Below are 144,179 nucleotides of genomic sequence, written 5' to 3'. Positions count from 1 at the left end.
CAAAGTATTACTAGACAAAGAAAAAACTGAATCAAGATGGCCTATATGTACTTCGGGTGAGTGAAAGACAGTATGGCTACAGTAGGGCATCAAGTTTCAAAGATAACTGAAGGTCTTCAAAGCTGTAATGGTGTTTGTTCTTTTTTATGGTTGTAAGATCTCAAGAAGGCATATCTAGCTTCTTGAGGAGTTTGATCAGCATCTCCTGGCAAGAGAGGACCGCCAGCATGTCTTGGAACCCAGTCAGAAATGAAGCAATGAGTTATCCCAACAAGTTCATTGGGTGGGTTGTGTGAGCAGGTATCCAACCACTATGTGGTTAGCCGAAATAGAGCATGCACAAGGAAGGAGGGCAGAACAAAGCATACACTGAAGCATAGCCTCAAAAGCAGGGGACTCTTGGTAGATGACAGCACAACCTGGCTTTTCTCCAGAAAAAACATACCAAGAGGCAGATTGTAAAATAATAGCAGTCACGGCACATAGTCAAGGCATCATTGTGGCAAAGGGCTGTCAATATAGTGTGGAATGGACTGTTGGACAGACTCTTTCTTCAGCCACACCACACCCAGCATCATATGCAGACAGACAGTAATGTATAGAGAGACAGACAATAGTCTGAAGTGTTTTCTCATGCACTGTAGTATGCTACCAGTTATGTAGTCACTTCATATTGTGGCTCAAGGCACGTTCCCCTAGAGTGCAAAGGTTGCGTTTTTGCAAAATCTTGTGTTAAGGAAAGTCCACGTTTCAGTAAATCAATATTGAGTGCTTACTCTGTGCAGCGAAGTGTACTAAGCATTAAGGAAAGTACGGAACAGCAGAGCTGGGTGAGATGCAGTCAGTGCCCACAAAGAACTTACAGTCTACAGGGAGGAAGGGGCATTAAAATAGAGTAGGGATAGGGGAAATATTCATACATTCATTCGATTGTATTTATTGAGCACTTTCGGCTAAGCACTGTACTAAGCACTCGGGAGAGTACAGCACAAGAACAGACACATTCCTGCCTACATTGAACTCACAGTCTAGAGACAGACAATATCAATAGATAAATATTTAAATAAAGTACTTACAGATATATAAACGTCTGTGCTGTGGGGATGGGAGGGAGGGAGGATGAATGAAGGAGCAAGTAAGAGCAGTGCAAAAGGGAGTGGGAGAAGAGGAGAGGAGGGCTTAGTCAGGGAAGGCTTCCTGAAGCAAAGTGGAGTATGGACTGGAGTGGGGAGAGACGGCAGGACAGCAGCACCTAGAGTAATCAAGGTGGAAAATAGAGCATAAGTGTATTTACATAAGTACTATGGAGTTGGGGTGAGTATCACAAGTGCTTAAATTAAGGAGTACAGAGCCAAGGGTATAGTCAGTACAGAGGGGAGGGCAGATAAGGGGAATAAAGGGCTTAATCTGGGAAGACCTTTTGGAGAAGATGTGATTTTAGGAGTTCTCACTCCCACTGATGAGTGTGTCCATGTAAGCTACTTCTTTGGTACTGTAACACACTGAGCCCAACAGGCTTGCATTGTCAGAAGAATGTTCCGTAATCATGTTTTATCCAAAACAAACATTGAGAGCACGCATTACGGCTGGACTGAGTGCATTTAAATGGGAAAAGTAAGCAAGAGAGGAATCTCTCCCAAGGCCCATTGACTTCAGTTGCATTTCTAGCAAAGTGTATTGTTAATTAACGCAACCCCTGCTAACTACTGTCCTAATGTACCTTTATGTACGGCCTTTCATCTTGAATGATCCCAGACTGCTTAACAAACTGCTTATACAGCTTTATTAATGAAATGCAGCAGCGTTTAGGGTGGAGAGAATTTGTAGCCAAGTGTTGAGGAAGAAAGGAAATTTGAGCTGTAGATGGTAGAGTAGACTACTCTTCTTCAATGTCATGATACTTCTTAAAGTCAGTGCAGTGGCAGGAAAACCTCATAATAGTAAAAATCCCTTCCTCCTTCACCTCAGGTCAGTGGGCTAACACACTAATGATTTGGCTTCGAATCTCCTTCAGCTGCATGATAAAGAGAGCCTAAAATTGTTTTCATGATACTTCATTGGAAAGGTGGTCAAACTGATTTTACTAGGATTGGAAGTTATATCACTGGGACATCTAGGTTCATCACACCAGATAATTTGTCCTAAACACCTCCTATAATCAGCCTGATTGTATGCATATTTACTGTTTGATCGGCCTCAAATTGGCAGGACAAGGAGGTATTTTCCTATTTATCTTAGACTTTCCTGCAGACTGCTGGTTCTTAATGTGGAGTCTTGCCCAAGGCCATATTTCTGCCAGGGTTCTTCAGTCTGACCTTGTGGAGCCTGGGCCTTGGAGTCAGAAGGACCTGGGTTCTAATCCTGCTCCACCACTTGTCTGCTGTGTGACCCTGGGCAAGTCACCTCACTGCTCTGTGCCTCAGTTCCCTCATCTGTGAAATGGGGATTAAGACTGTGATCCCCAAGTGGGACCGGGACTACTGTGTGCTACCTGATTTGCCTGTATCCACCCCAGTGCTTAGTACGGTGCCTGGCACATAGGAAGCACTTAATAAATGCCACAATAATTAGTATTATTATGACATCATTTACAAGGACCTCATTTTTTTAAATATTGCTAATCGGTGAATTGTTTGTGAAGCTGTCTCAAACCAGGGTACACCAAGTTCTCCAATTAATACATTCTAACAGAGCCCCAAGTTAAAACTTATAGTGTAGTCCCTACCCAATGTTCGGTGCTGTGCACATGTCCACTACAGTATCCAGGCAGATGCTTGTGATTGAAAGAATAGTCAATTCTGTCAAAAATGTAGGGTAGAGCATGCAGTATGACAGAACTGAATATAGTAAGTAGGCATAATGTAAACTAGAGATGATTATCAGCTAGAGTGTAGCTTCACCGATTGAGCAATTACATGTTATAGATTTTAAGTGTGGTAATTGTGCTCACTTAAGCTACAGCACATTTGGCATCTAGGGGTTTTGTATTTTCATTTTTTTTCTTTCATGTTGTTTCTGTGATTTATTTTCCATGTAAACCAACTAGTACGTTTTCAATTTTTCTGTGCATTTGGATTGGGAAGTGGCATGCTTACTATTACATGTTGGTCTTTAGCAAATAAAAATGGTCATACTCAGCATCCTGAGGTTTGTAAAACATAATTTTAGTATTTGGCACTTGCTTCGCCAAAGTTGCAGTCACTTATTCTTTTATGAAAGAGCATAGAGGGCACAAACATAGGTTCTGGAGCTATGTGACACTCAAAAATTTACCATGAAAATGGTTTGGGGAAAGTAATCTAGATTCAATGCAACACTGTATCATTATTATTATTATTAGTAGTAGTAGTAGTAGTAGTAGTAGTAGTAAATGCTTACCATGTGCTTAGCGTTATTCTAAGCAATGGGGTAGATACAAATTAATCAGGTCAGACATAGTCTTTGTCCTGCATGGGGCTCACAGCCTAAGAAGGAAACATACATACCCATTCTCAGATTTGAAGGTCTCCATTAATTTTTGAGAGATTTGGGACTTGACTGTACTAATTTCCCTTGGAACGTACTTTGTTATGCATTGTAGGCTGAAATGCTTAGGCCAGTTAGAAATCAGACATTGCTTCTCTGGGAGCTGTCCAGCATGGAATAATGAGACGTTTGTAATAAGCTTTCCTCCTCAACAGGCCCTCGATGAATCTTCCCTTCTCTTTGCTGGGGAGAGAGGAGTGAGAGTCCTGTTCTCTGAAAATCACATCCATTTTTTGATGATAAGCTTTTTCCATTCAAGCTATGCTTTTAATTTTTTGAACTGTAGAACAATTCTTTGGGAATGGCTGATGACAGAAGTTGACCTTAGAAAAAATGGATAACAAGAATATATTTCGACCCTTTGCAATCCTTTCTTGGGCATTTAAAAGCTGCCCAAGTCGTTGTCAAACTGGATAATCTATCTTCGAAGGAAATAGTTTCCCAAAAGTGGCAGTCACCTTTAGGTGGAAGTGTTGTAAGGAATTGTAGAAAATCTCGTCTGGTTGATTGCTTCATTTTGTCTTGTTTTACTTCTGCTCTTTTAACAAACAAGGGGGAAAATGATAGTTACACTTCTGTATAATTGTTGTCCTTTTATCATAATTCTTGTCAAATTTAGTGTATGATAAGTTTAAATTTTTCTGTTCTGTTGGAAGTCAGTTTCTCTCCAAAGAAATTTTAACTGTTAAAAAGTTTTTAGAATGGTTGCAAAGAAAAACATCTTTGTAGTCTTTCTGAAATAGACGTTGTGGTCCTATTTCTGATCAATGGAATTTAAGGGAAAAATACCCAATTTTCATCCCTAAAAAACTATTGCATGCATATGACTGTGACCATTCCATATGTTAGTTACCATTGCCTGGCTGTGAAATAAGGTGATGGTGGGAGTGAAGAGCTGTAACCTGGCTTGTGTGGCTGTGGTGGCAGCGTGATGATTGAGGGACCTCTGCACACAGGAGGTGCTCACTAAATGCTATTGATTAATTGATTCAGGTCTTTTCTGAGGAATTGAAAAATGGAGCTTCTCAACTGCAGACCTTGCAAGTTCGGTTGACAATTGAGAACTCCTTCCCCCTGACTCTCAATCATTCATTCATTCAATCGTATTTATTGAGCACTTACTGTGTGCAGAGCACTGTACTAAGCGCTTGGGAAGTACAGGTTGGCAACATATAGAGACGGTCCCTACCCAACAGCGGGCTCACAGTCTAGAAGGGGGAGACAGACAACAAAACATATTGACAAAATAAAATAAATAGAATAAATATGTACCAGTAAAATAGAGTAATAAATCCGTACAAACATATATACGTATATACAGGTGCTGTGGGGAGAGGAAGGAGGGGGCCCCAAAGCCCCGTGGCCTCCCATGCCCAGGGGGAGGGACTGCGACCGACTGACAGAATGAGGTGATGAGGTGTCTGTCTTTTCATGTCTCTCTGATCACAACCCCCAACCCCTACCAAGGAGAGTGGAAAAGAGAAGGTCAGATGTGACATTTCGAGCTTGCTCAACCCTAGCACTGACTCCAGTCTAAAACCCATGGTTTAGGGTCAGGAATGAGGCACCAAATGCTCTCTGTTAGCCAAGAGACGATCTATAATCGGTGCCAAAACACCAGGGAATTCCTTTGGCTTAATAAAAAAGCATTACTAAGTGCATCTGGGATGGAGAGAGTCTTCTAAAAAAGCATTACTAAGTGTATCTGGGGTGGAGCAAACTTATCAGTGCCTCCTATTGTTGCTACTGTTTTACATTCTTATTGCATGGCATAGTGGATAGAGCAGCACCCTGGGAGTCAGAAGGTCATGGGTTCTAATACCGACTCTGCCTCTTGTCTGCTGTGTGACCCTGGGCAAGTCACTTAACTTCTGGGCTTCAGTTACCTCAGCTGTAAAATGGGAATTTATAGTGTGAGCCCCACTTGGGACAAGGACTGTGTCCAACTGATTTACTTACACCCACCCCAGCGCTTAGTACAGTGCCCAACGCATAGTAAATGCTTAACAAGTACCATAATTACTATTATCATTATTATTAATAATAATAATGAGTCAGAGAGAGGGAGCAGGGATGGAAGAGAATGAATGTGTTCACTACATTTGTCCCCCACTACCTCCTTCATACTCTTCCCTCAGCAGTACTTTATGTAACAGAAGAGGTTTTATAATTTGCATGCTTCCCAGTAATTCCTTTACTCTGGAAAACCTTGTAAGCTTCTACATCTCCCTTCCCTCCTCCCCTTTGCCTTCATCCTCCAGAACAAGCAATTAATCGATTACACTGATTTTCTTTTTCTCACACTTGCAGTTTTTCATGTTTTAGGGCAGGTCCTATGTGGTCGAGTGATCTATTTTTCTCAGCTGTTGATTCTTGTTGGCTTGGTATGAAATTGAGAACTGCTATCAAATTATGTGATGGCCCCCCTCCCCCACTTCTCCTTCAGCTCAACTTAAAAATTTAAACTGCATAGTAACTTTGTTACATCGTTTGTTTTTGAACCTGTTTTTAACCGCTACCTAGAGCTTGTTGATCCTAATATCCGAAGTCCCTGTAAAAGTTTTCCAAACATTGAGCCTGTTATTTCCGTGTGTAACAGGAAAGGCTTCAGGGAGTTGGATTGCCCAAGGATTCTAGAGCCGGTGGAAGCACTTGGGACCCTGATGGTATCCATCAGACATAGGGTCAGCGTCCCTTTTGTGTAGAAGAGACAAGCAAACTGAAACTTTTCATCAGTCGGTACACAGAGAGCCAATTGTACATTTGAAGCACACATTACTGTCACTTATTTCCATGTGAATCTAATGGTTTTAAGTGCTGCATACTTCCCTGCTCAACGCAAGAGCCATATTTGGTTCCAAGAAGAACCAGATATGGCTCCCAAGCCAAAGGCTGCAGACTCCTGCCCTAGAGCATGCAAAGAGAAAAATGAGCCTGTTGGAATGACAGAATTGGGGAGAAGGCCAGCTGCCTGTCTGGACCAGTACCTTGAGAGTAGGCCTCTTTAGTGCTGATCTGGCAGGAATTTTTTACAAGCCTAGATTGAGTTCTGGAAGCCAAGCAGTGCAAGTATTGATTAACTTTTCCAGTGATCATGGAATAATTTTCCTGGAACATCTGGCTTAGATTTCTCCCTCAATTTTACAGAAGGTCATCTTTTGACTCTATTTAATTTTTTCTCAATAATTTCAAATTGTTTTCCAGGAGTGATTGTTCTAAAGTGCTAGTATTATGAAAAGTCACAATTGGCTGAAAGGTGCTAAGCTTCTATAGTGCTCTGGTACTTTTGTAATTCGGTGATCCAAAAGAGCATTAGGCTGTTTTGAGGAGCCAGCTTACATTAACACACAATCATACTGTTCTGTTGCTGTCAGAGATTGCAGGTAGTCATCTGCTTAAGTTTCTCGTCTTGAAATACTATTCCTCTCTGGGTTTTTGGTGAGGTGGCACCTGAGATATTTCCATGGGCTGACTGAAACTTGATGTATCAGCCAAATTTAACCAAGATCAATCAGTCATATTTATTGAATGTGCAGAGCACTGTTCAGTGCAAAATTTTTGAGTTTTTTTTAAAAGATCCATTTGTTGGACAGCTTTTGGATTTTATGTTTTTGTTTGAAAACATGTTTAAGTCTTTGACAGGGCTGGGGGTAGCATGAAAACAACCTATATTTTTGCATGACTATTTTTCTTCCCTGAATATGAAACCCTCTGCAATTATGTTTGCTTTATATCAGTACCATTATTTGCCAAGAGAAATTTGTGGGTAGTGCTCTTTTGATTTACTGTAATTGTGAGAGCTTTGTTCAAACCAGACTGTGGTTATGTATATGTTACTGTTAGATCTTATTCCGGGAGTTTAGGATCTTGGGGCCTTAGCACTGATCTACAAAATGGTCTTCTGCCAATCTAGTCTTCCCCCTCTTTTACTGCTTTTAGTACATCACTGTATAACCTAAGAAATTGGTTTGTGGACTTCAGTTGAATTTTTGAGTTTCTTTGATCCCATTCACTATGAATTGTGGTGTTTTGAATTCATAGTGGTAGTAATAGCATTTATTAATAATAATAATAATAATAATAATAATAATGGTATTTGTTAAGCATTTACTATGTGCAAAGCACTGTTATTAAGCACTTAACTGGTTTCAGAGCCCTGTACTAAGCGCTGGTTAGGATATGAAAGCTTCACTCGAGTAGTTGAGGTTTAGACTTTTACTGTGTTTTTATATGTACCTGCAGCTAATATGTTGGAGGGCTTTTTTGTGCTTGCCTGCTAGTGTTGACTATATAATTAGTGACAAGGCTGCAATTTTCCATTTGCAGGTTAAAGGGAATGTAGATGTGCCTTATTTACTGTGAAATGTACATAATTCTGCTGTAACTTACAAATTAGGGAATGGATTTATTATGCACTACTTTAATTCGTATTTCTGGAATTAAGCCTTTGGTAGAGGAGCTGTTGATGTCATCTGAGTGGGAGAGTAGTAGAGTCTCAAGGGCAGCAATGGCAGAGAAAGCTCTTTAGGGTTGGTTTGGGAGCTTTCCCTTAAAGGGCAAGGGCTCCCCTGAGCCCTTCGTGGAACTTGGGGACATATCCAAGTGATTCCTGCCACATTGCTCAGCTTGCTTCTGGCGGCTGAAATGGTTTTTTCTCTACCTGCACCTCTGGGGGTTAGTAACTGAGAGCTTTTTTGCAAACAGATGAAAAATGAAAGAATGAAATGGAGAGAAGGATGAAAATTAAACAAGAGGCAGTTCACTGTGCTCTGGCTGCCACTTTGGCTTGGCCCAATTGTTTCATAAGGAAGTAGAGAGGTGATTTGCTAAGCACTGTCAGGGAGAACCAGAAGGAAACAAAAACTGCTCTGCAGAGAAGTCTCAGAATTTAGGGCTGGCAATCTTTCTGCAGGAGTAAATCAATGGGAAAATAGGAATTAATGCTGAGCCCACATTCTATGTGAAGTAACCCAGTGGAAAGATCATGGTTCTGGGAGTCAAGGGATCTGGGTTTTAGTCCAGCTCTACCTTGAATCTCATGTGTGACCTTGTTAGTCACTTAACTTCTCTGGGCCTCAATGTTCTCACCTGTAAAATGGGGATAATACCTGTTCCTCTTTGCCTCTCAGGGATCTTGTGTGGATGAAATAGATAATTGACATGAAAGTGCTTCAGAAAAATGTGTGCTATTCAAATTTAAGCTGGTGTTAGTATTAGCAGCAGTAGTAGTAGTTCCAACATTGCAGCTCAGCCTGTAGGTCCTGAACCCACAGGTTCGAGCTTGGTTCAGAAAGTCCTCCTCCTTAGACCTCCCCCCCAACCCCGCCCAACACTCTTCCTATTTAATGTTGGGGACCCACTGTCTGGTGGGAGGGACTGCTGGGTATCTGTGACTCATTCACTCAGATGCAGTCATCCATGTGGGCAGCTGAGACTACAGTTTACACAACCCCATAGAGATAACCATGGCCTAGCATATAGAGCCGGGCCTGGGAATCAGAAGGACCTGAGTTCTAATCCAGCTCTGCCACTTGTCTGCTGTGTGACCTTGCGCAAGCCATGTCACTTCTCTGTAACTAGGTTACCTCATCTGTAAAATGGGGATTAAGACTGGGAGCCCCATGTGGGACAGGGACTGTGTCCAACCTGTCATGCTTGGATCTACCTAGGTGTTTAGTTCATTGTCTGGCCCGTAGAAAGTGCTTAACAAAAACCATTAAAAAAAAAAATAACTGCTTGTGGCCCAGCAGCACCCCCTCCCCCAATTTGAAACCTCTTCCAGTCCCTCTGATTCCTGGACTCATTTGGGATGGAACAGGACTGAAGAAATTTGACCCATGCTGGGCTGCAATTTGTATCTAAGGAATTCTGCTTTATGGGCAGCTTTTTAGGAATTTATTTGTTTGCCAAATCCAGAGGTGCCTGAATTTGAAGGAGTTGGTCCATGAAGATCTGTTTATTTACTAAGTCATTTTATCTACTTACCTATGCATTCAGTTATTTGTTTAGTTGTTCCATCCTGATGTTTATACTGCTTGTTTCCTGCTTTATCCTTTTTTTCCTGAAAGTTCAACTATCTGTAAATAACTTTTCATCTGTCTCCTTTTAAACTATAAGCTTTTTGTTTGCTAATGTACTCTTTCAAGTGCTTAATACTGTACTTATCACTCAGTGGGGTGCTCAGTAAGTACCACTGTTGATTAATTAAAGTCTTGTCTTTCTGCTGCCTGTTTTCATGGTGATGTTACTGAAGTTGAACTGCCTCTATTACTTGTTCCTATTGCAAGGATTTGGATAACTATCTGCTGAGCACATGGACATTTCTACGATAAGAATAGAAAAGGTGGTGACAATGCATCCTACCAAACATGTTTAATGTTAAAGACCTTGAATTGGTCTCAGCCAGGGAGAATTGCTCATCTTTTACTGTATTTTATCTTTGGAATGATCATCCGGGTTTTTTTCCCACGTGTCTCATGATTTAGGATTTTGGAAGAGCCGCAAGGAGACAAATGAGCTTTGCAGTGTTTAATTTGCTTGCATTTCAGGTGAAATAAAGTTTCGATGCTTTGGCTTCCATGACAAAAATCAGCGAGGCCCCTGTAACCTATTTCCAGTTTCATCTGAGTTGCACAAGAACAGCACTTACTAGAGAGGTGCAAGCAAATATTCATAGAATTCGAGTAGGAGCCTCTCAGATGTCCAGGATGTTTGTTGTAATATGCACCAGCATTACTGTTTTTTAGGCATATTATTAGGCCCTTATTTTAAATATTGCTAGAATTCATTGTTAAAATTGTTGCAAAACAATTTGAGTAGTTCTTGAGTAAATTGTCATTTCATGATAGTAATTTTAGATGTCAAATGTATGGTGACAAGCCAAGAAATTTTCATTCAGGGAATGTAGGTGGGAAGGGAAATAACAGAGTAGTGAGGGCATGAACTAAATAGAGTGAGCATATGAATATCAGTGAGCTCCTAGAACAAGAAAAAAACCCAAGATTTTTTAAAAAAACTTTAATAAAAATCCAATGAATAGTAGTTCTTGGTGATGAAATGATTAAAGTTGCAGGTGGCAGAATCACTGTCATTGCATCTGCTACTATATGTAATTAAGCTTATAATGTGGGGAAAAGATCATTTTGTAGTATTTTATAGTATAATGTAATTCATAATATAGCAGTATTATAACTGTGCAGTGGTTTACATACTGTAGTCATGCTTTTATTGGGGTGGTATTTAACTGTGAACACAAGTTTGTGATTTGGTTTTTTTTCATGCTAGTAAGCAGGCCCATGTCACAGGTGTCCGGTGGGATCAGATCTTGACAGAAAGGGGTTGGAGGTGGAAGGTGATTTCTCCCCTTCCGCTGCACCCTGTGCTTCCCCTCTATTATGGTCATCGAAGGTGAAAGTGAAAATCTTTAATGTTCTGTTAATGACTGGGTGAAGGGAGGAAGAAGGCCGATGCCTAACCATCCATTGGATTGGGGATTTGATGGTGGTCAAAAAGGGGGAAGACTGACTTCTGTTGCCCACCTTCCGGGCCATTTTTGGCACAGACCTGCTCACGAGGGAGCCCAGTGCCGCAAAGGGGAGCACTTCGTGCACGAACAATTTTTTTGCATCTGTTCTTTTTCTTTTTCTAATAGGCTGTTGGCACTTGTAGTCCCAGCAGTCAGCTAGTGGCATATACTGAAAAATACTGTCCCCAGGGAGGAGTCCTGGAATGCTCTACTCCCACTAGTCACTTTCTAGTTTGGTGTAGGGCGACCCAGATGGGAATATCACAGTCTATGGGGCTTGACCCAAGTGGGGCCCTGCATATTGGGCAAATCATCTAGGTAGCTGTAGTGTGTCGTAGCAAGGCGGCTGGGCCTCAATTTATAGACTTCTAAAACTGCAAGCAACCTCTCTGTGGTTGAGGAGACTCACAGTAGAGGCGGCATCAGTTTCCCTAATTTTTTATCCTCACTGTCTCCTCCCTCTTCCCTTCCCCATTTTCCCTCACCAGTAACTTTCACCCCATCACAACTACCCTCCCTCCTCCGCTCACCAAGTTGTAGTGGCGTAACGGATAGAACACAGGCCTGGAAGTCAGAAGGTCATGGGTTCTAATCCTGGCTCTGCTACAAGTCTGCTGTGTGGCCTTAGGCAAGTTACTTGACTTCTCGGGGCTTCAGTACTCTCATTTTAAAAATGGGGGTTAAGACTGGGAACCCCATGTGGGACAAGAACTGTGTCCAACCTGACTAGCTTATATCTACCCCAGTGCTTAGAACAGTGCTTAACACATAATAAGCACTTAAGTACCATAATAATTATTATTATTATATCCTGTCCTGGACTCTTCTTTGCCAGCAGTGACTAGAAGCATAAACGAATACATTTAAATTTCTGAAACTTGAGTGACAGTTCCTAGACCTGTAATTGGGAAAATCAAGAACTCTCATGAAGAGAATGTTGTTCCCTGCTAGCATGAGAGATTTGGAAGCCTGGAAGTGAAATTACCTAAGCATTCCCCGTTAATTGATCCATGTTTGAGCTGGATGAGTTTGTTCAAGGCCCTGCTGAGAGCTCACCTCCTCCAGGAGGCCTTCCCAGACTGAGCCCCTTCCCTCCTCTCCCCCTCGTCCCCCCTCCATCCCCCCATCTTACCTCCTTCCCTTCCCCACAGCACCTGTATATATGTATATACGGTTGTACATATTTATTACTCTGTTTATTTATTTATTTATTTATTTTGCTTGTACATTTCTATCCTATTTATTTTATTTTGTTGGTATGTTTGGTTCTGTTCTCTGTCTCCCCCTTTTAGACTGTGAGCCCACTGTTGGGTAGGGACTGTCTCTATGTGTTGCCAATTTGTACTTCCCAAGCACTTAGTACAGTGCTCTGCACATAGTAAGCGCTCAATAAATACGATTGATTGATTGATTGATTTTGGCCAAAGTCCAAATATGATTTTAAAATTACCACATATATCTGAAATGCAATTTTTACAAAGTTGTTAGCCATTTTAAGAGTCTGAATAAAATAAGGGTAGGACCCTGTCAAATGACTTGGTGGTGGGGAAGTTTCAGTGAGGGGCTGGAGGAGGGTAGAGACAGGTGCTGTGCCTGAACTGATTGTTTTATGCCTACCCCAGCACAAGACATGTAGTGAGTGGTTAAATACCATTATTATTATTATAGGTATGAGTTTGTTACTTTTTTGTAATTCTGTCTTGTTATTGGTGTTTGGTGTAGCCTGCAAGTGACATTGATAGAACTGCTTAAGGAACAAGGCTTAACATTTTGGTGGATTTAGGTCTATAAAAGCTTTGTCAGATTTATGGCTCTCCAGATTTTGTTTGGTCTGAATCCTGATGCCACATTGATGGTTTCCCAAAGGATTAACTGATGTTCTCGATTTGATTTTTCTGCCTTCTTGTTGATTGTTGCATCGTTATACAATGTGTTGCCTAGGTAACAAATCCATGAGGGCATTCAGTTCAGTGCTGCTAGTGAAGATTTGGGTGGTTTGAAGGGTTTCCCTGATGCAGGCAGGGGCATTAACTCTGTTTTCTTCAAGTTTACTGCTAGTCCATAGCACCAGGCTGATTGTGTCAAGAGATTCACAATCATCTTCATGGTCCCTTTGGGTGCGGGCTTCCAGGAGGCAGTCTAAGGTAGATTAGATGTGTGGTTCCATGGAAAATATTAGATTAATTGTAATTAGGCAATGGAAGCTTTTTATTTATTTTTTTTTACAGGTTTCAGCTGAATTAAATGTGCAAATGGAAATTAAATGAGTATCTAGAAGTGTAAAAATGTACTTTGAAACTATATTATAGAGTGTCTCCTGGTTCCTCATTCCTAAAGCTGTGCTAAAGAAAGCTTATCTGATCATTGCTTGGCCTTTAGAAGTAGTGCAGAAAGAAAATAGAGTTGTTGATTTTTGTGTGGTTAAAAGTTCACATTTTAAACATTTTCATTGTCGAAGAGAATCACTCACATACTTTTTCCTCGCCTTGCTAGAACTGGCCGTATTATGGGATGTGTGCATTTAATATGGGAATGAACATGTGGAGAAAAGATGATGAAGAGGAAATTTCACTTAAAAAATGAAGAAAATTTGAATCATGACCACAATATAAGAGAATAAGAAATACTTATATAAGAACTTGAATAAGCAGCCTGGCCTGGGAGTCAGCAGGACCTGGGATCTAATCTCACCTCTGCCGCTTGTCTGCTGTGTGACCTTGGGCAAGTCACTTAACTTCTCTGTGCCTCAGTTACCTCATCTGTAAAATGGGGGACTGTGTCCAACTTCATTAGCATGTATCTACACCAGAGTTTAGTGCAGTGCCTGGCACATAAGTGCTTAACGAATACCATTGAAAAAAGAAAACCTCCCAAAGAGAAATGGCTGAGCTGAAGTAGCTTTCTTTAAATGAAATCATCTACACTATAATTTGACCATGATTAAAAATAACAATAATAGTCCTATAATATTGTCAGATTAGAGTTAATGCATAATATGATAAAAAAATTATATTTTGAAAAGGATAGGTGAACAGAGCTATAGGCCTGTTTGAAGCAATGGTTTTACTGCATTTTTACAACATTTTTACCTTCATTCCTTAGAGTTGAAATGCTGTATCCTTCAAAATAGAGAATTATGCTCAGTATACTTTGTACAGTACAGAGTTGAAGGCAGTCCAGTATAACAGTCCAGTATAATCAGAGTATTTTAAATGAGAAACATCTTCAGGAAATCCTCTTTGGTAGATTAAGTAGTGTGTTGCTGGGGATTTTGGAAGACAGGTTTTATTTAAGGAGCCAAACTAAATGCAGGGGTATGATAAATCTACTTTGCCTAGCAATGTTAAAAATAGAGTCAGTTTTCTTTATAACATGTGGGTTACATTCCTGATGAGCCCAGTGTTCCAGCACTTAGAACAGTGCTTTACACATAGTAAGTGCTTAATAAATGCCATCATTATTATTCAGGAAAACTCATGCTATTATACACACATCTTGAGCAATCCCATGTGTGGCTACAACCATTTCTTCCGTCATTACAATTGTGTTCTATACAGATAGGCATGCATTGCCTGAAAAACGTTCTCCAGTTCCTCACTTTGGGAGAAGTGGACATACTAAAGTTGTTTTCTATAGATTTATTTCAAGAGGCAGCTGTATTTGCATTGGCAGTCGATTAATTGATTAAATTAAGATGCAAATATACCTTTTTTGGGGTAAAGATGTAATAGCAACATTCAGGAATGGGTAGTTTTATCCGAATTTATTACAGAAAATGTTCACTAATATATTATTGTATTATCTACTTCATAAATGTTTCCTGTTAATCCTTTTCCTAACAATTAAGTCCATTAGCATCTACACTAATGCTAAGTACAAGACCTTTGTAGAAATATGGTAATTCACTCCAGTCAGTCAAAATATTGAGTCCTATTATGTTTAGCACACTAATTTGAGCATAAGTGGAGCTTGAGAGTACAATAGAAATGACACATTCCCTGCTTTTAAAAAGTTTACAATCTAACCCGAGAGACTGACACGCAATTATTTTCAGCATTCCTTTGAAAGTGTTACGTATTTCACTGTGTTTTCTATTGAACCCAATAAACATACACATGAAAATCCTAAAACTGGATTGAGTAATAATGGATGCTTGAAACAAGTTTCACTTTGACTGTAACAGATGGAATTTTGAAGTCATACCTCCTGTTTTATTCAGTTTTTTCTAAATATTTTCAATCTGCAGAAAATTCATCTGGATATATCTTCTGTTTTATAGCTTTTTTTTGCCCTGAGAAGTGGTCTTTGTTGTGTAACAAAGTGAGATTACCATATTTACGTGTCTAAATATAATTAATAATTAAATATAATTAACAATGGGCATAATTTCTGTAACATAAAAACAAGGTTGTGATTATTACAGGGTCATGTAAGAATTAAGTCTCTCAATAAAGACAGCAGAAGAAAAAAAGAGGCCAGAAGGAGGAAGGGGAAGGCAAGAGGGTAATGGAGACTAGCTCTCTTCTATTGCACTCTCCCAAGAGATGAGTGCAATAGGCCCTCAATGAATTAACCCCCATTCCCTTCTCCTCTTCCTCCTCAGCACCCCCCGCCATCTCAGAGCGGGACAGTTTCAATGAAGAAATTTCCCATCCGCCACCCACCCCCAAGCCTGCCTCTGCTGAGTTAATTCTAAATCTTCTCCTCTTCCTCCCCCGGAGCATACCCATTTTGAAGAAGAAACTCCCTTTCCTCCGGCCTGAGCCTGTCTCTGTGGGGTCGCTTTCTTACCTTTCTCATCCTCCTCCTCTGATGCTCACCTCTATCACTGCTTATGATTATGTGGTGCAAAAATCATCTTTTATTCTTCAAAAATTAGGGTGGGGCAGTTATGCAAATGAATCTGGTATTTTTGTGAAGGTAGGATGTTTTGGTGACATTTCATGTTGTGAGTGGTGGTCTATTGTGAAGAATATAAATAGTAGGAGCAGATATGAAGAGTGTTTCACCAAAAAGCATGTAGGAAGGGTGGGAGGAGTAGATAGGTGTGTCAGAGGATTGGAGTAAATATTAAGAGAAATCCATTAGGGTTGTGGGAATCAGGATCATTTTATCCATTAGGAAAACTAAGCAGTTGGCCAGAATCCATCACTATTGGGAGCATCCACTGATACGTGTTCAACATATCTCCTGATGTTCTCTGTTCTGTTATTTCACTGAAAATTCTTAAATGATCCTGGCAGTGCTTGGGAAGAGGAGGTGCTTGCATGCTCCAGCAAATGACACTTTCTGGAGGGGGCCCACCAGAGCCTTAAATTGGCCCGGGAGATCACCAGAAGCAGAAATATATAAAGAAACAAAACTAAGATGGGATACAGTGGCCCCATCTCCTGCAACTTCAGGATGTTTTCATATTTCTTTGACCTTTAGTGGCATGGATTTCAATGCCCCAAGTGAGAACCAGGGTAGTTTGTCTTTGTTAACACAATCTGTAGAATCCTTAATCAGGAAAACTTTTCACTGGAACATTGTTGGTTTTTGAATTGCTTTGAGCAAACTCCCAAGTGGAAAATATCTGTAAAGAGCAGGGATATCCAGTATAATGATTATGGTCTTTGTTACAATTTTACTATGTAGTAAATGCTGTTCTAAGCGCTGTGGTAGATACAAGTTAATCAGGACGGACGCAATCTCTGTCCCAGATGGGGCTCACAGTCTATTTAAATATATTTATTATGGATATAGTTGACCTAAAATTCACTTTTAGTTTGTTACTGAAAAGACCAATGTAGAACCCACAGAACTGGCCATGTGTGCACAAAAAGACTGTCCCTTGTGTTGGATGTTTGCAGCAGTTAGTGCTCTTTTTACTTTTTCCTCCTTGTCTTTCATTCTTTACAGTGTTTTTGCTCAAAAAGAGCCACTCCTTTCTTTATAGCTATACATCACACTGCTTTGTCCTTGGAGATCAACTCCCAGTTTTTAGCTGGGATACAGCATTTGCCAAGACTTGTTTTTTTGTGTCCTTTTCTCTTTGTTTTAGTTTCCCAGTTTCAGCTCGACATACTGCAGTTATGTGGGTATCCTTCTGCCATTCATTCTCCTTACATGTCCCACCCAGTGGAGCTGTTATCATGACTGTAGTAGCTTCAGTGCTAGGAGACTGACTTCATTCCAGAGCTTCACTGTTTGTGAGCTTAGCTTGCCGAGTGATGTTGAATATGGCCCATAAATAATGATGGTATTTATTAAGCGCTTACTATGTGCAAAGCACTGTTCTAAGTGCTGGGGAGGTTACAGGGTGTTCAGGTGGGCCCACGTGGGGCTCATAGTCTTAATCCCCATTTTACAGATGAGGTCACTGAGGCACAGATAAGTTAAGTGACTTGCCCAAAGTCACACAGCTGACAGTTGGCGGAGCCGGGATTTGAGCCCATGACCTGTGACTCCAAAGCCCGGGCTCTTTCCACTGAGCCACAAATGATGCTGATGCCACTGCTCTAAGAACACTCAGTTGTCCATTAGCATGGGGGGCGGGGGACTGCATACCCTGCTATAAGGAAAATACGTTATGGTGCTCTTGCCGTATCCGTCACTCATTCAGTCGTATTAAGTACTTGTGTACAGTGTGTAAAGTAAGTACAGTGTGCAAAGCACTGTGCTAAATGCTTGGGAGACTACGATGTACTTCCCAAGCACTTAGTACAGTGCTCTGCACACAGTAAGCGCTCACTAAATATGATTGAATGAATATAACAACAGACACATTCCTGCCCACAACAAGCTCACAGTCTAGAGGGAGTGACTCACAATCATGTGTACAAACTAGGCACGCGCCATCTGAAGAATCCTTAATTTTGCTATTGCCGTTGAACCAGAAAGTGTAGTGGAAATCTACATTCTTTCAGAATTGAGTGTATTCCTAATTCTGCTGTAGTATACACTTTTTAAGAGTGCTGATTTATGTAGGTTGTGATGTGCAAAACAAATCGCTGGAGGTGAATAACAATTAGAGGAGTACTGTTTGTCTCTTGCAAACAGCCATTCATAATTGTTCACACTCTCCTAGAATATGAACATTAGTGATCATTTATGGGGGAGCCAAGGCCCAGGAACTAAAGAATGCCAAACTATAATGGTAATATGGCTGAGAGCTGCAGACCAAGAAAAATTGTTTTAACCAAAACAACGAGTAGATCTTCTTGGGGGGAGAAGGGAGGACCTGATGGTGAGTGGCAGAGAGCAGGTGTTCCTGGGAGGAGAGAGAGGGAAGGTGGTGAGAAAGAGACAGCCAGCAAGGGCTGAGATTGGGAGTCAGTCAGAGCATATGTGTGTGAGTCCTACTCCTGGAATAGACTAGCCCAATGCAAGCTCTACCTGACTTTCCCTAAAGTTAAACCACTGATGCATAATACCTTGGGTTCCAGGAGAAGCTTTTCTAACATAATGAAACAGGGACTATGTAAAAAAAAAACAAACAATCAAGAGCAAAATGTGTTTGTGGTGAGATTTTTAAGTAGGAACCCAAGTCACGTTTCTTTTCAAATTAAACTGAAAGTATTAGAGAGAAAAAGTATCCTGATTGGAGTTCTTGTGGGAGTCTCTTTTTTAATCTGTTTTAGGGGAACTGTCCTTGCTTTGTGTTTTTTGTTGGACTAAAAGGTCATCATGAGAGAAAACGAGAATGTGAAACCAAGTAGTACTTGGGTTTAGGACACAGCTGGTTCCTGGAAGATGTCAAAACATAAGTGAGAACGAATTTTCTCATAGGAACAATGTTATAAATGTGAAATTGACTGCTGTCCCAAGTTCATTTAGCTTATATTTACCAAAATTACACATTTCTGGGCCTTCAGTGGGTTCTAGGTGAGTAGTATGACTGCATTACTGTAAACAGAGTCAGAGAAGTTACACTGGAGGATACACGACTTCAGTGGAAGGAAAATGGTCATGTTGACTCGACCTGGCAGTACCCTGCATAGTGCTGAATTTTCATTAGTATTGTGCCCAGTTGCAACTCCTCCCTGTCTCCCAGGACCTCTACAGCCATGCTGAGACAGACTTATTGGGGCTAGGGAAAAGGCCCAGGAGGGCACAGTCACGCTTTCCCCTTCCCTGTCTTCCCTTGCCTTTGGTCCCTGCAGCTATTTGGGTGCAAGGGTTGCATGTAGGGGAGGTGACACTGGGGTCCCTCCTGGGCCTCTATCCCCACCCCAGCTTGTCTGACCCACCCTGGGTCGGCCTCCAGTGTTGGGGCCATCGTGGCGGGGGGCAGAACTGGGTTTCGCAGCCAGAGAAGAGACCGGCCTCCCTGTGAAACAGGTGAGAACTGCCCTAAATTAAATTCCAAAATATGGCCCCCGGGAAGGAGAGGAGAAGAGGGCTTCTAGGGGGTAGATTTGGGGATACATGTTGTGGAGTGTGTGAGTGTGAGTGGGTGCCACATGGAAACTGTGAAATGATTAGAGGGGAAGAGGGATGGAAAGTTTAAAAAAGGGATGGAGCAGAAGAGGCCGGGTGAGGACAGTTGAGTTGCTAGGGAGGGTGGATGTGTCCATTTTTACCGCTGATGAAGCACTGTTCTATAGTTGGTAAGTGGAGTTAGTGCCATCAAGGAAGATGATGGTATAAAGCCAAAATGGACTTAAGGCTGGAATAGAGTAATTATAGAAAGGTTTGAGGTGCTACTCGTCATAATTCAAAACATAAATCGAGGAGTGCTGGTAAGAATATGGAAAAAAGGAAAACAGAGTAAAGAAAAGGCATTAGAGGAAATGGAGGAAATTCCTCTTTCAAAATATTCAATTTAATTTCATGAATTTTCCAAAGGAACGGGCAAATCAATTATAAGTAACCAGTCAAAAATCAAATTCCCTTTAAAATATCCTAGAAAAACGAAAGGGAAATGAGACAGGATGAAATGCGAGAACCACTGTCTGCATCTGAAATGTTTAGGAATGAAACTGAACTATGCTAAGAAAACAATCCTAGCTGTAATTATTCCGTCACTCCCAAATTCTGTATTCATCCTTCAGGACTTCGACCAGAACAGAGTTGTTTCTTATTCGCATTTCAACAGGTGGGTTCAGTGTGCTTTCATGAACTCGGAAAATGTGCCAATCCTGGTGCGGAATTTAACTGCTTTAGCTCCCCGTTTTGGTCATTATTTCTCAGTTCCACCTGAATTATCCAGCTTGTGACCTATCTCTGACTTGGGTGTTTTTTTTACCTTAGGAATTTCCCTATCTGTCTAATGTCTGTCTCCTCCCAAGTAGACTGTGAGTCCATGGTGGGCAGGGATTGTCTCTCTCTTGCAGAATTGTATTTTGTGGCACAGTGGAAAGAGCACGGGCTTTGGAGTCAGAGGTCATGGGTTCAAATCCCGGCTCCGCCACTTGTCAGCTGTGTGACTTTGGGCAAGTCACTTAACTTCTCTGTGCCCCAGTTACCTCATCTGTAAAATGGGGATTAAGACTGTGAGTCCCCCGTGGGACAAACTGATCACCTTGTAACCTCCCCAGCGCTTAGAACAGTGCTTTGTACATAGTAAGCGCTTAATAAATGAGCTTAGTACAGTGCTCTGCACACAGTAAGCGTTCAATAAATACGATAGAATGAATTGAGACAAATTAAATGTATGCAATAGCAACAAGGAAACAAAAGTAGGAACAGCCAGAAAATTTGCAGATAAGGACAAATAATGAAAGGCTCATGTCTTTATTCACTGAAAGTAATTATTCAGTGAATCAAGTACAGAGCCAGTGGAAGATGAAATCAAACTGTGAATCCGTGAACTCTTTCCTGTGAATCTGCTGATGTACAAATTTAAAAAGGAACTTATGACCCACAAATACTACCCCCTTTTCAGTGAGATTTTGGCTACCATCAGAGAGAGAGTAAATGAGTAAATGACTAGTCCAAGGTCACACAGTAGACAAGTGACAGAACAAGGACTAGAATCCAAGTCTAGTGCTTTCCTCGCTAGACCATACTAATAGACTTTTTTGGGGGGGTGGAGGGCGCAAATATTGCTTCAGAAATCATTTGCACCTATTCCTTTGAAGGAAAAAAAGGTTTCCACAGATCAGGGGTATTAAAGAAAAGCACCTTCTATGGCAGCAGTAAAAATTGCAACCTTAATTCTTAAAACAGCACCAATACAGGGAGGCGATACAATTTAAAATTCCACATTTATATTTAATGGTCTCTGATGGTAGCCAAAATCTCACTGTAAAAATTAAGCTTGTATCTGTCCCAGCACTTAGAATAGTATTTGGCACATTGTAAGAACTTAACAAATACCATTATTACTGTTATTATTATTACTATTACTTTTATTATGTGTGCTGCATTGATGGAAAGAACATAGTTTTTAGGAACTTCCACATTCTTGTTGTTAGTTTAGCTGTGCTTGTCAGTGCTTCTTGGCTCTCAGTCAGTGGTATTTATTGAGCAGTTACTGTGTGCAGAGCACTGTACTAAGCAGCATGGCCTAGTGGAAAGAGCACGAGTCTTGGAGTCAGAGGACCTGGGTTCTAATCCCAGCTCTGCCGGTTGCTATGTGACCTTGGGCAAGTTATTTCACTTCTCTGTGCCTCAGTTTCCTCAACTGTAAAATGGGGATTCAGTGCCTGTTCTCTCTCCTACTTCAGACTGTGAGCCCCATTTGGGACAGGGACTGTGTCCAACAGTGGAAAGAGCACGGGCTTTGGAGTCAGAGGTCAGGGGTTCAAATCCCGGCTCCACCAGTTGTCAGCTGTGTGACTTTGGGCAAGTCACTTAACTTCTCTGTGCCTCAGTTACCTCATCTGTAAAATGGGGATTAAGATTGTGAGCCCCCGTGGGACAACCTGATCACCTTGTAACCTCCCCAGAGCTTAGAACAGTGCTTTGAATTTAGTAAGCGCTTAATAAATACCATCATTATTATCATTATTATTATTACTTGTACCTACTTCAGCACTTAGAACAGTGTCTGTGACATACAGTAAGCGCTTCAAAGTGCCGTAAAACAAACACACACTTGGGAGCGTACATTTCAACAGAGTTAGTAAACATGTTCCATACCTACAAGGAGCTTACAGTCTAGAGGGGGAGACAGACATTAAAATAAATTATGGATATATGCATAAGTACTGTGAGACTGAGGATGGGGTGACTATCAAGTGCATAGGTGACACAGATGGGAGAGGGAGAAGGGGAAATGAGGGCTTAGTCAGGGAATGCCTCTTGGAGGAGATGTGATTTTAATAAGGCTTTGAAGGTGGGATGAGTACCATACCATCTGTCTTATGATGATGATGATGATGGTATTTATTAAGTGCTTACTATGTGCAAAGCACTGTTCTAAGCACTGAGCAGGGAGGGAGTTCCAGGCCAGAGGGAGGACTCAGGTAAGGGGTTGGCATTGAGATAGATGAGACAGAGGTACAGTGGGTAGGTTGGCATTGGAAGAGTAAATGGGGTTGGACTGAATTCTAGTAGGCAATCAGTAGGGAGCGAGCTGTTAGTGCTTTAAAGCCGATGCTGTTAGGAGTACTTGAGTGCTTCATCCTTTCCAAATTTGGGATTCTTTTATTGTAATTAAACATTGGAACAGTTGCTATAAAAAGAGCTATGGATAGATTAGGGAGCACACCTCTCCAAATTAATAGAAATTGTATCTAATTGCTTGTCTATTTTATTATATTTTCTTAATCATTCCATTTTCTTAATCTTGTTCTAGATTGGGTGTCATCTTATATATTTTTTAATGTTTTGAGGGTCTTATTTTTTATATGCCGTCTAACCTCCGGCTTGCCAAATGAGCCATAATAGCGTTTGTGGAGGTAGAAAATCTGACAGACTTTCGGATTTAGCAGCTCTTCACCTCCTTTAAAAATGTTCTAATTTGTCTTAAGACATCTAAATGAAAATGTTCAAAGCTCTAATTATTCTATCACATTAGATTTAAGCATAAATCAAAATATTGTTAAGACCACAAAAGTGAAGCTAATATTCCACAAACTTATTTTTAGAGCTATGCATTCTTGCTTTTGCTCCCTACAGTTAGTTGATTATTTTTATTTGTTTTTTGCCTTTGCGTTTGTACTTGCAACCTATGTAGAAGTTAAAGGGAAAGATCTTTAGTTTCAGGCAGTCAACTATTATTGATGAGTTACTTTCTAAAGCAGAAGTAAGATAGTGAACTTTTTGTTGGTCTCAAGATTAAATCAGTGAGCGCTTCCCTGAAACAAATGTTGTAGGTTTGGGGTGTTTGGTATCTAGTAAGGAAAATCAGTTTCTTCTTGTACCATTTTACAATGCAAGGCCAGAACATGGGGGTTTTATTCAAGACTCTGTGATTGTCTCCATGTATTTTGGAAAAAATCTCATTTTCCTCATATGAGTTTTACTTGTGTGTAAGGTGGTTATAAGAGGGCTTCACACTTAGCTTCACAACGTCCCGCAACTCAGTGGTTTGATCACATATTGTTCTAAGTTAAGTTCTAACTAGTTATTTTGGGCAACTTTGGGAGGAGCACCATCTCTGCCAGATCACTAGGAGAATATTAATTGCACTGCTGCATTTCAATCACAGCCGATACAACCTGATGATATTTCTAAAAATGTAGTTTGAGAGAGAATGGTTGTAATGTGGGATACATTTTCCATAGACTTGTGTGCAGTTAAGATCTAGTGCAGGCCCAGCCCTAACGTCATAGTTGAGCTTTACAGGTAAATAAAAATTTCACTCAAGTCCCTCTCCACTCTACCCACCTCCCCAATACCTGTTCCCAGTGGTTTTCCTGCTGCCTCCTTCCCATACTTGGGCTCTGCCTCCTGTCTGCCCAGGCTGCTCTTTTCCATTCCTTTGCAGGCCAAGATTTTTTAAAATCTTTGTTTTGAACTTTAATCATAGCGATACCTGTTGCAGCCGCTGGTCTGGCCACCACCGCCACACCACACCCCCTTTCCCTTCCTGGCTTTGCAGGCCTGCTTCCTTGCCTCAGCCCAAACCTCAGGAACAGAAACCAAAGCCTGAGGAACAGAAACAGGGATGGATCAGGGTAGGATAGGAGAGCTGATGGTGGCTTGGGTGGGGACCAAACCACTATTCTTCTCATCCCTCTCTCCCACCTCATCCTGGGCCATGTGTGTCCCATTCCCAGGGGCTTTTGATGGGATTAAAGTTCAAAGAAAAAATACTAGAAGGCAGTGGATGGGTTAATTCAGGGGCAGAAAAGTTGCCAGGGACAGGAAAGGGTGATGAGGGGATGGGACAAGGAATAGAGGGTACAGGGAGGGAATTGATTTACCTGCAGTGATTGAACTTAAAGTTGGGGAAAGATGTCCATGTGCTGAGGTAAATCAGCACATTGTAGAGGTGGTATCTCTGCAAACATTTGAAGATCTCTCTCTCTCTCTGTGTATCGATATACATATATATGTGTGTGTACATAGATATATATACGTCTAAATCTATCTATCTATCTATCTATAATCTCAATGTGTCTTGTTTCCAGTTTAGCACTTTGATATATGTTGCCAACTTGTACTTCCCAAGCACTTAGTGCTCTGCACACAGTAAGTGCTCAATAAATACGATTGAATGAATGAATGAATACCTGTGAGTGGTATGAAAGACATTTACAGAACCTTGTGGCCCGCACACATTCCTTTCCTCTGCAGCGTCTGGATTGATATTGGTTCAGTGGGGGTTAAAATGAATGGCAAATTCCCACTTTACAACTTCCAAAGAAAAGAATTCACCTTCATGAGAACAGTTTAATCGCACTCCCAAATGCAGTTTGCCAGAAGCAACGTGTAGTGCACTCTCAAGCCTTAACTTGAAGGCAGAACTTGTGGAATATTAGACTCCAGATAGAGTGTGTGCAGTAGAAATACAGCACTATATTCAGTACTCCTTGAATACCAGTGAAGGAGCGAGAAAGCAAATGGTAATTTTGAGAGAAGGAAGAAAACTCAGATATTTTATCTTGTGTCATTCCCACACATCCTTGGTCAGGCTAAATATTTTTTTTTCTTTGTAACTGGAGATTGGAAGAAAATATTTTAGGAGAAAATATTGCAACTGATGCTACCTTTCAGGCTATCAAAACAAGCCAAAATGAATATCTTATAGAGCTAACTATAGCTCTAGAACTAAAATGAAATATTGGCAAAAGCATTCATCTGATTTTCCTCAATGAATTCTGAGCTCTTTGTGCACATTTTTTCAGAATCAGATAGCTTAAAATAAATAGAGCATTGTTTTCCAAAACTGCTGACGTACCTTTAGACTGTTACCAGTTATGTTTCATTTGGTGCCCTTGGCTCATCATTGGTATGAAGTAATTTTCAAATAGGGAATACAGTATGCTTGAGAATAAAAGGTTCTTGCTGTGGAGATGTAAAACAGTAATGTTTTTATTGCTGCCTCAGTTTTGATATATTCTTACCTTGTTATGAGGTGGTTTCTGTGGTTATTTTATTATCCCCATTGAATGAAGTTGCTGGCCAAACATGTTCCATAAAGTGTGGTTTGGCAACTTAAAAATAAAGAAAAGAAGTCTCACTAAGAAGTCGTCACATTGATGTGAACCAAGTAAGAGAACTGTATCTTAAAAATGGCATTAAGCTATAAAATTAGTATTAACAGAGCAACCCTTCATTGTATTGCCCATACTGCAAAAAATGTCCTTATTGAGGTCTTGGGCTTTCTTTGAAGCCGTGATGCATAAATGGTATCAGCACTTAAAGTTTGGCTACCTGGGAATTTCTCAGACTATCAATCAGTAGTATTTGTTGGATAATTACTCTGTGCAGAGCACTGAACTAAGCGCTTGGGAGAGTACAGTTGTTAGTAGACATGATCCCTGCCCCAAAGGAATTATATAATCTAGTGGGGGAGACAGACACTAAAGTAAATTACAGGTATAGATAGGCCATCAAGCTTAAAGTTGTCTCCCCCACTATACTGAAAGCTCACTGTGGACAGGGAATGTGCCTACCAACTCTCTTGTACCCTCCCACGCAGTTACTACAGTGCTCTGCACAAATTAAGCATTAAGTAAATACCATTGATGATAGTGATGATGACAGTTTTGTACTGGAAGTGGACAGGATGAATGTCCAAATGCTTAGAGGGGCAAGGAAGTGATGAAGTGAGAGTTGAGAGGGAAATAGGGTGGGAAGGAGATGTGATTTCAGAAGGGCCTTGGAGATGTGGAGGAGGAGTGGTTTACTGTATGTGAAAGGGGAGGGAGGTCTAAGCAAAAGAGAGGAGGTGAACAAGGAGGTAAGAAGACAAGGGTAAGTTGTTGGGAAATAACTCTTTAAGTTGTCTTAAAGCCCAAGATATAGAGAGGAATGGGTAACCATTGGAGATCTTGGAAAGTGGGGAGACATGAATAGCACAGTTTTTAGGAAAGTGCTCTGGGCAGCAAAATGAAGTATGGACTGGACTGTGATTGGTAATGGGAGAGTCTGTGCTTTTCCAAGCACTTAGTACAGTGCTCTGCACACCGTAATTGCTCAGTAAATACGATTGAATTAATGGAAGCGGGGAAATCTGCAAGGAGGTTGATGTAGTAGTCGAGTCGGGACATGGCTAGTCCTTGACTAGGGAGGCAACAATTTGGCTGGAGAGGAAGGGGTGGATGCTGGAGGTGTTGTGGAGGAAATTAAAATCTTCTTTATTTTTAAAATCAGTTGTCTTGTGCTCGACTGCCATTTTGTTCAGTTCAACACAAATTAAGGATTTTTGATAAACTCCCCTTATGAAAATGAAGCACTTCATTCAGTGCTCTGAACAGAGTAAAGGCTCAATAAATACCACTGATGATGATAATGAAGGGTGTGTTTCTTTTGAGAAGTTTTTCTTGGAGTTTTTGTTTTGTTCCAAACAGCTCTCTATACCGAATTGTATATGTTGCCTCCTGCAAAAGTGTGGGATTTCAAAATTGTTGAACTAAATGCCTTGCTAATGCTAATCAACTACTTCTTTCAGTAGTTGATAGTGAAAACTAGTTGGCCTGATAGGACATCTATCAAGCAACTTTTTTGTATCCCCTATCAGTCAGTGGTATTTATTGAACCTTTAGTTTGTGCAGAGTACTCTATTAAGTGCTTGCTCAAGTACGATACAACAGAGTTGGTAGACACCCTCTATGTTCCCTAGGAGTTTATGGTCTACAGGGAGTAGATTACAGTCTACTACTACCTCATCCATTCCTACCTTCCTCCCCAACGTGTTCCAACCCTGGGAAGCTGAAATCCCTCTCCTAAATGTCATGGAATGACGATCCAGGTAGTGATAATCCCACTGCACAAGTTGTCATGTAACCCTCAAACTTACCTTTTTGAGAATTTATTTAGAGTTTCAGTTTCACTTACCTGATGACTTTCACTCAACCCAAGCCTCTTACCTGTTTTCCTTTTGTGTATTTCCAGCTTGATACCTTCACTGCAGCACTCATGTATCACTTTATGTGTGGTAGTTATTTATTCCACTTAAGCATGTTGCTTTTACCTGTACTTGTAACTCACTGAATGTCTGCATTTGTTCATAGGCCAGCTATGCCAAGGTGGGGAACAGATTTTTTTGTCTTTTTAAAAAATATTCTCTATATCCCCCAAGTGTACATATTATTTTATTGTAACTGAGTTCCTTGCACTCTCAGTTACGGTAACTAGAGTTTTCGTCAGACTGAAATCCTGTTATGGTTTTTATTTGCTAACTGTTTGCTAACCTCTTGCACCGTGTCTAATTGTGTTAACAGTGGGATCTAGACAACCTAGAGGGCTTGTGCCAAGATGCAGAACTATTATTGTCACAATCAAACTCCTGTAATAAAAGGACATAAAATGAATAGCTTTCATTAAATGAGTTTGGTGTTTAGAGAGAAGGCTGTGCTTTTAAATGTCACTTGGTAGAAAGGAGTTAAGCTAAATCGCAATGACCCTCCTTCCCCCTTATAAATTTTGTCATGCAGGGATTAGATCAGTGTAAAGCAATTCACCTTGTTGTTATGGGCAGGGAAATTGTCTGTTTATTGTTATATTGTACTCTGCCAAGCAGTTGATACAGTGTTCTGCACACAGTAAGTGCTCAATAAGTACGATTGAATGAATGATAGAAGTAATTTGAATGAATGGGCATTGCAGTCAGTTAATGTGTAAACTCCTTGTGGGCAAGAAGCGTACCTTCCAACTCCTTTATACTCTCTTAAGCACTTAGCAAAGTACTCTGCACATAGTATAAGAACTCTATAAATATGATCAGTAGAATAGTTTCAGTCTAGTCCAGTACCTTTGCAAGAAATCAAAATGAACTAAATTCATTCATTCAATCATATTCATTGAGTCCTTACTGTGTGCAGAGCACTGTACTAAGCGCTTGGGAAATGTATGGTATATGGTTATTTTATTGTAGCATCATTTTTAAAATTTGTGGGTTTTGCCTTGCATATTTGACCAGTTCAACTAATTGGTGAAATCTGAATTCATATTCTAAATTAGTGTTTGTGAAGAGTTCGTCGAGCATCCCCATCCTACTTTAGCAGTTTGAGTTCCGTGCAGATTTTATAATTTGCCTCATTTTAAGGTGCTAATTTTTTTTTTGCATGCCATAGTCAATGTATGAGGCTTCAGGAAAGAAAAAATACTGAGTTTACCAGGCTTTTTTTTTTTTTAAGATTCAAGGCCTGATATTGGCTCTGGAATAGTGTTTTTTTCTGCTTTTTTCTTTTCAGGTAGAGCATTACTACAGTTTTTCGGGAAGGGGTTGACTTCAAGATTCTAGTTCAAAGTTCAAATACTTAAGAACTTCTGTATTATGTTCAGTCATATCTATTGAGAACCTCTGGGGTCCTGTAGTTTAGCATGCTAAGCAATTTAGATAGTTTCTCAATTTTTCAAATTTTTTTCCCCTGTAGATCACATTAAGATGGCAGACCAGAGGCAGCGGTCACTCTCTACCTCTGGAGAATCATTGTACCATGTCCTAGGGTTGGACAAGAATGCGACCTCAGATGACATTAAAAAGTCGTATAGGTAAGGATGTGGAGTTTGGATTCCTGGCATTAGCTTGCTTAGTTTGAATAAAACTTGATCTTAATCTGTTCTGGTTTATGGGAAAGGTGTTTTCATTAGGGAAAAAAAATAAACTAAACAGACCTGATGGGTTAACATCTCACCTGGATCAGGTTTGTCTACAGGTATGAACTCCGCTCTTGTTGTTTCTCTTTTCTGGACATGTTTTTTTTTTACTTCATAAAATCATTTTCATTTAAAGTCTAAAAAAAGGAAGTGACACTTTACATATTTTTAAAATCACTGAATTCAAAACTGTTAGCTTCAAGCAGCCCTGAGTGAGTGGTTTGAATATATTGAAAGATCTGTTTTAGAGCCCGGTTTGCATTATGCTGTCTCTAATATGATTGTGACTGCCCAGAATGCAGTGATGCCCAGATTAGAACCCAGGCCCATGCTCTATCCATGAGACTTTGCGGCTGCCCTTGTGGCCTTTGCATTTATAATCCTTTAAAGTGAAATTTCTTAGTTACCCTATGTTTATCTTGACGGGTGCATTCTTAGGAACTGATCAGACACATAGTGTATTGTATTCATTTTTGCACCTATTCTATTTTGAAATTGTAATCTTTGCATTGGACTCCTTTTAATAAAATGAACAAGTGCCATTAAAAGTTCCACCAGACATTGCCTCAGAACAGGATACGATTTGCCATATTACCCGTCCTCTAGGTGATGGCAAGTATTTTCTAGTTAGACATAGCATTTAATTTCCCTCAAATAGTCATTTGCAAAATTTGTTTGTACTCTCAAGCTTTTCAATGAACGTTGTCTCGAGACTGAGTCAACTAATTATATCAGAATTTTCCTCCAGTCCATTTTAAGGTTGTAGAGCAGTTGCTTAGCTGGTGAATGAGAGGAAGACACACAATTTTGTTTTCTTCCCTAATTATTGTAACATGTGACAAGATGAACAGGACACTAGAGGTCAGTAAGAAGCTTTATGTGCCTTCTGCGAAAGGTTTATCAATCATCAGCTGTTAATTGGGCACCCACAGTATGCAAAGTGCAGGACTTGGATTCTCTGGTGTGATAGTCATAATCTTTGATGCCATTACTGCTTTATTTTTAGCATCGTTGAAATAGAACCAATTTAGGAGACCAAATTTAGGAGGCCATCCTTCCTGCAAATGAGGTAAGGAAGGCATTGTGCCCTCCTTTTCTTCCTTCCCAAGGAACTGGCACCTGGAAGTTAAAAAAAAGAAGTGGAAAAAATCAGGAATCATGCCATAGCAAAGCAATTTGCCCTTCTGGAGTTTGGAGGAAACAACGAGAGGGCCTTTAGCCTCAACTTAACCAGGTTTAAACAGCAGAAAAATATTTCTCTGTTTGTAGGAAACTTGCATTGAAATATCATCCGGACAAGAATCCAGATAATCCAGAAGCTGCAGACAAATTTAAAGAGATCAACAATGCTCATGCCATATTGACTGATGCCACAAAACGAAACATATATGACAAGTATGGCTCATTGGGGCTTTACGTAGCAGAACAGTTTGGAGAGGAGAATGTGAATACTTACTTTGTGCTATCCAGCTGGTGGGCAAAGGTGAGAGTCAAGGATATTTTTACTTTTAAGCACTCTTAGAAACCTACATCAAATTTTAAATGCTCCTTGGTCACGTTCTCTTCATCACTGTCAACAACTGTATTCCTTGAGCACCTGCGATGAACGAAGTACTGTGCTAAGTGCCAGAAGACTTTACAGAAGATTAAAAGGACAAGATCCCTGCCTGAAGGAGCTTACTTTAGTGAGATAACAAATTAATATTATTGCACTGTTTTGTTGAAAATTATCTTACAGACTTGATCATCTATAGAAAAGCTCTCTGAATGTTCACCAAGTTCCCCTGTGCCTTTCATGCCCCTTTCACTTGAAAGATGGTTATTTCTCTTTGTGTTAACTTTGGTTTTAATCCTAGTCCAGATAATCAATTTATAATTCCATTTTTAAATTTTGTTTTTCTTTACACTTTCTCTGCCAAATTAGGCTTGAATAGCTTTGCAAACCCACATTGCCCCACTTGACTTGGGTCCATTTAGGGGAATGGTATGATGAATTGTCAGTATCTCCACCACAGATGAAATCAGCATGCATTTTGGAATTTAGTATCAGGAAGGTGTGGGCCAATTTTAAATGCATGAAACATCATTTTTTCTGGGGGCTTCCTTTCACCCCACTCTGTAGAGAGCCTGGCATTTCCTTGAATAATTGGCACCCATAGTCTATTTGAGTGTATCTCTTGCATGAGTGTCAGTATCTGTCTCCCTCAAAAATAGAGCTCTTGCCTTAAAACCATGATCTGGATATTTTTAACTTTGGGGTTGACACTGGAGTCAGATAACTTTTCTTAATTTAGAGTGCCTTGACTCTGCTATATAGCTAAACAAGTAGCAGTGATGGTGAGCATTCATTTAGCCATTTGTGCCATTTGCATAGAGCAGAAGGAAAAAATATTACTGAAGAAGGGCTTGCCATGCAGGTGTTTTATATGAATTTTAAAAATAAAAGCCAAAGTGAAGCCTGGAATTAAAAAAACTGTATTTTTAAAAAAATTTAAACTTTTTTTCCTAAGATTTTTTTAAACTTGAAAAATTAATTCTGTATTTCTAGTAGCCAGAATATTGAGTTCTGCCCAAGGCACCCAGGGTAGATCTAATTGCATCTTATAACCAATTGATACTCTTTTGAGTAGTAAAGAAACTCTTGGGAGGGCAAAGATGAAGTAGGCCTTTTCAGGATAAAATAAGCAAACCTTTTGGACTGCTGTAAAGATTTATTTAAAGAATTTCTCATCCCTCTTTAGGACTGTTTTTCCTCCCATCTTTTTAAGTAAAGTGTTTCTTTTAGTGTTTAATCCTTATTGCTATCTCTGAACAGTAATTTTGGGATCATTGTACAAGGATTGCTATTGTTTAAATCCCACTCGTTGTAACTGATTCTAATCGTTAACCACAATACCACACAGAGTTGCTTGAACATGAATGATGTTTTGGGGGTTTTTTTTGAGGGGGGAAAGGAAATTTCACATTAATCTTTCAACTTTTTCATTCTGAACTGATATTTTTGAATCCAGGTCAGTTTATTGATGTGGTTGACATGTTTGTTCATTTTAATTGAACCCTTCTTGGTGAGGTGATGAAACGTGTCTATTCTGGGAGAGAAAGTGCCATGTTTATAGTTTCTCTTTTACCCCCTCTCTGCAGGCTCTCTTTGTGTTCTGTGGGCTCATCACGGGCTGCTATTGCTGCTGCTGCCTGTGCTGCTGCTTTAACTGCTGCTGTGGAAAGTGTAAACCTAAACCTCCTGAAGGTGATGACCAGGAATACTACGTTTCTCCAGAGGACTTGGAGGCGCAGTTACAATCGGATGAGAAGGGTAAGCACCATTGCCAGTAATGGAGGACGAACTAGACTTGCTGTCCACGCGTGCGTCAGTCAGTTGCGTTTTCTGAGCCCTTACTGTACTAAGTGCTAAGATCTTACTGTACGAAGGAGAAACAGCATGACTTAAGTAGATAGAGCCCAAGTCTGGGAGTCTGAAGGACCTGGGTTCTAATCCCAGCTCTGGCACATGTCTACTGTGTGACCTTGACTTCTCTGTGCCTCGGTTACCTCATCTGTAAAATGGGGATAAGAGAGTAAGCCCCACCAGGGACAGGGACTATGTCCAACGTGATTAACTTGTATCTACCCCAGTGCTTAGGACAGTGCTTGGCACATAGTAAATACTTAATAAATACCATTATTATTATTATCACTAATAATAATAATGCTTTTTAAAAATGGTATTTAAGTGCTTACTATGTGCCAGGCACTGTACTAAGCATTGGGATAGATGCAAGCTAATCAGGTTGGACACAGTCCCTGTCCCAGGTGGGGCTCACTCTCTTTATCCCCATTTTAAAGATGAGGTAACTGAGTCACAGAGAAGTTAAGTGACTTGCCCAAGGTCACACACCAGATGTGGTGGAGCTGGGATTAGAACCCAGGTCCTTCTGATTCCCAGGCCCATTGCTCTATCTAGTAGGCCATACTGCTTCTCTAAGCACTTGGAGCTGATAAACATGTTCCCTGCCCACAGGGAGCTTACAGTCTAAAGGAGGAGTTTACATGATAACAACTAGAAAGGTCCTCAAACCTGGACTGAACTTCCTTGTCATAAAGAACTACAGATTCTCTAATTGAACTGTCCTTTTTTTGGGTGAATTTGGGATATATGAGTAAAAACAGAAATGAGTGAGGTTTTTTTTTTTTAACTCTTTAGGATTCCCCACTTTCCTTAGTGCATCCTGAAGTAACACTAGAACCATGGGAAGAAAAATTTTAAAGACTTAGGGTGAGCTTAAGTGATGTGTAGCTGAAACCTGAAACATTTTCAGTCCAACATATTTTAGAGTGGAAGTAAGAAGAAATAATTGAATACTTTTGCTGCTGCTGTAGCAACAATGTGGCCTACCATTATTAGTGTCACACAGCTGCCAAATCTCAGCTGGTCTCCTAGTGGGAGAAAATGCTCTAGACTGGATATAATCAAATGCTGTATCCCTGAGTTTATCACAGTTTAGTAAAGCGTGTGTTTGTGTGTTCTTTTTTGTTTTTCAGAGGCCGCGGACACACCTATTGTGATACAGCCAGCATCAGCCACAGAGACAACTCAGCTCACAGCCGATTCCCACCCCAGCTACCATACCGATGGATTTAACTAAATTTTAAAAATGCTGTAACTAGAATGGATAAATCAGTACCTGGCCAATTCAACATTAGAATCATGAACAGTAGAAATAGTGAATGGGGAGGGAGTAACTCCTGTCACAATGGAAGGGCAGCCGCTGACCTGCCGAGAATATTTTGTAATCTCTTCAGCCTTTTCTGTTACCTTCAATGTCGTATCTTGATGATACATGAAGTGCTGTAGCATGCAGTATTTAAAGCAGTTTAGCTACGGTCTTCCTTGTTTCTTTTTTTTATATAGCATGTTTGGGATTACGTTCAATGTATGTCCGTGTTGTAAATGTATCGAGGAGTTACCACATTAAGAGTATGATGGAGACATTCTGCAGTCTCAGCAGGGGTACCAGCCTAATTTTGTTTTTCCTCAGACCAAGAAGATAAACAAAAATCAATGAGAAGCCATCTGCTTCCATACGCTTGAACTGTGATGACCTTAAAAAAGAAGGGAGTGGGTTCATCATTTTCTAGCAAATGCAAGAGTACTTTCCCTCTCCCCAAACCTGTCTAACAAAGGGGCCAAAATCAGAGACATTTCCAGGTGGGGATTTTCTGGTTGGCTCAAGTCTTTCCCATTTTCCTCTTTACATTTCTATTTGTACTCTTCAGCCGCCCAAATGATGAACAGCTCCTGACCCTCAGAAAACTGCTATATTTTGAAGGACTCTTGGAACATGTAAAAATTACTCTTTAGAAAGCATTGCCCATTGTGTTCCTGTGATGTATTGTTTGCACATGATCTGTTCAGCCTTGTTTACTTCACACTATAGTAGTTCTCCCCCCCACCCCCGCCCCCCAACCCCCCTCAGGTAAATTTGTTGCAGAAACTGTAAAAAAAAAGAGTTCCTTTTTGGATATCAGAACCAAGTTATGTGTGAGCAGTGTTTGAAACTGTGGTCTTCTGTATTGGTATTTGACTTTAGGGGCTTTTCTTTGAGTTATTCCAAAAGCGTTTGCTCTATAGTGTGACTATCAGTGGTATTTTTAGGGTTATTTTTGTATAACAGATTCCACTAAAGGGAATTTGAAATTGGCAGGGAGAGAAGGGGTCAGAGTGCATCACAGCAGTTACACACTATACACCTACACTTGAAGTCGGAACTGCAGTCTGTAGTGATTTCTGGTTTGGTTAATTTGCTAATTCCATGCTGTCCTCTCATATTTCATCTTTTCATTTCATGTTCCTCTGGTCAGCATTCCCTGTTGCAAGCCTGGTTAGTAGGACTCTCTTCACCAGGTTTAAGGAATCACTTTTGAGAAACACAAGGCACTTTGTTTGGATCGCCATTGGTGCTAGAAACTCTACCACAAGCCCCACTTGACACAGATTCCTCATTGAGGATCCAATTTACACTCTTCTTAGATATAGAAGAATTACCATCTGGAAAATGTTCCCGGCCTACCGTTGCCCACATTTAGTTGATGTAAAAGGTCCAAGAAGATGTGGTTTGTAAATTTGCATTGTTGAGCAGAAATGAAACAAAACATACCTAAAACCCGTTATCCAGAGAGAGAACTCTTTGGGGGTATCTGGGTAACTATAGAATGCACTAGTTCTTGGATTACCAAAAAGCAATGGAGGTGGCCAATTTATTGGATAAAATTGTATTCCAGTTTGTCAAACTGGATTTTTCAATTGCATTTTCAGCTCTCTTAAAAACTGCATCCTATGTTCAGCAATCTTTTGGTCATTCCAGTTCTGTTAAGCACTGATGTTTCACTCTAGAAAATCAACAAATAATATTAGATAGTTATAGATGGACTCTTCAGATTAATGTGTCAGGTCTTGATTAATATGCTTTTAACCAAATTCATTTCATTTGTTGTATGTGCCCGGTTAACGGAAGCTGGGAGAGAATATTTTGTGTGTCTTTGCCAGTAGGTTCTCATGGAAATCTGTTCCAAAACCCTGGTGAATCTGTGCAGTGATCAGGTTGGGGGACTTGTCTTTCAAGAAACCAAGAGGTCAGATACTTATGTTGCTGTTTTGATCATAACATTGACTCCTCCTGGGGAAAGTTAATGTTGCATTTTTCATGGAATTCTGAACCACAGTGCCAAGCAAGTTCTCCTGGATCATCCCGGAGGTATGTTTCCCAAGACCATTGATTAGTTGGACTGATTCTTTTTTCTCTTGGTCCAGATCTCCTACTGAGAAGCACGAGGGAGTTTAAAGCATCAGACAGGCCTCTGTCCTCCCAGGGAAAACAAGGGTGACAGCACCAGCTATTGGACGTAAATTTTACAGCACAATTTCCCAATAGATGTGGCTAACAGCCTCACCTTTGGTTGAGAGGGGGTGAGATTGGGGAGGTGGAGGAAATTTTGATTATTTTATAATTCTTGCCAAAATGTCATACCTTAGCTAGTTTAAAACATCTGACTGCAGCTCCGAAAGGTCCAGCTGAGATCGAGATGATTTATTCTTTGAAAACTTTTCAAGGATAAATGTTGTGTAGTGCTGGTTGACCCCGACAGCATGCCGTCCCCCTGTGCGAATTCCAACAAATCATGCTGAGGAGATGTGCAATAGGGAGACCTCAATAGTATAAAAATTGGTATAAGTACTTGGTAATTGGTAAGAGCATGCATAAGCCTTCGTCACTATATTCATCTTTGGAGTTGGTTTTGAAAGCGAATCAATCTCAGTGACCCTTCATGCTGGTTGCACTAGTATAACTTCAATAGGAGGGCTTTGTTTTAACTAAACACTAAACAACAAGAAATGTCTGCATCCACTCTCTTGAGTCACCAGAAGTGTATGCAGTCATCTTTGTCCTCTAAAAGGCCATCACTACAATAGGTAGTTAGGGGCTAATTTTAAATCCATACAGTTTATTTCTGTTCTTTAAAAGATGGAAAATTCATAAGGGAATTTAATTTTAGTCCACCCTAAAAAGAGGAATATGATGGAATGGCCCGGGAAGCTGCTGGGCTATTTACTAACACAGGGGGATGTTGCAGCTTCAGTTCCATTAAAATCCATCGTAATACTATATCAGAAAAAGTACACTGGAAGTGGTTTTCTTCCAGAGCTGCTCAGAACAAAATTCAAATTTTCAATTTAAAATTAAATCTTGAAAAAGTAGAAGGAACTCTGATGTAATAAATGGTTATGATCCTTCTACTGCTGCAGGAGAAATACAGATATCAGGTCTTGGTAGTTAGAAGAAGAAAGTCATTTTCATTGATTTTGTAGAAGACTATAGTCTATGTTACAAGTGGCTTTGCCACAGAGCACTTTCCCCTTCCCACTGAATAGAACTTTGTAGTTCATCTGTAAGGATGGGGTGTTGGCTACAACTTTTAATTTCTGGATTTTCGATTAGTGTCAGGGGGATCCTAATTTTTTTTTAACATAGATAAGGTAATTCATTAGAACTTAAAGACTCAGAGGACCCTTTTCCTTGTGTGTCAAAGTAGGTTGCCATATTCATTGTCCGGTTTTACAAATACAATTTTAAAAATATTAAAATGTGTGGGAGGATGGAGACGTGTAGAATTTACGGCCATTAATTTTTTTTCACATCAGAATTTAGTAGAGGAATAATGGCTTCTGGGCCTTGAACCACAATGTGCCAAGATTCAGCCATGGCCCTGGGCCCCAGATTTACAAACGGTCAATATTTCTGTTAAAACTGGAATTGTGGTCTGTGTCCTAAACTGGCATGAATTGCCAAGGCTGAGAAATGCAACTGCTGGCAAACTCAAGGCCCCTGATTGCTGTCTGAGGTGCAGAATGTTTCCTTCCAAAACTTGAAGCTTTAATTTAAACAAGAAGCAGCCTTTTCTCTTGTGCTTTGTTAGCATCAACCCTGAGCTTTGCGTTGTATTAAAGTTCACCACCTTGTATTTGCAGTCTATTTACAGGGGGTGTGGGTTTTGGAGTGTCAACTTGAAAAAATACTTAAAAACCCGAATCTTAAAAGCCGCTAAATAAAAATTGTTAGCAAGGTGAGGACCCGTGAATATATGCAAATTTAATCCCTCTAGTGCTTAAAATGGTGGGATTTTGAGACTACATCTTGGGGCCGACCATGCTTGCTAGTCTTTTAGAAGAGAAGCACTGCATTCTCTAACTCCACTCTGCTGCTTAATATCAGTCAATGCTTTAACAAAAAAAAAAAGGCCATTTTTGCTAGTGACCAAACTTCAGTTGAGGCAGCTGATGTTCCATTCTTGAGGATGTGGAAGCCCCACTGATTCTGGCCCATAAAGCCAGGAGTAGTTTTCCTTGAAGTGCACTAAGTGGCTTGCACCTGTGTTAGAAATTGGTTTTATTTTTTGTTGGTTAACTGTGTAGAAAATGGTTTAACTGAATTTGTATATAGACTTGTTTGTGTAAGCGTCTTGATGACGAAGTCTAATATTATGTAGATTTCTATTTCCACACAGTGATGTTTTAGATCCATATTCTCTTTTTAGTCTTATTTTTAGCTTTGTAATGTTTATAAACTGCTTTAGATATTAGTGCTCATAGTGTTCTTTAACCTTTCTGAAGCTCTCTGAATTGGACCCAATCAGCAGTACAAGTCAAACCTATTTAGGAAAAATGTTGCAGAACAAGGCTTGAGGGAAGAAGCTCTTCGTCGTAAAACGGAGGTGGGGTTGACAATAATGTTAAACGTCCTATTTAATGAAAGGTGCCCTTACCCCTAACCAGATCATGTTATAAAGCCCATCTGGTGATTTATACTTCCGTTCTGAGTTCAATCGCTTTTTACCCCTCAGCCTCCCTCCTTTTCCTCATCTGCGCCTCCCCCTCATATCCTTTGCCCATTGCACAGTGATTGGCTCAGCACGTTCGTTGACCAACTCCACTTTCAACCTCCAGTTTGTTGCTAAACAGGACAGTGATGCCTTATGGCAGTGAAGCCACTGCTTTGTGAAGCCTCTCTTCTGTGAGATTGCAAATCCGACTCCATCCCTAAAGCAGAGCTCTGCCCGGAGACTGGTGTGCAATCTTTAGAAAGCACGCCATTAAACTGAAGAAATTAAGCCCTACAGGGATTTCTCGAGAAGGAGAGGTCGGCTGTCTCAGCAAAATTGCTTCAATTCTGGGAGGGCTGCCCGGGAAATTTCACAGACAGTGATTCATACAAAACTACTGGTACATAGGCAGATAGTCTGTCCGAAATGGGGGTGGAGGAAAGGGGCTGAAACGACTCGATGGCACTTGTCCCTGCAAGACAATCTTGGAAAATGCCCCCCTGCGTGATTTAGGATTTATTATGTAACCTTTAAAGGTGGGGGAATTGAATTCTCTGGGGATTTTTAGTCTGTGAAAAGGAGGGTGATGACCCAAAAGACAAGCTGGCTTTTCTTCACTGTTTCACCCCCCAGCATGAAGTGATTTTGTTGTAGCATTTGTCATCCTTGTGCATTCAGCCGTTGGTGTATATGTGGCCAATTCTGAATCCTCTCAGCTGCCATCAGACGGTCACTAAAGATTGTCCAGAGAGTTGGTGTGTTCTAGCCTAACTCTCTTTTTAAACAAAAGAAATAGAAGGCGACCATTGGAAGGAGGTTTGGAGGGAGAGAGTTGGGAATCCCTGGAATGAGTGAGTTGTGAGCCAATGTGAAGGAGGTACTTTTGCTGATCCTTCTAATATTTAGAGGTACGAATGCATAAATACAGATCTCTGGGGGAATTTTTGTTTAAATCTGGCACCTGTGGGATTGGCAGTATGAGTTCTTTCCCTGTCAGTTGCAAAGGAAAGTTCAAAACACATGCTGTAGGTGTGGAATTGTGGTATTGTGTATCTGTGTTGTGTGTACAAATGTGTAATATGATATATTTATACAACAGGTGTGGCATTTCTGCTGGGGAAATTTGGCTCCCAAAACTACTCCTTTGAACCCTTAACTTGAAAGTAGAGTCAGTCAGTTGTATTTATTGACTGCTTATGGTGTGCAGCGCTCTGTACTAAGCACTTGGGGAGAGTACAATACAACAATAAGGGAATGGCATTTTGGGTCCCAGGCCTAAGCTTTCTTCTGCCAGCTGCAGAAGGGCAAAAAAGGGAAAACTAGATTAAAATATTTTTAAAAAGATCCATAGCCTGTTGTGTAAATGAAATGTGGTTGAATGAGAGATCATTCTATCACCAAGGTAAAATCCCATTTTCAACTTGCTTGTGGAGTCCCTGGAGATCTCGCTGTGATTAGAATAAATGCATCTTGAACATGAACTGTTCAGTCCCGTTTTCTGTTGCCTAGCCCAAATGCGCTATTTCCTCATAAGAAAGAGGTATTTGAGATGAGAGTGGGACAGGCCCAGCTGCAAAGTACAAACCAGAAATGAAGCATCCCACATTGGTGACTGTCCCTCGAAAACCATCCATTTCCTGCTCAGTTTTGGTGGAGAGCACAAACCAACCCCCACCTTCCCGGGTCTGGTGGCCTTGCCTCAATTAAACGGCACAAAACACAGAGCATTTCCTCGTGAGTTACCAGCATGACAGAACACGAAAGCCTCAGCAGTGGTTGGAAGCCTTTTCCTTTAATATTGAAACCCATTTTCGGACTGTCAGGCTAAATAGAGAAGCCCTGAAACTTGCCACTTGACAACAAAATTTTAGGTGTTGACATTCTTTTATTTGATGCTTTTGTCCCACGTAAGCCACCGACAGTCCTGTCTCCTCTTGCCCTGTCCCCCTTTTGGGATGGGGAAAGAGAAAAGGGCTTGGATTTCCATCATCCCATAACTATCTGAAACAGGAGTAGTAGTTTGGGGGCAGGGCGGGCGTTGCACGGAAGCGCAGCCCTGAGAGAAGCGATTCAAGGTGGACTTTATGGGGAAGATGTAATGAGAATGAATTTTGCATTGTATTTCAACTCTGGGGAAAGGGAAAAACTTATGTTAAAAAATAGCAATGTAAAAACAATCTAAGAATAAACGCATCTGAAAAGCGATTATATATATTATAGACATATATATTTTGTTATGTTACTAAAGGACCATAGTTTGAGTTGTATGTAAGTAGATGTGGCAGTTAGAACCTCGTGGATTGAACACTTGATACTACTGAGCTCCTGTACATACATAAGGTTAAAGCCGAAGGAATTATTTTATGATTTAGCATGGTAATTTATGTATTGTATGTCTGAATATAAAACTAAAATAAAGATTGCTAAATTATCTGAAACCACTGTTGTAAAATAAATGTTTTCAATGCAGATAAATTGTTGCGTGTTAACTTTTGAAATTTCCCTTTACTAGTAATGCAGTGTAACTTGGAGCTGAAACTAGATAGTGGGCAAGTTGGCTTTCTTTAAAAAGCAAATAAAAAGGCAAAGGGGTGTAGGACTCACTGTCACTTGGGATAGGGATGATTTACCTGGGAGGAACTTGTGCTTACAATTCTGTTTACCTCAAATGAGAAACAAACTGAGGGTACTCGAGCTGCGCCCCCAGGATATAGATAGACATCCACAGAAATTCCCATCGGCTTTGGAAGCATGCTGAGTTCCTAGCTCCAGGCTAAGAGGTAAGAAGAAATCTGTAGTTATTGGGCCCAGGTTGGTCAGCTGCGCCCAACCATGTTTGAATCCCTACTTCGCTGAGAACCAGAGATTTGGAGGGTAATTTTAAAATCGGAAAGCAGGACAGACTTAATTTTGATTTGAGACATTTTTCTGAAGCTCTGAAGTGTTCACTCCCTTGTTAATCTTCCTAGGGAATCAGTGGTAAGAAAACGTGTACCCCTTTTACAGGTGGAGGCCACTGAGCACCAGGGGCACCTGGAGATCTTCAGGAAGAATGAGGAAGAGCACCGCTATAAACTCTCCTTCTCCAAGGGATTTCCAGGCATCATGAAAGCTTCTGCAAGGAAGAACTGAGTCCCCGCTGAGCAGTTTAAGAACAGCATCCCGAGCTGCCCAGGCTGTGGAGCCAGTCTGTCTACCTGCCTTCCCTGCAGGGCGAGGGCCTTTGAGGTAACATGAGAAAACTGTAACTAGGCCCCATGGCAGAGCCCTGGAGACCTGTGTCCAGACAGCTGTAGCCTGCATTTAGCCCAGTTGACAGGCTTGGGGTTGCGGCTTCCCCACACCCACCCCATGGCACCTCCACACATCCCGGACAAGCAGGGCGAGTTTCTTGGTCTCGGAGCTACTGGGTGAAGGTGGGGTTGGGGGGACCATTGGAGACGGTCAAAAAAGCCTTGTAATTTTTTTTTTATGTTTTCCCCTCTTTGACCTGTCTCTTAAAATGGTATACAACTCCTTTCCCCATGATTGCCCCACCATGGACAGCCTGGAGAGGCAGCTTATCTGCCCGATCTGCTTGGAGATGTTCTCCAAGCCCGTGGTCATCCTGCCCTGCCAGCACAATCTCTGCCGAAAGTGTGCCAATGACATATTTCAGGTGAGGTGCCTCATGGCTGTTTGCTTTCTATCCACCTTTTTTTTCTTTCCAGATTTTCTTTTCCAGCCTTCTCTGCCGCTAGCACCTTTCCCTTTGACCTCCATTCCCGATGTCCAGAAAACAGCTGCTCTGGAGTCTTGTTTGGTTGTATTTTTAAACCGCTCATCTCAGAGGAAATTAGCAAGTAAAGATTTTAATCCAGTGGGCTATGTTGCAACCTAAATGATGAACCTCTTGTCACTTTCTGGATTAATTTAGAAAGTCTTGAGTGGCAGTCTTGGTTCAGTGGAGGCAGAGCAGTGTAATTTTGTGTATTCTGGGACTATAGATGTGTCTGCCTCTAATGTCCAAAGGACTGGAAAGTAGAGCCTTATCTTCCCAGAAGGGTAGAAGCATTAGCTGCCCTAGCAGGACCCTGCAAGGTCAAAGATCAAACCCCCCATCACTCCCCCCACCCTCCTGGCCAGCCAAGCCGTAGAAATCCACCTCTAGCAAAGGTCATTCCCTGAATAATCTCCCACCCTCCTGGTCAGCAATCAATCAATCAACATTTATTGAGAGCCTACCATGTGCTCACTAGAAAGAGTAAAATACCCCATTAGCCACCTGAGCACTCATCAATCAATGCTATTTATTGAGTGCTTACCGTGTGCAGCGCACTGAACTAAAATGCTTCGAATTTTTTTGTTGCTTTTGTTTCTATGATTTAAGCTTTTGTACTGTTTTACCTATTGAATGTTTGCATTGTATGTCCACATATCTCCCACTTTGGAGTGTAAGCTACTTGAGAGCAAGGACTGTGGACTTTTACTTTATTGTATTCTCCCAAGCGTTTACCACTGTTCTCCGCCCCAGGAGGCATTCAAAACTGTTGATGATAAAGTGCATCCAGAAGCAAACCAATATGTATTTGGTGAGTCATTCCAGGGATAGAATGGCTTTGTGGTGTAAATGGACCATAGAATCCAACATCCTTAGTTTTCAGTTTAGCTTCTGTCAATAGCTGCAGGGTGACTCTTGGCTCTGATTCTGGCAGGGGTGAATTACAGGGGTTCTCTCTGGGCCTCAGTCTCCCTGACTACAGCAGGGATGACTGAGAGGCCCAGTGGAGTACACAGCCATGCCCCTTCTGTCCTGAAGGAATGAGTCACACAGGGATGTTTAAAAGCCAGTGGATAGTGAAGCTATGTCCAAGTCCTTGGAAGGTGGGGATCCATTCATTCATTCAGTGATATTTCTTGAGTGCTTACTGTGTGCAGAGCACTGTACTGAGTGCTTGGGGGAGTGCAATACAGCAATAAACGGACACATTCCCTGTCCACAGCAAGCTTACAGTCTAGTGTGGTACCTGCCAAATGTGGGAGTTTTCTGGGGCATCTTTAGTCTACTGCCATCCCCTTGGCCAGCGGGCTGGGTGGGCTTTATCAGTGCTAGTGACCCACCTCTGGGGAGGAAAATGTTGGGCCGCCCTTCATGTCATTTCGTCTATCGGGATCCTCTTTCATCTAGACCTTAGCTGTTGGAGCTATATTAGGAATCCCCATCCTGTCAGCAGTAGGTTCAGGGGCCACAATGCCAGATTTATCCACAAGGATCATAGGCAGATGTCTCCACATAGCTCAGGAGTTGAGTATGTGTGCTCCTCTCAACTTCAAACACTTCCCTCAGGGAAATGTGCCACCTGCCCTGGTTATTAAATGTCTGGTGTCCAGGGATTTGCATCTGCCCAACATCTGATGAAGCCTCCCTGTAAAAATATTCCTCCCCGTGTTCTACAGTAGCTTTTTCTCTTCTTGGGGGTTCCCCTGCAGCCCAGAAATCTCCCTGGGTGAGTCAATAATGGAGATTTTCTTAGGATTTGGACTCCTTTCCCTTACGGGTGTGTAGTTTCCTTGGCTCAGGTTCCAGCCTGGCTGGCGGGGAGGGGAAGGGTCACTAGGAGGAGAAGCCAGATCTTGGGTTCTTGTTGTCCCTCAGGGTCCTGATCAGAAGGGGTGTGATATATAGATGGTCTTCTAGACTGTGAGCCCATTGTTGGGTAGGGACCGTCTCTATATGTTGCCGACTTGTACTTCCCAAGCACTTAGTACAGTGCTCTGCACACAGTAAGTGCTCAATAAATACGATTGAATGAATGAAGTGGCACTGGGAGATAGTGAAGGAGTATGGTGGAAAAAGTTTAAAACCTACAGTGAAAAAAGAGGCCACCAGTCAGGGAACCCCACTTTAGCAGAAGCTCCCGTTTCCAGGGCAGACCAGTATAAAACCATGTAAAAAGAGAAAGGGCTGACCCTGGTTCTGCCCAACTGGATCCTAATATTGGAAATTACGAGTTGAGTAGGGAAAGGCCCAGTAGCAGAGAGCAAAAAAAGTGGGAAAGAAAAATCAAATATGTGCAGCCTATGTGTGTTTCACTCTTCTTCAGCTTAGCCAGGAGGCATACAGCAGCAGACCACACTTTCGCAAATGCCCTCCCACACCTTATTTTACCATCGTCTTTGTCTTTTTTTTTTAATGATGTCTTGTTGCATGCTTAATATGTGCCAGGCACTGTACTAAGGCCTAGGGGTCAGAGGATCATGGGTTCTAATCCTGGTTCTGCCACTTGTCTGCTGTGTGAACCTGAGCAAGTCACTTCATTTGTCTGTGCCTCAGTTACTTTATCTGTAAAATGGGGATTGAGACTGTGAGCCCCATGTGGGACAGGGACTGTGTCCAACCCGATTTCCTTGTATCCACCCCAGTGCTTAATACAGTGCCTAGCACACAATAAGCGCTTAACAAGTATCACAATTATATATATACATATATATTAGGAGTAATAATAATGAGTGAGAGCATAGATACAATGATAAATACAAAAGTAGGCAATTCAGTAGAGAAGGAGCAAGGCTATATGCCCATCAGTGGCAAGGTCTGGAGTGGCCTGGCTAGGAAGGTGGGAAATTAGGGGGTTCTTCAAAAGTTGAACAAGTCTATTTGGGTGCCAATGACCAGGGTGTCTGTGCTCAGCACCAGTATCTGCTTAGCACCTTCTGCAGAGGCCCAGGAAATGAACTGGAAACGGTATTGGGCCTTGAAACCGACATCACAACCAGTTCCATCACCCCAAGCGGCACTTGACACGGACCCTCCTGTGTTTCAGTCCCGTGGTACGACCCTGGGGTCTGGTGGCCGGTTTCGCTGCCCATCTTGCCGCCACGAAGTGGTCCTGGACCGGCACGGCATCTACGGGCTGCAGAGGAACTTGCTGGTGGAGAACATCATCGACATCTACAAGCAGGAGTCTGCCAGGTGCTGCCCCTGTCCCGCTCAGCCCCGATTCCCACCCAGTCTGCTAGGTCTGCCTCACCCTCAGGATAGGAGATCCCTGTCCTGAAGAGAAGCAGCACGGGGTGAGGGAGAGGGGCCAGAAACACTATTCAGTGACTACTTTGGGGTCCTTGCATAGGGTGGGAGGCGGGGTGTAGTTGATAATGAGCCTGCATCCAAGTTCTGGGAATGCAAATAAAGGCTGGGTGTCGGGAGAGCGGCTGTTGAGATGGAACTCCCACAGGATGGGTCCAGTCAGCCCCATTCCAAGCCCCCCGGCACGCTGCTCTCCGAGCTGGTTGTGTCGACCTCTTTGTTTGCCCCCTGGGAGAGGCCCCTCTTTTTATGACCCATTGCCCATTCTGGCCTCTCTCCCCTCCATCCTCACTCCCCTGGAGCTCCACTTAAAACACAAACCTGAATCTGTTTTGAAGAATCAAGCTCCTCCCCTTCCCCATTAGGCCCCTCCCTGACCCTTCGCATCCTTTCTGCCTCAACCTTCTTCGCTCTCCCTAATGCTACCCCCATGGGGTCCAGGCCCTGGATTAATGGATTGAAGACCTCAGGGACCTCCCAACCTTCTGATCCCCATCTCTCTCTGCTCCAGCCCCCGACCTCTGCTGAAAGCAGAGTGCCCAACCTGCGAGGAGCATGAGGAAGAGAAGATCAACATCTGCTGTGTTACCTGTAGCGTCCCCACCTGCTCTCTCTGCAAGGTCTTTGGGGAGCACAAGTCCTGCGAGGTCGCCCCTCTGTCAGATGCTTACCTGAAGCAGAAGGTCTGTCCCCTCCTCCCGCTGGTTTCAGCGGTACTTTGGGGGATTAGGGGAGGGGTAATTGAGGGATTGGAGGGGTCTCGTTTCCAGGGACCGGGTTAAATGTGTTCCCCATTTTCTCTCCCTCCCTCCTCCGTTTTCCCCACAGTCTGAGCTGACCAATGGCGTAGGAGCCCTGGTAGCTGCCAGTGACCGGATCCAGGCCCTGGTCAGTGACCTGCAGGACACCTGCCGAAATGTAGAGGTAGCAGCTGCCAGGCCCCATCAGGATATGGGAGAGTTGGAGACGCTTAGCTGGGTCCACGGCATATGCGGGGGCTCCCGCACTCAGGCCCCCATTAGCACTTCCAGATCACAGGCCATTTATTACCGACAGCAAACAGCATTTCGGTCCGTAAAGTGTGCATCATGACCAAAGCACAGTAAAATTGGACATTCATATATGCTACTACATCATTAGCATGCCCGAGTGGCCGAAATTACAGAATAAGAATTAGCCACACGATAAAGCAGTTTGAGCCCTTGGCAATGTGAGTCCAAAGAATTCTTATGGTTAATTAGAGCCTAATGTGATCATTAGCTCTCTCCAGCATGAGCGGCTCCTTTAGATCTTGCTCCACGTGTGAATGACTATAAGCAGACTGGCTCAGTGGAAAGAACCCGGGCTTTGGAGTCAGAGGTCGTGGGTTCCAATCCCGGCTCCACCAATTTTCAGCTGTGTGACTTTGGGCAAGATACTTAACTTCTCTGTGCCTCAGTTACCTCATCTGTAAAATGGGGATTAAGGCTGTGAGCCCCCCGTGAGACAACCTGGTCACCTTGTAACCTCCCCAGCGCTTAGAACAGTGTTTTGCACATAGTAAGCACTTAATAAATGCCATTATTATTAAAGAAGCAGCGTGGCTCAGTGACAAGGGCCCGGGCTTGGGAGCCAGAGGTCGTGGGTTCTAGTCCTGGCTCCGCCACTTGTCGGCTGTGTGATTTTGGGCAAGTCACTTCACTTCTCTGTGCCTCAATTACCTCATCTGTAAAATGGGGATTAAGACTGTGAGCCCCACGTGGGACATCCCGATCACCTTGTATCCCCTCCAGTGCTTAGAACAGTGTTTCGCACATAGTAAGCACTTAATAAATGCTGTCATTATTATTAATAGAGCAATATACAGTTTTCCGCACATGGTGTGCCCTAGATTAGAACGGTTTAGCTCCTTGGGACCCCAGTCCTGGATCTGCTGGACCTTTCCTCTCCCCCTCTGGGCGGGTCAGCAGGGCCGGATATGAGGCCGCTGTTGGGTAGGGACCGTCTCTGTATGTTGCCAACTTGTACTTCCCAAGCGCTTAGTACAGTGCTGTGCACACAGTAAGCGCTCAATAAATACGATTGAATGAACGAATGAACGGCCAGTAAGGGGACCCCTATTCTTCCTTCCCCAGGACAATTTCAAGGCGCAGAAGCAGACGTTAAACGAAAAGTTTGACCGCATGTCAGCCATCCTGGAAGAGCGGAGGAAGGTCATGCTTCAGCGTGTGTCCTACGAGCAGGCGGAGAAGACGCGGCATCTGCGGATGCTGACCCTCACCTACAGTGACCACATCGAAGCCACATCCAAGCTGGTGGACACGGCGCTGCAGTCCATGGAGGAGCCCCACGTGCCACTTTTCCTGCAGGTTGGTCCTGGTGGAGAGGGCTGCCTCCCACCCCTGCCCTCTCTTGCGGGGCTGCAGGGCTGGGAGAGCAGAGAATGAGGTCTCAGGGGCAACGTCAGATACTCCAAGACTTGTGGATTCTTGTCTCGGTTTTCACGTTCCTCCATTCCTGTGGCCTGGATTATTCTCTTTCTCCTAAAGTAGGGAAGGCTTCTTGGAGGAGGTAGCTTTCCGGACCACTTAGGGTGAGGAGGGAGTTACTTGGAGAGGACGGGAGTAGGAAGGGGTAAAGGGAGCCTCCGGGTTCCCAGGAGTCACAAAGGATGTGACCCTCTAGGGGTCTGGGGATGGGGGAGGGGGTGACTAAGCTGCATTTCTTCCTGTTTCCTCTTCTGACTGCTTTTCCCTGGACTTTTCTCCCCTGAGCTATCTTCCCATCGCTCTTCCCCAGAACTCCAGGGTCCTCATTCAGAAGTGGGTACACCCTTCCCTGGAGGAGGAGGAAGGGCTGGAGAAATGGGGTGGTGGGAAGAAGAGGAGTTAAGTCAGGCTGACGGGCTGAGGTAGAAGCATTGGAGGTGGAGGCTGGAGGTAGGGGCTGAGGCTGGATGGAGGCCGAGTCTGGAGGGAGGCTGAGGCTGGATGGAGGCCGAGGCTGGAGGGAGGTTGAGGCTGGAGGGCGGCCTAGGCTATGTGGAGGCAGGAGTCCCCAGCATCCATGGGGAGCATCAAGCGCTTAGTACAGTGCTCTGCACATAGTAAGCGCTCAATAAATACGATTGATGATGATGGGGAGGGGGCGGGCAGAGGCAGGTAGGGTCTGGGGGCTTGTCTAAGACTTCGGGCGGGAAAGGGGCAGCACGTTGGACGGATGCTTTGCTTCCCCCTCCTTTTAAGGCTCGGGTTTTACCGATGCCCTCCATAAACCGCTTCGGTTTGACCCAGGCAGATTTCCTCCACTTGTAGGTCCTGGAGCCGCACGGCGGGGGCCAGGGGCTGGGGGCCAGATCCCAGGCCGGCGCGCAGGCCCGCGGGGCTGGACTCTTTCCCACCTCCTCCCATCCCGTCCCTTCCCTGGCTCCCTGGGGTGCATCCCATCCCGTCTCTTCCCCGCCTCTCCCGGGATCCCTGGGGTGTGTCCCGTCCCGTCCCTTCCCTGGCTTTCTGGGGTGTATCCTGTTCCTTCCCTTCCATTTCCTTCCTTTCCCTTCCCTTCCCTGGCTCCCTGGGGTGCGTCCCGCCCCGTCTCTTGATGATGATGGCATTTGTTAAGCGCTTCCTATGTGCGAAGCACTGTTCTAAGCGCTGGGGTGGATACAAGGTTTATCAGGTTGTCCTACGTGGGGCTCAGTCTTAATCCCTATTTTCCAGATGAGGTAACTGGGACCCAGAGAAGCGAAGTCACTTGCCCAAAGTCACACAGCTGACAAGCGGCGGGGACGGGATTAGAACCCATGACCTCTGACTCCCAAACCCGGGCTCTTTCCACTGAGCCAAGCTGCTTCCCGTCCCTTCCCTGGCTCCCTGGGGTGCGTCCCGTCCCTTCTCTGGCTCCCTGGAGTGCATCCCATCCCATCCCTGGCTCCCTGGGGTGCGTCCCTTCCCGTCCTTTTTTTCCCGGCCGGCGGCGCGTCCCGTCTTTCCCGGGAAACCCTCCGGACTCGCGCTGAGGGATGCCCGCTCCACCGGAGGATGTCCGGGGGAAGAGGAGGATGAGGAGGAAGAGGGGGCGGCCCGCGGGGAGAGGAAGGACAGAGAGCGGATTCCACCCACCGCCCCCCTTCCCAGCCCGGACACTCACGGAGACGGGCTCGGCTGCTTTTTAGGCCCTGCCCTCCCCTGATGGGGCCACGGAGGGACGAGGGCGTGGGGAAGGGGCTCCAGCACGGGCCTGGGAATCAGAAGGACCGGCTCAGGATGCGCTGGGAAAGGGAAGGAAAGGGAAGGGAAGAAAAGGGCGCTCGGGAGCTGTCCCTGGTGCTGCATCCTCCCGATGGCACGGGAGCGGGGCCTGCGACCGAGATTCAGCCCCGCAGCGGGAGCGCAAGTGTGCAAATAATCATTAGAATAACAATAATGGCATTTGTTAAATGCTATGTGCCAAGCACTGTTCTAAGTGCCGGGGGAGGTACAAGATTATTAAGTGTCCCTGGTGGGCCTCACAGTCTTAATCCCCATTTTCCAGATGAGATAATTGAGGCCCAGTGAAGTGACTTGCCCAAAGTCACACAGCGACAAGTGGCGGAGCTGGGATTAGTACCCACAACCTTTGACTCCCAAGCCCGCGCTCTTTCCACTAAGCCACGCTGCTTCTCTAATAATGACGGTATTAAGCAGTTACTATGCGCCAAGCACTATTCTAAGCGCTGGGGTAGGTACAAGGTAATCAGGTTGGACACAGTCCCTGTCTCACATAGGGCTCACACTCTTAATCCTCATTTTGCAGATGAGGGAACCGGGGCCCAGAGAAGCAAACTGAGTTGTCCAAGATCACAAAGCAGACCCGTGGCAGGGTCGGGATTAGAACCCATGACCTTCTGACTCCCAAGCCTGTGTTCTTACCACTTAAGCCACGCTGCTTCTCTAAACGAGGGCCTGGTCCCCCAGAGGCTCTGACCCAGGCCCCCCATTTCCCAGAGGCGACGTCCCGGCCTGTAGCTTGGACAGCCCAGGGGGCCATCAGAGATGAGAAGGGTTTGGAGTGCTCAGGGCAGGGAAGTATTTGGGCTCTGCCTCTAGAATCATTGTGCTACCGAGGTAGGGAGGGGTTGGTGAGTGAATGTCAGGATGGCTGAGTCCCTGTGAGTCCCTGTGTGACACTCAGCGCCCAGGTGTCTGTGCTATCCTGGACGTGTTTCCCTCTGGATGCCAACTTCCATCCAGTGCGGCAACAAAATGGAGCAAGCTTTTAGGAATGAAAGGAGTGCCAGACAGGTTTTGAAGAGCAAATGGGTCACAATTAATTAAAGTACTTGATAAGCACTTACTATGTGCCCAGCACTGTTCTAAGCTCTGGGGTGGATACAAGTTAATCAGATTGGACTCGACCCCTGTCCCACGTGAGGCTTACAATCTTTATCCCCATTTTACAGATGAGGCAACTGAGGCACAGGGAAGTGAAGTGACTTGCCCAAGGTCACATAGCAGACAAGTGGCAGAGCCGAGATTAGAACCCAGGTCCTTCTGATTCCAAGGCCCATGCTCTAGCCACTAGCCCATGCTCTTTTCAGCCCCATTTGGTAGCTCCGGGTCAGCTGCTTGGGATGAGCGAGGCTGGGAGGTTCAGCCCAAAACTGCGAGGTGAAAACAGTAGCTTTACCTCCACAATTTGAAACCTGTAGGGACACAGCTCCTGTCACTGACAGCCAGGGAGTTGCTACCTTCAATGTGCATGTGATTGTTTCCCGATGAGTGAAGCTGTGGCTGCCAAGGAGATTTCTCTTGTGTAGTTTTCCAGCGTCTCCTGAGTGTCTCGGAGGATGGGTGAAAGGCAGGAAGTGAGTGTGAAAATGAAGAGGATCGAACTCGTGAAACTAGCTAAAACTCCCAGATCTCAAGGTATGGTGCCCCTGCTGCCACATCCCTACTTCTCTTCTCCCTTTTCCTCTTCTCTCCCCTGGCCAACCTTCCACCAAGAGAGGATTCCCGAGAACAGAAGACAAGAGGAAAGGCTGCACCAGAGTGAAAAGACAATGGTTTAATCAGCAGACAGGCCTGCAGAGACACTGGGGTGCCACTCTGGTCATTAGTGATGGCAAGGGACAGGGACTATCAGCAAACAGGTTTGCCTGCAGGTTTCTTGGGCCTGGGAATGGTGGAAAAGGGGTTCTATGGGGGAATCAATCAAACGTATTGAGTGCTTACCGTGCATAGAGCACTGTACTAAGCACTTGGGGGAAGGTTGGTAGACACGTTTCCCGCCCAAAATGAGCTTACAGTCTAGAAGTCATAGGACTGGGAGAGTCACTGACCCTCTCATCCCAAGCCCCAGGAAATCAGGACTCTCCATTTGGTTGGTCAGTGGTTCATTCCTAGCCCCTTCCCTTTCTGGGTTTGACCTGGAAGGGGCAGGCTTGAAGCAGATAGAATCACATGATGATACCCCACCTCAGAGGGTCTCGGCTCCAGTTCGATTAATCCAGGCTCAGCATGCCCTCTCCATCCCCTTCACAAGGACAGGAGCTGTGAACATGTCCTGGAAAGCCCCTCTTGGGAGAGGGCACAAGACCTAGCCAGTGGGAGGAGAGCCAGTCTGGAGTATAGTTTCAGAGCCTCTCGGGTCCACCTCTCCATGAACTGGGATCTTGAAATATGGACTGTCCACTCAAATATATTGAGTAAGAGTCACAGCTTTCCTAGCTAGGCCCTACTGAAGTCAATTTGTCCATCCCCTTCTTCTGGGCAAGACGGCTCCAAGACCTTTGACCGAGGGATCATCACCCTCATCACAGTGCTTACCTCAGGCCTGGGCTCTAGGTTGAACTCTATTCAGGGTCCAGCCGGGAGAATCCTCTCCACACACCCGGTCACCTTTTTTTTTTTTCTTTTACCTGTGGCCCGGGTTGGTCAGATCCTGTCTCCGCCGCTGCTGCCGCCCCTGTCCTGATCTGGAGAAGGCGTTTCATGGGCTGACGAACCTGAGATTGACCCTCACACATCACCATTCTCAGGTTAGACAGTCCTAGACACACCCCCCACGGGACAGGCACCCGCCTACCGCGCCAATCTGGAAAGCTGGAGACCGACAGCCCCACCCTTCTCACCACCGGGCCAGGACCCGGCCTGGATCCTGACCGATTGACCAGTCCGTAGAAATGGAGATGGAAAATGCAGCGGCTCCCACAGGAACCAACTGCTCTGCAGACAGGTAACACACCGCGTGGAGTGGCGCTGAGATCGGGGCCACAGCCGAGGTGCAGAGCAACCAGGCAGAACCCATCCCAGTGTTTTCAGACATTCACTTGGATGCGGTAAGCGATAGGACAATGGGAAGAGATGAGTTGTCTGTGCGCCTCTTGCATTATATTTATGGGTATGGTTCTTCATGAGGATGTATCGATTTTGTCGGTTGCACTTTCCTCAAATGCTTAGTACAGTGCAATTCACCCAGTGGGTACTCATTAAATACCATTCCCTAGTCTGACTAAATTTCTATCCCCTGAATCATGTTCTTAAAATTACAGTTAAATTCCCAAATCCTGATCTGTAATCCCAACAAAGAGCAATGTTGAGGGGACCTTGTTTAATTTAGGGGATTGGTATTTAACCCCCAAATTTGCTTGAATTTTAAAAAACAAAACCTAATCTTTACTCTGAATTGCTTTAAACCCCCTCCCCCTCGCCCCAAATGAAAAAGTTAATATTTCATTTTTAAAAAACAATTTCTTTGCCAAAATGAAGTTAAAAGTGATTCATGAATCCATCCCTAATGGGTCGGTTCATCTGTGTGATGAATTTGTTTTCTCCATTCAGGGCTGGGCCAACCCAGAAAAACTCACGGGGAGTCTCTAGCTGGCTGTCGGGACTGTTTGAGAATGGAGTACGGGGAGGCAGGAGGATTGGGGGCTTCCAGCAGCTGCTCAGACCACTGCTCCGTCTGTCGGCTCACCCCTTATGGCCCTAATAATAATGATGGTAATAATTGTGGTATTTAAGTGCTTACTATGTGTCAAGCATTGTACTAAGAGCTGGGGTAGATACAGGAGAATCAGGTTGGACACAGCCATGTCCCACATGGGGCTGACAGTCTTAATCCCCATTTTACAGATGAGGTAACTTGAAGCACAGAGAAGTTAAGTGACTTGCCCAGGGTCACTGCTCGGCCCACACAGGCATCTGTTCACTAGAATTTCCCAGAACTCCAGCAGCGGTTCTGTCTCCATTGGTCAATTTAGTTTACGTGTGATTTGGAAATGTGATCTCTGGGAGGGAGGCTTGGGCATTTTCAATGCCTTGCATCATTTCTTTCTGGGGGATTTCCCTTCTCTCTCCCCCCACCCCCCCCAATTAAGGGTTGGAGTTTCCTGGAGTAGCTGTCGCCCTAGGTCAGTTTCTGCTTATTGTGTGTCATCGCTCTTCTCTCTACCCTACAAAGCCCTCACTGAATAACTAAGATTTGGATATCGATCCTGAATTGCAAAATATAGCAAGGTGACCTTGTTTAAGTTAGGGCCTTGGTGTCTAAACCCAAAATTGACTTGAATTTCCAAAAACAAAACCCGATCATTATTCTCTGAATTAGTTTAACACCCACCCCAAAAATCCACACCCTAATTATAATAAATGAATCACATCCAAATGAAGCAAACTTGTTTTTCCCCCTCTACAGTTCCAATCTTGTAATAGGGCAGCAATGCTGGGGAAAGTGGAAAATGTGTTTTATGGTGTTCCCGCCTCTGGCCAACCTCCCACCCGCTCCGCCGCTCCACAATCCCTCCCCGTGTAGTCAGCAATGAGCTGCTTTTGACGCTGAGTGGAATGCCATCTTGGGGAGAGTTTGCTGCCCCACTCTGAGCTCCGGTCTCTAGTTGCAAACAGCCTTCTCCCACTCTCCACGCAAATGCCCCCAATCTGTCCTAATTGGCCCAATCCCCCTGAATTACTTCTTTATCTTCCCCATCTCCAAGGATTTGGGTCCCCCCTCTACACTCACCTCTCCCAAATTTGCCTGTCACCATTACACGACTTCCCAGGAGGGTCAGGGGAAGGAGGCCAGCGTAGAAGCCAGCTACAGCCAAAGATTTCCAGCCTCATAGTAAGCTTCTTTTTTTTGATTTTGGGCTCACATTAGTTCTGGTCTTGTTATGGCATTTAAGCACTTACCATGCACCAGGCACTGTACTAAGTGCTGGGGTAGATACAAGATAATCGGTTTGGACACAGTCCCTGTCCCACATGGGGCTCACAGATTTAATCCCCGCTTAGTACAGTGCTCTGCACACAGTAAGTGCTCAATAAATACGATTGATGATGATTTTACAGATGAGGTGACTGAAGACCAGTGAAATGACTTGCCCAAGGTCACACAGCAGACAAGTGGTGGAGCCAGGATTTGAACCCAGGTCCTTCTGACTTTCAGGCCCGTGCTCTATCCCCTGGGTCACACTGATCTTCCTGAGACTATCCTGGGGAAGTCAGGAGCGATTGCTGGATGACCCTGGGTCCTGGGACTTGAGAACTGACAACCCGCCCAGAGGAATTGGTGATAGGGCACCACTCTCACTCTCTCACCCCAGCTAGTCATATTTCCCCCTCGGGGATGAAGCGAGCAGGCGAGCTGGGCTGCAGCACGTGGCAAAGTGCACGTGCCATGCTCACCCACGTTAGCCTACAGTCATAGTCAGGACTGGAACCCGGGTGTCCTGATCCCCAAAGCACTGCTCCTCCCATGGGTCCCAGATCCTTAATGATAATAATAATGTTGGTATTTGTTAAGTGCTTACTGTGTGCCAAGCACTGTTCTAAGCGCTGGGGGGGATACAAGGTAATCAAAGTTGTCCCACGTGGGGCTCACAGTCTTAATCCCCATTTTCAGATGAGGGAACTGAGGCACAGAGAAGTTAAGTGACTTGCCCAAAGTCACACAGCTGATAAGTAGCAGAGCCCATGGATTAGAACCCATGACCTCTGACTCCCAAGCCCGGGCTCTTTCCACTGAGCCACGCTGCTTCTCCTGTCCTTCTGCCCAGACCTTCCCCTTGCCCCTCAACTTCTCCCCATTTCTCTGCAGCTGCTCAAGATCAGATCCCCCGCTTCTGGATCTCTTCCTTCTCCTCCTCTTTCTCCTCGAGCTTTTCTCCTGATTCCCTCACCATGCTCTCCTGGGTTAGGGTCCTGAGCTGAGCAGAGGAAGGACGTGCTGGGCCTTGGGGGAGTGGCTGAAGGACAAGGACTGTGTCACCCCAGCATTGGACTGTCCTGATGCTTCTTTCTTTGGCATTCTTAGCTGGCACCACGGAGGGGCCCAGGTTGAGCCTGGCAGGTAGGACCGCTGGCTCCTAACTCTGTCATCATTCTGGGTGGTCCAAGTGTGGTATCTCCCCGCCTGGGCTCAGTCTCCCCAAATAGAAATTGAGCAGACTCATCTCTCCTCCCGCACAGCCCAGTTGGTCAATGGAAACTTGGGTAATTCCAAAAATAATAGTAATAATGGCAATTATTATTATTGCATTTGTGAAGCGCTTACTGTGTGTCAAGCACTCTCCTAAGCTTTGGGGTAGATACAAGTTAATCAGGTCAGACCCAATCTCTTTCCCACTTGGAGCTCATAGTCTAAGTAGGAGGGTGAACAGAGAAGCAGCGTGGCTCAGTGGAAAGAGCGCGGGCTTTGGAGTCAGAGGTCATGGGTTCAAATCCCGGCTCTGCCAATTGTCAGCTGTGTGACTTTGGGCAAGTCACTTAACTTCTCTGGGCCTCAGTTCCCTCATCTGTAAAATGGGGATTAAGACTGTGAGCCCCCCGTGGGACAACCTGATCACCTTGTAACCTCCCCAGCACTTAGAACAGTGCTTTGCACATAGTAAGTGCTTAATAAATGCCATTAAAAAAAAAAAAACAGGTATTTAATCCCCATTTTACATATGAGAAAACGGAGGCAGGGAGAAGTTAAGTGACTAGTCCAAGATCACACAGCAGGCAGTTGGCAGATTAGAACCCACGTCTAACTCCCAAGCCTGTGCTCTTCCTGGTAGGCCATGCTGCTTCTCTTGGGTGCTCTGATTTCAAAGTTTCCTCCCTCTCCATCTTCCTCGGAGCGAGTATAGGGGCCTTTCGGGTTCGTGCTCCCTCCTTGACTTTCTCAGGTCCTGACATTCTTTTGCCGCTCTGGCTGCCGGGGAGCAATTTCAGCACAAATACCAGGACCCTCTCAGCACCCCCACCTGCACCTGAATTCTTTCCCGTGAGAGAGCTAGGGGTCTTTGCTGTTGCAGGGATCCAGGCCAACACAGAGCTGATGATGGGAATTGGGAGGTTCATCCAGACAGGGTCCCTGCTCGGGACCCACTGCAGCAGCCCTGTCCAGCCCTTCCCCTATCCACCCCTCTCCCTTTCTCTCCCTCTCTCCTTTTTCTTCAGGACCTGTTAGAAGAGGGTGATGAGACCTAGACCTAGAAAATGCCATGTTTTGGGGGTGTTGAGAAAGAATGGGGGAAGCAGATTCGGGGAAGGGGTGAAGGGCTTTCCTAGCCTGAGGATAGGGCACTTCGATCCTGTGTTAGCGATAAGGTCTGGATTGGGTATGTTTGGATATGTATGCGTGTGGTGGTTGGGGGCGGGGAGAGTGTCCCAGCACACCCAACTAAAGTTCTGCCGATTTTGCATCTTCCTTTCAGGATAAGCGCTTAGTACAGTGCTCTGCACACAGTAAGCGCTCAATAAATACGATTGAATGAATGAGAAAAGTCCCAGGCTCATTGATAAGGGATCAAGCCTTTGTACACGTTTCCCACCTGTTCTCTGCCTTACTTTCCTCATATGGAGTTGCTCTTGCTCCTTCTCTCCCAGGACTGGCGAGGGGCTCTCTGGAGAAGGGCCCAGCAGACAGCGGACCACCAGGCCTCTTTTTGAGTCCCTCTCGGCAGTCATTCCCACTCTGTGGGACATCACCCAGGTGTCTTTAGCTCATTTGCTAAATGATCATTTTCATTTTGTCCGCCGCTGGGCAGGGGGAGAGGAAGGCGATACGGGGCTCAAAACTGAAAGGAAAATGAAAGTAAGGTGGGGGCTTAGCCTCATGCAGAGGTGGGGGCAGGTCTGGCCCCCCCTCCTCCCTTTCCTTTCCCTCCAAAATGGCTAGAATTAACCCGCCTGTCTATCGCCTGGTGTTTCCGCCATATTAGTTGCTAACGGTCTGTTTCTGTTCTCGCTAGAAGTTGTAGAATTTATTGAGCGCCCACCAAGTGCACTGAACTGTACTTGGTGCTTGGGGAGGACAGAATGAAGATTATAAATTAGTTGTGGGCAGGAATGTGTCTGTTGTACTGTTATATTGTACTTTCCCGAGTGCTTAGTACAGTGCTCTGCACACAGTAGGCGCTCAATAAATACAATTGACTGACCGACAAATGACATCCCCTGCCCATGAGGAGCTTACACTCAAACTGGGGGAATAAACGTAACACTATTTGTGACCAGAGTGGTCAAAATGAAGAGTTGCCAAAGGGTGCTAAGGATGGGTGTAAATAAGTCCATAAGTGCTGGAGTTGATCGATGGAATGGCATCGTTTAGGGTGCTGGGAAATGAATCAGGGAAGGGCTTGTTGGAGGAGGTATTTGAATGTGAGGAGAACTATCGCCTGTCAGACTTGGGGAGGGAGGGAGTTCCAGGCCAGGAAAAGAGAGGGACGGAGGTGGATGAGGCTGGAGGGCAAAGCGTTTCCCACCAGGGTTTCCAGCACAGTGCTATGTACCTCGTTCTCGCCTGTCCCGCCATCGACCCCCAGCCCACGTCCTCCCGCTGGCCTGGAATGCCCTCCCTCCGCACATCCGCCAAGCTAACTCTCTTCCTCCCTTCAAAGCCCTACTGAGAGCTCACCTCCTCCAGGAGGCCTTCCCAGACTGAGCCCCCTGTTTTCCTCTCCTCCTCCCCATAATAATAATGATGATGGCATTTGTTAAGCGCTTACTATGTGCAAAGCACTGTTCTAAGCACTGGGGAGGCTACAAGATGATCAGGTTGTCCCACTTGGGGCTCTCAGTCTTAATCCCCATTTTACAGATTAGGTAACTGAGGCACAGAGAAGTTAAGTGACTTGCCCAAAGTCACACAGCTAACAATTGGCGGAGCCGGGATTTGAACCCATGACCTCTCACTCCAAAGCCCGTGCTCTTTCCAATCCCCCCCGCCCTACCTCCTTCCCCTCCCCACAGCACCTGTATATATGTTTGTACAGATTTATTACTCTATTTATTTTACTTGTACATATTTACTATTCTATTTTGTTAATGATGTGCATTTAGCTTTAATTCATTCAGTCAGTCATATTTATTGAGCGCTTACTGTGTGCAGAGCACTGTACTATTTATTCTGACGACTTGACACCTGTCCACATGTTTTGTTTTGTTGTCTGTCTCCCCCTTCTAGACTGTGAGCCCGTTGTTGGGTAGGGACCGTCTCTATATGTCACGGACTTGTACTTCCCAAGCACTTAGTACAGTGCACTGCTCACAGTAAGCGCTCAATAAATACGATTGAATGAATGAGCAGTATCCCTTCTGATAGACCCAACTTAGAAAAGAACCAGCATCCTACCTCCCACCCTGATCAGGGCTCTTTGCGGCTGGAGGAGGCCCCTGCTTCCCCTCCCACGCCGTTCTCCCTCTCCCTCTCACCCTGAAGCGAGATCATGTGCTTTAGGCCCCTGAGTTAGGACCAGATTTAGATCCCGGAGGGTCTGGGCCCATGGAAACCTTTGGTCCCCAGATCCAAGCTCCCTCCCACCCAGTGGGCCCAGGGTCGGGGAGAAGGAGGGGTACGCTCCCCTCTGACACTCCAGGGAGCGTTTTGGCTCAGTGGGGGTGGCAGCAAAGGGAAGAGGGTGGGAGGCTGTGGAGCCCCAAGGGGGTACACTGGGAAAGTTGTCCCGTTTGTCCATCAGTTAATAGTATTTGAGTTCCCACTGTGTGCAAAACACAGTGCCAACACAGATTACACTGTCTGTCCCCCTCGGATCATTAGATCGTTGGTCTCTTTGCTCCCTTCCCCCTCAAGTATGAGAATTCAGATGTGGGCACCTGAACCCCTCGGCCCCCTTGTCCATCCATCCACCCGGCCTCTGCCCAGGGGTTTCCTTAACCCCTTGTGGCCTGCCCCCACCCCCTGGTGTGAGGGGAAGAGGCCCCGTTGGCAGCCTGGACTGTGGCCCTGCTACTTCGGCATTTGTACACTGCTCAGTTTTGCCCTCCTCGCCTCCCCGCACACCGAAACTGCCACTCTGAGCCAATGCACTAGCCCCACCCTCAGCATGCCAGCCCTGTTCTTCGGGCTCTCTTGGAGGAGTGGGGACGGACACACACACACACTGTCTCACTTTCTACTGTCAATCAATCATTCTCTCAATTCAGTGGTTATATTCCCCATGGGATAGAACACGGGCCTGGGAGTTGGTGGGACCTGGGTTCTAGTCCCGACTCTGCTACTGCTGAGGGACCTTGGGCAAGTTGCTTCGCTTCTCTGTGCTTGTTACCTCATCTGTAAAATGGGGATTAAGACAGTAAGCCCCACATGGGACAGGGACTGTGTCTGGCCTGATTACCTTGTATCTACCTCAGCGCTTAGAACAGTGCCTTGCACATAGTAAGTGTTTAACAAATACCATAACGCTAAACAAAAAAGCACTGCCTTCAATCCCCTCTTTGGCTGGGAACGCTCTTCACTAGCTGAAGAGGAGAAGGACGTTGAGTAAAACAGGGTCCTGGGATGGCCCTCCAAGAGTCTGGCTGAGAAAAGTATCTATTTACCTTTCGGGATTTAGATAGGAGTCCGTCTGGGAGGCTTCGGTGGGCCTGGAGCCCAGGGGGATGGTGAGTAACAGCGGAGAAACAGCAGTGAGCATCTCATCTCAATGTATTCTCAGGAGCCTCTGGGGTCAAGACCAGTTCTGTCTCTCTCTCTTCCTTCTCTCCCCCTCCTCCTCTGCCCCCTCCTCCCTCCCACTCTTTTCCCTCCCCAATCCATCATCCTCAACCCTCCCTCTCTCTCTGCCTGCACCTCCTCTCTACATGCCCCTGGATCCCTCCTGAGAGAGTTGGGTTGAGCTGCAGGGCATGTCTGTCCCTGTAAATTAAACCCTGAGGGAAGCTGATGATCGGGGGTTGGGGGGGCTTGGCAGCTGGAAAATGAGCAAGTCTCTGGGAGAAAACTCCTGACAGCCACAGCGGAGAGGGACATGGAAGCCCCACACTGTCCCTGTCCCTGCTCATTTGCTGACTATGGCATAGCCCTCTCCACCCCTACCCCCCCCCCCCTCCCCCCCCGGGCTCCCTGCACGCTGACAGTGCTGCAGTTTGGGATAAACACCCAACTTCTCTCCCCATTTTTCTGAGAGGCAACCGAGGCTCAGAGAGGGCAAGAGGGCAGCTGAAAGGCCCAGACCTTGGAGGTGTTGAATCCCAGGCCAGAGCTCTCTCTGCTGCAATACTACTACTACTACTAATAATAATAATAGTGGTACTCTCTGCTGCAATACTATTACTACTACTGCTACTACTACTACTACTAATAATAATAATAATGGTACTCTGCTGCAATACTACTACTACTAATAATACTAATACTACTAATAATATATTGAGAAGCAGCGTGGCTCAGTGGAAAGAGCACGGGCTTTGGAGTCAGAGGTCATGGGTTCAAATCCCAGCTCTGCCACTTGTCAGCTGTGTGACTTTGGGCAAGTCACTTAACTGCTCTGGGCCTCAGTTCCCTCATCCGTAAAATAGAGATTAAAACTGTGAGCCCCCCTTGGGACAACCTGATCACCTTGTAACCTCCCCAGTGCTAAGAACGGTGCTTTGCACATAGTAAGCGCTTAACAAATACCATCATCATCATTCTCTGGGCCTCAGTTCCCTCATCTGTAAAATGGGGATGAAGACTGTGAGCCCCCCCGTGGGACAAACTGATCACCTTGTAACCTCCCCAGCGCTTAGAACAGTACTTTGCACATAGTAAGTGCTTAATAAATGCCATTATTATTTTTATTTTTAATAATGGTACTTGCTAAGTGCTTACTAAGCCCCCCGTGGGACAAACTTATCACCTTGTAACCTCCCCAGCGCTTAGAACGGTGCTTTGCACATAGTAAGCGCTTAACAAATACCATCATCATCATCATTCTCTGGGCCTCAGTTCCCTCATCTGTAAAATAGGGCTGAAGACTGTGAGCCCCCCGTGGGACAAACGGATCACCTTGAAACCTCCCCAGCGCTTAGAACGGTGCTTTGCACATAGTAAGAGCTTAGCAAATAACATCATCATCATTCTCTGGGCCTCAGTTCCCTCATCTGTAAAATAGGGCTGAAGACTGTGAGCCCCCCGTGGGACAAACGGATCACCTTGAAACCTCCCCAGCGCTTAGAACAGTGCTTTGCACATAGTAAGCACCTAACAAATACCATTATCATCATTCTCTGGGCCTCAGTTCCCTCATCTGTAAAATGGGGCTGAAGACTGTGAGCCCCCCGTGGGACAAACTGATCACCTTGAAACCTCCCCAGTGCTTAGAAGAGTGCTTTGCACCTAGTAAGCGCTTAATAAATGCCATTATTATTATTATTATTATTATTATTAATAATGGTACTTGCTAAGTGCTTACTAAGCCCCCCGTGGGACAAACTTATCACCTTGTAACCTCCCCAGCGCTTAGAACGGTGCTTTGCACATAGTAAGCGCTTAACAAATACCATCATCATCATCATTCTCTGGGCCTCAGTTCCCTCATCTGTAAAATGGGGCTGAAGACTGTGAGCCCCCCGTGGGACAAACGGATCACCTTGTAACCTCCCCAGCGCTTAGAACAGTGCTTTGCACCTAGTAAGCGCTTAATAAATGCCATCATTATTATTAACAATAATGGTACTTGTTAAGTGCTTGCTATTTGCCAAGCACTGGGGAAGATTCCAATTAAGTTGGACGCAGTCCCTGTCCCACGTGGGGCTCACAGTCTTAATCCCCATTTTACAGATGAGGGAACTGAGGCTCAGTGAAGTGACTTACCCGAAGTCACCCGGCAGACTTGTGAAGGGGCCGGGGTTAGGTTTTGTGGGGGGTGCTGGGGAGGAGGGGGCTCCCTCTGCCCGGGCCCTTCTTGGAGGGGTCAGAGGGCAGGGGATGGGGCAAGGTGGGTCTCTCTCCCCGTCCTCGACCATCCCTCCCTCCCTCCCTGCCTGCCTTTTTGCTTCCTCTCCCGCCCCAGCTCACTGACCTGGGCTCGGGTGGGTCGGTGGTCGTCGTGGCTCCCGCTGGGCCGGGCCGGGCCCCTTTTATGCCTCCGCCCCCGCGGGGCCCGGCCGCAGCGCTTAGTGTCAGCGCTCAGCGCTTCCTGTCCCCGCCTCCCCCCGGCCCAGTTTCCGTGACGCCGGACAGCAGGGCGACGAGGGCAAGGGAAGCAGCCTGCGGGGCGGCCCCAGGTCCCCGCCACCCCCACCCCCGCCTCGTTCCTGGGCGCTGGGAGAGGGAGGTCTGGACCCCTTCTCAATCACCCGGCCCTTGGTCTTGGGGGGCAGCCTGGGGAGCCTAGGAAACCCAGGCCCTGAAGCCACCAGAGACCCCCTCCCCATTCATTCCTGCAGCCATTCGGGTCGGCTGTGTGACCTTGGGCAAGTCCCTTAACTCCTCATTGCAGCTGGAGTAGTAGTGGCCAAATCACTTAACTCCTCTTTGCAGCTGGAGTAGTAGCGGCCAAGTCACTTAATGATGGCATTTATTAAATGCTTACTATGTGCAAAGCACTGTTCTAAGCGCTGGGGAGGTTACAAGGTGATCAGGCTGTCCCACAGGGGGCTCACAGTCTTCATCCCCATTTTACAGATGAGGGAACTGAGGCACAGAGAAGTTAAGTGACTTGCCCAAAGTCACACAGCTGACATTTGGCCGAGCGGGGATTTGAACCCATGACCTCTGACTCCAAAGCCCGGGCTCTTCTCCACTGAGCCATGCTGCTTCTTAACTCCTCTGTGCCTCAGTTCCCTCATCGGTAAAATGGGGATTAAGACTGTGAGCCCCACGTGGGACAACTTGATCCCCCAGCGCTTAGAACAGTGCTTGGCAATCAATCAATCAATCGTATTTATTGAGCGCTTACTGTGCGCAGAGCACTGTACTAAGCGCTTGGGAAGTACAAGTTGGCAACATGTAGAGACAGTCCCTACCCAACAGTGGGCTCACAGTCTAAAAGGGGGAGACAGAGAACAAAACCAAACATACTAACAAAATAAAATAAATAGAATAGATATGTACAAGTAAAATAAATAAATAAATAACTAGAGTAATAAATATGTGCAAACATATATACATGTAAACAGGTGCTGTGGGGAAGGGAAGGAGATAAGATGGGGGGATGGAGAGGGGCACATAGCGCTTAATAAATGCCATTATTATTATTATTATTATTACCCAACAACGGGCTGATCACCGTGTATCCCCCTGGTGCTTAGAACAGTGTTAGGCACATAGTAAGTGCTTAATAAATGCTGTTACTATTATTATTGCCCAACAACGGGCTGATCACCATGTATCCCCCTGGCGCTTAGAACAGTGCTTGGCACATAGTAAGCGCTTAATAAATGCCATTATTATTATTATTATTACTACCCAACAACGGGCTGATCACCATGTATCCCCCTGGCGCTTAGAACAGTGTTAGGCACATAGTAAGTGCTTAATAAATGCTGTTATTATTATTATTGCCCAACAACGGGCTGATTACCATGTATCCCCCTGGCGCTTAGAACAATGCTTGGCACATAATAAGCGCTTAATAAATGCCATTATTATTATTATTACCCAACAATGGGCTGATCACCGTGTATCCCCCTGGCACTTAGAACAGTGTTAGGCACATAGTAAGTGCCTAATAAATGCTGTTATTATTATTATTGCCCAACAACGGGCTGATCACCATGTATCCCCCTGACGCTTAGAACAGTGCTTGGCACATAATAAGCGCTTAATAAATGCCATTATTATTATTATTACCCAACAACGGGCTGATCACCGTGTAACCCCTGGCGCTTCGAACAGTGCTTCGCATATAGTAAGCACATAGTCACACGGAGCCCAACCCAGACTTCAGAGCCTTCAAGGTCTTTCATACCTACCCATTCCACACCAATCAATCAATGGTATTTGTTTGCTTACTCCGTGCAGAGCGCTGTGCTAAGCAATTGGGAGAGTACACCCTCATTCATTCCGCACTCACTGATTCAATTCGGAGAGCTCCTCAGTCTCTATGGATGGGCTTCCTGGCCCTTACTGCAACAGGAGACCCAGATCCCAAAGAAGGCCCACTCCTCGTCGTCGTCCTCTTCCTCCTCCTTCCTCCTCCTCCTCTTCCTTCTCCAAGTTGTCCTTCTCCTCCTCCTCCTCCTGATTGTGTTCCTTCTCCAAGTTGTCCTTCTCCTCCTCCTTCTCCTCCTTCTCCTTCTCTTCATCCTCTTCCTGCCAGCACCCCAGGGGGCCTGGAGGGTAGGGAGAGAGGTGAGAGGGAAGGAGAACAGGAGCCTACTTCTGGGGCAAAGAGTGTCTTTGGGCAAGGGAAGGGAAGGAGGGCAGAAGCCTACAGCTGGGGTGAGGAGAGTCTTTGGGCAAGTGATGGCCTCATGGTGAGAAGCAGCAGGACCTAGGGGATAGAGCACAGGCCTGGGAATCAGAAGGACCTGGGTTCGTCCCAGCTCTGCCACTTGTCTGCTGCCTTGGGTAAGTCCCTTCACCTCTCTGAGCCTCAGTTACCTCATCTTTGAATGGGTATTAAAACTGTGAGCCCCACATGGGATGGGGACTGTGTCCGAGCTGATTACCTTGTATCTTCCCCAGCGCTTAGAACATTGCCTGGAACATAGTAAGCGCTTAAAAAAAAGCCCTGAGGTCCTCAATTTCCTGTTCCACAAAATGGGAATACTACTGTGATGTGTCTTGTGGTTGGGACCTTCCCCGGAAAGGGGCCAGAGACACTGCAGCTGGAGTGGGGTATGGCTAGGAGCAGGACGGTGTTGATTAGCACAGGCATGCAAAAATGGAGCCGTGAGCTCCTTCAGGCTTCCTGTCAGGAAAGGGGGGTGACCCGTGATCACCACACCCCAGCACTGGGGCCAGCAGGGCCGTGAGGTCTGCACATGTGGATGCGTGGGTGCACACACACACACTCACACAGCGCACACACACAGGCACGTACGCAAAGCCGGCCTGGTTTTCTGGGGTCCTGTTGGCCTCTGGCTTCCGTCCAGCTTCCAGCCCCCGTGAGTGGGCTTGAGTCCTGCTCCCAGAAATGGCAGGGCAGTTCCCTGCCTCCTGCCCCCCACCTCCCACCGCCAACCTCTTCCTGGGCTGTGCAGGGTTAAGACTGACCCCATGGGAGGCTACAGTCCGGAGGAGCTCACCTCCTCCAGAGCCCTTTGCTTTCTTTTCATAGCTTCCCCAAGGTAGGAGTCTTTCAACAGACCAGGAAACATCCTGCTACCTGCCAGTCAGGGGCTGGTCACATCCCAGATCCCAGCAATCAGGTGTCCCACTTTCCACCAATTAGGGGCTGGGCACATCCCTGATCCCAGCAATCGGGTGTCCCGCTTGCTGTCGATCGGGGCCTGGGCGGGTCCTGGATCCCAGCCCAGGGACTCATATTCTCTGTCCACTCTTTCCTGGGTGATGTGGCTTTGCTCATCTTTGATTTTGGGGTTGGGAAGCATAGGGTCGTGGGGACAGAGGGGAGAGGAGAGAGTTGACCAAAAGTCTTAAGGAAACTGCAGGGCAAGAGTGACCCCAGGGCTAGAGGGTGGTCTCTCTCATTTCGGGAAGAGTTACCAGTTTGGGTTTTGCTTGTGGCTTTCAGGCCTGGTCTCTTTCAGGCTATATAAGGAAGTAATTGGCCCTGGCCTCTCAGATAGGTATCTTTGCAGCAAATGCTATATGAATGTGCCATGCGTCTTCCCATCCATTGGCTCACAGGTTCTGGCCACTGCGGGGTGGGGGCAGGGGCCGAGCCGGGGAGGGTGGACCGAAGAGAGAAGAGTCGGGGAGAGGACGGGGGCGGACAGGTGTCTTGTCTCTTGGCCAGAGAAAGCACAAGACATCGGGCTGCTCCCAGCCCATCCACCCACACAGATTTTCCGCTGTGGTGTGTGTGCTGCCAGAAGTTTGCCGTAAACAAATGAAAGCAGAGCTCAGAGGGCTGAGCAGGAAGGGGAGGGCAGGAGGGAGAGAGAAGTGGGGGAGGATGTGGAGTCTGGGGTCTGCTTTCAGGCCAAAGGGGCTTACTCTCTCGCCCCCATCTCCCCTCGCCTCCTCTAGGCAACTTCCAGGTTGGGACGCAGGCCAGAGTCCAGTGAACGTTGCCGGGGAGTTTGGGAATGGTTCTGGGTCTGTTTCTGCTTAGAACTGGGCTGGTCGCTGGACTCCTGGTCCTTTGTGTCCCAGCATGGGTCCCTGGGGTGTTCTTACCCTCTCACCTCTCGGAGAACCCCAGGCGTCATTCGGCCCAGGGCTGTTGGTGTGACAGTCAAAGGGAGGGATCGGTTGCCTTTTCTTCAGGAAGGCCTGGGAACCACTGGGGACTCGCCTCCTCATTTTGTGCTGGGGAGACCTGGCCATCGGCTGCAAGACGGCCCTCGGCGGGGGCTCCGCCTAAGTGGGCCACCTCTTAGCTAGTTTACGAAAGGTCAGGACTTCGAGTCTGTTCTGGGGGCGACAGGGGAGGGTAGGAAAGAGGCCGCCTGCTTCCTGCTGTAGAGCTCGCCGGCGGGCTGATGGGGAATTCCAAGCCCCATGGTCCCGCCCCTCTTGCTACACCCTGACCATGCTGGGCTGCTGCGGGGAACAAGGCCGAGGCCAAGCCGGGTCAAGGCCTGGACGGGGAGAGGCCATCACAGCTTTCCCCACCTCTTTTCTGGGCTGGGTGCTCCTTCACATGAGGTCGTAGGCTTCCAGCAGCAGATCTGTTGGACTCGTGCAACCTGGGCAGGAGAGAACAGCTTCCTCCCTCCTTGACTCACTACCTTTCTGTAGCCCAATTGTGGAGCCTGGGGGACGAACTTGGGTCAGAATAATAACTCTATTTGTTAAGCACGTACTCTGTGCTAAGCCCTGCCACTAAACACTGGGGTAGATACAAGATGATCAGATGGAACCCATTTCCTGTACTGCATGGGGCTCACAGTCTAAGTGGGAGGAAGAACAAGTATGGAATCCCTAATTGACAGGTGAGGAACTGAGGCATAGAGAAATAAAGTGATTTAAATAAGTGACTAACCCCTGGCTCCCCTGGCACGATTGATGGGTGGCTGGATGAGTTGTGGATTGATGCTTGGCACAGGTGTATTTATTTTATTTTGTTAATATGTTTGGTTTTGTTCTCTGTCTCCCCCTTCTAGACTGTGAGCCCGCTGTTGGGTAGGTACTGTCTCTATATGTTTCCAACTTGTACTGTGTGCTCTGCACATAGTAAGCGCTCAATAAATTCGATTGATTGATTGATTGATTGATTCCCTGCAGACTCAGGAGCCTCTTCAGGGTTTGCAGGGGGTGCGAGCGGCTGTTTCACAGGAGCTAAGACCCCGGGTTTGCAGGGGGTGCGAGCGGCTGTTTCACAGGAGCTAAGACCCCCCTCTGGATGTCCTTTCCTCCACCAGCTTTATGTGGTGGCTGCTCGCCCGCGAAGCCGCCCCGAGACCCGGGCCCTGAGCTCACGGGTCTCACGTTGGTGCCCCAGGTAGCGAGAACTTGTGCCCTGGTGCTCCTACAGCCGATATGCCTTAGCCTAAGCTCCCACTTCTAGAGAAGACGAGACAACGCAGGCTTGGAGATGGTTAGCGAGGGCTCGGCCTGGCTCAGGTCCCCAGAGGGACGGTTATTATTCTGCTAGAGAAGCAGCGTAGCCTAGTGGTAACAGCATGGGCACGGAAGTCAGAAGGACCTGGGTTCTAATCCTGACTCCACCAATGTGTGCTGTGTGACCTTGGGTAAGTCACTTCTCAGTGCCTCAGTTTCCTCAGCCACAGAATGAGGATTAAGACTGTGAGCCCCAGGTGGGACATATATATATGTACATATGTATATATGTTTGTACATATTTATTACTCTATTTATTTATTTATTTTACTTGTACCTATCTATTCCATTTATTTTATTTTGTTAGTATGTTTGGTTTCGTTCTCTGTCTCCCCCTTCTAGACTGTGAGCCCACTGTTGGGTAGGGACTGTCTCTATATGTTGCCAGCTTGTACTTTCCAAGTGCTTAGTACAGTGCTCTGCACAGAGTAAGCACTCAATAAATACAATTGATTGATTGATTGATTGATTGACAGGGATTGTGTCCAACCCGATTTGCTTGTATCTACCCCGGAGCTTAGTACGGTGCTTGGCACACAGTTAAGTGCTTAACAAATAACCACAATTATTATTATTATTGTCTGCGGGGGTGGAGCCACAGCCCAGGGAACGGGTGAGCCCACACAGGCTGGAGGAGGCAGTAGAGCTTGGCGACCTTCACTGGGAGCTCAGGCCATCAGGCCCCGGGCCTGGGCACAGACCTCTTGGGCCTCCTGACCCCATAGTCCTAGCTGGCTTCAATTATTATTAGTAGTAATCATATTTTTTAAGGGCTCCCTGTGTGCAGAGCACTGTACTAAGCCCTGGGAAAAAGGGTTTACAGATGGGAATTAGATCCCAGGACCTGTGCTCTGGTCCTTATAGCAGTGAGGGAAAACGCCCCATCCCCTCCCCTAACCCCTGATGCTGAGGAAACTGGAGTCCCAGTACATTATTATTATTATTATTATTATTATTATTCCTGGGTCCTATATTCAACAAGCGCTTAGTACAGTGCTCTGCACACAGTAAGCGCTCAATAAATACAATTGAATGAATGAATGAACATACATCATGAACTTTTTTGTTATTCTGATTATTGGATGCCAACTTATATGGCAGAGGAGCAGCGTGGCTCAGTGGAAAGAGCACGGGCTTTGGAGTCAGAGGTCGTGGGTTCGAGTTCCGGCTCCACCACATGTCTGCTGTGTGACCTTGGGCAAGTCACTTAACTTCTCGGAGCCTCAGTTACCTCATCTGTAAAATGGGGATGATGACTGTAAGCCCCACGTGGGACAACCTGATCACCTTGTATCCCCCCCAGCACTTAGAACAGTGCTTTGCACATAGTAAGCCCTTAACAAATGCCATAAAAAAAACTTACAGGCACAATTTCTCTCTCTCTAGAAGCAGTGTGACCTTATGGAAAGAGCACAGACCTGAGAGTCAGAGGACCTGAGTTCTAAAGCTGGTTCTGCCACGTGCCTGATGTGTGACCTTGGGTAAGTCACTTAATTTCTCTGTGCCTCAGTTCCCTCTTCAGTCCAGTGGGAAATTCAATACTTGTTCTCCCTCCCACTTAGACTGTGAGCCCCATGTACGATGGGGACTTGTGTTCCATCTGATCATCTTGTACCCACCTCAGTGCTTAGTAGCGGGGTTTAGCGCACAGCAAGTGCTTAATAAATACCCTAATTATTATTCTGCCTCAAATTCATCCCCCAGGTTTCACAATTGGGCTACACCAAAATGAGCCAGGGAGGAGGAGGCAGCTCTACTGTTCTCTTGCCAGTGGGAGGAGTTGGTGGGAATATTTCATTCAGTTCATTCAATCGTATTTATTAAGTTCTTACTGTGTGCAGAGCACTGTACTGAGCGCTTGAGCAGTTGAGTAGTAGTTTAGACTGTGAGTCCACTGTTGGGTAGGGACTGTCTCTATATGTTGCCAACTTGTACTTCCCAAGCGTTTAGTACAGTGCTCTGCACACAGTAAGTGCTCAATAAATACGATTGATTGAGTAGGAGTCAGAGAAATCGCTTTTGGTGATTTTGGCTCCCAGGCCAGTCAGCGCCTCCTCCCCTTACCCAAGTGGGAGAAGGGAGAAACCACAGCCAAAGAGGGTCACTAACAGCCCATTCAATCCCTGGCCTCGAGCCTCTTTTTTTTGGGTGCCATGGAGCCCGTTGGACATTAATCAAAGCTTGTGACCTCTGGAGTTCTTTGGGTTAGTTTGGGTCTTGGACCCCGGAGGCACGTTATCACAGCAAAATTAGTTAGGTGTGGTGGGAGCCAAAGGGGTGAGGGACGGGGGGTGGGATGTGTGTGTGTAGGAGGGGTTACTAGGACTGTGGCTTCCCCAGAAGGAAATCAAAATGGGAACTGTTTTGGTTTATATTGTTTCTTGGCTTCTCCCCACACTGGGGAAGGGAGTCAGGTACAGAGAAGGTGGCCAGCGCATCCTCCCTGCGCCACCCCAGTCTTGGGAGATGCATTGAACGGCCTTTCCCTTCCAGGCAGGTTACCTCCCCTCCGACTCTGACGAAAGGGGCTTTCAAAACCCCAGGCTGCTAGCAGGAAAGGCAACTGCAACCACATTGTGTGTGTTTCTAGAGAAGGAAGAAGATTGAGGCTTCTGATGAAGAGGCAAGTGGCGGGGGGGCGGAGGGATGGCCATTGAGAGCGATAACAGGATGGGCGGGTGAGCGTGCTATTGTTCTGGGGGCCAAGCCGGTGCCCTGGCCGGGGGAGTCAACTTGGTGCCATTTGGGCAGACAGGGCCACCAGTCACATATCAATCAATCAATCAATCGTATTTATTGAGTGCTTACTGTGTGCAGAGCACTGTACTAAGCGCTTGGGAAGTACAAGTTGGCAACATATACAGTCCCTACCCAACAGTGGGCTCACAGTCTAAAAGGGGGAGACAGAGAACAAAACCAAACATACTAACAAACTGAAATAAATGTGAAATATCACACTGTCGTTTATCTCCCTCCGTGCTCCACCCGCCCTTGCGGGGTTGTGAGAGGCCTGGAGGCCTGCCCACATCCACCTATGTGGACTAGTGGAAAGAAGCCAACACTGGGGAGTCAAAAGATTTGGGTTCTAATCCTGCCTTCACCACTTGCCAGCCGTGTGACCTTGGGCAAGTCACTCAATTTCTCAGTGCTTGTTTCCTCATCTGTAAAATGGGGGTTCAATACCTGCTCTCCCTCCCTGAGACTGTAAACCCCATGTAGGATAAGGCACTGTATCTGACTTGGTATCTTAGACCTACCCCAGTGCTTAAAAACATCATGAGCACTTATCAACTGTTATAATTCTTATTAAGTCACTTTGCCTGGTTAATTAATTCATTGTCATATTTATTGAAGATTTACTGTATGCAATGCACTGTACTAAGTGCCTGGAAGAGTACAATATATTCATATTCATTCAATCATATTTATTCAGAACTTACTGTGTGCAAAGCATTGTACTGTTTGGAAGAGTAAAATACATTCATTCATTCATATTTACTTAGCGCCTGCTGTATGCAAAGCATTGTACTAAGCACTTGGAAGGGTACAGTACATTCATTCAATTGTATTTATTGAGTGCTTACAGTGTGCAAAGCACTGTACTAAGCACTCGGGAGAGTACAACATATTCAGGGACAGTACTCAGCCCTCAGCTCTCAGAAGTATCCGTTTGGGTGATGGTAATTTAACGCACTTTCCCATCCTGGTGCCCATTTAAGAGCTTAGTGCAGTGCTTTGCACCAAGTTAATAGGATTTAAGTGAGGGGTTTTTTTTTTAATGATCGATCCACAACTCTTGATGCTTCCCATATTCCTCCAGAGGCTGTATCGCAGCTGCTCTAACATACATACATCCTTGCCTGTGTCTGTCTCCCTGCCGAAAAACTTCTCTTTTATGGTATTTAAGTGCTTATACTATACACCAGGCACTGTACTAAATGTTGGGGTACAGACCAGCTACTCTGTTTTACAGATGAGGTAACTGAGGCCCAGAGAAGTTAAGTGATTTGCCCGAAGTCACACAGAAGACAAGTGGTGGAGCCAGGATTAGAACCCAGATCCTTCTGATTCGCAGGCCCGTGCTCTATCCACTAGGCCGCACTGCTTCCATCCCAACGTCTCCATTGCTGGTGAGTTGTGTGACAGTACTGCTCTCTCCTAAGGCAGGAATCAGGGGACGCCCTTGGTTCCTGCTTCTCTTGCTGATCCTTCCTGCCTCCCCATGTATACAGGTACAGAGGGTGAATACTGGCCCCCATGAAAGCCAGGGCATCGATCTATCAGCCAAATAGGGCAGGGAACATCATCATCATCATCATCAATCGTATTTATTGAGCGCTTACTGTGTGCAGAGCACTGTACTAAGCACTTGGGAAGTACTAATTGGCAACATATACAGTCCCTACCCAACAGTGGGCTCACAGTCTAAAAGATGCCTACTAACTCTGTTATACTGTATATTGAAGCAGCGTGGCTCAGTGGAAAAAGCATGGGCTTTGGAGTCAGGGGTCATGAGTTCAAATCCCAGCTCTGCCAATTGTCAGTAATGTGACTTTGGGCAAGTCACTTCTTTGTGCTTCAGTTCCCTCATCTGTAAAATGGGGATTAAGACCTCCATGGGACAACCTGATCTCCTTGTAACCTCCCCAGTGCTTAGAACAGTGCTTTGCACATAGTAAGCGCTTAATAAATGCCATTATTATTATTATTATTACTCCTCCAAGCACTTAGTTCACTGTGTGCAGAGCACCGAAAGCTCAGTAAATACAAATGGTTAATTGCTTTACCCCAGTCTGTCGGGGCACCTACCTGGCTGTTGATCAGTAGTTGCCCCCTCCTGGCCCTCAAGAAAAGGATTTTGGCCTGGGGGGCCTGGCTCCCTGGAGTGCCAGATGCTGGCTTTATCTTGCTTTTTGTCACACAAAGTCCAAGTTTAGTTCTAATGTTCCAAAGCCATGCTAATTTTTTTACACGCCACTGGTCAGCCTGTTGCCAGGCTCAAGGGCGGAGGCCAGCAAGGATGTTTAGAGAAGCAGCATGTCCTGGTGGATAGAGCACAGGCCTAGGAGTCAGGAAGGCCTGGTTCCACCACTTGTCTGCTTTGTGACCTTGGCCAAGTCACAACTTCTCTGTGCCTCAGTTACCTCACCTGTAAAATGGGGATTAAGATGGTGAGCCTCATGTGGGATTGGGACTGTGTCCAACCTGATTACCCCAGCATTTAGAACAGTGCCCGGCCCATGGTAAGCACTTAAATACTACAGACTCCTTTTTTTATAGCTTGTTACTTTCTCAGGTCCAAGGGCTCCAAACATCAGCACTACTCCGGCCTAGGGAAGAGTCCAGCAGCCTGGTGGGTCGCCTGGCTTCTATGCGTGGATTCAGTTTCAGCCTTTACCAGTGAGAACCTTGCCACTTCCCAGGTGAGTAGACCTTTCTCAGCCTGATGGCCTGTGGGGGTGGGGGACTCCGAGCCTTTGGGCTGGGAGGAGCTGTGTAGAGCTCCTGTGGGCTATCTCTGCCAGTTGCCCAGGGGCTACCTCCCTGGGGCTTGCCAAAGGTCACGACCTTAATGGGCCCGGATCCCAGCCCTCTTCTGCGCTGTCTGGCCTACCCCCACCCAGTGCGTGCAGAGCTCAACCACCTGCTGTATGATCTGGTTAAAACTTTATTTTTTATATAAAACATTTGAATAAAGTTACACTGGCCAAAATTTAAATTAGAATAAACTAATCTCTTTCTAAAACCACACCGGGGCCCAAATAACACAATCTCTCTCCAACTTAGGTAGCCCTGGCTCTTGCTGTGCACGTTCAGCTCTGCGACTAGGCAGCTAGAGTCCGGGGCAGCCCCAGTCGCGGGCAGTCTTCCTCCAGGCTGGTTGGAGCTAAGTGCCAACCGGCTCCTCTTCATCGCTCCAGTCAGGAGGCGCGTCTGTCCCGAAGTAGCGGTCTCCAAAGTTTCCTGCGGGAGGGACCGAGAACGAGCTGGCCTGAATGGGGCAGGACATCCCATCGTCCTAGGAACCTGAGTGCCCACCCCTGCCCAACCCGCGGTGGATCTTGGACAGACAGGAGGGAGTCGCGAAAGAAATCAGGTGAAGCGCTCCGGCGGATTGGGATTGGGGACACACATGCGCTCCTGAGGGGATTACGGAAGGCACAGCTGAGTCAGGCTCAGTGGCTCAGACCTGTCGCATACTGTGCAGCTCAGCGCCGTCCCACGTCTAAGCGTTGCCAGACTGGGCTCCTTGTGGGCAGGGATCGTGGCTGCCAATTCTGTTGTACTGTACTCTCCCAAACCCTTAGTACAGTGCTCTGCACACAGTGGCCGCTCAGTAAATCCCACTGATGACGACGATGGAAGTTGACCCATCCTCTACCCCTGAGCAGGGACCAGAATCCAGGCATTGGCACATGCAGCCACGACTTTAAAAACTGGCCATTTTGTAACTTCAGGGCAGGGATTGTAACTTTTAACTTCAATGTACTCTCCAAATGCCCAGCCCGGTGCTCTGCACATGGTAAGCGTTCGATAAATACTACCTTACAACCAGCACCTCCCAGTCAGAGTCCTCAAAGCCATACCCGGGACGTGAGAACGGATCCGCCTGAATCCCGCAGGTCCGACCCCTCCCTCTAGCCCGGCCCTGGCGGCTCACCGATGCCGGGGATGATCCGGAAGAGATCGTTAACTTTCTTGTCCACGGCGGTGGTGATGATCTTGACCTGCGGGAAGGCGTAGGCTACAGAATGGACGCCCATCTCGGCCATCAGCAGGGAGAGCAGGAAGATTTTGTCTTCGGGGACATCGTGATCCTAAGACAGAGCATCAAAGAGAGGATCAGGAGGCATCCCCGGTGCTGCTCAGAACTAACCGCAACCTCACACCCGCTCTGGGCCCCGCTTTCCCCACCTCAGGGCTCCAGCAGGGCTTTGAAGGAAACCAAGATGCATCTCGTGTGGCTCTGATGGTGTTTGCAGCGCCACTGCATAGGTCTCCTTTGGCAGGTAGGGGATAAAACTAACATTATTAACTGTGGTCTGCATCTGTTGAGGGCTTGCTATGGGCCAAGCACTGCATCAAAGCTTTGCGGTAAATGTAAGGTAATCAATCAATGGTATTTATTAATAATATATAATAATGAGGGCATTTATTAAGCGCTTACTATGTGCAAAGCACTATTCTAAGCGCTGGGGAGGTTACAAGGTGATCAGGTTGTCCCACGTGGGGCTCACAGTCTCAATCCCCATTTTACAGATGAGGTAACTGAGGCCCAGAGAAGTTAAGTGACTTGCCCGCAGTCACACAGCTGACAATTGGCGGAGCTGGGGTTTGAACCCATGAACTTTGACTCCAAAGCCCGGGCTCTTCTCCACTGAGCCACGCTGCTTCTCTATTTTCTATTTATTGAAATTCTTCTCTATTTATTGAGTGCTTACTGTGGGCAGAGCACTCTATTATGTGCTTGGGGCAGTGCTATACCAAAGAGTTGGTAGACCCAGTCCCTGCCCACAGAAAGCTTAAGATAATCAGGCTGGACACAGTCCCTGTCCCACATGGGTTCACAGTCTAAGGGGGACTGAATCCCTATTTTACAGGTGAGGAAACTGAGGCCCAAAGAAGTAAAGTGAATTGTCCAAGGTCCCAAAACAGGTAAGTGGAAGAGTTGGGATTGTAATTTGGAAACGTGCTCTTTCCACAAGGTTACAATGACGCAGATTTAGACTGTAATCTCCTTGTGGGCGGGAAGCGTGTCTACCAACTGTTGTACTCTCCTCTCCAAAATGCTTAGTACAGTGCTCTGCACACAGTAAGTGCTCAACAAAGCAGCATGGCCCAGGGAGCCAGAGAACCTGTCTTCTATCCCTGGCTCTGCCACTTGTCTTCTGTGTGACCTTGGGCAAGCTACTTAACTTCTCTGTGCCTCAGTTACCTCATCTGTGAAATGGGGATGAAGACTGTGAGCCCCATATGGGACGAGGACTATATCCAACCTGATTAGCCTGCACCTACCCCAGCGCTTAGTACAGTACCTGCCACATAGTAAGCAATTAGCAAATACCATTAAAAAATACACGACTGATTGACTCAGGATCTGCCCTGGCTCACTCAGTCTCCAGAATTCACGAACTTGGCGCAGAGTTAGTGTTCTCTAAGACATCAGGTAGAGAGCTGAGGTGTCTCCCCTTTGCCCTTCCACCCCAATCTCCTGTCTGAATCTAAACATAAATCGCCCACGACTCACCAGAAGCACTCTGACAGCCATCATTGCCGCAGCGCCCGTGGAGACAGTACAGTCCATCAAGATGACGTGATCTTCGCTAATATCCTTGGGGAGCCTCAGGTAGTGAAGCTGGGAAAGTAAAGGCGAAAAGGAGTCAGAAGCGGAGTGGAGAAAGAGAGAGGCTTCTGATGGGGGATGCTCTTCTCTACAAGGCAAACCTGAATGCATTTTCAGAAGGAAGAAACCCCAATGGGACAGGAAAATTCAAACCTAGAATTTCTGATTGGTTGGGTTTTTTTGGATTGTAGAACAATTACAAGCTAATCACACAGAGATGGATGCCTCGTGCCAGCTACCAAAGTCAATGCCTTGGGAAATAAACTCCTCCTTAGTGTCAGCCCCTTGAGGGCAGAGCCTACGGCTAATGTGTGTGCTATTCCTTGCCTAGTGGACTGTAAGCCTTCATCATCATAATCATCAAAAGTATTTACTGAGCACTTAACTATGTGCAGAGCACTGTACTAAGTGCTTGAGAAAGTACAGCAGAGTTGGCAGACACACTCCCTGCCCACCAAGAGCTTGGTGAACATGAACAACGATGAGCCTTGCTGTAACTTTTCTTGAGGATTGTGATGAAGTGACAGGCCCTTAATTATAATAAGAAGCTCCTGGTGGGCAGGGAACATTCCTACTCTCCAAAGCGCTTAATACCAGCACACAGTTAGCACTCAAATACCACTGATTTACTGATTGATCAAATAAGAGAAAGTTTTATGGTGGGCCACCCTGCATTACCCAGGCAAAAATCTTTGCCCCAACAACTTAATCACTACTTTGTGTGGGCATATACATGGGCGTGTGCCACACATGTGCACAGGTATGTACACCCACACCCACAGTCCTTTAGATTTGTCCTCTCCCTCCCTCATCGATTTCCAGGCTTACATATCCCAAGTTCATCCTGATCTTGTGGGGCCATGTAGTCCACTGCAGGATTCAGAGCCTCCTGGGCCTAAAGAACACGGGTTGGGAAGAAGGGTTCCAGCTATCTTGTCCTCCGGGCCATGTGCTTCCCTAAATCTCCTTCATCTTCTCAATGGCTTAGATAGGGGCCTGGAAAACAGAGGGCCCCAGCACCAGTAACTTTGCCCAGAGTAGACGGTGAGTCTTGGGCACAGACATTGTAAGGGCACCGCTCTCATTCCGGATCAGGCTTTCTGCAACTCTGACTGGAAAACCACCTTGTGGTTGGAGGTGAAGAAACCCCGCTCATTAACACAGCCCAAGGTAAGTGTGAGCCTCTCCTTATTTGCTTGGCCCTCACACCCTCAATGGCTCATCTCCTCCTCCTCTTCCTCCTCCTCCTCAGCTGTACCTCTGGCTCTCCTGTGAGCTGATTGGTCTGGATGAGGATGGTGCCAATTCGGACATCTTTGCAAACCGCCCGGAGTGCCGGCTCCATGGTCTCCCCGGCTCTCAGGATGGACACGCCAGTGATCTGTAACACATGGTGCAGGACAGGAAACAATAGAGAGGCTGAGGTTCACGGTTCTTCCAGCCCTCCCTGAGGGCCGGTGAAGGAATGGTTACCGCCCAAATACCTGGCAGGATGGATCTCACCAACAGCAATATGTGCTGAGCCTCTCCTGTGTGCGGAGCACCGCGCTAGGTCTTTTCAATCTCTACAGATGGGCTTTCGTCCCCCCCGACATTGCAGTCACCTCCACTTACTTGCTTCCCAGCATAAGATCGTCCTTCATAGTCCTGTCCCTGAGGGGTCTTGACGGTGCAGCCCTGGGAAATGCAACAGTACAAAGGGAAGGAAGGCCTTATCATCATCATCCTACTCCCTCCTATTTAGATGGAGCCCCATCCCTGTGGGACAGGGACTGTGTCCAATAATAATGATGGCATTTGTTAAGTGCTTACTATGTGCAAAGCACTGTTCTAAACGCTGGGCAATCTGCTGAACTTGTATCTAACCAGCATTTAGAATACTGCTTGCAACATAGCAATTAACAAGTACCATACTTATCATCATCATCAACACGTGTATTTACTGAACACTATTCAGCATTTGGGAGCACAAGACGACAGACAACTAGTTTGTTGGCCTTTAGGAGCTTACCATCAAATGGGATGGACAGACATGCTAGGGAAGCAGCGTGGCCCAGTGGAAAGAGCATGGGACCGGGAGTCAGAAGGACCTGGGTTCTAATCCTAGCTACACCACCAGTCTGCTGTGTGACCTTGGGCATGGAGAAGCAGCATGGATCAGTGGAAAGAGCATGGGCTTTGGAGTCAGAGGTCAGGGGTTCAAATTCCGGCTCCGCCAATTGTCAGCTGTGTGATTTTGTGCCTCAGTTACCTCATCTGTAAAATGGGGATTAAGACTGTGAGCCCCCGTGGGACAACCTCATCACCTTGTGACTTCCTCAGTGCTTAGAACAGTGCTTTGCACGTAGTAAGCACTTAATAAATGCCATCATTATTATCGTCACAACTTCTCTGTGCCTCAGTTACCTCATCTCTAAGTTGGGTTTACAGCCTTCTTCCAACTTAGACTGTGACCTCCACGTGGGACTGTGTCCAACCTGATTATCCTGTACCTACCCTAGGGCTTAGAACAGTGCTTGACACAAAACAAATGCTTAACAAATACCATAAAAATATTTACAAATAGTAGGAACTATAAAGGTATAATGGGAGGTAATACATGCATCAGATTGAAATAGCTGAAAAAATGACTATTACGAATAAAAATATACATAGCTTTGAAATTCCCATGTAATGAACTATATACAGGCTAAGGGTGAAGTCAGGTTGACATGACTGGGGTGTTCTGAATTAATCAGGGAAGGTTTCCTGGATGAGATGATACTTTAGGAGGGCTTTGAAAGTAGGGAGAGCTGTGGTTTGGTGGATTTAGAGGCTTTGCCTCCAGCATGAGTCTCAAGACCAGGTCATAATCAGGGTGGGAGGTGAATAGGTTTCAGACAAAAGGGAGCCCGGCCCCAGCCACATGGCTAGGAAAAGGAAACCCTCAGGCAGCTTAAGGAGGAAGATTGCCTCACCCAGCAGGCAGCAGACCAACTGGCACACACTTTCCCCCTTCATGGCTGTTTGTAGCTACAGACGGTTTAAAGCCCGGTGGAGGAATGCCTTCTCCCCCGGGGGTCAGGAAGTGGGACGGTTCCCAAGTTACTTCTGCACCTAGCAGCCTTGGCTGGCTCACACAAGGAAGGTTGCCAGGTCTGAGAAATCCTTGGAATGAGAGGTCTGTGGGGAACCCTGCTCCCACCAATCCCTTTCTAAGAGTAAAAAGGTCCCCTCGGAAGATTGGAAGAACATCCCCCCGCCCCGGCTTTGTAAACCTACCTGGAATGGCAGGAAAGAGAGAGCGTGCTCGATGAGTAATCTCATGAGCCTCTTGGAATAGAAAATGAATTCATCTCGACTGGTTTCTTTGTCCCTGGATGGGAAGCAGATATTAAATGCAATGCAAAAAGATTCAGAGAGGGGGTGGAGAGGGGTAGGGGAAACAGTGTCCTCCCCGTCAGCGATGGTAGGATACTTCTAAGCACTGCCAGAGGGGAAGGATGCTCTACAGGTTTTATGCTCTACAACTAGTGGTCAGCCAGCCTTCCCTGAGCGGGTCCCATCCCTTTCCTCATGGCTCTGGGTGTCTGACTTGGATAGGGAGCCCCTGGGCGGGCAAGTCCAGCTGAATTGTGCGCGTAGCAGTGTCCGATAATCGTTTGCTGCAGTAAGACAGAAAATTATGCCGAGGACCAGGGCAGGACCCTTTCTCCCCTTTCAGCCTCAACTTCTGTGAATCGTCTGGCCTTTCTATCTATCCTTCTTGGAAATTGCCACCTTTGGCCACTTCACATTCGGATTAAGATTGTGAGCCTTACCTGGGACAACCTGATCACCTTGTATTCCCCCAGCGCTTAGAACAGTGCTTTGCACATAGTAAGTGCTTAACAAATACTATCATTATTATTATTATTAACTTCTCTGTGCCTCAGTTACCTCATCTGTAAAATGGGGATTAAGATTGTGAGCCTCACGTGGGACAACCTGATCACCTTGTATCCCCCCCCCGCGCTTAGAACAGTGCTTTGCACATAGTAAGCGCTTAACAAATACCATCATTATTATTATTATTATTCCCATCTCTCATGAGGGACTGTTTTCATTGCTGCCAGAGAAGGGTTGAGGTTCTCTCAGAGATCCCACCAGATCAATAGAGTAGGATGAGCAAGTGGGCTGAAACGGGCCAAGCTATTTTCTAAGAAAAATCAAGGAGTTTCAAGCAGTGGCGTACTTTGGGCTTCTTGAAGAAGCATGTAAAAACGATACCAGAAGGTAGCTGTTCTTGGCATTGATCTCTATCCTGACTTTCAAGTTTATCTGTCCTGCCAGGCTAGGCTAATGGGACAGAGGTTGCTCCTCCTTTCTTTGTGTCCTGGTTCTGTTGGGAATCCCATCTCTGTCAGGCTCTGGACGGCTTCCTAACCTCTCACTTACCTGATGATGGTGTGCATCCCCCTCACTTGGGGAGTGCTCTTCAACACGCTAAGTGTCCTTGGGAGAGGATGGCACTGGTGAGCCGAGGCCAGGGCTGCCCTGCAAACCAACACAACATCAATTCTATGCTATGCAAGAGCCTGCTGGTAGCGGGTACTTTCCCAGGGATGCCTGCTTAAAGCCAGGAGCACCAGTTGGATGGGAAAGTCCCTCAAGACTTTGGATTCACCCTCCCCAAACTACCCAGCCCAGCCATATGGATCTTTCAATGGGCTCAGCAGATTAATGCCGGGGGATCGGACAGTTGAAACGTGCCTATTCCTCTTAAGGGAGTGGGGAGAAGCAAAACCAAATTTTCTGGCTATTCCTTTCCAAATATTATCCAAACAAACCCAGTAATTTTCAGCCAGCAAAGTTGCTCTTCTGATGGGGCTGGAGCCAGAAGATACAAGTCTCCCGTCACTCGAGTCAAACATTCCTGAAATGGAGTCAGTGCTTTCAGAGTTAGAATGGGCCATTAAAAGGAGACACTATTTGGAAGCCAACCTGGTGAGTTACGGTGTTTACAGAGCGCTTATTAAGTGCTACACACTGGGGGTAAAACAGGATAATCAAATCTGATTTACTTTATGATCTTTCAGAAAAATTTGGCATCAAAACTGAGGCCCTAAAGGTGGTTCCTCCGGGACTCTGGAGCTTGGGAAATCCCACAACAGTGCAAGAGACAGGCACTGAGATTCAGGGGGTTAAGCAAGAGTCTGGAAAGGAGGAGTTCAGGGCTCTAAACTTGGCTCTTCTGAAGAGACCTTGGGCAAATCACTAAATTCCCCAGAACAATAAAATGGGGACGATGCTATGCAGGATGCTCCTGGAGCTGAAATAGGGAGTAACTCCAGTGTGTTTTGAAATATGTCACATTCTCTGCGGTGAACATCCTATAAAAATATTTCATACTGGCAAAGGTTGGGAGTTTCCGGGGGCCATACGTAGGCAATTCACAATGACTCCACCAAACCAATCTTATTTAAAAGGTAACATTGCTGGGCCAGGGAATGTTTCTATCAGGTTTCCATATGGCTGAGTCAAATGGCAGCCCTTCCCACTGGAAGAATAGGCAAGGTTAGAACACACTCATTAGTACCCCAGTTGGTGCACCTGAATAGTGGTATCCCCAAGCAAGAAGAACACAGGGGGAGTGCTTAGCAAGACATCATCTACTGGGATGGTTAATAAACACAAGCAAATTAGAATCAGCAGAAAATTAGGCAGGCAGCAAGGGGCGGAGCCCGGGTAAAAACATCTAGTCCAAATTCCCGGTTCTATTTTGTTCGCTAAACAATTGTAAATCACTCTAGTGCTTACTAGCAAAGCCTTTGTGGCATATCTGAGGGTTTCTGGTTATTTCATTATAAGTGTTGGCCATATGAGTTATTTCCAGTCCATGTTTGGCTGATGTTTTCAAAGGGGTCCTCTCGCTGCCTTCCTCTCAGAAATCTACGGCTGCATCCACCTATCCCCGTACATGCTCATGGTGGCCGTGACCAGCTACTAAGCCAGAGACTCTCCCTTCCCACTGCTGAAAGGCCTCAGAAGGGTGAAGTTTCCCTTTCCAACTATGAACAGGATGCACCAGTGACAGGATTTTAACCGATATAAACGTTCGGAGGACACGGCAGTCTTCAGCAAGGACTGGAAGCTGATGAGCTCCCCCCAGACATTAAGGACGTGCTAAACAGAGTATGCACATCCACCTGTGAATGGTCTGATCATTCATTCACAACTGGGCAGTGTGACGCCTGGAAGTCGGCCTTACTGTGTGCACTCGGGTAGGAAATAAACAGAACACCTCAGAGCCTCAGCCACTGGAGGTCAGGGAAGCAAGCTGCACGTGGTTAGTGAGGAAAAGCGGAAGTTTCTAAGCTCTATTCTTTGTCAATTTTTGTCCCCACTCATTGGTTACTTTGGTGCTCCCTTCCCCAGTGAGAAGTTAACACATCAGTAGATATTGATAAGTCAAGCTTCTTGTGGGGAGAGACGCATCTGCCAACTCTGTTGCACTGTACTCTCCCAAATGCTTAGTACAGTGTACTGCACACAGTAAGCACTCAATAAATACCACTGATTGACCTTTTTGAAGGAAACTGTTTTTTGACTTGATACCTCTTCTTTCCCAAAGCAGAACTCACTAAGTATGTGGACAGGAGTGTTTTGAAGGGAGTGGGTTTCAAAAGAAAAATCAAAGGTGAACTGAGGCTTTAAAATAACCCATGGCTCCCTGTCACCAAACAAGAGGAAGAAGATTTGTGACATTCCCTACCATTACCATATTGGGCTGCCGAAGCAAGACATCATTAGGACAGCAGCGTGGCTTAGTGGATAGACCACAGCCCCGGGAGTCAGAAGGACCTGGGTTCTAATCCCGGCTCCGCCATTTGTCTGCTGGGGGATCTTGGGCAGGTCGCTTAATTTCTCTGTGCTAAGTTATCTGTAAAATGGGGATTAAGACTGTGAGCCCCATGTGGGACAGCAATGGTATCCAATATGATTAGCTTGTATCTACTCCAGAGCTTAGAACAGTGTTTGGCACATACTAAGTGCTTAACAAATAGCATGATAATAATAAATAATCATTACTGCTCAGCAGTTTTATCAAACAAGCAGCAATTCACAGGGTGTTTACATGGGAAGAGGGGCAAGGGGAGAAAAGAGGGCAGGAGGGCATGGATACTGAAACCCCTTAAGTATGGTATCTCTTTCTCATTCCCCACCTGGTCAGTTTCAACGGTGACCGGAAATGTTAATGAATTCTAGCCTAAAATGCCAAGAACAGCATTTTGAGAAATTAAGGTCGGAGGCTGGCTCTCTCAGCTATTTGGGAAATAATTTTTTTTTTTTCAGGGAGAAGGGAGGAAAGGGGGAAGGGGAACAGTATTAATTTGCTTGCCACAGGTGGAATTTCTTTGGCTCAAATTTTGTTGAACAGGCAAACGAACACTCTCATCGTTAGACAGGTCTAGGGAAACATAAAAGGGTTTCAGTTCATTGCAATGAAGCAGACTGAAAGCCCCAGTACTGAGTCAGTCCCTTAGGAGCAGATCCATCCTGCTTCTAATCACAGAGTCCAGCCCGTTCCCCGCCACTCATTTCCCACAGACCCCGCGGTAAATCTTCCTCTCTGTAAAGTAACAGAGATCACATTCACTGATATTTCTACCCCCTCTGAATTCTGTTGCATCACGGATATAATGATCAAGCATTAAATCCCCATAACTCAGAATGGGGTCAAGCCCCGGCCAGAGACTGTGCTGAAATAACATCATTTGAGTTTATGCCTCCAATCACTGACTTTCTAAGATGCAGTATCCAAAAATCAGCTACAGTAGACAGAAGAACCAGAATCACTCTGTCTGGCTTCTGCCCAAATCGTCTTGACCTAGCGGTAAGAACTTCCCATTCAGTAAATGACAGCAACCAGAGGGGCATTTGCTGAAATATCCAGCATGGCTTAGGGTCAGAACTCACTCATGCCAGCCCCAAGGCCAGGTTTTCCTTTTGTGGGAGCTAAGAAAGAGATACTAGGAGCCACTGTGTATTTGCTTTCAGGGGGAACTTCCCAGGGGTCCTGAATTGGCTGGGTACACAGGCATACACTCTGAAACCAGCATGCAAACAAGCTCTGGAGAGAAGCCTCCACCACAAAGCTAACAGAATTAGTACCAAAATAAAAAATATTGCAACTTTTTCCTCACATATCCCAGCGTAGCTTCCTCTGCTCACCAGATTGAAGTTTATGTTCAGGGAGGGAACAAGGCAGGAAACAAATGGTTTATACATATATATGTACGTATATATATATATATATATAAAAAGAGAGGACAAAAAGAAAGAAAGCAATTTAGTTAAAGTGGGGGCGAGGGGGACACTCCCCGGCAGGTATTTTCTCTAGTCAGTAACATGCAACAGACCCAATGCTGAGGCCACAGTCCTTCGCAGTGGGTTTTCCATTTGAGCCTTTGCTTGCTTCGCAGATGGTTTGAAATGTACCGTTCAATCTAGACTCTCTGGATCCTGGAAAACCCCACAGTCCATTCAATCCGACTTGAAGACATTTGAATCGGCTGTACCTTGACAACATCATACATTTTCTTCCTGCGGTTCAGTTAATATGTATACAGTATATCTTTACCCTTGAAGACTGTAGAATTCACCAATTTGGGGGGGGGGGGGAGAGGTGAGTGAGTGTGTCTGTGTGTGACTGTATGACTGTGTGTGAGGCAGAAAAAAAGTGTCATACCAAGCCCGGTATCATCACCACGGGAGAACTGTATGCCCTACAGACACCTTATGAGGAGTTCCAACAGGAAGGAGGCTTGCCCCTCTCAAGGCTTGCTAAGGTATTAATGTAGGAGTCTTCTTAGAACAGTGCTTTGCACATAGTAAGCGCTTAACAAGTGCCATCATTATTATTATTATTATTAAAGTGTTCAGGATGCTGCCGATACTCTAAATGGGAGGAACCCGAGGTCTCAGTTGCCAGTTCCCTTCTGGGGGTCGGGCGAAGGCAGGCACAGGCAATCTAGGGTGAGTTTGGAGAAATCACTGGGAGGGAACTCTGCTTGTGGCAGAATAACACCACCTGTCCTTGGGGCGAGTCTGCTCTGCCTCTCCTTAAGATGGAGGGAGGCCTCCAGGTCTAACAGCAAACCAGACCCAGAGACCACACGAATGTGTCCCACCCATGGCCTCAATCATGAACCCAACCCGACTAGCCGACTCCGAGGGGCCCCGTGGCGTCCTCTGTCCAACGGGCGCTGCTCATAGGGGAACTGCAGGAGTGCCTCCCATCGTGATAGTCACGCTTCCTGTGTCTGAAGCAGGTACTCTGGGCTTCCTGCCACCACTTCCTTGTGGCTGACCAACGAATGGAAAATTCAACAGGCCCGCTTTGAGGCGTTTTCTAAAGGTCTAAACTTTGGAAACTATTTTTTCTTTTGCAGAACAAAAGCTTCAAAAGGAAACAAAGAATAAGTAAAATAAAATCAGAAGGGTGACCGATTCTCAGAAAGGGCCGTGCAGAGGTGTCAGCTCTTTGCTGTACATGCGATTTTACAGGAAGCAGACCAGAGGCATAGAGGTATGCAGAAGCAACGAGGACCAAATGAAGTTGAGGCATTTCAAACACGTAGCTTGCTTTAACGGTTGACATTTCAACCATTAAACCTCACTATGAATGTGAATTTCAGTGTCTAGAAGACAACTCATATCTAGGGCGGGCTGAGGAGTAAGGCATTCGGCTCAGCAGATCATCCACTGGCCGGCTGATTCAGGGCCGTGAGTTCGGATACTGGTCTTACCACAAGTAACTTGCTGGGTTTTCCAGAGAAGGTCAGTTGAGCCTCAATCTCCTTTTCCGTAAAATAGGGATACTGCTCCTGACATTTTCGAGTCGTAAGGATTATGAAGAACGGTGCAAAAATAAGGGACTATTTTAGCGCTATAAAATACATATGAAGCAAAAGGAAAGAGTATTTTTTGGAAAGAATATGGATTTCCTAGGGTTTTATTGCTACCGTTGAGAGAACTGATGTAATTCAAAGCTTTAAGACTCGAACAAATCCCTAAGCCGTGGAACTTCTTCCACCTGTATCCAAGGAAGTGGTCCTATCTGTTTGCCTCAGGAATTCCTGGGAAGCATCTACAGTTCCCAGGTGAGGAAATAACCCCTGGAAAAATTCTACAGATTGTCACAATCGACTACATAGCCTAGTCACGTGAAAGTCTGTTAATCAGCCTACAAATCTGGGTCCTCAGCAACTCTGCATTTCTAATCTGTCTTTAAATTACACAGTCCATTTATACTTATGTTTCCTAGGAAAATAAGTGACATTTGTGACCAACAGACCAAATAGTGGGTAGCACTCCTGTGGTGCCTTTCTTTTAGCTAAAGCAACCTAGGCTTTTCATATTTGCTTCAATGGTTTACAAAACAAGGCTCTCCCACTAATAGTATCATTTTAGTCTTTTCTTTTAACTGGACTTTTAGTCATCAGTCTTCTGTTTCCTAGATACTGTACGGGTGAGTTAATTGAAGGATTAGAGTGAGGTTGGGGGGGGTCAATAAAACCCGGTAGAGCTTTGACTTCAGTTACTTTATTGTCATTTATGAGGGACCATCAAATCTTCTACTCAAAATGCAGAGAAAGATCTGACATTCCCCAGGGATACACTGAAAGTTGTCTGTGAAATGAAGATGACCAAAAATCTTTGCACTGTAATACCCGAGTTATTTTGGTGACTACTACTTAAGAGTGATAATTTTTTCAAATGGTATCATAACTTCTTTGGATCTCATCTTCTCAATATTAGTTTTAACTAACTAAGGATATGGCTTATTTTTCTTTTCACTCCCCGCAAAATGCAAGAAAATAATCCCTCCCTATAAATCTGCAATTTTATTATCCTTTGAAACAAAATACTTGGGTATCACTTTACTGGGCCAAATTTTCACCACAAGGTCTTAGAATCGTGTGAGGTCACTGACAAAGTCAGGGTTTGACAACCTTCATGGAGCCTAGGTTCCATAGGTTGCCGAAGACCTGTTTTCGTGAGTCCTGTGAGTGCCAGTCTCCCTAATTGTGGATGGACAGAGCCTCTTTAAAAACCTGACTCGGTGGGCTACTAGGCGACAAGTTGAATAGATTTCAGGAAAATGACTTATTTGAACTTTATGGGGTTTTTTTTGCCCCGACTGGCACTCAGCACCAACTGGAGAGGGGAAAAATGATTTTCACGCTGACAAGAATTTTGCAATAAATTATGTCTGCTCTTAAGAAAGTCATTTCAATCCAGAGAGGCAGGATTTGGTTGTCAAAACTGGTCATTAAGCAAGGGAAAAACAAATTCCAAAAAAATTCAACAAAGTCATTCTTAAGGGAAAAAAACCCACCAACTAGTGGAGTTCAGGACCATAATTACTTTTCCCTGAAGTGGCAAATCTGGATTGGGAAGAATCATATTTTTGGCTTTTAGAATTTTATAAAGCTAAATGTCCTTGGGCAAAATCGTTACCCAGTCAAGACCACACCTGTTATATCATTGAAGCGACACGTCCACGATCTAATATGTGTCCAGTTAACAAAGCACTACATTTCCTGCTCCACCGAAGAAGAGATGGGGGAACTCTATCAGTTTTAGTTCTGAACGTAGACAGAATTCAAGAGACTGAAGTTTAAGCCTGGGTGAGGCTTTAGCCACCAATCGTGCGTCTCAAGCCAGGTATTGGAAATGCCTCATTCCTTGCAGACAGGACAGGGTTAGAGGAATCTTACCTGACACTGAGTTCACGCTGTGGCAGCAACACAGAAAGACACAATGCAATTGGGGTTATGCATCATCAACAGCAATTAAGGAATCATTTTTTCAAAGGCAGGGAAAAACTCGATTGAACTTCACGGCAATCACATTCAGGCAACGTTCATCTCCCGATCCACCCACCAACCACACAGGAAAGTTTGCTTCTCATTTGCTCAGTGCGGGTGTCCTTAAAAGCAAAGCATCTTGTATGGTGTATGATCTGCAAAGTGTTTTAGAAAAAAATTTCAAGGGAAGTGGCTGGGAAGAACTGACATGTTTTTCTGAGTCCTTTTCTGAACATGGCCACCCGGCTCGTGTGTCACCGGAAATAACACTTGGTTAATCGGATTTCTTAGACCTAGCTGCTACTGTCCTTTAACATTTCTTCTGATGTGACTGCAGGATTAATCTCTATGTGAGACATTTACTGCTCACCCAGCTAGGGACTTCCTTTGATATCCTAGTTAACATAGCACCACAGCAAGTGGCATTATGATCTCCGGCACTGAGTTTCCATCAAGCAGGCGATAACTGCCAGCAGAAGGCTCTGAGAAAGGCAAGGTGGGACTAAAGAACTGTCCACAAACCCAGTTTCAACTCTCTACCCGCCCGAACACATTTCACTCAGAACTCAGCCCTGAGCAAAGCAAGCAAATAACTCTCTAAGTGCTGTGAACAACTTGGCAGTTCAAGGAAAAGAAACTCCCACCAGTAGGGTAAGGAGCTGGAGCCGAAGTCAACTGACAAAAACTTGATAATGTCAGGGAATATAGAGAGGTGCTCCGAAAAGCTATCAAGACATCTAGACAGCACGGGAGCCTGCCCAATAATTCTCATGGATTTTCAGACTACAACGACCGCAGAAATATAGACTGATCCCAGTTCTTCAGTAATAACTAGGAATGACTGTTCAGAATAAACATAGTGTAAACTAGTACTACGAATTGGGATCATTCAACCTTTCTATAGAAGGGGGTTGGGAGGGGATATAGTATCTATTTTAACTGTAATGTCCTCCAACTGCACTGAAAACAGAACTGGAGGAAGGATACGAGTGCGGTTGGCAGGATCCTCAGTAGATACTAGAACTTTTTGACAGTAAAAATTACCAAGGGAAGCTGTAAAATTTTCTTCCCTGAAGATCTCAGCACAATGCTTTGAGCCCTTCTGAAATTTGAAGAATTGATTCGATGATCACTGCTCCTTCCATACTTTGCTTTTATGATTCTTAGTAATTGAGGAATTTTTAAAGAGGTGGGTGACTGACAAGAAAAAGCTGACGCTCTGAAGATACACTTCGCTACTCTTTCTCCCTCAACTCTCCACCACACAGAATAGTTCTCTTTATTTATGGCTGCCGATCTACCGGATAAATGTACGGACTTTACAAAGAGGCAATGTGCACCGGCAATACGGCTTCTAAAGACTCTCAGACACATTCTAAACTCAAACAGGTGGCAAAAGAGTATTGAATTTAGAACTTTCCTTGAATGGCACTTCCTTAACAAAAGCCTCAAAGTAATTGTTACTTTAAAAAAACAAACCTTTAGGATATTAGGAGAGAGCTAGAATACACAGAAGGAAATGGGACAAACATCACAGTGGAAGTCTGAAAAAGGATTTGTGCTCGTAACACTTGCAACATTGCAAATTGCCAGGAACGGCTCTAAAATGCAAGCACAATAACTTCATCCTCTGTCCAATCTAGCTGTAAACAACTTGGTTTCTTGGCTCACTGGCTCTATGCTGCAACCATTATACTTATTTTCTCCACATTTGAGATTTGCTCCTGTAAGTCTGAACTCTGATCTTTTTTTTGAGAACAGTGTGCCATTGAGCCAGTCTATTTCATACACAATGGGTAAACCCTTGGACAACACAAGAAAGCAATGGCACTTAATATGTACTATTTGGTGGTAACCACACAGAAAAAGGTAAAACCTTCAGGGAAAACTTTTGTTCAACCTTGTCACACTCACTCCCCTTGGACATAAAGGTTGCGGTAAATTCTATAGATGGAAAAGATGTGGAGATCCCTCCCCACCCCATCTTTCAAGCAGTGAGAAAGGGAGACATGTGGGGTGGGAAAAGAGAGAGGCGGTTAAAAGTCTTTCTGGTGTGCTTTAATGCCTCACAATTTCTGGAAAGCAATCTTGCCTTAGTCTTGGGGCTTGAATAACTAATAAACTAGCTTGAATAGCAGCAGTCCACGGCACTGTGTAACTGAGGTTTCTCTTTCCTGATCTCTCCGGTTTCTTGCAAACAGCCCTGACCCTTCCTTACCTCTTCCAGCTGGCTGTGAACATGCTGCACAATTAGATCAATGGCGACTGTGTTTCCACTTCCTTACGTGCATTTGGAGGAGAAAAGACAAATGGTTATAAACTGCAGCTAAAACATTCAGAAAATAAATCAGATATTTGTAAAGGGGAACATATATTTGGATCATAATCGTTTTCCCCTTCAATTTTTATGCTGCCAAGCTTTGTTTAAAAAGTGACTTTTTGTACAGGGGTGGCAATAGCTGAATTCAAGAATTTCATCTGAAACAGAGGATACTGTATGAAGGAGAAAATCTAAACAGACATTAGTGATTTGTTTAAAAGGAGCTACCTCTTTTGAGCTCCCATCTCAACCTTTGCAGGTTTCCTGCTTCCATAAAGCACCTAATGGACCTAAAATGGCTCAGTGTATTTATTTTCACATTTGTCCAGAAGAGATTGCTTAGCAGACGGGAGCTTTATAAAAATACTGGCGCATTTTTCTAATTTGCTGGCAAAGCAATGGGATTGATAACACTCTTGTTTTTTGTTTGTGTGACATTTAAAAATTAATTCTGAACCTTCTTGACAACCTCCTTTCAACCACAGCACTGAGTTTCAAAAGATATTAGAATTTTCTCACACATAATCATCACATAAGACATCTTCCCAGTAGGTAGAATTCAGTCTGAGAGGGCATCATGACATTCAAGTTTCTTTCATTCAAGTTTTCTGGAATCTATTTAATTTGGAGTTCTGAGAAATAGAAACCCCACATACAACTCACTACCAAAGGTTTCTAATAATAAAATTAAGAGCATGTTGCCAGCTAGCAAGCCACTTCAGATCTGATGTGCTTATTTATTTATTTATTTATTTATTCACTCGTGCCTATTACTTAAATCTACTCCCTTATTCCTAACTCAGGCCTAGTTGGCACACTCTGCCTACAGTCCCTCCTTTTAGATTACAAGTTGCTTGAGGACAGGATCACATCTTTGGCTTCATTTGAATGTTTCCTATGCACCTTCTATAGCACTGAACAAATGGTGCTGACACTGTTTTTTGGTCTGTAGGGTCTTATTAAAACTGGAAAGTAGTTAAAAGATTGAGAAGGCATGCTGTAAACTAGTGTGATGACCCGAGAAGTAAATCAAGGTGTGGGGTTGAGGGAGTAGGGCAATGGCAGAATTCTGCAGTTCTAATTTCATTTAGCTCAGAGGTGGAAAGCCCAGGAATGACAGCGAGAGGCGAAAGCCCCACTCCTCCAAAACCTCCAATGGCTGCCCATCCACCTCCACATCAAACAGACGCTCCTTACCATAGGCTTTCAGGCACTCAATCAGCTCTCTCCTTCCTTTCTTACTTAAGCTCGTTATGGGCAGGGAATGTGTCTGCTAATTCTGTTGTATTGTACTCTCCCAACTGCTTAGTACAATGCTCGGCACATAGTAAGTGCTCAATAAATACCATCGATTGACTGATTACCTTGCTGGACTCCTATTACAGCCCACTCTGCTCCCCTACTGTCAACCTACTCTCTGTATCTCGATCTCATCTACAACACCCTGGTCCCCATTCTTCCTCAGGCCTGGATCTTCCTCCCCCTTCATATCCAACAGTCCACCACTCTCCCCGGTTTCAAAATCCTTCTAAAATCCCATCTCCTCCAGGAGGCCTTCCCTGACTAAACCCTCATTTCCCCATCCACCTTCTCCTCCACATCGACTATGCATCTGGCTGTGTACCCCTTAAACGTTTTGGATATATGAAGCCCCACAATGCTTATGCTAAGATCCTTATACTCTACTATCTCCCTATCTGTAATTTACTTTAATGTCTGTGTAAACTGTAAACTCCTTGTGGACACAGATCGGGTCCACCGACTCTATCGCACGGTACTTTCCCAAGTGCTTAGTACAGTGCCCTGCTCAAAGTAAGCGTTCAATACCATTGATTGATTAACTGGTTAATATTAATTAATTAATTGATTAATTGCATTAATAGCCTAATGCTACCACTAGGTGGAGCCCGAGGAATCCGCTTGGTCAGATTTCGTTTGGGAATGACCGGCTGGAAAACACAAAAGGACTGGAAGCTAAGAGTTAGGAATTAAGAAAGGGCACATAGATAAAGAAGGGAAAACAGCATGGCCTAATGGAAAGAGCATGGGCCTCGGAGTCGGAGGACCTGGGCTCTCATCCTGCCTCCACCACTGACCTGCTGGGTAACCTTAGGCAAGTCACTTAACGTCTCTGTGCCTCAGTTCCCTTATCTGCAAAACGGTGATTCAATGCCTTTTTTCCTTCCTACTTAATAATAATAATGTTGGTATTTGTTAAGCACTTACTATGGGCCAAGCACTGTTCTAAGCGCTGGGGAGGTCACAAGGTGATCAGGTTGTCCCACGGGGGGCTCACACCATTTTAATCCCCATTTTGCAGATGAGGTAACTGAGGCCCTGGGAAGCTAAGTGACTTGCCCAAAGTCACAAAGCTGACAGTTGGCAGAGCTGGAATTTGAACCCATGAACTCTGACTCCAAAGCCCGGGCTCTTTCCACTGAGCCACGCTACTTAGACTGTGAGCCTCATGTGGGACCTGATTATCTCGCATCTACACTAGGGCAGTGGTTGCCCAACCACCTACGCATCGAACAGAAACTCCTTACCATTGACTTTAAAGCACTCAAACTCCTTGCCCCCTCCCACCTCACCTCATTATTCTCCTACTCCAACCCAGCCCGCACGCATGGTTCCTCTAACGCAAACCTGCTCACTGTACCTCGATCTCATCTAACTCATCACCGACCTCTCGCTCACATCCTGCCTCTGGCCTGGAATGCCCTCCCTTTTCCTAACCGACAGATAATTACTCTCCCCACCTTCAAAGCCTTATTGAAGGCACATCACCTTCAAGAGGCCTTCCCTGACTATACTCTCATTTCCTCTTTTCCCACTCTCTCTGCATCACCCTGACTTGCTCCCTTTATTCACCTCTGTCCCCAGCCCCACAGCACTTATGTATATATATGAAATTTATTTATTTATATTAATGTCTGTATCCCCCTCTAGACTGTGAGCTTGTTGTAGGCAGGGAATGTGCCTAACATATTGTACTCTCCCAGGTAATATGTACAAGGCTCTGCACACGGTAAATGCTCAATAAATAATGATTGATTACAGTGCATGGCACACAGTCAACGCTTACCGCAATTATGATTACTATATTACCTCGTGGGACAACAATGTCAGCAAGCCGCATGGTGGGCTGGATGTACTGATCAAAGGCTGGCTTGACAAACTTGTTGTACTGCTTGATGACACCTTCGATGTCCCTCCCCCGCTCACTGATGTCCCGGCGAAGGCGTCGGACCAGGCGGATGTCTGAATCAGTGTCCACGAAGATCTTCATGTCTAAAAGCTGATGCAAGAGGCATGTTAACTTGGCTTATCCCCAATCCCTCAGTGGTTTCTCCTCCTCTCTGGTGGAATCTACATGTCACGGAGAAAGTGTAAGCCTGACTGGGGATTGCGTGATCCCTGAGAGACAGAGCCTAGGGCCTTCTAAAGAGGGGAAATGTTTGCCACGGCTGGGGGTTTGGGGGTTGGAGTATTGTACCGACCAGCATGTTACCGCTATACACTGAAATACATTTCATTCTCCAGTACATCTACACTGGCAACAATTCTTGTGCCAGAATTTAGGTAGGATAAACCCAGAAGATGAAAGAGGCAAATGTTGTGCTTTAACAGCTCACTTCAAATGAACCCTGGAAGTTGGCTCAGAGAGGGTTTTTCCAAGACTGTAAGCTCCCTTCTAGACTGTAAACTCATGTAAGCGGGGAACCTTTCTACCCACTCTGTTGTATTGTACAGAAGCAGCGTGGCTTAGTAGATACGGCATGGACCTGACAGTCAGAAGGTCGTGGGTTCTAATCCCGGCTCGGCCATATGCCTGCTGTGTGACCTTACAATTAATTAAAAATATTCCTTTGTGTGCAAATACCTTTTATAAATCAAGATTATAGATGATAATGTGTGTGCAAATGCATCCCTCTTTTTCACTGAATATTGACCTTTTCCTGAATCTATGTGATTTTTACCTCCCCCATTATTAGCAGAATCAAATGTTTTTCTGAATGTCCTTTAAATGTCCTGTTTACCCACAATTACAGATAAATTTCATCATTTATCTGAAATGATATAACGATGATGCAAACCTACGATTAATAATATTATTATGATTACTCTCCTGAGCGCTTAATAAAGTGCTCTGCTCACTGTAAGCACTCAGTAAATGCCATTAATTGACTGACTGAAGGCTAGACATAACCAAGTTAAACCACCACCCTGCACAGACTTAAAGCAAACTCCTGAGGTGACTGGGAGAAGTATAACTGGGTTCTAAAAAATGGTTCCTCAGTTAACTGAGGAGCTGAACTTGACTCTCCCTCTTTCCTAAATTAATCACTGGGCTAGTCAGAGTAAATTATATTCCCTGATTTAGTCAGCTCACTCATTATTTGAAGATGCCATTTATCAATCAATCAATGGTATGGTATTTATTGAGCACTTACTGCGTGCAGAGGCTGTACTAAGCACTTAGGAGAGTACAATACAACAGTTGGTAGATACATTCCCTGATCACAGTGAGCCTAACAGTCTAGAGACCTTTCTTGGCCTGAATTTTCACTTGAAAAATTCACAGGTTCATTATGAGAAACAATAAAAACCCTGGTAAAATTCTTAGCTTGTACCTGGTGCTTTAGAAATGCTAAATAAATAAGAGAAAAGACCAAATACTGTAGGAATGAGACAGGATGCCAGAAAAATCCAGAGAACTGGTTTAAATTTACCCCATTTCCTCTTAACATTTACTTTCTTTCACATACATTCTAAACTGTCATCAAAACAGCCTAAATGTTGAATCTATAATAACTTGAGCAATCTGGATGAGTGATACTCGCTCTCTTGGAAAGAATAAATAATTTTCCTTCAAACAAATTGAATGCACATTCTCAGCACAGAGGGTGGCTGCAAACTGAATGATGTCAGAATGGAGATGGGGAAAAGTGTTACTCTGAATTCCGACTCTGTGTGCTTCTCACATTTGCACCCACATTCTTATCTATAAATTTGATTTATAAAAGGTACTTGCACACAAAGGGATATTTTTAAAAGGACCTTTTTCAGGTCTTTTGTGGCTTTATTAATCTTACACATAGGGCTTTCTTCCTGGAATTGTGGAACACTGGGTCTGAAGTTGCTGAGATCTCAGGTATAGGACTATTTAAGTAAGATTTCTCAATAACATCAGTTCCAAAGACCTGAGTAGGTGGTAGGACAGAGGAGAAAACTCTTTAACAGGATTAAAGGGTGTCTTTTTTACAAATGTACTTATAAATCTCTTGTCTATTCCTAAACTGTGTGGTGCCCTCCTGCATCCCTCTTTTTTGTTGACTACTGACCTTTTCCTGAATCTACTATGTGCTTTTTACCTCCCCCATTATTAGCGGAATCAAAAAATGTTTTTCTGTACTTAAGTGCCCTGTTTATCCACAATTACAGATAAATTTCATCATCACATGTGGTGCCCAGTGTGCTATCTCTGTTCAGAACATATAAGATCCTGATATTTGACTTCAGGAATTTTTTTATCTGCAGGTAACGCCACATGTGTGCTGTTGATGGAGTTTCCCATTGTAAAAGATGGATAAGCCTTGGTCCAGTCATGGGGACTTTAGGACAGAGGAGGGAAGCTGTGTGAAGGAATTGGCTATTATAGGACGAATGGTTTGAGTAGTGCCAGTGGCACTTTCTCATTCCTGCCAGCCATGTTCTTGTTGGGACCGTGGGTGCAAGGAGCAAGCAGGTGACCAGGACTGCAGCACACGCAAAGTGTACGCAAGAATGTAATGTAGCAACGCATTTACTGTCAAAATGGCCACAGATTAGTGCTAAAGCTGCTAGCTGGCTGGGGAGCAGAACTTCACCTCGGGTAACTGGCATTAGAAAAATGGCCCCAAAAGGGCATTATTTAAAAATGAATTCTTTATATCTCAGCTTGGAAATTGCTTCCAATACATTTATAGATGTGGTGGGCTATTGCCCCAAACCTCTTGTTTTGACTGGGGATGTGGTCAGAAAAGAATGATAACATTAAGAATAATTAGTACTTGTTAAGCAGTCAAGCACTGCTCTAAGTGCTGGGGTAGATATAAATTAATCAAGCTAGATAAATACAGTCCCTGTCCCACATGGGGCTCACAGTCTAAGTAGGAGGGAGAACTAGTATTAAATCCCCATTTTACAGATGGGAAAACTGAGACACAGAGAAGTTAAATGACCTTGCCAGGTCACACAGCAGGCAGGTGGTGGAACTGGAATTCCTCCTTCTACCAGGCCAAGCCTTTCCTCAGTAAGCTCCTTTTCTGGCATAAATCTACTGTCTGAATGCTTTGAATCAAAGCAGAGTTTATTGGCAGGTGCTTTTTGGCTCTTCCTTTGGAAAAGGAATGAAGGGGTAGTCAAAAATGGATCTGGATTAGGAAGCAGGAGACCTGGGATCTAATTCTGGCTTTGAAATACCTGGACACAACACCCCTTTTTTCCATACTTAAGTTTCCTCTAAATTAAAATGGGAAGGCATGCCTAACTGCCCCTTCCTTCCCTTAACAGTAAGTGAAGATAAACCAGTAATGTTCGCAAAGTGATATGAATTCTTCAAAGTAGGAGGCAAATCAATGATGCTATTTAATATTGACCACATGAATTGGCTCCCTGCAGCCTCAATTTACTAGTTCTGAATCTCCATTCCTCAACTGGCAGGTTAAATTTTAGAGCAGTGCTCACAGGGATGACGTTTTATAGAAAAAAAAATTATCCATGGACTAACTTGTGGATACTTCATGTTGGCTACACAGTACTAAGGTCAACACAAGCAGTTTGGACTGGATCACTTTTCCTAACCTAACATTAGTTGACGGGAGGTCATGTCCCTTCTGGCTTGTGATGTGTTAATGACTTGCCAGTTGCGAAGGTATTGCATACCTGAAGTGCCCAGGAAGCTCGTGAGAGCAACAACATGTCACTAACGCACACACACTATTCTGGGAAGGACAGACTGATCCTCTGAGGGCTGTTTGAAAATCATTTTGAATTTTAAGAGCTCAATACTTTGACTTACTCCACATCCTTTTTCTCTCAACTACCTTTTATAAATATTTCTTTCTTTGGGGCTCTCTACCTTGGCTCTCTCTCACTTGGCTCTCTCCAAGTACAGCTTGGAGAATGGGACAGCTACTTTAGGAAGGATATCGACTCTTATCATTGCCATAGCTTTCCTCATGGGGTCTCTTACTACCCATTGTCCTCATCCTCAATCCCGAAAGACAAAGAGTGGTGGCTTTCAAATGTGGCCATCCATACTAATAACCACTACCCCAGTACAGCCAAAGGGCATCCAAGTGCCCTTGTGTAGGAATCAAAAGGGAACTTTCGGGGGTGGGGATGGGGGGGAGGGTGTGATTTTAAAAACAAATAGCCATCAAAATGTTGTGGTAGCTGCATAAGCAGACACAGCAAAACATCCTATAGAGAACCACTGTTCTCATGCCATTGTAGGGGCCCAACAACTGCTCAATAAAAGATTGCCCCCCTAAAGTAGAATGAGACCCTTTTCCCCCCCTGCAGCTCATTGCAAACTGAAAACCAATCCTTTCTCACCTTCAAGAGTTCCTTATCTGAAAATGCCATGATCCCCTCAAAAATAATCACGTTGGCCCCATACAGAGTTTTCTGAAAAGAAAAAAAGGAATACCAGTATTAAGAAGCTTCTTCTTGACAAACCAGAACAGAGAACTACAAAGAAAGAAAAAGGGAGGTTTTCATCGGAACCAGCAGTAAAGATTGCCAGTAGGATCTCAGCAAGCCTAAGTAACCTCCTAAGTAACCTCCAACAGCCTCCACCTTTTGTTTATTTTAAACCTACCACCTTCAAGCTTTAGTGGGTATCTCCTTGTCTTGCTGATTTGGGATTTTTGACATACCCTCTCTTGGAATAAAAGAGAGTTGGGACCAAATGGAGAAGTTAAGTGGCCAGCTAATGGAACGAACAGTCCTTCAACATGCCTGATGCTGAAAAATTCTCTAACGTGTGAAAAGACACTACTCAGAAGTCAGAGCATGCTATGAGGAAAAGAGGAAGCCTCTTAGGAACATAATAGCAATGGTTCAATCGGCTCAACATTTTCTCCAATTACAACAGGAACTGTGTGGCTTTTACCCTACTTGATAGCCATTCTCATGGTTAGCAGTGAACTAATATTATCCCTAACACTTTCCCTCATTTCTAGGTTATCTTAGAGTTCCCAGGCATTCAGCCACTGCTATCCTAACAGCATCTTGAAATGGTGACCTCTGTCTCTGCTGATTTTCAAAAGAGGAAGTTTCTCTACTAGACAAGTTGCCTAAAACAGGGCTTCTCCAATTGAGGACAAAAGGTAGACACAGCAATTAAGTGTATCACCCACACACCAACAACTTCTCCCAACCACTCTTCAGTTTCTACTTCTTAAAGATGGTTGACCTATTTCAACTGAGCCAGAAAGCATATTTAAATCAGGTGGATATGGGAAAACATACAGAAGATGGAGTTCTGTCCCTGCCATACCCATTCTTTTTTTCTGCTGTGTGTGGTGAAGTCGTAAATGGGAATTTTCACACTCTTGCCCTGCTTCAGTTTCTTGAGGGTGGCGATGATCAGGTCAAAGTCAAAGGCATCAGGATGATCAAAGTTGAAGTCATTGCTGGCTGCCTGCTCCTGTTGCTGCTTTGTAAGCACCTGTTAAGAGAAAGACTGTCAAGAAAAGGGGGCTGCTCTTTCTGCCTTGAGAAGAGCCAGGGATGGAGTAGAAAACCTACAGAGGAGAAATATGGGAGACTTGGGTTGCTGGGACTAGTACAGTGCTATGCCGAGTGGGCACTCAATAAATACTACTCCTGTTCTAGCTGAGGCAAACAACAAACCCATCACACAGCGAGGGACAATCTTTGGGTGTACATGGTGTGTTTGGAACTACCAGTTCTGCATCAGTTTTTTTCGCCACACTCAATCCTATTTGTATATTTCCCCATAAGTGGTGTCAGCTTCATCTCTGAAGGACAACTAACTATATATACGGCTGTGTCTGAAAGGGGAAGAAGCTGCAATGACAAAATGAATCTCAGCTGTCCGTGGATGGGGAATTCACACCAATTCTCACTGGAGACCAGTCGGCATCTCACCTTGTAGAAAGAGTCCATGGATAGCAGGACCACCCAGGGAACATCCAGAGCTTCTATAATCATTCTGGCCACGGTGGTTTTTCCAGAGGCGGTTCCTCCACCCAGGCCTGTCATGAAAGAGACACCTATTAGATGGAAGGAACATGCACTACTTCTTTTGTTAAGTTTTTCCGCTTTCCCCTCTAATTGCTTGAAACCCATATTCCTTAAATACCCACAAGCTCCTGAAAGTTTATATTCATAATCTAGTTAATATGATGATAAAAGTGAAGATACTTGTTAGGCATCAAGCCCTGTGCTAAGTGTTGGGGGAGGTAAGTCCCAGATGATCAGATCAGACAAAGTCCCTGTCCCATCCAGGACTCACAGTCTATGGGGAAGGGAGAACAGGTATTTTATCCCCTCTTTACGAATGAGGAAACTCAGGTGGAAATAAGTTAAATGATATTGCCAAAGGTCTCACAGCAAGTTCCACAGCTAGGATCTCGTGATTCCCAGTCCAGTGCTCTTTCCACTAAGGCACTCTCCCTCCCAGTTAGGAGCTAATAAACTTTGAAACCTGGGCTATGGACAAGATTTAAGTTCTTATAGCCCAGTTAGTTGAGTAGAAAAAGTGAAATGAATACTGAACCTGGGCTCACCTATTTCAGGTCTTAGTGATGGTAACAAGAAACCAGAAGTAAAGAATCTCAGTCCAGTCAAGACTGCTCCAAGCTGAGCCCTGACAATAATGGGAGCTAAGTCCATTCCAATTCCTGACAGGACCAGAAGGGCCTCAACCTCACATTTGGAGGGTTGCTTACATGCGTTAGGTTGTTGATTTAGGCTGCTAGGACTAGCTCATAGACTACAGGTCCCAGCTCCTCCAGCAACATCCCATTGCTTTGACAAACGTACACGCGTCCCACATCACCTCACATTAACCCTACACTGGGGCCCAAAGGCCTTACGAAAGGCAGCATGGCTAGTGGATAGAGCATGGGGCTGGGCATCAGAAGGACCTGGGTTCTAGTCCCAGCTCTGCCATTTGTCTGCTCTGTAACCCTAGGCAAGTCACTTAACTACTCTGTGGCTCCGTTACCTGAACTGCAAAATGGGGATTAAGACTGCGGGCTCCAGTATCTATCCCGGTGCTTAGTACAGTGCCTGGCACATAGTAAGTGTTTTACAAATAGAGAGCGAGAAAGAGAGAATGAGAATTGAAGAGCAGGGAAGGGAAGAGCAGTATGCCACCCCGGCTCAAGCCAGTCCTGGCTTTTTTTACCTGACCTGGTTTGACCAGACCCAAGTACCTACCTGAATCTTTATAGGGCTTCTAACACACTAGTCCAATATCCAACAAAACAACAACTGAACCAAATTTACTCTTTATAAGATGTTCTCAACCCTACCATCACAGATGAGGAGTCTAAAAGCCAGAGAAAGACTCGACCAGAGTCCCCAATGGTGAGGAAGAATGGGCTCCAGGGAGATTATCTTCATTGCTAGTGAATGATGCTGAGGAGGGAGAAAATCTTCCACATTGAGCCTAACAGAAAAGCCAGGACAAGGTAAGAGTGACTAGAAGAGAACAGAAACACTAAGCAAGTACCCAAGCCACTGAGTCAGGTAGTCAGAACTAAGGAACAGCCAACTCTTTTCTGTGCAGCCTTACCAATGACAAAAGCCTCCTTCGATTGGGTCCCATGTTCATTGTACCAGGGAGGGCGGCCCGCTGTGTAGATTGTCCTTTTGCTGGTCCGCAATAGGGGTGGCTCTGATTTGCACTGGCTAGTAGTCCGTTTCCGTGGTGATCGGCCCGTGCCCACAGGCGGGAGGAGTCTGTCTAAAGATTCAGCACTGGGACTGCAAAGACAGGGAGAAAGAATTTATCCGGAGAGCCATTCGAAAACGGATGTAAAAATTCCTTCATCGTGCAGTACTAAAATGCCTCTGAGAAGGGGCTTGAGCTGCATGGAGATAGGAGCTCTATACATAACCTTATTTTCAGTCAGTCAACAGCACTGACTGCCCTCTGTGTGGCAAGTACTTCCGTTGACATTGTGGGAAGTTATGAAGAAAGGTAAAGACACAGTTCTCATCTCCAAGGAACTATTGGGGTAACCCAAAGTTAAACACAGAAACACCAGTTCACAAATAACCTATCACACATTCAGCAGAGCATATGTATAAAATTTATAAGAGCACGGATGACAGTAAAATGCTGATTACATAAATTATTCTTCAGGTTTATAGTAAATGTTAAACGTTTAGTGAAAGGAGTGAACAGAACAGATATGGTTAATCTGGGAAGACTTCATGATATTTTTAAAAGGACTTAGTTATCATTCTTCAGAACAACTCCATAAATAGTACTGACTTAACTTCACACACAAAGCAACGGAAAATAAACTGACTTGCCCAGGGTCCCACAGAGAAGGGACTAGAACTCAAGGTTTTCTTGGACAGAAATATTAAAAACTTATTTGGGTTTGAAAATAAGGATGTTTTTACAATCATATCCACAGGACTTCTTTCAAATGCTTCTGGCCCTTTCACGAGGCATCAAAATAATGAAAAATACACTGTTAAATAGTTAAAAAAACAACAACAAACCATGGGGGATGGGGGCGGGGAGCCAGAGCAAATAATCTGATCCTGATGAGAGCCTCAAGTCAAGGACTTCGTCAGCACCCTAGCAACTCAGTATTTAATATATGAAAAGACCTTAAATTCCAGCAAGAAATTTAATTTAGACATAAGGAAGAGATTCCTTGTTTCTCAGGATGATGAAACACTGGAACAGGTTATCAGGGAAGGCTGTGGTCATCCCTGGAGAGTTCTTCAAAGAAACAACAGAAAATATCAGTGTTGGGTGGTTTTGGTACTACTGGCCAGGAGGCAGGAGGCTAGACCAGATGAACTCTCAAGGTTCCTTCAAGCTTCATGACTTTATGCCAATATGATTTAGAAACAAATTTGCTGAAGGGAAGCAGAGACCTACAAATCTCCAGCCCACCAATTTGGATCAGATCTGGGAGACAATCTGGCCCTGCATGAAACCCTCCTTTGCCTATGCAAAGCTGGGACTGTGTACACCAGAGACTGATGACAGGGACATGACCTTTATCCTAAAGACAGAGACCATAGAGGTCCCTGAAATTCAACTTTCAGGACTTTTACTTTCGGCATCATTGCAGGTTGGGGACCAGGGTGAGATTATAGCTCTGGTAGCCCTGGGATTCTTGTCCCACCCTCCTCCCAGGCCAAAGTTCTCTTCTCCCTCTTTTACTGAAAAACAAGAAAGTGTTTTTCTTCCCCACACCAGAGGGGCTATTTTTAGCCCCTCAGAAGCACTGGCTCCAGTAAGAAGGGAGAGAGGAGAAAAGAGTGCTGTTGGATGACCAGGGGAGTTCCTGAATCAATCAATCAATCAATCAATCAATCGTATTTATTGAGCGCTTACTGTGTGCAGAGCACTGTACTAAGCGCTTGGGAAGTACAAGTTGGCAACATATAGAGATGGTCCCTACCCAACAGTGGGCTCACAGTCTAGAAGGGGGAGACAGAGAACAAAACAAAACATCTTAACAAAATAAAATAAATTGTATTTATTTATTGAGCGCTTACAGTGTGTACAGCACTGTACTAAGCGCTTGGGAATACGATAGTATATTGTATATTACAGTATAGCATAGTGCAGTATAGAGAAGCAGTGTGGTTCAGTGGCAAGAGCCCGGGCTTTGGAGTCAGAGGTCAGGCGTTCAAACCCCACCTCCACCGCCTGTCAGCTGAGTGACCTTCGACAAGTCACTTCAATCATTCAATCAATCGCATTTATTGAGCGCTTACTGTGTGCAGAGCACTGTACTAAGCGCTTGGGAAGTACAAGCTGGCAACATATAGAGACAGTCCCTACCCAACAGTGGGCTCACAGTCTAGAAGGGGGAGACAGAGAACAAAACCAAACATACTAACAAAATAAAATAAGCTAACTGAAGGTAACTGCCCTTTTTACCCAATAGTTAAAGAAGTCCGGATGAGATCCCAAGCTGAAAAAGTTCTAGGACCAGTTGTATAGGACACAACTGACAAAAAGCCCCCTCCAAACTTATTTACCTAATGGGTCAAAATAAGAAAAGGAACTGCTTACACGTGTCCTTTCAACTGCAGCAATGTTAAGGCTAAGTGAAGCTGATGGGGTTGTGGCTCAGATGTAGGCTCTATGCCAGGACTAGAACTATCTATACTAATCTTGGCTGGCACACCACTTAGCACTTTCTGCTTCTGAGCTATGAACAGCATGAGAGATTTTACTCTTCCTAAGCACCCAGAAAGAAGTCAGGATAGTGCCACACAATGCGAAGTTAGGGAGGGGAGAAGAGATAAGGAAAAACCAAAGGGCTGTGCTCATCCTAATCAGAAAAAAAAGAAGAAAGACAGCTTATATCACATCCAGAGTGCGGAGGAAGAGCTTAGGACAGTGGAGCCCAAATTTCACTTATTTCACTTAATCCTTCTATCCACTAAGCAGCGTGGCTTGGGAGTCAGAAGGACCTGGGTTCTAAACCCACTCTGCTACATGTCTACTGTGTGACTTTGGGCAAGTCACTTAACTTCTCTGTGCCTCAATGTGAGCTCCATGAGGGACAGGGACTGTGTCTAACCAGATTAGCTTGTATCTACCCCAGTGCTTAGAATAGTGCTTGGCACATAGTATGTGCTTAACAAATGCCATAATAATAATAATAATTAGTATTATTACTACAGTACAGTAAGCCAGCTTTATTTGGTCAAATACTTTTCACTGTGACTCATTTTGAATATTTTCATAGATTCAAATTTACTTCAATATGGCAATGAAGAAAATTGTAAATTTACAACTGTGGCCATAAATTTTCAACCATAAAATTTAAAATAAAAGATCACATAATAATAGTTAATAATTATGGTATTTAAGTGCCTACTGTGTGCTAAGCATTGTACTAAGGCTTGGGATAAATACAAAATAATCAAGTTGGACAAAGTTCCTATCCTATATGGGACTTACTTTCTCAGTAGGAGGGAGTACGACTTACTCCCCACAAAACAATAATTTTCTAAAAGAAAGATCAAGAAAACCAGTAAGGCAAAATCTTGATATAACAAGTATGACCTCTAGTGATAGCCTCCTGGGATCGATAATCAATAATAAAGAAACTAGTAGCTAAGAAATGCGCCGAAGAGTAATGTTAGGAAGACTTGCTATGAAGAGCCTGGAAAAAAGTCATGAAACGTGCTGATGTAACAATCACCACAAAAATACAAATTGTCAACTCTATGGTATTTCTAGTGACACTGAATGGATCCGAAAGCTGGAAAGTGAAAAAACAGGATAGAAAGAACATCGATTCTTTTGAAATGTGATGTTGGAGTAGGCTTTTGTGATTATGATGGACTGCCCCCCCAAAAAAAACAAATGGATTTTGGAGCAAATAAAACCAAAGTGGTACTCGGAAGGTCAAATGACTCGACTTAAATTAGCATATTTGGACACAATCAGGAGAACTAATTATCTGGAGAAGATACTAACGCTCTAGTAAAAGTCCAAGGAAAACGTGGAAGAGGCAGATCAGCAGCTGGATGGATAGAGACCATAACAACAACGGAAGAACCATTAGAAATGTTGCGGATTATGGCAGAGGACAGGACTTTCTGGAGAAAGTATATCCATAGAGTCGCTATGAATCAGAAATGACTCGACGGTGCTTAATAATAATAAAAGATAGCCTCGTTACAGAGAGGTCTTCCCTTAATCAAGCATTTGGTAAATAAAGTTAATCTGGTTAGACTCAGTCCCTGTCCCACACAGAGCTCATGGTTTAAATAAGGCTCACTTGAATGGGACGGGGCCAGAAAAAGTGCACTGGAACTGCTTATTTTCATGGATAAAGTGGGCAACACATTCTCTATCAAAGACACTGGTGAATGGAGTTTCATCTTTGGCAGCATCATCTACACACTGAAGGGGAGCTTGACAAAACCACGATGAAATAAAGGCATTTCTGAAATATACAGCCATGAGGCTGTCTTTAAATATAATGACCACCCAAAATCCCGAGTATATGCTCTTATTTATATTCAGGTTTTACAAGTTTTTAGAAATAAATTAAACTTCCTTAAGCTTTGATATTCATCTTATCCAAAGAAAAAGATTTAAATGTATAGTTGCCTTTAGCCAAATAGATGTTTCTTCAACTGTCTTATTTTTCTTCCTTCTTATGTCAGTTTTAAAAGAAGCCAAATATATGTTTCTTAAACTGTCTTGTTTTTCCTGCTTCTTACGTCAGTTTTAAGATAACTAAAATTAAAAAGCAACTCCCTCACCAGATGCTGCTTGGGGAGGAGGAGATTCCTGTGATTAACTGATATATTCTCACACACACACACACACACACACACACGTGGAGAGATGTGATTAGCACAAGTATCTCAGTTGAGCTGACAAGTTCTGAGAAAGGAAATAAAGGTCTAGGTACAAAGCCAAGCTTGGTGAAGTGGAATCCTTTCCTTGAGAATTGCATTTATATTGTTTGGCTCCAAAGCACCCCTTCAACACTCTTATGACACAACTGCTGAATGGCTCAATCAATCAATGGTATTTATTGAGCACTTACTGTGTGCAGAGTGCTGCACTATGTGCTTGGGAGAATACAGTACAACAGAGCTTGTAGACACGTTCCCTGCCCGGCTCAACATCTGAACATCAAAATCCTTGCCTTCAGAGCCCAGGTTTCTCTAGGATTCAGACACTGCATATCATGACATTCAGCAAAATGGAATGCAATTAGTGAACCACTTGGGGTAGTCAGGTTCTCATCAAGCGCTTAGTACAGTGCTCTGCACACAGTAAGCGCTCAATAAATACGATTGATTGAATGAATGAATTGGGGAACAACCTCCTTCTAGAACAGTAACTGGACAGTTGCTGTTTAATTCCATCTAAAATGGTCATGAATAAATTGCAAACAAACTGGACAGGGTTTCTTTTTTTTTACAGTTCATCGTTATGGAGCATCTGGAGCTCACAGCACCGTTTTAGAGCCAGAGAGGAGACCAGGAAGGAGCAGAAGGAGGATGTACAGACATCCCAGACTCCTGAAAGCCATGGGGTAATGCTGAAGAGTAAAAAAAAGTACAGGTCACAGGAACATTCCAGCTCTAACCTTTCAAACCCCTTTTGAGAAGCACAGCTGTGGCAATGGTGGACAACTGGCCAAGGGATTAGGGAGATCATCTGTATGACCTGGCATTTAATAATGTCAGCTAGGTCCCTGCCTGCTCCTGCAAAACCCGCTCATGGGTAAGAAACCATTCCGAACTCTAACTTCCTAACCCGTGGAACTATCACCAACCCAGAGAGTTGTCTACTGCCCATTTAGAAAGGGCTCTAGGTAAGTAATACCTGCCACTTTCATTTTTCATATCCTAACACTGGCTACAGAGCTTGGAAGTCTTTGAAGTTTTCTCCCTTTCAGGATTTGCTCTAATCCTCTGGAGCAAAATTGCCTCAATGTGCCCCTCCCCACTTCCCAGTTCTGAACAGAATAGGAACGGGGGTTTTTGTTTAAAGACTGTTCTTGGCTTTTACCCAATCCTCTGTCGAAAATCCTTTCTGGCCATCAGCCTAACGGATACCTTGACAACACAGTTCTCTATTGAAAGTTTGCTGTTCACTACTGGTGCTACAATTCTTTCAGTAGCCGAGGGAGCGCAGAGCTTCAATAGGTGTTTAACCAAAAAAAACCCCAAACCCCTCACTGTTGCCGTTTATTTCTCAGTAACGAGTGAAATAAACTGCCCCACAAACACACAGTTTTTCCTAAGTTTAATGGACAGAATTTTGGGCTAGGATTCAGCAGGCTTTGGTGGGGAGGAAGGAAGAGGAGAAAGAGCCTGCCGTTTAGATTTCCAACACAGAACATCAGTGATTTGCCCAAGTTTCTCTGGCTTCAAGACAGAGTCCCCCATCTGCTGGAACCTCACCAGAAAATTGAGACAAGTTTATGAAACACTTAGAAGGTGCTACGTCATTAGAATTCAGTTTAAATTAATTTTAAGGTAGAATATAGTCTAAAAAGAAAATCTTAGCACAAGTCATAGCAATGAGAAAAATATCTGTCAGCATCTAATGAGGAAAGCTTTTGGCCCATCTACTTGGAGATGAACAAAAACAGCTATATCCTTTCCAACATGGAGAAATTGGATGAGAGAAGCAAGAACAATTAGCATGCATATTTTGCTTTTTTCACCCTTGGATGCCTCTGAAACAGCAATTAACTAACAAGCACCATTCCCCAGGGTGATGCTGACATTAATGGATGACACCAGGGCACACACAAAGATGCTTTGCTGTAAAGATGACTAATGGATGTTGATTTCACCTCCCTTTCTAAATTCAGGGAAAAGAATGACAGTTCTTCCCAGAGATGGGGTCCAGGATTTGCTTGCAAACTTTCAGCAGGGATGAGCAGTAAAAACCCACATCTTACCAAGGACAGGATCCTTGTTCTATTGCCAACTTTCTTGTTTCCCTTGGTATGCTCACTAGTTTGATCCTGTAACGGGGTATCTGCCTGTCATCTTACCATTATTCATTCATTCAATCATATTTATTGAGCACTTACTGTGTGCAGAGCACTGTACTAAGCGCTTGGGAAGTACAAGTTGGCAACATATAGAGATGGTCGCTACTCAACAATGGGCTCACAGTCTAGAAGGGGGAGACAGACAACAAGACAAAACATGTGGACAGGTATCATCAGAATAAATAGAAATAAAGCTAGATGGAGAGAATTAACATAATAGAATAGTAAATATGTACAAGTAAAATAAATAGAGTAATAAATCTGTACAAACATATATACAGGTGCTGTGGGGAGCACATGAATTACCTAATTCAATCAAGGGGTGCAAGTAGGCTCTGACTTACAAATTGTCTCCAAACCTGGATGGCACCAACCTGGATTTCTATTAATACTTTTTTGGCATATTAAAAGCATTGGAAATTAATCGCCTTCTAATATTGAAAGTTCACATGTAACAAATTTACTCAAGGTTCTTGACAGATTGATGGGGATGACATCTCAAACTTGAACTATGAGGCCTGGCTCCTGGAAAGAGGCAATGGGATCTATTATGCATACATAATGCACTATTTTCTGGTCTTCAATCGGGATAAAATATACTCTCTCAAGCGCTTAGAACTGTGCTTTGCACATAGTAAGAGCTCAATAAATACAACTGAATGAATGAATGTTCATTTTCATCATCATCAGAGAAATGGTAGTTGTTACGTGCTAACTATGGGCCAAGCATTGTGCACCAGACGTATTATACGCAGATGGTACACAGTCCCTGTCCCACAGGGGGCTCAGAGTCTAAGTGAGGAGGGAGAGGAGGTGTTTAATTCCCACTTTACAAAAGAGGAACTGTGGTACAGAAGTTAAATGACTTGCACAAGGTCTCAAAACAGCCAAGTGGCAGAATGAGGATTAGAAACCAGGCTTCCTCACGCAATTATATTTATGTAGTGAGTGCTTACTGTATGCAGAGCACTATACTAAGCACTTGGGAAAGTACAACATAAGTTGATGGACACATTTCCTGATGACAACTAACTACAGTCTATGGGAGCTTAGAGTCTACAGTCTACACTCCCATTAGGCCAGGCTGCTTATAATGTCTCCGGTTCTCTCTCCCTCTCTGTTTTCCCCTTTTTCTCTTCCTCTCAGGTTTGCCTATTCTCTTTCTCAAGTTTTTTTTATTCCCTTCCATCCCTCTTTCCTCCCTAATCATCTTTCTTTCTGTCCTCTCTGAACCCTCTCTCCTCCCACTGTCTCTTCCAGGCCCACTTGAAAACAGAATCTAGGAGTTCCCTGGATTGTCTCTGCCTTGGTCTTCAAGCGAATGGGTAAAAATAGCTCAGCTTTCTGCCTAGGGCTTCAAGTAATCCTGAAGTCCTAGTCAAAGTTCAAAGTAGTGGTAATGGTATTTACTGAGTGTAATGCACTGAACTAATCTCTTCTAACATCTTTGGGGGAGGGAATATGCCTTTTTCTTCCTTGTTCTCCCTGAAGAACTTAGTACAATCCTCTGCACCCAGAATGATGGAGCCTATTGTCAGAAGTAATAGCAAACTCTCAGTTCTGAGACTTCAGGACCAAGAACCTATGGAGGATTTTATTATTTGTGGGTGGGGAACATACCTACCAACTGTGTTTTATTGTACTCTCCCAAGTGCTTAGTACAGTCCTCTGCCCACAGTAAGTGCTTAAAAATACTGGTGATTAATACAGTGACAGTACTTGGCACAGGGGCACTGGCACTCTCACTTCCTTGCTGACTGTGTTCCTGCAGGACCACACAGAAGTCGATGCCCAAGACACTGAGCTCCTTATGGGCAGGGAATGTGCCTGTTAATTCTGTTGTAATGTACTCTCCCAAGTACCTAGTACAGAATTCTGCACATAGCAAGTGCTCAATAAATACAACTGATTAAAATATATCACTGATGGACTGACTGAGAAGAGAGGTTATCAGAAACCCCCTTCACCATCCTCTGATTTAGAAGCCACATGCCCTCTACTTTTCTGGAGTTTGGATTCCTGGGAAGAGGTTCTTTTTAATTTTCTTCCACAAGAAACAGGACTGCAGGGAAGGGAAGATATATGGGCAGGGGAGAGGATTTCCTTGAACCTCCACTAGGAACAGTTCTGTTAGTTGTTTGTGGAAGAAGTGGAGCCAAATTTATCTTTCCCCTTTTCCCATATGCAAGCACTAGGACTACTTGGATCAGATTGAGAGATGCTTGCCTCTATGGAAAGGAAGAGTTTCGCTGAGATTCCACTTTGCCCCTGTAGGAAAGAATATGATGGGTCTTGGCTTGGTCTTCTTCTTATCCTTTAAATCTGGAGGACTTGGGATAAATTTTCTCCTTTTCTCAAAAGATAAGAAAGGGGTCTTCCAGGATTGGCCTGGATAAGACCAAGGAAATTCACTATTGCTTCTTAGGGTCTTTCCATTGCTTGTCGAAGCCTGTTCATGGTGCAGTGGCTACAGCATGGACCTGCGAGACAAAAGGTCATGGGTTCTAATCCTAGCTCTGCCACTCATTCAAGTCACTTCACTTCTCTGGGCCCTAGTTACCTCATCTGTAAAATGGGGACTGAGACTGTGAGTCCCACATGAGACAGGGACTGTGTCCAACCCAATTTGCTGTATCTACCCCAGCATTTAGGACAGTGCTGGCACATAATAAGCGCTTCACAAATACTATTATTATTATTATTATTATTATTTGAGCCACAAATGTATATAGTTGAAACCAGCATGGATTTTTTTTCTGACACCTCATTTTGAATGTTTATTACTATTTTCTATGACCAGATAATAATAATAATAATGGTGGCATTTGTTAAACACTTTCTATGTGCAAAGCAATGTTCCAAGAACTGGGAAGGATACAAGGTGATCAGATTGTCCCATGTGGGGCTCACAATCTTCATCTCCATTTTACAGATGAGGTAACTGAGGAACAGAGAAGTTAAGAGACTTGCCAAAGTCACACAGGTGACAATTGGCGGAGCCAGGATTTGAACCCATGACCTCTGACTTCTAAGCCCCTGCTCTTTCCATTGAGCCATGCTGTTTGTATCTACCCCAGTGCTCAGTACAGTGTCTGGCATATAGTTAAGTGCATAACAAATACCATAAAAAAAGTTCTCTAAAATACCAGATGTGCGGACCGGGCCATAATCATCACTCTACTGAGGTTATGAAATTCATCTTTATAGAGTACAAATTACCTGTAAAACGAAGCTGTGTTAATATTACTCATATAAAGGTAGCAGCCACAATGCCACTTTTAATGAGTTAATTCCCATGCAAACTTTCTATCTTATTAACAAGATTTTCATAGGCACTGTGGAGCAATAGTTAGCCTCTTGAAATCCGAACTTCATTTACCAATTTACATTCCTTATGTATCACCAAGACACTTTACAATCAAATGCTTTCCGAAGCAACATTATAAAATGTATTGAGATGGTGACTGGCCTGTCAAATTATCTCAAAGAAGGGCTCCAATAAGAATGCAGCAAAGCAGGAAGAAATATATTTGTCCATTATGCTGATGCCTCGTCTTACCATCAAGGGATTTCTTTGGAAATGCAGTTTCATTACTTAACTACAAATATTAAACTTTATAGAGAGAAAAACAACAGAGCTTTAGGAAAAAAGAAAAAGAATTCCCAGAACTATCAACTTCTAGTTTGTGGCTGTGATTTTGGTTAAAAGTTAAAGATTCCTTAATGTACATCAGTAAGCCTGGAGTTGGAAGAGTTGTTCTGCTTGTGGGTTTGTCTGCTGTGTGATTCTGGGCAAGTCACTCAACTTCTCTATGCCTCAGTTCCCTCATCTGTAAAATAGGAATTAACACTGTGAGCCCCATGTAGGACATGGACTGTGTCCAACCGGATTAGCTTGTATCTACCACAGTGCTTAGTCTGGCATACAGTAAGTGCATAACAAATACCATAAAAAAGGGTCTCTAAAAAACTATTTGGGGGTTGGAGAAGATCAATTCTTTAAAAATAATCTATTTTTCTCCACTTATCTTTTCCAAGTCAAGGTGTTTGTCCTCCTACTCTTAACTTCTGTTATTTACTGAACATCAACTGTGTGATTTTCAGCTCTCCTTCCCCACTGCCTCGAAGTGCAGTATTTCGGCACTTTCTACAGAAAAATCCTGAGAAAGAGAACATACTGAACTATCATGATCTTGGTAGTATACCTATCACTCAAAGATACTTATTAGCATAAAGCCAAACTCTCTTCACAAATTTATTTGACTTATCACCTTTCTCATCTAACCATTTCACACAATGGGCTAAAACCATTCATAAATTGAATTTTACTGAATGTCACACTTAGTGGAAATTGAAAGGTAGTGCAGATAACAAGAATTTTTTAAAAAAATGTAAATCACAGTAAATAAAAAGACAGGAATCAGATTAAATGATGTTTCAAAGCCTCTGCAACCCATCTCTAGCATGCAATAATTTTCTTTTTCAGCCAGGGATGTTTATAGTTTTCCCTCTACTCTAAAATCAGCTCTCATTTTTATTATTTACTTGGCCTGCTGTGTTAAATCTAATGACTGCCTTCTTTTCAAATTTTGTCATATTAGCATGCAACTTTAGAGACACTTTAAAAAGATGTGTGACCTGGGGGTCTGATTTGGGCTTCAAAAGTCTATGAGAAATTTAACAAAAAGGGCAATAACAATGCAGGCAGAAAATCTGAAGGCGTAAAGGGGTTTGAAAGGAGTTGGTCCCGGTTCATTTTGTAGCAGACAAAATTTATCAACACCAAGAACTATTTTCATACAAGTAAATTCCTCACAGAAACAAAGTATCTCTGCCCAAAAGCAGAACCCAGATCCTCCTGAAAGCACAAGGAGAAAAGTATAAGAACCTTTTTTTTTACCCAAACTAATAGTTTAAGATGCTTTAAACTACACTAAAAAACAAAACAAAAACAATACAGCAAAAAACTATACTAAAAAAAATCCAAAACAGTTTACATGCATTACAGAGAACCCAGCATAAAAAGTTTAAGATTAACAACAGCAATGTAAACAAACCATCAATACTTTTGGTTTCTAATCTTCCTAAATCACAGTGGCTTTCCTGTTGGTTTCCTGACTTCCATAGCCATAAGCGACATAAACAACGTACGATTCAACGAGAAAATGGTTCTAAAACAAAACCACTGTGAGACTCACCTGCCTTCAGCACCGAGGGCCCAGCACCCTGAAATCCTGATATTTGGGTAACCAGGCGGGCTGCTCATTTCCCAAGTTTGAAGGAATCACACAATTAAATGGATTCTGTGGGGATACTGAGTATAATTTTTCGATACGATTGATGAATTATTTCTTGAGTCTATGTTTCCGGACTTCCCTTCTCACTGATTCCAAAAATACTAAGAAAAGAGGGCTGCGTAAGTTCCACAGACATTGTACTCCAGATCTGTGAGTGGGGTTGCTTTTCTGTGAAGGTGAGCCCTTAAGGCTGATTCAGGAGCCTAACATGTGGGAAAGGGGTGAATGTTTGGATTATTTTTTTTAGAAGATGTAATTAAATGTTCCTGATATGCAAAGAGAGGTGAGGGCAACGGGATGCGAGTTATGAGAAAGAAAGCAAGGGCTGATCTGGCTTCAGACTCCCAGAGAGGCCAACAGGCATAAGAGGATAACTTAGCTGAGAGATTAGGTTCATTACCTGATATTAATAGCACTGACAAAAAACAACCACCGCAAAACAGTAACACCTCCTTGGCCAGCCCCTGTGGCTGGAATATCCATATACGCATGCACGCAGCTCTAACAGCTATAGGCTCAGTCCCTCAGCTTTCAACCTCTAAGGCTCAAGGTTTGCTCCTGGAAAGACAGTACACTTTGTGAGATACGCTATGCCGATATGTAGAGATACTTCATCTAAGTAACAGATGTGCTCTTTGGGTAGGGACTCATGGTAAGTTGGTATGTTGCCAACTTGTTCTTCCCAAGCGCTTACTACAGTGCTCTGCACACAGTAAGCACTCAATAAATACGATTGATTGACTCCCAGAAAGTCACCGAGATGGTGGGGAGCCGGAGTTGAGCTTACTCTCACAGAGTTGAGAGTAGCATCCATCCAACTGTATTTACTGAGTGCTTACTGTGTGCAGAGCACTGTACTAAGCACTTGGGAAAGTACAATACAGCAATAGAGACAATCCCTGCCCACGACGAGATCACAGTCTAGCAGAGTTCAGCTACCCTCACGGTCAATCTGGGGTGTGTGTGGAACGGTTTAAGGTACTGTATCCCTACCCCATTTGTGAAATCCTCCTCCCTCAATTATTTCAAGAGAAGCAGCGTGGCTCAGTGGAAAGATCCTGGGCTTTGGAGTCAGAGGTGATGGGTTCAAATCCCAGCTCCGCCAACTGTCAGCTGTGTGACTTTGGGCAAGTCACTTAATCAATCAATCGTATTTATTGAGCGCTTACTGTGTGCAGAGCACTGTACTAAGCGCTTGGGAAGTACAAGTTGGCAACATATAGAGACAGTCCCTACCCAAGTGGGCTCACAGTCTAAAAACTTCTCTGGGCCTCAGTTACCTCATCTGTAAAACGGGGATTAAGACTGTGAGCCCCCGCGTGGGACAACCTGATCACCTTGTAACCTCCCCAGCGCTTAGAACAGTGCTTTGCACATAGTGAGCGCCTAATAAATGCCATCATCATCATTATTATTATTTCATCATGTTTTGTTTTGAGCTCAGTCTTTCCCTTCCTAAACACCATCCAGCAATTTCCCCAAGGTGCCTCCGGCCAGGCATAAACAAATCTGAAACACTACACTCCTGGTTTGAGACCATCCAGCCCCTAAGAATAGCCGGGCCGTTCCTCTTCACTCAAGGCTTTCTGCCCTCTTAGTGCCCTTGTTGCCAAGGGTACTAAAACCGGCAGGACAACTGAGTCAGCAGCGCTTCCCTGCTTAGAGAGGAGGGCAAAACCAACCGCCTAAGACGTCTTATCGTCGGGAAACTGGAGATGGGGATAGGGTTCTTGGCAGACTGCAGCGTGGCTTGGTTTAGAGAGGATTTCTAGCCGGTGCCAGGGGGCAAAGCTTACACGGGTAGGGGCGGGGCCCAGGGAGGGAGAGAGGAGGTAAAGTATGGCATTTGTCCAATCAACAGTATCTACTGAGCGCTTACTGTGTGTGCGCAGCACTGTACTAAGCGTTGGGGAGGGTACAATATAACAGAGTTGGTAGACACTTTCCCTGCCCAAAACGCGCTCCCAATCTAGTTTCAGGAGCATAATTCATTCAATCGTATTTATTGAGCACTTACTGTCTGCAAAGCACTGCACTATGTGCTTGGGAGAGTACGATATATTCATTCATTTTATTGTATTTACTGAGCGCTTACTGTGCACAAAATACTGTACTAAGCACTTGGGAGAGTACAATATTCATTCAATCGTATTTATTGAGCGATTACTCTGTGCAAAGCCCTGTATTAAGTGCTTGGGAGAGTACAATATATTCATATTCATTCAATTACATTTACTGAGCACTTACTGTGTGCAAAGCATTGTTCTAAGCACTTGGAAGAGTACAATATACTCATTCATTTTATTGTATTTACTGAGAGCTTACTGTGCACAAAACACTGTACTAAGCACTTGGGAGAGTACAATATTCATTCAATCGTATTTATTGAGCGATTGCTGTGTGCAAAGCCCTGTATTAAGTGCTTGGGAGAGTACAATATATTCATATTCATTCAGTTACATTTATTGAGCACTTACTGTGTGCAAAGCATTGTTCTAAGCACTTGGAAGAGTACAATATATTCATTCAATAGCATTTATTGAGCACTTACAGTCTGCAAAGCACTGTATTAAACGCTTGGAAGAGTACAAAATATTCATACAGGGACAGTACACAGCCCTTCAGGTCTCAGAAGTAACCGTCTGGGGGATGGAAATTTTATGCACTTTCCCATCCTGGAGCCCATTTAAGGGCTTAGTGCAGTGCTTTGCACCAAGTAAGCGCTCAATAAATACGATTGATTGAATGAATGAATTTCTGGAGACACTAATACACACCCATTGGTGACTGGCATGATGCTCAGACAGGCAGCACAACTGGAACCGTGGGCTCAAATACCCTTTTCATTAGCGTTCTCAAGTCTTTACTTTCATTCAATCGTATTTACTGAACTCTTACTGTGTGCAGGGCACTGTACTAAGTGCTTCTGACCTTTGTCTGAAACCTTAAACTCCTGGAGACTGTAGCCTGCAAATGAGGATGCAAACAATAAGTAGTTCAGTACTTCTCTTTACCTGTAAAGGAGATTAAGTACTAGATTAGGTTATTTAAGGCTGCGGTGAAATTCCATCCTTTCAAGCTGCAAACTCATTGTGGTCAGGGAACCTGTCTACCAACTCTGTTGTACTGTACTCTCCCAAGCGCTTAGTACAGTGCTCTGAGCACAGTAAGCGCTCCGTAAATACAACTGAATGATTGATTCAAAGTATTATTTTTTTTAAAGGCAACTATTTGTTCAGGATGTTTTAGGTATTCTCTGCCTAGAGATAGGGTGTAGGCTGTGAGCCCGTTGTGGGCAGGGACTGTCTCTCTTTGTTGCTGAATTGTAGTTTTGAAGCGCTTAGTACAGTGCTCTGCACACAGTTAGTGCATAATAAATATGTCTGAATGAATGAATGCCCGCATGGCTATTTATTGTATTGCATTCTCCCATGCCCTTAGTACAGAGCTCTGCATACCGTAAGTACTCAAATATCAATAATTCCTACTGGGAAACAACATGGCACTTGGGGTCAGGAGGTCATGGGTTCTAATTCCAGTTCTGCCACTTGTCTGCTATGTGACCTTAGGCAAGTCACTTCACTTCTCTGGGCCTCAGTTACCTCATCTGTAAAACAGAATTAAGACTGTGAGCCCCATGTGGGGCAAGGGACTGTGTCCAACCCGATTTGTCTTGTATCCACCCCAATGCTGAGTACAGTGCTTGGCACATAGTAAGTGCTTAACAAATACCATAGTTATTATTATCAAAGTTGAATGTAAGTTTCCATGGCAACTGGTGCCAAGGCCTCCGTGAAAGTAATACAGTCTTGTGCCTATGATTCCCATCTTTTGGGAACCAACAGTCATATGTCATGAAAAATCCACTTTGGCATTACAGCCAAAAGAATAGCTTCTAAGCCTTCAAGCTGTATTTGGAAACACTATTGAAAGAAAGCTCCATTTCTTCACTTGGATAAGTTACCTGAAACACTTGGCTGAAATAAAAACTCAGACTATCATTTTGAAAAGAATGATTTTTTTGGACAAATTGTGTTAAATCTGGGGGCGAACTTGAACCCAGGTGCTTTGTGGTCTAGTCTTGGGGAAACTTTTGAAAGATAACTGCTCACATTCTCACCATGCATGTTGTCAGTCTTAAATTTATTTTAAGAATAGCAAAATCTCAGATTCTGGAGGAGCTTCAACAACAAATGTGCCCACTGACTCTACAGAGAGACACAGAGTGCTTGGCTTTCTGGGGGATCATCTTCTTCCTCATGCTAAATCATTTCTGGGGTACTGGGAAGAGTCAAGCAGTGAAAGAGACTGAAGGTACAAACTATCCAATATTATTTCTTCGCTGTTTAAATTTTGGGGTCCGGAAATACTTCTCACATTTTGGTATTAACAGAGTAATAGGCAATCTGGGTTCATCTATATTCCCTTCATAATAGGCATCTCAAGAGGAGAAGTTAGTTGATACAAAGGCAGAGCTTGGGCAGAGATCTTCTACTTAGCTACTGCAAGTTCAGCCCTTTCCTGCTATGAAGATTTTTTCAGAATTATCAAGAGAAACGATCATTTTAATTCAAATATCACATTCATACTATTTTCTCAATTTAAGGTTTAAGCACTGACACCCTATATTTGATTGTCTACATACCCCACAGTCAGCATTAAAAAAAAAATCCTAATCTCAACTCACCCTTAAGTTATATAGAGAAAAGCTTGAATGTAAAAATGTTAAATTCTAGGTTAATGTGCTATTTTTCTTTTCCTTCTCTAGTGTTTGGAAACCCCAGAACATGCATTTGCATTTGATGCAAAAAAACAATGTTTCTTCCTCATTCAATGATAATCAAGTACTCCATGGTCCCTTCACTACCTGGTTCCTTCATACCTAATTGTCCTCTTCTATACCTTGGCTCTTTCTCTCCTCTCCTCAAACAAACCCAATCACTACTCCGATCAAATCACTCAACTCATTTTTCCCAGTAGAGTATAAGTACCTTGAGGACCAGGGCCTTGATGTCCCATCCTTATTTTCGTAATTTCCTTCAGCACCTAGGCGCTATATAATTCTGTTGATATATGGCATTGATCCATTTTATTTTTTTACTCCCTTGTTTATAGAGAAAGCAGCATGACATAGTGGATATTGAATGGGCCTGGGCAACAGAAGGTCATGGGCTGGCAGCACTGCCTAGTGGCAAGAGCACAGGTTTGGGAATCGGAGGTTGTGGGTTCTAATTCCGGGCTCCGCCACTTGTCTCCTGTGTGACCTTGGGCCAGTCACTTCACTTCTCTGTGCCTCAGTTACCTCTTCTGTAAAATGGAGATAGAGACTATGAGCCCCATGTGGGACGGGGACTGTGTCCAACCTGGTTACCTTGTATCTACCCCAGAGTTTAGAACAGTGCTTGGCACATAGAAAGCACTTAAATACCATTATTATTATTATTATTACTGGAGTGGAAGAGATCAAACTTTCACTCTACCTTCTATGGAACGGGTTTTTTTTTTAATTAATGGTACTTGTTAAGTGCTTACTATGTGCCAAGCATTGTACTAAGCACTGGGGCACGATAATCATGCTGGACACAGTCCCTACCCCACGTGAGGCTCACGGTCTTAATCCCCATTTTAAAGACGTGGCAACAGGCACAGAGAAGTTAAGTGACTTGCCCAAGGTCACACAGCAAAGTGATGGAGCCAGAATTGGAACCCAGGTCCTCTGACTCCCAGCCCTATGCTCTGTCCACTAGGCCTTGCTGCTGCTTCTAACATATTTCCATATAGACGGTCACTTGGTTTTGTGGGCCACGGCGATCAATATGCATTTTTTCTTCCAAAGGAGACGGTAAATTCCCTTTCAGGACCCAGAAAAAAATCAACTAAGTTTTCCTCCTTTCTACTTGACCTACAATTAGCCTGCACATTTTGCTCCTCTAATGCCAATCTACTTACTGCACTTTGATCTCGTCTATCTCACTGCCAACCTCTCACCCACGTCCCGCCTTTGTCTTGGAACAGCCTTCCCTCTTTGTATGAGACATACAATTACTCTCCCCTCCTTCAAAGCCTTACTGAAGGGACATCTCCTCCTAAGCCCTCATTTCCTTTTCTCCCACTCCCTCCTGCTCACCTTGATTTGCTTCCTTTATTCACTGCCCCCCTCAGCCCCAAGGTACTTATGAACATATCAATCAAGTGTATTTATTGAGCACTTACTGTGTGCGTAGCCCTGTACTTGGGGGAGAGTACGACTCAAAAATAAAACGGATGCATTCCCTGCCCACAACCAGTATCTGTAATTTATTTTTCATCAATCGTATTTATTGAGCGCTTACTATGTGCAGAGCACTGTACTAAGCGCTTGGGAAGTACAAATTGGCAACATATAGAGGCGGTCCCTACCCAACAGTGGGCTCACAGTCTAAAAGACTAAGAGAAATTGTCTAAAAGACAATTTATTTGTATTAATGTCTGTCTCCCCCTGTAGAGTGTAAGTTACAGGGACTGTGTCTGTTACATTTTTGCCCTGTACTCTCCGAAGCGCTTAGTACAGTCTCCTGCACAGAGTAAGTGCTCAAATCTGATGGATTCCTCCTCACCTTTGCAGGGACAGTCGTTTCAAGGGGATGACGATTGTTCCCTCTGGTGGTGGAAGTCCCTGAAATCACAAGCTTCAGGCAAGAATACTATCATTTTCTGTTATTTCCTCAGAAAAACCCTCCCAGAATGACTAAACAACTTGAGCAGGCCCGGACCACCATGTAAAAATTGCAAGGTCATTAGCTTCTCTTAAATATATTACCCACGACACCACTCATACACATCTCCCACGGACCGTGCTCGGAAGAAATGAGTCCTTTCCTCCGTATTTATTGAGGACGTCCCCTGCAGAACACTTTAGACGAGTACTATGAAGTCAGTACCGTGTTCAAGTTTACAATCTAGAGGGTGTAAATGTGTGTTGGGTAGGGGACCGTCTCTATATGTTGCCAACTTGTACTTCCCAAGCGCTTAGTACAGTGCTCTGCACACAGTAAGCGCTCAATATGATTGAATGAATGAACAGCGTGTCTAAAATTTCATTTGCAAAGGAGACGACCCAAATCAGATTAAAAGAAATTTTAAAAATGCGTCCTTGGTGTTTGAAATTCTTTATATTATGCAAAATGAGGTAAGCCACGTTCAATTCTTTATTCAGATCAAAACAGTAACAATCAGGAAAAGAAAATACATTTTCCCCGCACTTTGATTCTCATGCATTAGCTGCTCTGTGACTCAGTTACTTCATAGTTATTACTCTATTTATTTATTTATTTTACTTGTACATATCTATTTGTTAGTATGTTTGGTTTTGTCTCCCCCTTTTAGACTGTGAGCCCACTGTTGGGTAGGAACTGTCTCTATATGTTGCCAATTTGTACTTCCCAAGCGCTTAGTACAGCGCTCTGCACACAGTACGCGCTCAATAAATACGATTGATGATGATGATGATCTGTAAAATGGGGATTAAGACCGTGAGCCCCACGTGGGGCAACCTGATCACCTTGTATCCTCCCCAGCGCTTGGAACAGTGCTTTGCACATAGTAAGCGCTTAAATACCAACATTATTATTATTGTCTTATACATTAAGCAGCATTTTGAGATAAAAGCTCAACCCTCTTTTCTAGTCTGCTTACTCATCCACCCTCCAGTAATGGTGACGTTGAGTTTCCTAAATGGCTTTATGTTGCAGCTGTCTCTATTAATCCAGCAATTTGGGTTGCAGAGTAGCCAGGGAAAGTTCCTCGACACTCAGAGAAGCAATTAGTCCTTTGGACAAATTCTGTTTTTCCCTGTTTGCCCTCAAAGCCTAGTATCCTGCTAGCTCTCAAAAACACCAAATAGCCATTAACAGCTGAATGTTGATCGGCCAGAATCAACGGAACCTCCAAACGCCGACGCCGGGATTTACGGAAGATCAACCCAAATCCTGGAGTGTTATAACTGACTGGCTTTTAAATCTCGTCTATTTAAATGGCCTAATGGCAGTTACCTCATCTGTAAAATGGGGATTATGAATACGAGCCCCGCGTGGGACAACCTGATGCCCTTGTATCTAACCCAGCATTTAGCACAGTGCTTGGCACATAGTAAGTGCTTAACAAACGCCACCACTATTATTATCATCATCATCATCAATCGTATTTATGGAGCACTTACTGTGTGCAGAGCACTGTACTAAGCGCTTGGGAAGTACAAGTTGGCAACATATAGAGACGGTCCCTACCCAACAGTGGGCTCACAGTCTAAAAGGGGGAGACAGAGAACAAAACCAAACATATTAACAAAATAAAATAAATAGAATAGATATGTACAAGTAAAATAGAGTGATAAATATGTACAAACATATATACAATTATTATTATTACTATTATTAAATGTTCCATTGAAACGGAGAGGGTCATCTGACAACAGAGAGCAATTTTCCCCTAGTATTCTATGAGATGCCGCTCATCTGCAGATTGACGTTTTTAAAAATCCTTATAAAGACGACATCAACAGCAACAAAGAAATACAGCTCCCCTTGCAAAGCATGTTATGCAGACCACCAGGCACGGTCAATCGATCAATGATATTTATTGTGGGCCTACTGCGTGCAGAGCACTGTACTAAGCGCTTTGGAGAGTTCAAAATAACAGAGTTGGCAGACATGTTCCCTGCCCACAAGGAGCTTCGAATCTAGAGGGGGAGATAGATGTTAATATATAAATTATGGATATGTACAAAAGCGTTGTGGGGTAAACTCACAAAGGATAAGGGTTTTGCTAATCTCCCCAATACCCGTCCATGCCTAGTGCTGTGTTCTGCCCACAGTAGGTCTTTGTACTTCCCAAGCGCTTAGTAAAGTGCTCTGCACACAGTAAGCGCTCAATAAATACGATTGATTGATTGATTGATTCAATTCTGGCCACGATGAAGTTTTGCCAAAGGGCACCCTGGCCGAACACGGAGCCAAAGGGTGAGAAGTGGAAATGAAACTTGCGCAGGACTACAGGAAACTGAAACCGAGTCGATTTTCATCGCCAACCTGCCTGAACTAGCACAAAGTGACCAGGGTTATTTGGCTAAAAACAAAAACACAAAAACAACAACAACAAAAAAACCCAACAACGTGGGAGGGTTAGGCAGGGAAAGCAGCGGCCTAGTGACCGAGAAATCCGACCAGGTCCATCGTCCCTTCCCCTCAGGGCCAAGGGGATTCAACTGCATTTATTGAGCGTTTACTGTGTGCAGAGCACTGTACTAAGCGCTTGGAAAGTACAATTCGGCAACTGAAAGAGACCATCCCTACCCGACAATGGGCTCACAATCTGGAAGGGGGAGACAGACAATAAAACAAGTAGACAGGTATCTACAGGGGCCCGTGAAATTTCTGCCCGGGGCGGCTCCATCTTAATAATAATAATAATGATGGTATTTATTAAGCGCTTACTATGAGCCAAGCACTGTTCTAAGCACTGGGGGAGATACACAGTAATCAGGTTGTCCCACATGGGGCTCACAGTCTTCATCCCCATTTCACAGATGAGGGAACTGAGGCCCAGAGAAGTGAAATGTCTTGCCCAAGGTCACCCAGAACCTGTATATATGTTTGTACGTATTTATTACTCTATTTATTTTACTTGTACGTACTGATTGTATTTATTTTATTTTGTTAATATGTTTTGTTGTCTGTCTCCCCCTTCTAGACCGTGAGCCCGCTGTTGGGTAGGGACCGTCTCTAGATGTTGCCAACTTGGACTTCCCAAGCGCTTAGTACAGTGCTCTGCACACAGTAAGCACTCAATAAATACGATTGAATGAAATGAATGAACGGCAGGGCCAGGATTAGAACCCATGACCTCTGACTCCCAACCCCGGCTCTTTCCACTAAGTCACGCTTCCTTGGGCCCGCCGGGCACAGCCGGGCAGGGAAGGGGCAACCTCTGGGTCAGGGCGAGGAGGATGGCGAGAAAAGCAGCGTGGCCCAGTGGCAGGAGCCTGGGCTCGGGAGTCAGAGGTCGTGAGTTCTAATCCTGCCTCCACCACTTGTCAGCTGGGAGCCCTCGGGCAAGTCACTTCACTTCTCTGGGCCTCAGTGACCTCATCTGGAAAATGGGGATGAAGACCGTGAGCCCCACGTGGGGCAACCTGATCATTCATTCAATCGCATCTTGTAGACTGTGAGCCCACTGTTGGGTAGGGACCGTCTCTATGTGTTGCCAACTTGTGCTTCCCAAGCGCTTAGTACAGTGCTCTGCACACAGTAAGCGCTCAATAAATACGATTGACTGATTTTGTGTGTGTTGTTGCCTGTCTCCCCCTTCTAGCCTGTGAGCCCCCTCCCCATCCCTCCACCTTACCTCCTTCCCCTCCCCACAGCACCTGTATGTATGCTTGTACGTATTTATTACTCTATTTATTTTATTTGTACATATTCTATTTATTTTATTTTGTTAATATGTTTTGTTTTGTTGTCTGTCTCCCCCTTCTAGACTGTGAGCCCGCTGTTGGGTAGGGCCCGTCTCTATATGTTGCCAACTTGTACTTCCCAAGCGCTTAGTCCGGTGCTCTGCACACAGTAAGCGCTCAATATTCATTCATTCATTCGTACTTATTGAGCGCTTACTGTGTGCAGAGCACTGTACTGAGCGCTTGGAAAGCACAAGTTGGCAACATATAGAGACGGTCCTGATGATGTTGGTACTTGTCAAGCGCTTACTATGTGCAAAGCACTGTTCTAAGCGCTGGGGGGAATACAAGGAGATGAGGTTGCCCCATGTGGGGCTCACAGTCTTAATCCCCCATTTTACAGATGAGGGACCTGAGGCACAGAGAAGTGAAGTGACTTGCCCAAGGTCACACAGCAGACATGTGTGGGAGACGGGATTCGAACCCATGACCTGTGACTCCCAAGCCCGCGCTCTTTCCACTGAGCCAACAGTGGGCTCATCATTCATTCAATCGCATTTACTGAGCGCTTCCTGTGTGCAGAGCACTGTACTAAGCGCTTGGGAAGCACAAGTTGGCAACATATAGAGACGGTCCCTACCCAACAGTGGGCTCACAGTCTAGAAGACGAAATACCAAGAAGAAATACGGTTGAATGAACGACTAGGGACCGTCTCTATATGTACATCATCAATCGTATTTATTGAGCGCTTACTATGTGCAGAGCACTGTACTAAGCGCTTGGGAAGTACAAATTGGCAACATACAGAGACAGTCCCTACCCAACAGTGGGCTCACAGTCTAAAAGGGGACTTTTAGACGACTGTTTAGACTGTTGGCCGACTTGTGTTTCCCAAACGCTTAGGCCAGTGCTCTGCACACGGTAAGCGCTCAATAAATACGACTGAATGAATGAATGACCCAACCGCGGGCTGATCACCGTGTATCCCCCCGGAGCTTAGGACAGTGCTTCGCACGTAGTAAGCGCCTAACAAATGTCAATCAATCGTATTTATTGAGCGCTTACTGTGTGCAGGGCACTGTACTAAGCTCTTGGGAAGTACAAATTGGCAACATAGAGAGACAGTCCCTACCCAACAGTGGGCTCACAGTCTAAAAGGGGGAGACAGAGAACAAAATCAATCATCAATCGTATTTATTGAGCGCTTACTGTGTGCAGAGCACTGTACTAAGCGCTTGGGAAGCACAAATTGGCAACATATAGAGACAGTCCCTACCCAACAGTGGGCTCACTGTCTAAAAGGGGGAGACAGAGAACAAAATCAATCAATCATATTTATTGAGCGCTTACTGTGTGCAGAGCACTGTACTAAGCGCTTGGGAAGCACAAATTGGCAACATATAGAGACGGTCCCTACCCAACAGTGGGCTCACAGTCTAAAAGCGGGAGACAGAGAACAATATCAATCAATCAATCAATCGTATTTATTGAGCGCTTACTGTGTGCAGAACACTGTACTAAGCGCTTGGGAGGTACAAATTGGCAACATATAGAGACAGTCCCTACCCAACAGTGGGCTCACTGTCTAAAAGGGGGAGACAGAGAACAAAATCAATCAATCAATCGTATTTATTGAGCGCTTACTGTGTGCAGAACACTGTACTAAGCGCTTGGGAGGTACAAATTGGCAACATAGAGAGACGGTCCCTACCCAACAGTGGGCTCACAGTCTAAAAGGGGGAGACAGAGAACAAAATCAATCAATCAATCGTATTTATTGAGCGCTTACTGTACTAAGCGCTTGGGAAGTCCAAGTTGGCAACATAGAGAGACGGTCCCTACCCAACAGTGGGCTCACAGTCTAAAAGGGGGAGACAGAGAACAAAACCAAACATACTAACAAAATAAAATAAATGTGATTATTATGATGATGATTAATTATTATTATTATTATTATTATGGTGATGTCTCTCCCTCTTACCTGCCCTCCTGCCGGGGCTCGTCCTCCACAGAGGAGGAGGTGGGAGAGGCGTCTCTCACAGTCGCAGCCATTGAGCCCCGCCCGGCCTGCACGGGGGCGGGGAGGTGCCCGCGCAGGGAGCGCTGGGAGTTGTAGTTTGAAGGCCGGGCGGGGAGACGCGTGCATTCTGGGAGTTGTAGTTTGAAGGCCGGAAGGGGGGACGCGTGCATTCTGGGAGTTGTAGTTTAAAGGCCGGGCGCGGGGACGCATGCATTCTGGGAATTGTAGTTTGAAGGCCGGGAGGGGGCGTGTGCATCCTGGGAGTTGTAGTTTAAAGGCCGGGCGGGGGACGGGTGCATTCTGGGAGTTGTAGTCTGAACGCCCAGACGGGCCCGGGAACTCCAGCTCCTTGCTCTCAATAAATACGATTGATTGAATGAACGAATGAATGAATGGGGCCGGAGAGATTATGATTATAAGATTATAAGATTATGATTATAAGATTACATGATTATTAGAGAAGCAGCGTGGCTCCGTGGAAAGAGAGCGGGCTTTGGAGTCAGAGGTCACGGGTTCGGATCCCGGCTCCGCCACATATCTGCTGTGTGACCTTGGGCAAGTCACTTAGCTTCTCTGAGCCTCAGTTCCCTCATCTGTAAAAATGGGGATGAAGACTGTGAGCCCCGCATGGGACAACCTGATCACCTTGTATCCCCCCAGCGCTTAGAACAGTGCTTTGCACATAGTAAGTGCTTAATAAATGCCATTATTATTATTATTATTATTATTATTATTATATCAGGGCTCCCTTCAAAGCCCTACTGAGAGCTCACCTCCTCCAGGAGGCCTTCCCAGACTGAGCCCCCTCCTTCCTCTCCCCCTCCTCATCCTCCCCGCCTTACCTCCTTCCCCTCCCCACAGCACCTGTATATGTTTGTACAGATTTATTACTCTATTTTACTTGGACATATTTACTATTCTATTTGTTTTATTTTGTTAACATGTTTTGTTTTGTTGTCTGTCTCCCCCTTATTAGACTGTGAACCCGCTGTTGGGTAGGGACCGTCTCTACATGTTGACAACTTGTACTTCCCAAGCGCTTAGTACGGTGCCCTGCACACAGTAAGCGCTCAATAAATACGATTGAAGCCTCAGAAGAACCCAGAAGGACCTGGGATAATAATAACAATAATAATAATAATAATAATAATAATAATGGCATTTGTTAAGCGCTTACTATGTGCAAAGCACTGTTCTAAGCGCTGGTGGGGATACAAGATGATCAGGTGGTCCCACGTGGGGCTCACAGTCACTCACAGTGGGGATCTAACCCCAGCTCTGCCACTTGTCTGCTGTGTCACCTTGGGCAAGTCACTTAACTTCTCTGTGCCTCAGTAACCACTTCTGTAAATGGGGATTAGGACTGTAACCAACCCGATTAGCTTGTATCTATCTACTCCAGCACTTAGTACAGGACCCGGCACATAGTAAACGCTTAATAAATACAATGAATGAATAAATAAGGGAGCACATCCAGGCCGGGTTGGGGGGGAAGGTGCTGTGAGTAGTTTGCTAGAGGGGACAGGTGTTCTGATGTTGATTCAGACATCCTATCAAAGGCCCAGGACCCTCCCAGGAAAATCTTGGGGGAGAGTTTGATATGATGGAAGTTCGGTGGAAGGCCGGGATCCTGATTTAGTGGTTTGCAGCTGTCCGCGTGCTGCCAGCTCCATCCAGAGGCCATGCTCATCATGCACATGCTCCCCAGATCTCGGCCGCCTCGAAACCTGCCTGGCCTTTCTTGATCCAGAAAAGACAGCAGAGTTTCCACCTGCCTCGGAGGAAAAGTCCTCTAGGGACTGGATAGGGCCAAGCCACAGAATGGCCAGGCTTGGGTCCGGTCACCTGTCCCCACCTAGAGCTTGTCGGGGCCCAATAACAGAGACCTAAGGCAGAACAGGAGGAAATAATAATAATAATAATGATGGCACGTATTAAGCACTTACTATGAGCAAAGCAATGCGCTTACCCTACCAGGAGTGCTGTTGAAATTAGCTGGGAGACTGGATTTCAGGAAGAACGGTGGCCTCTCATTGTAGATTTTAAGAAGCACTTAGCACAGCCTTCTGCACAAAACATTCTGCACACAAATGGTGGACTCTCCCTCACTGTAGATTTTAAGAAGCACTTGGAACAGTATTCTGCACAAAGTAAGCACTCAATAAATACCGCTGATTGATTGAAAAGTTCCTTGAAATACCTACAACCCCCTTTACATAGGGGTTGGGAGAAGGTCTGGCCTAAGGAACAGTAAAGCAAAGAACAACTGCAATAAATATATTAATATATTTATTCATATAAATTCATTTATTTTATTAATGTCCGTACGCCATTCTAGATTGCAAGCTCATTGTGGGCAGGGAATGTCTCTATCCACGTTGTTATATTGTCATATCGTACTCTCCAAGCACTTAGCACAGTGCTCTGTGATTGATAAATATAATTGATTGATTTGATTGATAGAAATAAGATTCCTCATCTCTGGTCACCGAGTAGATTTAGGTAGGTATCTTCTTCTTAATGACAGGCTGGACTGGGCTTGGAAGGGGGGCAGAACTGCAGCATTTCCCGCCTCCCTGGAAGCCCCTGTTTCTCTCTCCCATCTCTCTTCTCTCTGCCTGTAGCTATGAAGCGAATGTGCCTTTTCAGAAGAGGTAAAGCCCACTCAGCCTCGGAAGAAGCCGATGCATGAACTCCAACAATCTTTGCCCCCCCAGGACCCTGAGGAGAATCCCAGGATTGGGGAAAAGGGGACCTAGGGATGAGGAACTTGAGGAACTAGTTTTCCTGGCATTTATTGAGTGACTGTAGACTCTAAACTCATTGTGGGCAGGGATCATATCTACCAACTCTACTGCACTATACATTCCCAAGGGCTTAGTACAGTTCTCTGCAAATAGTAAATGCTCAATAAATATTAAATATCTACTGTGGGTGGAGTCAGTACTAAGCACTCGGGTGAGTACAAAAGATTTAGAAGACACAATACCTGCTCTCAAGGAGTTTATCGCCTAATGTGGGAGACAGAAACTTGAAGTACAAAAAAGGCAGTACTGGAATATATATGTTCACAAGGGCTTTGAAGGTGCTTAGATGGTGCTGAAGGGCTGAAGTGGCAGTTATTGGGGAGGTGAGAGATTACTTGGGGAACCCCTCGGGGAGGAGATGTGATCGCCAAAAGGTTTTGACAATGGGGAGAGCTATGGTGTGACAGATATGAAGGGTGGGAGAGTTCTAGGTGGGAAAAATGAGAATGAAGCACAGTGAGTAGTTAAGCTTTAAATGAACGAAGGGTGTGAACTGGGGTGTAATGGGAGGAGAGAGTGAATAAGGAAGAAGACAAAGCTGATTGAGTGTCTTGAATCCAACGGTCAGACATTTCTGCTTGGAGATTTTTAAGTCGGGGAGATATCTGCAAATCAATGTTGAGAAAAATGTACTCTTCCCACAGAAGAGCACACCAGGATTCCTTTCCCCACCAGCCCTCAGGGCTCCAGGGGAGGTGACTCCATTCAGTCCAGGTCTGCTCCACAGCTGTCTGTTTCCACATATGGTTCTTATTTCTATCATGGGATAACTAAATAAAAATGACTAAAATAAATTGTGATATTAATGAAGCACTTACTATGTGCCCAACAATACAAGATAATCAGATCAGACATAGTTCCTATCCAACATGGGGCTCACAGATTAAGTAGGAGGGAGAACAGGTATTGAATCTCCATTTTACGGCTGAGGAAACTGAGGCACAGAGAAGTGCAGTGACTTACTCATGGTCAGACAGCAGGCAAGTGGCAGAGCCGGGATTAGAACCCAGAAACTTTGACCCCGAGGCCTGTGCTCTTTTCACTAGGCCAAGCTCATTAGAAATTATTTCTAAGTCCTAAAAATAGGCATACGCCTCCTAAAAAGCAAAAAAAATCAAGTCAAATGCAACGGCCCAAAAATGAGATTAATGGGAGAAATATTCACTTGGAGCAGCTGAGCTCCAGAGGCAGATTCTCCCCAAACTCCTGTGCCAAGCCCTCTTATAACTTCTTTTTGAGTCTCTCCTAAAGAGCTTTTGCCTTCTGCTTTGACCTCTTCCCTCCCCGGACTGCTCCACTGAGGGCTCAGTGGAAGCTGGTCTGCAACAAATTCACTCACACCAAACCATGAAAAAAAAATCAATAAACATTTATTTGATACAGTCGTTTTTAATACATACAGTACAATGATTTATCCCTTCTAGGTATTCAGTGGTGCTGTTATTCATATTTATTACAGTACTCTCAAGCTGAGGATTCGTCAATGATTAACAAAACAGATCGTCACAAATTGGGAGTTTATTATAAGATAGCTTACTGTTAAAACATTTTTGCAAATAAACACTTTTATAGATATAATATATATGTATATATATGGTTACAAGTGATAAATTCAAACCCTTTCCAAAATGCACTTAATGTACTAAGAACCAGCAATAGAAAAAAACCAACAGAAGAGTATGACTTGCTGTGAAATGGGCCCAAACAACCAGAAGGAGCCTCGGAAACCAGAAGGAGCCTCAGTTCCGAGGAAGTCAGCCCAGCCCAGACCGGCACGGGCTACGGGAAGAGCTGTCTGGGCCAGTCCTGGGCCCCCGGGCACGCAAGAGGGTCAGTAGCGGGGTCTCCGGGGTCCTGAGTTACTCTCCATCCCAACAGTCAGAAGCAGCCAGTGTCCCAACATCACCCCCTCATCCCGGTGTTTAAAAATGAACCGTTGTTATCACTGACTAGTAAGGCTTCCTCCCGCTATTGCACCCTACCCCAGGGACGGCAAGCTCTTTGTCTGGTTTCTGGGGAAGAGAGTCTGGGGAGACGGGGAGGGGAGGGAAAGGGAGGGAGTTTGTCCACTGCAGGCCTGTTCAGGGATGCTAGACACATGCATCCAATCTCACCCTCTACCACTTCCCTGCAACCCCTGGGGCTTGACCAGGGAGGAGGCGGGAGGGTGTGTTGGTTCTGAGCTGTGTGTGAGATGCCGTAATAGCCAATCTCCATCTGCCCAGGCTCCAGGGACTCACCCCACCATTGCACATGCCAATAAAGTGCATCCTTTGCTTTTTTCTGTGTGAAAATTCAACTTGACAAGCCCTTCCCACCAGGCTTCTGTCCCCATCTTTAACCCTTTACCTGTTCCCTTAGGACCCGGTGATAATGGTAAGCTTCCAGGGCCGGGTGCTCGTGAACCCTCCTCTCTGGGTCCAAACAATGTGAGGAAGGCCAGAATGTAGGGCTGCAGGCAGTCCCTTTCCTCAGACCCCCCCCACTGCTGTGCCTGCAACCCACCTCTGCCCCATTTCTCTATGCGGTTCGAGGTAGATTCGGAGAAGTTAGCTCTGAACCGAGAGGCCCAAAGAGAATAAAGTCCCAAGTGTTTTTTTTCCAGAGCTCAGGCCTGGAGGGGAAACATTCTACAATGGACAGTTTCAGTTACCACCTTCTAACCCTTGAAGATTAACTCCTATGACAAATAAAGAAATTCCCATTAACCACTTGATTCGGTCTCTGCCCAGTGGGTGTTGAGTAAGCCACCACATCATGGTTGTATTGGAGGGCGATGGTGGGTTGGGGGGGGTCGTAGCCTGGACAGTACTGCTTTCCTGCTTCCCCCTTCTATCTTTTCCGGGTCACAAAGTTGGGCCCTCTACTTCTTTATCTCTGACTCCCTGTATAGAGGGAGTTGCTGCGCTTCCCAACTTCACAAGAAACTTTTTTCTGCGAGAGCCCTGGCCTGTGATCCTCCCCCAGCAGATCCCAACAGAAATCTTTGGATGAGGTCTGGCTACACCAAAGAGAGTTAGGAGGCCGGGCGACTGGACCTATGTGTGGTTAACCCTATGGCTTCAGTAGCCTGGGTGAATTGGAGAGACTCCCTGGGTCTCTTGCCTTTTCACCCTTGCAGCAGATAGAAATACCCATACTCAGTGATCAAGGGTTGCTTCAGGAGCCAGCTGCTCTGGATGTGATCTGTATTTTTACCTGGACTGGGAGTGACAAGAAAGATCACCGTGGCCACCAGGAAATGGCTCAGACCCCCAGCCATATGGGGAGCTTCAGGGACATGTTAGCTCTTCTTCAACAGTGTTCCTTCTCCGGTACCAAGGAGCCACTTGAATCCTGAGCTTAACATCACAGCTGCTCCGAATATGGGAAAGGGTGGATGGGGCTCTACTAGTTCATGGCTGGAGAACTAAACCAGTTTCCCCACATAGCCTCTGAGGATCTAGAGCCTCCCTGCAGCATCCACCCATCCCAGCCACTTGCCCGTGTTGCACAAGCTGGATTCAAGCAGGAATCAGAGTCGGGTGGTAGGGTGAGAAAGTCACATCACATTTGTGGTATAAACAAGATAGATACCTCTCATCTCTTTTAGCTGAGGCTCTACTGATATCAGGATGCATCCACCAGCTTGGCCAAGGGGCTCTGACCACACGAGGTAGCCCTGTACTCCTCTAACCAACCGCCAAAGGATGCACCCTCTCCTATTCCCAACACACACATGGGCCACCTTGGAGAGCAGTGTCAGACTTTCCAAGGGAGTGACATTAAACAGTGAAAATAAAATGAACACGGATTGCTCAGAAACGCTCATGCTAGCAGAGAAAACAGAAATAGAAAGTTCAGATTCTTTCAATTAAACCGAACCAGCTTTTAGTCTGGAATTTCCCAGGATGCAGAAACATCCAGCTTTCACCGCCTACAATTATTTCCTCCTGGGCACTGCACATTGACTGATTTAGGAGCGGAACACAAAGACTCACTGTTCAGAACATGGCACTAAACATTTCCCCCTCTCACCTCAACCTGAAGTTTTTCGACTAGCTGTGTCCTCTCACCTGGTCTTCCTTGTGCGCCTTACTACCTCCCTGTCCCCCAAACCACTGGACTTACCAGGATCGCTCAGTGGGCAGGTCTCCCTCTCTAGTGGGAGTAAAGTGCTAAAAGCTAAGTGACCTGAACAGTTCAGGCTTCTCCTGGGGAGAGGAATTACCCCTGTGACAACAGGCCTAGCAGGCGGACTTTCAGGCCAGGGGACCGCTGTGATTTTCTTTAATTCATGGTTGTTGAGCGACTTAGTCATGTAATCAACTGCACATGCAAACCCAGAGGGGACTCCCTGGGATCACTCTCCAAAGTGCATCTGGGAACGCCAATCTGGCTTTCAGTTTCAGAATGAGACCGAAAACACTCCACATTGTCCTAAAGCTACAGGGCCGAGGTTTAAACTCCTATTCCGTCCCCTGTATTGGTGAGGTGCATAATTCTAGACCGTAAGCCCGTTGTTGGGTAGGGACCATCTCTATATGTCACCAACTTGTACTTTCCAAGCGCTTAGTACAGTGCTCTGCACACAGTAAGTGCTCAATAAATACGATTGAATGAATGAAAAAAGGAGGAAAGAGCACCAAACCCTTATCCAGACCCCCAGTCCTGAACACTCACACCCTCCAACACCCCACCCCGCCCTATCCCACCACTGTCTGGCAAGGACAGGGCTTCCATCCAGTCTCAAGGGGTCAAAGCAGGGGGTGTGGAAACAACATCTTAGAGCATCTGGCCCATGTGCTCCTCCCATCAGTTTTGTATGTCCATGCTCCAGACGTGTATGTGTGCTCTGTTGGTGCAAGCATGTCACTGAGTATGGGTGAGAGAATAAGGGAGGATGTTGATGACAACCTTGCCCATTGTGTCCCACCCCTTGCCAAGATATAATAGCAGAAGGAGAGACTGGCCTTAAAGGATGGGAGCCCTGGATGGGACAGGGACTATCTAATTATTTTCTATCTGCCTCAGCGCTAAGTATAGTGCTTGGCACATAGTAAGTGCTTAACAAACACCACTGCTATTATTATTTATAGGGACTTCAAGTGCCTCATGAGATCACTATCAATCACTTTCTCAAAAGACAAAAAGTTAACTTTGTTTAAGGGTAACGTGGGGTGGAGTGGGAAGAGAAGAAGAGAACGGTCTCATTTTCTGCTTCCCCCAAGACCTGTTCCTGCCTAACCAGTCTATAAGGTCTTCACTACTGTTTCCCTTTACCCACCAATGTTACTGGTTTCAGGTGTGCTGGGAAGCATTACTGACTCAGTGAGACAAACCTACACTCTAATGGGAACAAATATACTTATTTGGGTGTGGGTATAATCCCTCCTCCCTGAAGCTCAATTTTACCACTCTGCATTTTGAGTCCAGCCATCTCTATAAAAGCCACAAGATGCCTCCCCAATATATCCAGAACCAGCTAATGACATCCATCACTTTTCAAGCAACCCCCTTCCTCCTGTTTCCCAGATGCCCCCAAGATGATGCCTGTCCTTGAAATTCCAGAGAGACTTAATCCCCATTCAAGGAAACACCAAGGAGAGAACACATGGGGAAAAGTAAGTGAGGCTGAGCTGCAAATGATGATTCAGCAGGTCCCTCTTTTTTACAGTCAGGGGTTGGGGGGTGGGAAGAAAGCATCCACAGGACATTCTGTCCCATTTTCAGATGGGACAGATTTGAAAGCCCATGCAGGAGAGGGAGCAGGGCAATGGACCCATTTTCCACACGCTCCTCTTTGGGAGAATGAGGGCAGTGGGATGATGATCCCGGGCAGCTAGAGCTAGGAGGAGTGACAATGGGAGACAGCTCCTGCCCAGAACTTTGCTTCGCCTTGACCTTGCCCTTTCAGAGCAGTTACTGAGACAAAGGGGAAGGATCAATACTGACCTTCTCTCTCCCTTTCCTTTACCTGACCCAAAGCGTAACCTGGAAGAGAAAGGGAAGGTCCCAGGCTGGAGAGAAGGCAGGCCAGCTTGGTTGGGGAAACCACCGATCCAGAGTTGAAGACAGGGTTCATCCCCTTCACCCTCCCCATACTGTTCATGGGCATCCAGCCACTGAGAGGTGCTCTCCCCTCCAAATCACTGCCTGGACTACTTTTAGCCCACAGTAGCCTTAGGTCAAGATAACAGGGGGAGGGGACTACTGTCAAGATGGTGTTATGGGGCACAGGGGCCTATCTGAAGATGCTGGGTCTGGGGGCAGCCTGGATAAGGTAGGCTGGGCAATTGGCCTCCTCTTTTTGGCTTCCTCTCTGGAGTGTTGGGAGAGTGGGACTTGCTTCCTCTGAGAGAGGAGGTGAGGAAAAACTGAAAGGCAAAATGGGAAGCCTTCGGCAAATATTCAGTGAGCTCAGAGAGCTTAATTGCTTAATGATGACTATGGCACAACATGGTGGGGGCATATGGGAAGAAGGTCGATGGAGACATCGGCTGGTATAACCTCCAGAAGGCTGAAAATCACCGGGGCAGCCTGGCCCAAGCCAAGATCTATGAGGATGGGGTGGTCCTGGTGCCTGACATCTGTTTTCCTATCGGTCGGGGCCAGTTGGGCCTGAATGGCTTTTGGAGGAGGGGAAGGAAAGACTTGCAGGCCTTTTTCTATGCACAAGTCCTGAGATGTCAGCTCTTGCTGGTCTGTTGAACGGGAGAACCATAATTCCCAGTGGCACTCACACTTCAGCCCAGCTAGGCTGCATGGGCCAGGTAACATCACCGAGTTGGGCAATGAACATACCCAGGAAGCTCAACCTATGAGGGGGTTATGGGGTTTTCAGTCCAGTCCAGGGCTCAGGCCATGTGTTCTTGCACATTCAATGAGAGGGAGGATTCCAGAAGGCAACAGGTGATTAGAGACAGTGGATGACTCTGCCCTCCCCAGAGCCCAAGCCTGTTCTCACATGGATCCCAGAACTCCCTTCACTAGTCCGCCTGCCTTCCTGGGGTTACACTGCCAGCAGCAAGACTTTGTCTGGAAACCCTTGCTCCATCCAGAAGCCCCAGTGTGGTTCCCTTATCAATCCTCGTAGTTTGCAGGAAACAGCAGAAATGGTCAAGAGACCCTTTTCTTCACCGAGTTCAACCTGCCTGCAATTGCCCCAAATGAGTTCAAGCTTCCTGTATTCGTTACCTATTCTGGTGGGAACTCCTACTCAGTGGGGTAGAAAAGTCCCAGCTCCAGCTAGGACCCGGAAGAAAGGCAGGGTATGGAAATAAAATTTCTGCCATCAATGAAAGCCTTGGCTGGGTTGACAGGTCACAGACTTAGATGATAAATCTAGTTTGGACCAAAAAAAATCTTAGTCACAGACTCAAACGATAAATCTAGTTAGGACCAAAAATACCTTAGCACCAAAAAAAATCCAATAGTTATGACAATATGTAGTATCAAAAGGATATAAAATATTTTATTACTAGTCACAACAACTGGATAATTCACAATATCTAAGACACACACAGATGCCAGATATCAAAATTCATATCAGAAGTGCAGCTCCAAAAAAGAAAGAGGAATGAAATAGTCTCTAGAAGGGAATCCTATGATAACTGTCTCCTAATGTGCATCTGCCCCTAACCCAACCCCATTTGTGCTCAGTGAGGAAACTAAAAAATTTTCTCCCCTTTACCCCAGTGTTGGAATCTGGAAAGTTGCAATCAAAAGGATTTTCTTGTCACTTTTCTACTGGATCAGTTGGGACCCCTGCAGACTCTTCTGCTGTGTGTCAGATGGAATATGCCACAAACTGTGGGAATTGAGCTGAAGTCCCAAATCCAGGAGAGAAAGGAAGTTGGTCTGATATCCCCCCAGGGGGCTGCCCCCCAAAATGGGGAAGAATGGGGAGACCTTGGCATCACAGGAAAGAGAGGTGGATGAGTAATAAATATTACTCTATTTATTTATTTATTTTACTTGTACATTTCTATCCTATTTATTTTATTTTGTTGGTATGTTTGGTTCTGTTCTCTGTCTCCCCCTTTTAGACTGTGAGCCCACTTTTGGGTAGGGACTGTCTCTATGTGTTGCCAATTTGTACTTCCCAAGCGTTTAGTACAGTGCTCTGCACATAGTAAGCGCTCAATAAATACGATTGATTGATTGATTGATTGGGCCCGGGTGGGTATGGATATGCATGGTGGAACAGTGATGGTTGAGCAGTCAGACTGGATTCCCATTTGGGACCTGCTCACTCAGAACCCTATCTGTAAAGCTCTCCTCCCCTGCTCCAGGCAGGGGCACCTGCTCCCATTGGAGTGATCCACAAAATCTGGAAATAACTGAGTAACTGAAGACTTCCGATGGCCAGGTTGTTCAGGAAATAGAAGAGAAGAGACACATGGCTTGTGGAGGATATTCCGGGTTGGGAGACAGAGTGAGGAGTCAAGATCCCCAAAATGCTTAGGGAAAGGAGAGGCCTTTGCCATCCCCCTTTCAGCTGATACTAAGAAAGAAACTCTTTGTGCCCTCCTGACCCTTGGTGGCATAAGACTCATCCCTGTGGAGTCTAGAGTTGCCCCAGAGTGGGCAATAGCTCACTTCTAAGTGTGAGCTCTAGAGCAGCCCTGTTTGCTGATTCTCTAGGGGTCAGACCCAGCCAGACACCAGCACCTGCAGACCGTTGCAGGCCCAGTTTATGCTCTTATATGCAAATGGGTTACTTGAAGGGCTTTGCACATAGTAAGCGCTTAATAAATGCCATCATTATTATTGAAGGGAGGGTGCCAGTCCACAGGCAGATGGGAGAATGTGAACTGGAGCCTATCACATGGTTTGTGCCCCTCTGACCTGGACCAGGAGCTTCCTGCCTGACCCCTTAGGGCTCGGGTTGTTGGGAATTCTGGGAAGGCTCAAGAGTTATCTCCCTGACCTTCCCTCTCTCCCACCACCCCACTCCGGCCAAAGAGTCCCTTGTTTCTGTTTGGGATTTCTGGGACTACCTCAGCGAATGCCCACATGACCATAGGCATCCTTCTCTCTCCCTCAACAACCTGTCTAAAGTCTTGACTCCGCCTCATTTAGTGAGCACAAATTTGCTGGAGAGGGGCTGACTCCCAGCCTGTAACCCACAGGGGCCCCTGGCCCTCTGAGCACCCTCCTTAGGCATCCTGCCACCTGAGTACCTTGGGCAGGGGGAGGTGTCCAAACGTGCATCCTGGCCCCCAGGCCCCAGCTGAGTCTTTCTGGCCCAAGCTCTCTCCAGCCTAGACACCAATTGGAGGTGGCACCTCTCCCTACTCTTACAGGATCCACACCCCATCCATTAGACATTACACGTCAGGCCTTGAAAGAAAACCAACATCGGATGCCAGACCTATCTACTCCCCATCTCTCAGGACTCAATGGCTTGATATCACAACTTCAAGAAGACCCTGGGGGAGGGTGGGGGGGGTGTCACAAAAAATACCACCCCCAGAAAGTGCAAGCATAAGAAGAAGCAAAGGTCCTAGTGCAAGGCAGCAAAACCAAGCGCTACATAAAACTTTCATTCTTCCCCCCTCAAAGAAACAGTCACAGAAAACTAGAATACCACCGAGAGCCACCCTCTCACTAAGAGAGAGATGTGAATTATGTGCAGTTTTCCTAGGGGAAGGTGCCGCATGTAAAGAATATATTTTCTCTCTAGTTCCTATCAGCCGTTAAGACTACCACAAGATAAAATAAAGTGACTCGGAAGCCTATGGCTTTTGCCTTTACCTTCAAGGTGCTTAGACGAGCTGGGACAAAGCCTGATTCTCAGGTTCTAGTTGGGGACAGGGTCTCCAGCAGTACCTCTGTCCTCTGAAGCAGAGCAGGCAGAGGAGTGAGCAGCTGAAAGACATTCCGGGAGAGTGGAGGAGGATCAGAGCCTGTGGGAGGAAACCTGAGTTTGATCGCTGGACTCTGTTTCCCGTTCTGGGTGCCAGGAAGGAGGAGGGGAGGAGAGTTGGGGACAACAGGTGGAAAAATGGAATCTCAGTTTAGAAGCCTCAGGGAGTTCCAATAGGCTCCCTTCGGTCAGAGGCCGGGAATTAGAAATCCAGATGGCCAACACACGAAAGGGAGGGGAAAGGAAGTCCGAGGGGCTGAGCAGGTTCAGTACAGAGAACAGGTCACTAGAAGCAGTTTGTTTACCTGGTGTCACCTTTGCCTTTTGAGAAGGGAAGGAAGGGAGGCTCTGGAAACAAAAGCTCACCTGCAGACAGGAGCATGGAGATTAATTTGAGAAAATTGTAGGACAGAGGTGATTTCAATAAAGATGAAGGGCAAGAAAAGTGGGATCAAATTTGAAAACGAAGCTTCACGTCTTGGGAAGCAGAAAGAGAATCAAGTTGGCCTGGGACAAAATGGTAACTTTTCAAAAGAAAAACCCATTTGGGGCTCAAATCTGGATGTGATTCAATCTGGCAAATCAAACAAGATTTTGGAGAGGCAGAATTAATGTGCCTGGAGCCCCATCTTTGGGGCTTGCAACAGGGACTGTGAAATCAACAAGACATCTGCTATGACGAATGACATTTCAGGGATTTTCACTCCTACCCCAACCTTCACCCTCCCACCCATCTTCTGACCTGGATGGAGACTTCACCAACTCCTTCAGGGGCCTATCACACACTCAGTATGATGGGGGAAGGAGGAAGGGAGGAAGAGAGAAACAGGGAGAATATAGGATTTAAATAAAGTGCCTTAATAATCTCTAATGGGGAGTCTTTGTCTCACTCCTCCTCCCCGCCAGCCCAAGGATACTAGTAGCTGATTACCTTGGATTTTTACAATTCCTGGGACTTTACTTCTCTGCAGCCAACCTGACTGGGTGATAGACTGCCACTTCTCAGGATGGGCAACCACTAAACTAGCTTAAAATTCAACTTCAGCGTCTCACAGGAAGCCAACCCCGGCCCATCAGTACTCTGACCTCACTAATATTTCTCTCGCTTACAGGTGGGTCCCTATAACTGGGGGTTCAGGAGACCCTCCCTTCCTTCCTATTAGAATAGGATGTGGGATTGCATTAGTGTCTGAAGAGCAGTTTGGGCAGAGGAAGAGCTGCTTGAGGTGACAGCTTGGCTGAGTTTTGTTTAGAACTTGAATGGTAAAAAAAAACCAACCCCCAAAACAGCTGAATGTGCACATCCCAGCCCTGGCATCTCTTTCATCATGCTGTTTGCTCCTTGACAGCAAGACTCAATGTACTCTTTCTGCCATTCTCTCCTCAGCCCCAAATTCGAGGCTCTTTATACAGTCTGCACTCAACCGTTACCTACTCTTGACCGTTACCTCTGTTGAAACTTAACTTGATTTATGTCCTGGTGCCAATCCAGCAATTCCTCTGACCTGTTGCATGATCTTGGGCAAGCCGTTTAAACTTCCAATGCCTCAGCATCTCCATCTGTAAAATGGGGACAGAAATACTTGGCCCTGGCTCTCTGAGGGATGATGGGAAGAGGAGTGAGAATGCTGTGAGTTTCAGAGAGGCGAGCAGCTGCGGAAACTCTAATGGTGCTCACGAGACCATGAAGGATTGCTCCCTGGGGCTTCTCTGGGGGTCTAGTCCTTTCTAGCTGCTCACAGCCTCACCCAGAGAAAAGACTCCGGGCTTTTCTTTTTCTCCGTCTTGCTGGGAATTCCTGGGGGCTGAAGCTGAAAAGCGGAGACCTGGGGGAGCCTGTGGATCCAAACTCCAGATCTGGAAGGGTACTTAACGCTTCCCTCCTGTGGATGAAGTGGGAGCACATGTGTCCCTCTGGGGATCTGAAGACCCAGAGGCATGATCTAACCAGGATAGGAGTCTGATGAAGCTTCCATGTAGCCTGTGCATTTCTGAAGCAGATTTACCATACGTTCTTTACATATCTCATCTCCTGCCAGAGTCATAGTACTAAGCCCAGAGCTGAAACACCACCTCCCACTCCCCTCCCTCCTATCCTGGGCCTGCAATTCTTACACATGTATCAAAGCTTGGGCACGTACATACGCGCCCTGTCGTGGGACCCTGCCCACGCAACCATTGCTCCTGTGGATCAAGTCAAGAGCAAAACCCCAGGGTGGTCAGGAAACAGGAAGCTGACCAGCCATCAGCCCCGCAAATGCCCGCAAATGCCTAGAAAATGGCTCACCTCTCCGCTGCCCCTCCCACTTCTGGCTCACATCCCTTTCCACTCCAGCTTTTGCTGGTGGAGGAAAGAAATCAGTTAAAACAACAGAGGGCCCTCCCCGTCACTACTGCGAAAACATTATAAAACAGCCAGACTCTGGCTAACTGGTAAGACTCTGCTCTACTCGCTAGGCGACTGTTTGCCCTGGACAACAGAATACAAAACTAGTTTTTAAAAAGCCCGATTTCCACAACCACAGAACTCGGAAGGGAGTGCTGAGTGAGGGTGGGGAGAGCTACTCTTGGGGTAGAAAAACCAGGTCACTTATGAGTGTTCCCCTTTGGGAACTAAGCACAAATATCCTGGCCCACCTTTACTGTAATTTATAAATCTCTGCCCCCTAGCTCCTCAGTTCCCTCCATCTACAAGAATAGACACTTTTCAAATTGTTAGAGTTTCAAACTCCCCTTGCAAATTACAATTAAAATAGCCTTTACGTACTAAAACTTTAAACATTTATATAAGTAAACAACAATATGTACTGAATTCATATATATATATGTATACATACATATATATATATATATATATATAGATCATATATACACACATTGTACCCATGTCCCTAGGCATAGATAGAGTGTTTATATAAATGTGTTCTACTGTGACCCTCTCTCAACTGTGTTGTTCTGAGCAATGGAAGGGCAATCATTCAGTTGAGGGAGCTGATTAAACTTTGTCTATCTGACGGGCTTCCATCCTAACATCCCCCCTGCAGGACCATTCCAAAAATCTCTCACTGAGGGGCAAGGGCTCAAAAGAAGCCCATAACGAAGGAGATGAGAGCAGCAAAAGACTGAAGGAAAAGAGGAGAAGTCAGAAGAGGTGAGGGACGGGTGGTGAAGGATGAGGAGAGAGAGATGGGAGGAAGAGAAGAAGAAAGAACAGCAGCTTTCCTGGGACTGGCAGAACCCAGCTGAGACTGACTGTTTTTCTGAAGGGACTTCTGGCTACTGGGGCAAGTGACCTTCGGAGAGCAAACGATGTGATGACATCCTAGGCAGACTGCCTAGAAGAATCAGACAGCCCTTTATAGCCACCAGCAAATACCAAGTATTGGGTTCATTTTCCTCTTTTGCCCAAGTAGCCAACAGGTGTGGATTGGCTCAGTTTAGTGCTCTGATGGTAGAGGTTGTTGGATGGCAGCAGAGTGTGGGGATGGGTAAGGCTCAATGACCACAGATTGGGAATAACACCAAGCAGCCGGAGCCCTAAAGAGAATGCAGAACGATCCCTGGTGGCTACTGACTAGCCAGTAATCACTGAGCGCCAGAAACTAGGGTTACAGGAACACATGCAACAGTTATTTGTGAAGACTCAGCCCTGGAGTGTATGCCTCAGAGTCTCTCCTCCAGGACACTGATCCCTGGCCTGGAGATATGGAATGGAGAGCTCAGAGGCTTGGATAAAAGATACCTGGAGCAGGAAAGAGAGACAGCTAAGTAGCGGGGTTTGGGGATAGGCTCTCAGAGAGCCAATACACTGTTTGAAAGGGCCAGTGGGGGAGTTGGCTCACCAGTGGGGCTGACCCCAAAGTGACCCGGTTTCCCAGCTCTGGTCAACCCAACTGAACATTTTAAAAAAAGAAGTTGACCTTCATTTCTGAGCCGAGAGAGTATGTGTGACTGAAATGCTTCCCCATCTACCCACCTCTCCCCAGTCTCCTGAGGCCCTGGTCAGGTCCTTCTTTTGAGGGATAGAGCTGCAAGGCTTTGTCTGTCTGGAGGGAAGAGCACCAGCTTAGAGCCTTGCCCCTGCCCCTGACTCAGGAAGGTCTGTAATTTTACCTCGGGGATGTTTGGAAGAAAACCACAGAATCGGAAAGGTGAGAGGTAGGAATAGATGTCACAAGTCCAACCAGTCCTATCTTGGCCCTAGGCGGAGGAAAAGAGGTCACAACCAGTCAACTGTAAAGCTTTCAAAAGCTTTTCCCCAACTCCAGGAGCTGAAGCAACAGAGATGTACCCTTTGGGCTGACTGAAGGTTTTGGGTCTGGGGGACAAGGGCAATATGACCAGGAAGTCGTAGAGGTCAGGCTCTGAGCAGAGCCAGGCTGGTCCACATAGCCAGCCGTCGAAAAATATTATGGAGCGCCCATAGGGAGCATAGCATTATACTAAACAAGTGTACCTTCACACCATCTCAAAGCCGCCTCCCTCCCCACCTCCCAGCATTTCCCCAGTGCCCAAACTACCCAACCAAGAGTCCTGTCCCCACCGTTTGGCCACACCCCACCAGGGATTTAAGACCCTGGGAGAAGTAAGACAGACAGCCCAACTCTCCTCCCCACACAGCTGGTCGTTGCAGTGCCTCCCGCTCTCCCTCTGCTTGCCAAGTGCAGCCCAGCCTAGCCCCATGCCGGGCTACAACCCACCCACTCTGTTCCTCCTCCACGCTGCTCAGTCCTGCCTCAAGTCCCCGACTCCCCAACCCCTGGGAAACACTGTCCTGGAGCCTCTGGGGGACTTTGGAAATCAAATAGGGGTCATCATTCAAAGGTGCAAATAATTGCAAATAATCACCTCCCCGACTTGACCCCTGGCAACTTGGAAAACAGGAAATGGGAACTAAAAAGGGGCCAATCCTTTCTATCCCCACTCACCAGAACCCGCTTCCCAGCTATTGCACTTCTCTTTGAACACTGAGTCTCAGCTCCAGGGCAGAACTTTTCACCCATGGAAGAGGTGA

The 144,179-nt window shown here is 45.1% G+C and overlaps 3 protein-coding genes across 4 annotated transcripts; 2 read left to right on the top strand and 1 right to left on the bottom strand.

Annotated features, from left to right (window-relative positions):
* The first annotated feature begins 28,970 nt into the window (after positions 1–28,970).
* Positions 28,971–41,035, top strand: DNAJC5 (DnaJ heat shock protein family (Hsp40) member C5). The gene is made up of 4 exons (XM_038750727.1): positions 28,971–29,086; positions 30,461–30,674; positions 32,333–32,504; positions 33,731–41,035. The coding sequence occupies exons 1-4, from the start codon at positions 28,980–28,982 to the stop codon at positions 33,832–33,834; spliced, it is 597 nt and encodes a 198-aa protein (XP_038606655.1). The 5' UTR covers positions 28,971–28,979; the 3' UTR covers positions 33,835–41,035.
* Positions 41,036–42,104: 1,069 nt separating this feature from the next.
* LOC119931392 (tripartite motif-containing protein 54-like) lies at positions 42,105–49,629 on the top strand. Its single transcript, XM_038750037.1, has 8 exons — positions 42,105–42,225; positions 45,350–45,565; positions 46,167–46,315; positions 46,461–46,556; positions 47,747–47,980; positions 48,411–48,437; positions 48,926–49,092; positions 49,521–49,629. The coding sequence occupies exons 1-8, from the start codon at positions 42,105–42,107 to the stop codon at positions 49,627–49,629; spliced, it is 1,119 nt and encodes a 372-aa protein (XP_038605965.1).
* A 24,518-nt stretch (positions 49,630–74,147) lies between these two features.
* Positions 74,148–126,544, bottom strand: UCKL1 (uridine-cytidine kinase 1 like 1). Of its 2 annotated transcripts, none has more exons than XM_038750003.1 (15): positions 126,470–126,544; positions 101,810–102,000; positions 100,156–100,262; positions 99,542–99,712; positions 98,596–98,667; positions 94,102–94,291; positions 90,892–90,953; positions 88,584–88,600; positions 81,256–81,354; positions 80,101–80,194; positions 78,454–78,516; positions 78,098–78,220; positions 76,744–76,851; positions 75,157–75,313; positions 74,148–74,459 (listed from the first exon to the last, which is right to left on the bottom strand). In XM_038750003.1, exons 1-15 carry the CDS (start codon positions 126,538–126,540, stop codon positions 74,383–74,385), a joined length of 1,602 nt encoding a protein of 533 aa, XP_038605931.1. In that variant the 5' UTR covers positions 126,541–126,544; the 3' UTR covers positions 74,148–74,382. The 2 variants fall into 2 exon arrangements, with proteins under 2 accessions (XP_038605931.1, XP_038605930.1); XM_038750002.1 differs by lacking the exon at positions 88,584–88,600 and adding an exon at positions 85,005–85,024.
* Positions 126,545–144,179: the final 17,635 nt, after the last annotated feature.

The sequence above is a fragment of the Tachyglossus aculeatus genome, chromosome 8 (genome assembly GCF_015852505.1).
Source record: "Tachyglossus aculeatus isolate mTacAcu1 chromosome 8, mTacAcu1.pri, whole genome shotgun sequence".
NCBI classification, from domain to species: Eukaryota; Metazoa; Chordata; class Mammalia; order Monotremata; family Tachyglossidae; genus Tachyglossus; species Tachyglossus aculeatus.
Note: the sequence above shows the minus strand (reverse complement) of the source record. Positions and strands in the feature narration are given on the sequence as shown.

Excerpts from the sequence above, each read along its gene's own strand:
- UCKL1 (XM_038750002.1), bottom strand. The coding sequence starts at position 126,540 with ATGGCTGCGACTGTGAGAGACGCCTCTCCCACCTCCTCCTCTGTGGAG. Across the intron at positions 102,001-126,469 it reads GAGCCCCGGCAGGAGGGCAG|TCCCAGTGCTGAATCTTTAG; the intron begins GTAAGAGGGAGA and ends CTGTCTTTGCAG. Across the intron at positions 85,025-90,891 it reads TTCACAGCCAGCTGGAAGAG|AGGAAGCTACGCTGGGATAT; the intron begins GTAAGGAAGGGT and ends TCTGGTGAGCAG.
- DNAJC5 (XM_038750727.1), top strand. The coding sequence starts at position 28,980 with ATGGCAGACCAGAGGCAGCGGTCACTCTCTACCTCTGGAGAATCATTG. Across the intron at positions 29,087-30,460 it reads GACATTAAAAAGTCGTATAG|GAAACTTGCATTGAAATATC; the intron begins GTAAGGATGTGG and ends CTCTGTTTGTAG. Across the intron at positions 32,505-33,730 it reads GTTACAATCGGATGAGAAGG|AGGCCGCGGACACACCTATT; the intron begins GTAAGCACCATT and ends TTTGTTTTTCAG.
- LOC119931392 (XM_038750037.1), top strand. The coding sequence starts at position 42,105 with ATGGACAGCCTGGAGAGGCAGCTTATCTGCCCGATCTGCTTGGAGATG. Across the intron at positions 46,557-47,746 it reads ACACCTGCCGAAATGTAGAG|GACAATTTCAAGGCGCAGAA; the intron begins GTAGCAGCTGCC and ends TTCCTTCCCCAG. Across the intron at positions 47,981-48,410 it reads ACGTGCCACTTTTCCTGCAG|AACTCCAGGGTCCTCATTCA; the intron begins GTTGGTCCTGGT and ends GCTCTTCCCCAG.